The 144,179-nt window shown below is 42.7% G+C and overlaps 1 protein-coding gene across 1 annotated transcript; it reads left to right on the forward strand.

The window, feature by feature from the left end:
* The first annotated feature begins 4,017 nt into the window (after positions 1-4,017).
* LOC141466726 (regulating synaptic membrane exocytosis protein 1-like) lies at positions 4,018-106,269 on the forward strand. Its single transcript, XM_074150799.1, has 3 exons — positions 4,018-4,181; positions 104,397-104,610; positions 106,222-106,269. Exons 1-3 carry the CDS (start codon positions 4,018-4,020, stop codon positions 106,267-106,269), a joined length of 426 nt encoding a protein of 141 aa, XP_074006900.1.
* The last annotated feature ends 37,910 nt before the right edge of the window (positions 106,270-144,179 follow it).

Consider the following 144,179-nt stretch of genomic DNA (forward strand, 5'->3'; position numbering starts at 1 on the left):
TCACTGCCCACAGCCTCTCATGAGTCTGAGAGCGAACACCACTCTTCTAGGGAAGGAACCTACAGGAAAACCTGCTGAATTGTTAGTTTTCAGTGTCGTCTTTCAGTTTGCCTCAAGCAAGAAAACAGGCAATTGTGACTGCTCACAGCTAGACTAACGAAAAGAGCTTGAAAAGGGAGTACTGGTGGAATTGGGAAATTCAGAATGTGGCCTTTGGACAACCTGAAAGGAAGATATGGGGAAGAAGAAAAGTCCCTAAGATTGAAGGAAGGTCTAGAATCATAAAGAAATATGCATCTGTCAGGCATGGGGGGGTATGGGGATATTTGTCATTATGAACTGAGAAGAAAAGATCACAGAATCCATTATAATGATTGGCTTCTCAAGCTTAGGAAAGTAATTTACCTGCTATGTTACAATAGCTATAGTGATTTTCCATTTCCAGAATTCACAGCAGCCTTCCCTAGATAGGACTTCAGAGAAACGGAGTTAATAGGATGCCTGGCAGTGACAAGACTTTGGATGTAACTAAGCAGGGGGCATTCTTACTAACCAGGTAATGGAATTCTGTTCAAGGCTCTCACGTATCATTCCAGCTTCAGGATATAATGTATTGAACTAGACTGGGCTTTCCATGCATTGGGGTTGGACGACAATGCCGGATATTTCATCTTTGCAAAGCAAATGTGGGCAAATCAGGAAACGACTGCTAAAGGTTTGAAGTACTGACAGCAGGAGCTGAGTCTCTTCATGTAGCTCTGTAAAAAATGAGATGACTTTCACGGTTTCTTCTATATTTCTCTCTAGACAATTCTACTCTCTTTGTGCTAAAATAATGTAAAATCATCTGCTGTGCCTAGGACTTTGTAGGCATTAGGAAAAGCATTGCCAGAAGGTTGAGAGAGGTGAACCTTCCCATCCACGTGGCACTGGTGAAGCCACGTCTGGAGGGCTAAGTCTGGCTCATGGCTGCCCAGTGCAAGACAGACGTGGACATACTGGAGCAGATCAAGTAAAGGGCAATGAAGTCAGTTTAAGGGATTGGAGCATGGCCTATGAGGAAAGGCTGAGAGATGGGACTGTTTAGCCTAGAGGACATGAGGCTCAGGGGGATCTTATCAATGTGAATAAGTATCTGATGGGCAGGGGGTAAGCAAGACTAGTCAGGCTCTTTTCAGTGGTGCCCAGTGAGAGGACAAGAGGCAATGGGCACAAACAGGAACACGGGGCATCTCGTCTGAACAAGGGGAAACACTTTTACTGTGAGGGTGGCTGAGCACTGGCACAGGTTTCCGGGAGAAGCTGTGGAGTCTCCATCCTTGGAGATAGTCCAAAGACACCTGGATGCAGTCCTGGCCAACCTGCTCTACCTGACCCTTCTTGACCAGGGAGGCTGGACCAGATGACCTCCAGAGGTTCCTTCCAACCTAAATGGTTCTGTGACTCTGTGCTTTTCAGCAACACAGTTTTACTCACAGAGCATCAGCTTGGTGCAAGTCCACACTCCAACTTCCATGATTTTTTTAACCATTACTCTGCAAGAGCTTTCAGCTTTCCTTTTTAAGTTGTAAGAAGCTATATATAAAACCCCCTCATACTCTTTGTATTCATTTTGTGTTTCACACACAGCAGTAAGAATCCATGTGCTTGACCCAGCATACAGCAACTGGCACAATAATACAGAACGGACATCTGCGTGACTGTGTCAGTAATTAATGAGCAGAAAGGTGAGTGGGATAACTTAACCTCATGTCATATTTTCTTCATAAAATTATCTTGGAGACACTTGGGTCTTACGGTCTTAAGGCCTTCAATATCTTGTTTAGGTTGGGCCCAAAGCAGCGACTTTTCAACACTAGGGCCACCGCTCCAGCGAATTAGTTCTTGCGCTTGCTGGAGCTACATCTTTTACGTGGCACGTGCAGGCCTGAATTCCCTGAAGGCGTGTGGACTACCTGTGGATACCTATGGATGCCTACAGTACCTGGACACCATAATCATGGTGCCTAGTATTACCATTCCAGTCATGCGATGTTTTAGTTGTTTCTGATACTAAACATATGGTGGTATCTCACCTCTTCTCACAATCTTATTATTTTCAGCCTTGCTTCCTTCACTCTTGAGGTGTCCGCCATACTTTTGCCTGTTGGTAATGAATGGATAAATTCTTTAGCACCAGCCTGTAACATGAAGGCTATCTTCCTGCTGGTCGCAGATGGTGGGAAGTGATTTTATTGATTTGTTAGTACTTAGCTAGAAGGATTACATCTAGCAGTAATAATGTGGCCAGGCCCTGGGACAAATCACCACACGAGTTAGCGGAGGGTCTGTGTCTTTAACTGACTGTGACATTATGATATTTACCAGCCCTTCATAGTGCTTTGCTTATTAACACCGCTTTAATCTCTTCTGAGCCATCTGTCGGTCATTCAAGTTTCACGTTTCCTTCATGTGCTGGAAGAGTTGAGAGACTTCACTTTCTGAGCTGAACTTGGACATTACCACTCAAAAGTTCTGGTGCTCACAGTAACGCTTATTATTTTTTTCTTTTTAATTTTTGTTATCAGCTTGTGTCCCGCAGAAAATCTCTTGGGAGGACGCAAGCAGATGGCCACATTAATTCCTCTCAAATTCAAAGGGTCATGAAGGTTCATAGCTCTCAGAATTTGCGTGAGAGGTATTAGTGTGGCTGGCTGAAAGCTGGTCCCTCTCCCTATTCCAAACCTGGCAAGTTTGGCAGCAAGAAGCATTGAACACTGCCAGCATAGATTTTTTTTCCCTTTGGTTCGTGCCCTTCAGACGATCTCTCTAGAAACCAGAGCTGTTTCCATGCTGTGACCTCGGCAGAAGCACGACCGGGAGGTCGAAAGGTCTTAAGCGTCAGCGTGTGTTAGTGGTATTCACATTTCATAGAGAAAACTGCACTTTCAGATATTTCAGCTTTGCATTTCTAGGCGGCCTGGAAAATTTCATTCACTGACAGGCAGACGTCTGAGAGAAGGACCTTCCAGAGCTATAGGCATGAGTTTCTGGCTAGTGGATCACGTGCAGATGATCTCCTGTAGAGCATGGCTGTTGTCTCCATCCACCAGCTCCCCAAAGGCAAGTTGCTCAGAGCCGGCAGGTGAGAAGTTGCCAGCGAAGCTACCTCTGCCTGGGAGGGATGCTTTGTTTCCCGGTGCATACCCCCCCAGTCGAACAGCCGGCACCGCGGCGTGTTTTATGGCTGGTTTTGGTGGGTCACGGTGGAAAAAAATGGCTGTGATTGACAGATGAGTCCCGAGCACTCACCACCCCCACGGGGAGCGGGGGGGGGGACCGCGGCACGGGTGCCACCGGCTGGGCGTCGGAAGCGTATGAAGGAAGTGCCGAGGCGTGGGACCCCACGGGAGGGAGGGGGGGTCGGGCGGTGACAGCCCTGGCTCGATCCAAAGGGGGCTGCGGCCGGAGCTAGAGCCCCGGGGGCGAGCAGGGCTCACGCCCGCGGGAGCAGCGGCAGCTCCGGTAGCCCCGGGCTCCCCCGGCGACTCGGGCCCGCCCGCAGCCCGCCTCCCCAGCCGCTGCCCCCCGCCCGGGGCCAGACGGCAGCCTCGGACTCCGCCTCACCGGCACCGAACTCCCCCTCCCTCCTCCCAGCGCCGGGCTCGCAGCGGCGGAGCATCTCGGCGGCGGCACCGCCCGCCGCTCCCCCCCCCCCCCCGCCCGCCCCATCCCCGTTCGCAGCCCCGCCAGCGCCGACCGGGAGCCCTCCGCCGGGAGGATGGGCCGCGGGCGGCGGCACGGCAGCCCCCCGGCTCCCTGAACGGCGGAAACAAAGGGAGCCGAGCGGCGGCGGCGGCCGGGCCGGGGTGGATGCGAGCGACCATGAAAGGCTGGGTCTCCGCCTCCTCCTCCGCTGCTGCCAGAGCGCTGCCGGCTGCTGCCGCTGGCAGGACTACACTGTGAGGGGGGCGGAGGAGAGGCCGGCCGGGCTCGCCCTGCCAGGGTAGGGAGGTGCGAGGGAGAGGCGGAAAGAACATGTCCTCTTCGGTGGGGCCCCGCGGCCCTCGCCCGCCCACGGTGCCCCCCCCGATGCAGGAGCTGCCCGACCTGAGCCACCTGACAGAGGAGGAGAGGAACATTATCATGGCAGTGATGGACCGGCAGAAAGAAGAGGAAGAGAAAGAAGAGGCCATGCTCAAGTAAGCAGACGCCGGTCGCTCATTCATCCCGGCGCTCATTCATGCGCCCGTCGCCGGCGGGCGGGAGCGGGCGCTGCCACGGCGGGAGCCCGGCCGCTGCCCGGGGCCGCCCCGCAGGGACCCCCCCCGCCGGGGCTGGCGCTGCGGAGCCCCGCTCCCGACCCGTAACTTCCTCCTCTGCCTCCTCCCCAGGCAGAGCTGCCGGGGGGAGCCCGGCACGGAGCGGGACGGCGGCCCTCCCCGCCCCGAGGGAGCCGAGCGGCGGGGGCGGGGGGGGGGGCGGAAACCCCCGGCACGGGGGTGAGGGGCGAGGTGGGATTCCTTTGGGGTCCCCAAAACCCCGCCTCTGCCGGGAGGGGCGGCTGGGTGGGGTTTCCCCGCCTGCGGGAGCCTCCGCGGCGGCCGTGCTGCCCCCGCCTGGCTCGGCCTCCGCCGCCGCCCTGCCTCTGCCCCCGTCCCCGGCACCGACCGCCGCCTCCTCCCGGGGCGGGGTGGGGGGGAGCAGCGGCGGGGCGGCAGCTGGCTGCGGGGCGTTCGCAGTGAGGGAATAACGGCAATTAGCGGCAGGGCTCGTTACGGCGGGGAGCGTGCGTGCGCGGTGGCGGGACGGAGGGGGGTGGGTTCATCCCGCTGCCGGCGGCGCGGGGGGGCGTGCGGGGAGAGCGGGGCGCGGGCAGGTGCCATGTTTGGCAGGCGGGTCCCCGCGGCCTCTTTTGAACCTTTTCTCTCCGGTCCCCCTCTCCGCATCCCTGCCGAAGAGCGCATGTGACCGCGTTTTCTAGCCGCCTCCGTCGATAGGAGGCTTCAAACGTAGCGTTCCCAAATTGCCGGCCGCGAGCGATGAGAATAAACAGATCGAAGCTGTGGCCTGCGGAGGAGAACCAGGGTTTCTCCTCTCCTGACTGCCCGTCAGGCCTGCGGGCTCCGGGGGGGGAAGCGGTAGGTGACTGGAATACGTGCGAAATCCAGAGCCCCCCTGCCAGGGGAGCTATATCCTCACCTCACCGTCCTCTGGCTGCACACACCTGTGCTTGGGAGGGGTGCGCGGAAGGTGTGACGTGATCTGGGTATTTCTTTTGGCGGCCTCGGAAACACCCTTATTGAGCCGTGCGGGTGCCAGCTTTACCCCGTGGCTTTCTCTGGCCGATGGAGGGACCAAACCCCTGCAGGCTCCCCGCTTCGGCAGGATGAAGCTGGGACAGCGTTCCAGTATATTGCTGTCTGTGTCCCTTCCCGTCATGGCTCTGGATTGTTACAGGGGGCTGCCAGAGGTGTTTGGAAGCGCCGGGTATCGAGGCCCAGCCGCTCGGGTTGCGTGTTGCCGAGGAGCCGGCCCAGAGAGTGGTGTTCGCGTCTCGGTCCAGGAGAAGAGTTCCCATTGCTGTTGCTGTGATTTACCCTGGGGTGTGGCCGGTGGAGGTGGGGTGGGAAACGAGACATCTTCCGTGGAAATGCATTGCGTGAGTCAGTGTGGGGAAACCGGAGTGAAGGAACCCTCCTCAGTTTCTATTTAGCAGAAGCAAATTAAATAAAGGAGTAGCTCAAAGGCTCTAAACTACATTTATCCTTCTTCCATTCCTTGTCCTCCAGCACAGCTACTTCCCTATAACTATTTAGCTTTTATTGCGTGAAGAAGATTGCTGGTTGTGTGGTGATGTTGTAGAGCAATACGATAAATCTTAGAGTCACTGCAAGAATGAACTTTCATTGGTAGAGTTGGTAATTTCTCAGCCCTATTGTTAACATGGGGTAGAGGATAAATTTTCCTCTTTTTTTTTTTCTCCCCATTTTTTTTCTTCTGCTCTTCTTTTGCATTGGCATTGCTGAATTCTGGACTGATACTTCTTTTTCTGTGAGATTATGGGAATCTTCAGCAGTTTTACTTAATGCATTTAGGACACTTTAAATACAAGTTTTAGAAGAGGTCAAAAATTGTGCTTTGTGAATTCAACTTGAAATTACTTTATGTTATATTCAAAGGTTTGTGATACCCGAAGTTAAATTTTATTTCCTTACAGCAGTTCTTTCAAATCATGAGAATAACGGTCTAGGTTCTCCACTGGTCTGAGAAATTGTGATTTTTAAATAGATTTTTTTCTTTAAATAAAGAGCCAGAAATTAATAGAAAATATGTTGGGAAACTTGCAGACTTGTATACTCACTTTAGCTATATCACTGGTTTTCAAAAATTATGTCACGGCAAATAGTTTTCATATGGATTATGATTCGACTCTTACAGAGAGCCACTAGATTTTCTGAGGTCGTTTGCCTCTTGTCTATGCTGAGCACTTACTTCATTTTTGGGACAAGAGTCAGACACATCTTTCCAGAGAGTAACCCTTATAAGATTGGATTTTGAGAATTACCTCCATAATTTTGTAGAAGTTTGTTAAAAATATACAATGGTGCTATCCAGATGGCACAGTTATGAGAGTCGTATATCGTCACCAGCCCTTCCTATTATCTACAGTGAAAGTTTATCTGATTATCCAAATGTCTCAACAAAACAGCCACCGGTTTTCGTTTAAAACCACCTGGTGGAGGAACGTTTCCCTCTGTAACACCCACGCGCGCATCTGCCGCGTCCCTGGGAAGGGGAGCTGGTCTGCGCTGCACCCCAGGATACCTCGGTGCCGGGGCTGCCGGAGGCCGGGGACAGCCTGTCTCATGAACCATGGGGGCTGAGAGGGTGCAGCATTCCTCTTCTGTTCTGGATGTCCTGATAGCAATAAAAGTCTCTAAAACAGTACTGGCAATTTGCCTTTCCAGCGCTCCTCATGGCAGAAAACTGTGGGGAGCATTACTGGTTAAACTACTGTATTCTTCACATGATGATCGTAAAATTGAGGATCCAAGGGAATTTGCGGTGTTGCCGTGAGCAGACTGTGGATTCCAGGAGAAGTGAAAGAGATCAGGGTCACTGGTGAAGAGGCCGTGTCCCCCTCCTCCGGGTCTGTGCCGCTCTGTCTTCCTGCGCCCCTTCCTGACCCAGCCGAGAGCCTTCCTGTGCCAGGCTCTGCGGGTTCCTGCGGGCACCGGTACGGCAGCATGATAGCCGGGAGCAGGACGGTGGACAACCCAATGCTCTCGCTGCTTGCTCTGGAGACTGGCAGAACCTCCTGCTTTGGTTTGAAACCACCTCCTCGTCTCTCTCCAGAACTTGCCCGACCTGCCGGTTCATTGGCCTGCAGAATTTCTTTCAGCAGCCTGGGGCTAGGGGAGCTTGTCACTCCCTTAGGATAAATGCATACAACTTCGACTGGCCAGCATGACTTTCTTCTTCTAGGTGTACCTGGTTGTGGCAGAGACCTCGTCCTGCCCTCACTCTTCCAGTATCGGATTCCAAACCGCTGTGTGTGGTGTTTGTGGAAGGGGAACATTCTGCTCTCCGTGACCTGTTGAATACCTTGGGGTAACGTGTTGAGGAGTTAGGGCTTTTGTGAAGGTTCCTCCTTTTGCTTTTTTCATGAACAGGTACACCTTGGCATGAGGAGCACTTCAATGTGCGCTGGTTGCCTTGAAGTTGGCTTTGCATCCAGAGAGGGGTTTTGCATTCCCGCTGTAAGAGGGGCAGTGTCACCAGGCTCTCCTGAGAGCGTACCCATGCCTTCTGCAGTGAAGCGTGGTCCCAGCCTGGCGAATGGCACAGAAGGCTCAAATCCACAGGAGCACGTTGGTGCTTACCGGCCATTAAGTAGAAACTGAGGCACCTTGAGTGCAGTCCACGAAATCTTCCCATAATGGTGCCCCTGAGAAGCTCCTGTGTCCAGGGCGTATAGATGGGACCAGAGCATGTGAGTGCCTTGGCTGCTGGATTGCTTGCTGTCTGTCTGATGTCTAAGCCTGTTTGGGAGTCACCAACTATACTTTAAAGTCCTCTGAAGGACCTAACGCTAATGCAGTACCTCTATAATGCGTATTGATAGTGCTGAACTCAAAAGTGCTGTTGTCCACTTTCCCAGCCTGTTGGGGACAGGCAGTGTTACTGCCTCCAGCTGCCTTAGGTGTAATAGCCTGGTGGTTCGTAAGTAGACACCTAAGCCCAGTACACTTACCAGCCTGAAGAAATTGTGTCCTAGACAAGTGCCGTGACACGATAACTTAGTGGAAACAGTTTAGCTCCCTGTAGAAAGAAGGAAAAGTTTATGGGCCGGGAGCCTAACTAAATGCCAAGCCCAGTAAGAAGAGCTCTCCTTGCAGAGGAGCCATCTCGCTCTCATGCTTCTGGTTACCCAGGGCTGTTAATGTAGCCTTTTTTAAAAGTCAGAGAAGTTTAAAATACAGAGATGTAGGAAGCAGGTCTTCCTCCCTCCCAATCTTGTCTTGAGGCTTCAGAGCTTTGCCTGTTTGCATGGAGAGCAGTCTGTTGAGTAGGTGGGGCTTTACCATGGTAGACTCAACTCTGATCCACTCGTTTGCCTGTTTGACTGTGCCAGATTTTGGGGGTATCTCTGAAGACTGTAGTCTCCAGCAACTCTTTTAATTGGAGCTTGGCCTCACAGACCCAAGCTTCTGCTGGTCCTGTATGAGTAAATGTTTGCGTAGGACAGTGGTAGAATGTGCCATGACCTTCTCTGCAGAATAATTTGCTTTTGAGGCATGGTGAAACAATTTCACTCCTGGAGGACTGTGGGAGCCTGGAGATTGTCTGGTCCAACTCCATACTCAGAGCCGGGCCACCTAGAGGCAGTAGCCCGGGACCATGTGCAGATAGCTGTTGAATATCTCCAAGAATAGAGACTCCATAACCCCTCTGGACAACCTTCTCCAGTGTTCAGCCACCCTCACAGTAAAAAGTGTTTCTTGATGTTCAGATGGCACCTTCTGTGTTTCAGTTTGTGTCCACTGCCTCCATCACTGGGCGCCTCTGAGAAGACCTTGGCTCTCTCTTCTTCACTCCTCCCCACTGGGGATCTATACATGTTAAGATTCCGCTGAGCCTTCTCTTCTCCAGGCTGGACCGTCCCCACTCTCTCAGCCTGTCCCCATGTGACATGCTCCAGTCCCTTCACCGTCTGCGGTTCTTTGCTGCGCTCGCTCCCATTATGTCCAAGTCTTTCTTGTACTGAGGAGGCCAGAACTAAACTTAGCACCCAGAGGTGGCTTCACCGGTGCTGAGGCAGAGAGGAAAGATCACCTCTCTCGATCTGCTGGCAGTGCCTTTCCATCGCAGCCCAGGGTGGTGTTGGCCGCCATTGCTGTAAGGGCACGTTGCTGGCTCACGCTGAACTTGGTGTTGACCAGGAATCCTCAGTTACTTCTCTGCAGAGCTTCTTTCCAGCTGGCTGGCCCCAGCATGTACTGGTGTGTGGGATCATTCCTCTTCTCACCCAGGACTCGTGTCCCTTTGTTGAATGTATTAAAGAGGTAGACCAGCATCTAAGGTGTTCTCAGACCAGTCTGAATCATTGCTTGTGGTCACTGCTTCCAGCCCCTTTCTCTTCACCGTCCAAGGCCCTCACTCAGGGAGGGAGAGAGAGAACTGAACAGGGCAGAAACTGGCGTTGCCCTTGGGCCAGGCAGAAAGAATTTAACAGCATTTGAGGCTTCAGGTTTTCAGCGGTCTGAGAGGCAAGTGTGGCCAGAACGGTGTCCTGATCAAAGGAGACAACTGTGGTGACCTCAATTGCAAGGAGTGTTTTCATGACTTTCAGGGAATTTCAGAGAATCGATAGTGATTTTTAAGCAGGAAGGTGGACTGAGTAGTCCAAAGAGTCTACTATATACAGTCAAAATGTATTCACAACTGCACACAGTCATGGTAAGGGAATGATGAGACCATCATTGACTGTTCCGCTGGGGCCATCTCACTGCTGAGGCAGGAGCAGGAGACTCAGCAGACAGAAGCAGATTCATAAGAATTTTCTCAAAAGCTGTAGAAGAGCGGGAGGTGAGAGGGGATGACAGGCAGTAATAAGCATCCCTACCGTGCTCTAGACATGGGCTTGAGATCTGCATATGTTGAAATTTCAGAAGGTCTGAAGTGCAGACTTTTGTCCAGAGCTCTTTTCTGGCCCCAGTTTCAGAGGTTTTATTGAAACGCACAGAGCATTATTTCTGTGCCTCCATCTTCCCACACGATTCTCCACTCGGTACAAGAAGCCTCCAAAGCTTCATGCCCGGCTTTGTCTGACCTTGCACTAACACTTTCTGACTCATGAGTCTGCAAATGATGGGCGTTATCTGTGCCCTGCAGAAGGGTGAAGACAAAGACTGGGTGAAAGAACATGATCTCTGGGCAGGAACTTCTCGAAGTACGGAACTGTTATAAACCCAGATCTTACAAGGAATTATGCAGAAGTGACCTCTTCTCCAGAGGGGTGGGGTACCCTCCTGTTGTTTGTTGTTCTGGAAAATAGCAGAGGGAAAACAACATTAAGAGAGATTTGAAATTCTCAGCCTTGTCAATGCCGTTTTATTTCTGAAGACTCATGGGAAGAATGTTTTGCATCCTTGGATACAGGAAAGAACTAACAAAGATGTAGCGTGCTTCCTCCATCAGGCGGTTACTAAGCATTTTAAGACTTGAACTTAATACCTTAAGAAAAGGCTATTTAAAAATAAGGCTGCCCTTGCGTTCAGGCTTGTTGGGAAGCGGGCGTTATTGAAAGTGCAAAATGACAAAATTGAAATTTTATTTTTTGGTTGCCAATAGTTAGAGCCGGTTATAATTTCTAGCCAATTTGACCTTCTCCTTCACGTTACCCACTGATGCCCGCTGCATTTGTCTTCTCCCCTGGGCCTACCAGTTTTAATTAATAGATGCTGGCATGCAATTATGTTTTGGGGGAAAAAGCTTGAATGCCTACAGTTTGACTTTAATTCCCAGTAGTGATAAAACGTATAAGAAAACCTTATGCAATCGGTTACAAACACAGAGTGTTTTCATTCTGCTTTTTGGAAATACATGCATATAATTTACACTTACTGGAAAGATTTACACCTGATCAGGGCTGTGATTTACCCCAGTCGGACCCACAAACTGGATCTGTAAGGATGCAGATAGCGTATCAGATCTCTGCATCTGACAAGAGTTACAATTGTTTTATCCCTTCTTTTATACTTCACAAATATGGTAAAATATTACACAAGTTTCTGGTATTGCCTAGTTTTGGAATCTAGGCAGTAAATGTTAGTCAGTGTTATTTTTTGTTTTCACAATAAACGGTAGAAAAACCCACCGCTCTCAGTTTGCTCTAATAATCACTGAGGTAAGACAATTTGCACAATGCGATAGGATGGCATTGTAATTCTTTGTACTTGTAACTGAAGTAATCATCCTCAAAATTTGATCGCATACGAGATACTTATATCCAGAGAGAGTTTTAAACAAGAAAGCCATGTTCCAAATATATTTTCTGGCACTGTTACAGAGGCAAGAAAAGCTAGTTGCAATTTTGAGAATAATGACACACACAAATCCGTTCATACTCTTGCCACTTCAGAGGCACGAAGAGACACAGCACAACGAATAGCTGTTTCCAGACAGTTCTAGGTTGAATTAAAATACCTATTTCGGCACTCGTTTCTGAGTTTCTCATCAGGTGTGTCTTGTTTCCAGTGTCAGGACTTTGTGCACTTTGCTTATGACAAGCATTGTTAATGCTATTGGAGACAGAGGAGTGTGTCTGTCTGTGTGTGGGATTTTTTCAGATTTCTGTAACAAAAACGGGTAGTGTTTGAAATCTCCTAATTTTTTCAGTTGGTCTTTCCTGTATTAAGCCCTCTTGGAATCGCTGAAGATCAGTCTATGCCCTGAGAGTTGCTTTTTGATCAGGGGTGAACCTAGCAGATAGAGCTGCACTTTTTAATGGTGACGGTGGTGGATCTAGCAAATCAACTGTTCCAAATTTTGAGGATCTGGGGTGTAACCAAAGAATAGTTTTCTCTGTATTTTGGGCTTTAGATGAACACCACATTGTAGTTAGAATGGTGGCTTAAGTGCCTTGCATCAAAATACAGTTACTTACTTTAAGGTTCTTAATTGAGAGTTATTTTTTTAAACTTCATTATATGCAATTTATTAGGACGTTGCTCATGAATGCAACATGGCCCAACCATGGTGTTTTAGTGTAGGTACCGTTATATTGCAAAGAAAAAGTCTACTTCTCCTCTAGCAAGAAACAGATCGCTCTGTTTGTCCGGAGAATTACTAATGGTAGTTCACATGCTTGAATGACCAAAGTGTGAAGTGTCTTCTCAGGTGTTTCTGTTGGTTACCAATAACGCATACTCTGAATTGATTAAACAAAGAAGTTATATACCCAAAAGTCTATCTCTGTCTCATACTAGCAGGTCTAATAAAAGATACTACATTTTTTTACAAACCTAGTTTGGCCTATGAGCCTAGCAAGCTTTACAAATTTTGTAGACGCTGCTCGTGATTATTTTGTCTACATTTTTGTAAAATATATATTAATTCTAAAGTCTTTGAATACACTGTGAAGGCTTCACAGTCATCAATAAACTAGGATTTTGTAATATTGATATTTATACATTGTTCTCTTTCCAGATATTTAGCAAACGTACAGTCCTGTACTTTACAAACAATCCAAAGATTTAACTGGGGGCTATTTGCATCAGTATGTGTTAATCATGTGGAAGTATTCTACAGATCAAATGATTAGTAATAGGACTTCTGGGAGAAATGACAATGAAGCAGTTTATGTAACAAAAGGCCATTTTGGAGCTGGATGATTGAACACGTTTAGTGGTGTTTTGAGCCATGATTTGTTGGTGTAACTGTTTTCTTTTGATGATTCCATTGGTCTTGGAAAAAGCATCAAGACCTACACAAAACCAGGCAAAGTAGCCGTCTGAGCTTTCTAGTGTCTTTTCTTTACACGATTTCTTTGGTGCTTGCATGTACTAAATCATTTTTCATTTGCATTCATTATTCTCTACCTTTTTAATTAGCCTTTTATATGAAGCTATTTCAAAATAAACTCGTTGCATTTTTGCAATATTAACTTTAGAATAATTTTGAAATTTGACATGAATTTTGTACTGATTAAATGAAATTGCGCAGATGTAGATAAAAACATAGTGTGAAAACTTGAGCAGTAAGACATGAAGTATCTACGAGTATTTCAGTTACTTCAGGTGATGTCTCCTCGGTACCGTTATTTATTGCAAAACTTTTGACATTGCATGACAAACTTCAGCTGTACAGTTTAAGGTGCTGCCGGCTGTGTGTTTCCAGCTGTAGGTGTAGAGCAGGACGGCGGTGGGTTGATGGAGTGCACGGAGCGTGAGGCTCGGCAGCTGGGGAGAAAGGACAGAATTTATGAGAACTCTAGATCATCCTCGTTTAACTCTATTGATTTTGGCCCTGGATGCCACCTGCAGAGCATCAGGGTAATGGCTTTGCGCTTTATGGATGAGAATTAGAAGAGGTATTCTCTGTGTGTGTGTGTGCTTGTGCCTAAGAATATGGAACCAGGCTGTACAGAAATATGTACAAGTTGTTTTATGGACTTTAATTGCAACATTATGTTGCTGAGCATCGCTTGAAGTATGCAGAGCGTGGTGGTGAAACTGGATCGGGAGCTGAAAATTGGGGACCGTTGTGCCTGCAGTCCTACCACGGGGACAGGCGGCACGGTTGAGCAGATTGGTGTCACGGACCAGCAGAACGGTGTAGTGCCGTGGTCCTGGGCCTTTGCTGAGTCCGACTGACGCCGATGGATCTGCCTGGGAACAAGCGTCGCTGGGAGCCCGTCTGCGAGCTGCAGTGAGAGTCGCCGGTTGTGGAGCCTGTTTAGATGGAACGCGTCGGTCTTGCACAGTTTTGCAGAGAGAAGCACATTTTCTTCCCGCCCATTCAGTAGCTGCTCAGTTACTCCCCAAGCTTTACCTAGAAAGGAAACCTCAGAAAAGTGAAACAAAGACATAGATACCTGCATTTCTGGGAAAAAAAAAAAAAAAGCCATTTATCACTGTTCAAAAGTGTATCTATATTTTTTTAAATGACTTTGTGTTGTGCATCCCCCTAATTTCCTGCAGTTTTAATGGTGTATTTTGTTTTCCTTTGTTTTCTCCAAAAAGCTTTTTTTCAATACACTGATAGAAAGGAACTGTTTTCACTCAGAGCTGGAGATTGCAGAGTTATGTTAATTGGTTCTGATAGTGTGTATGTAAAAAGTGTGTAAATGCCTTTGAGATTAAACGCACAGTACATTTTTCTTACATTTCAGAGGAAAATTAGATATTGATTTTTTAATGAGAAATCTATTCTAGGAATATAGAACCTCGCTAACGTATTATGATTCCTGTATTTTGTGTTTTCAGATGATTTGATATTGATTGCAGTTTTAAATTTAAAAGCCCTCACATTTATAAGGAAAATCTCTTCATAATTTTTTTTTGCATTTTTATTTAGTAAAAAATAATTAGGTTAAAGCAAAACATCCTCCCTTAAAAAAGTCTCTTTCAAACAATTCCAGACCTCTCCATAAAATAACTCACACCAGGAACTCTTTGGGCTGGATTGCCCAGTTCAGGGAATCGCCAGTGAATTTGCAGGTTCGTTCACCTGTAAATCCCTCTTTCTGGTGGGGATGTGTCACGTTCTAAGCTTGTCTCTGTCTGAACAGGTTTCAATGGCCCATGTGGAAAAGGGGCTGGGATTTCTAGTTACGTGGCAGATGAGATAATGCTCTCTCTTGCATCCAGCCAAGGCGATCTGAGTCTTTCCTGGTATTCGTCCTGTATGGGATCAAAGGTAAAAAAGCTGAGGTTTCCTGAGATAAAGTAAAATTAATGAAGTTAATACGAGGGAAGAGTCTTGAGGAGAACAGCAGCAACAGCAGCGCTTCCTGTTACCGAAGGGGTTTGTCCTCTTTATTCCTTACAGGGTATGCAGTTCGGCAATGCTCTCAGCTCTCTCCCTGCAGAATTTATGATCAAGAATGCTTTTTTCTCTCTGCATTTAAGCATTTGCCATATTTCTCTGAAATCAAGACCTTGTCAGAGTGATTCATGGTTTCTGTCACCTCCGTTGGATTACTGCAACACCTTGTACATGGGGTTGCCCTTGAAGACTGTCCTGTTGATCTCATCTCATGCATTTTACTTTTCCCTCTGCTTCCTATTGCATGTAATTCAGCTGAAAGCAGAGCTTTCCTTCCCGTGTACTGGCAGAAGAATGGAGGCCGACGGAGACCACAGAAGAAAGCCTCCTTGAAGTAGAGAAGACGGGGAACTTCCACGTACAGCCTTAGCGGAGGGGCCGTAAATTTAAGAGCTTTCTATGAAAGCCAAAGTTTGATGAGCTTCCTGCGAGGATAACTCGCTCGTTATGTGAAAGTTGCAGAGGTGGAAAGGAACAAATCTTCCTGGCAATTTACTTAATGGTGTAAAATACCAGGTGTTAAATTTTGAAGACAGGCCCTTGCATGTCTGGCATTCATAAATTAACCGAGAAAATCAATAAGTGACTTCGGCAACTGCCACCCTTTTGACTGCCTTGTCAGAGGCCAAGAACTGAATGAACAAGAAAATTAAAAGTGTTTTCCCTGAAGGAGAAGGAGAAATAGCTTTTCCTCCAGGCTGAAGCTGAGGCCACTGAGAGCCCGGGAAAGCTTTTTTGTTGCTGCGTGACCATCGTGTGTCTGAGCCTCGCAGTCTGCTGTTCCTTACACCGCCAAGTTGTGCCCTTCTTATTTGATACCGAGATGTTTCTCCTTCAGAGGGCTGCACCCCAGGACTATCAGCCTCCTATTTTTTTATTAATTCCCAAAATATTTTTTGTTACCTTTTGTAGACCTGAAAATACTACTATGGTCTGTTCTCTAGAAGACAGTTCTAATTATGCCCTGTAATACTGTGGTGCTTCCCAGTTGTATTTTAAACCAATTTATGGCATGTGTGTCTTTATCTCGTTTTTTCATTAAGGCTTTCAAATTTACTTACCTTCCAGATGTTTAAATCGTGTGTATTACATATGTGTCTCACCGATAATATACAATATATCCAGTACATCAGAGTTCAATCTGTAGTATTTTAGGAACACATGCAGTTTTTTCTTTCTCCTCACTCCAGGCGTTGCAATCGTGCTCTTGATAAAATATTAGACAAATCAAGTTGAATTAAAGAGCCATTCTATAGGTGTTAAATGGCATTTCTGTGTAAGGTGGGGGAGCTGCAGTGGTGTTCAGTGCAAATGTCGTGCTGGGCTCGTAAAACGTGGTTGCGAGGAGGAGCTGCGGTGGGTGTTCAGAGAGCAGCGGCCAGTGGTGGCCCAGGGTCTGTCTGCAGTGTCCCTGGGGACACGGTGACAGCACGGAACCCATGCTTGTGTCTCCCAGGAGGGGATTTCCTTGTCCAAACAGGTCTCTGCTACTGTTTGAGGTGTCCCGTGGTACCCCTCCTTGTCTCCCAGGGGAAGGGGGCGGAAAGGGTGGGAAGCTGGTTGCTGGTGGCGGCGGGGGCTGGAGGAGCCGGGGAGCTGGCGGTGGTTCCCGCAGCCCACGGGCACGGAGCGCCCCGGGGCACATCACGGGTGGCCAGTGGAAGCGGTCCCTGGACCACCCCGCTTCCATTGCGGGACACGGAGAGCACCGGCAACAGCTTCAGCTGGGGTGGGTGGGTGTGAGTGCATTTTCAGACCTGCGCAACAGCCCGGCGCTTCCTGCAGACCCCTCCTGCGGGATATCCAAGATCACTGTCCTTGCGTTAGGCATCTCTCAGTTCTCAAATAATATTATGGCTATTGGGGTAGAGCATATTTCCCTTCACATGCGAAGCAGTACCTTTTGAATGTGAATTATCATTAAACAGCCATCAGTGAAACTGAGATACTTTGTTTGATAAAATCGGTATTTTATTTTATCGTGTTAGTCCTGAATCTCGTGCTAGCTAAGGTGTTTTAAATGTTCTTACAAGATAACCACCAGATTGATGAGAAGAGACTGCAAAATGGTCGGCGTTTTGCATTGTGCTAGCAAGGCTATTCACTAGAAAAACTATGGTTGCTTAGTTGCCATGGGAGAGGGAAACCGAGGAGAGGAGAGGCGAAGATGCGCGTCGGGCTGTGGCCTCGTGAGGGGCCGCGGGGACGGGGGGAGCGCGTGGGGAACCCGAGGAAGGCACGGGTTCCTGAAAGCACGACAAGCGGGACTCGGAGGGCAGACGAGGGGGTGTGTGTGGGTCAGACGGGAGGAACAGGACAGGAGAGAGATGTGAGGGGAAGGCAGGGATTAGCTGGGGCGGGAGCTGGGAGCGGGCTGAGAGGGATGCAGCTCCCGGCTCGGCTCCTGCAGAACAAGCCTCAAAGAGCACTTCTGCACCCCGAGGGGGGGTGATGGAAAGCCACGGACCCTTTGGTAGCAGACCTGGGACTCGCATGTTTATGCGTCTGTTTCAGTTTGGGTTGAGCTGGAGATGGTTAAGCACACAAATCAGGAGGAGGTGAATGTTTGTTTTCAGTGTGAAAACAAATAAACTAGGAGGCAAGTAGGAAATCCAAAGGTTCGGAAACGCTCGGTGGGAGCCAGCCCCACGGCTGTGAGAGAGGGCCCGAGTCAGGAGGTTCAGGTGCTTGGGACTTGGCAGGGCTGCTTCCCCGCGTCTCGGCAGGCTGGGGTGGTGCGGTGAGAGCATCCCAAACACGGGGTGGCTTGACTGGAGAAGGAACAGGACACCTCGGTGCATTTAAATTCACCATTCCCAGAAAATCAGCATTTTATAGCATTGCCCGACTGCTCTTTGGCTGCCCCTAACCTTCTCATCCGTGTAAGAGATACCGTCTGCTTTAACAAGAAGGAGGGTGGTGAGGTCCTGGTTTGTAGCAGAGGACTTGGAAACCCAGCCCAGCCACACCTTAAGAGTTCCTAGACCTGATAGTTACCCACGTCATTATTTTTTTAAAACAATTTGCCACGTTAACTCAGTCTCGGAACTTTGGGGCCTTTGCGGTTTCGAATATTTGGAATTTGCTTTAATCTCATAACTTGCAGAGGAGGGCTTCTTCTGGTGAGGAGAGGGCCCCCGCTGTCACGGGCGCTGTGTGACAGAGGGGGGTGGAAGGGACTTACCTTCCCAAGAGGGTGAGCAGAAACAGGAGGTGAAGTGCCGGAGGAGGTGGGCTGCAAGGCAGCGCTGGGTGCTGTGTGAGGCAGGGTGGCACGTCCCCTGCGCCTGTCCAGCCTTGTCATCTCCAGCCCGACGCGCTGGAGGTGGTGCGCGTGTACGTGTTCATCTATGCGGGCTGGGTGCCTGAGGCAATGGTGTGTGTTTGTGTGCCTTTGTTTTTAATTAAAGGCGGCATTTCTGCTTTTTGGGTGGTGAAGAATGGAGCTAACAGGAATCAGCTGAATAGACAGAAGGAGGAGTAAAGGATGTTGAAGTTTGAGGCGAGGGTGCAAGTACAGCTAGAAGACTGAGCAGGCGAGAAGAAGGGAGAGCCACTGGGGCAATGAGATCTCTGTACGGCAGAGTCCTTAATCAAAACCACAGAAAGTGCTCCCAATGTGCAAAGGTCCCTGTTTTGCTGAATCAGCAGCTGCTCCTGGCTGGGAAATCTCCCTGGCTCTTTTCTGTAGTTTCCCCCGAGTGCCACCCTCGGGTGGGCAGGGACAACTCTTCAGTCCCCAGGCAGCGTGTGGAGGTCCCCGTGGTATGTCTGTGTGCATATGCGTGTTCCATATAGCGCTGTGGGAGGCAGCGTTGGAAACCTCTGCTCCGGCATTTCAGATAAGCCACGTAGGGGCACAATCTCCCCAGCTGCGCGGTGCCCTTGGGCTGAGCACACAGGATGGCAGGCAGTCTTATTTCACCCCCCGCACCCTTTGCTATCAGGGGCCTGCTTGGCTGCCTCTAGCCCTGATCCCACCAACATCCGACTGTTCCTCTCTGCGGTTTCCCCAGTGCTACTGTGGAAAGGGAGGGGAGAGAGGAAACAGCATCTAAATCCTGTAGAGATGGAGTAGAAGTCTCTGCCTTGATCCTACGTCCTCTGAAACAGCTGGAAAGGGGAAGAGGAACACTTCCAGCTCTTCATTGCCCTTTTTTCTCAATGTAGAAGACCCCATTCGGCTACATGATGAATCTTATTTTCACAATTAAGGATTATCATGCGGTAGTACTGTGGTTAACACAGACCTAAACCTTGACTCTCCTGTGCTGGTCCAGCTCGCTCTTTTCTAGATGTTGGAGAAAGTAATGAGTTCTCCAAACTGTGATGAGAAACAGATAAGCAGTAGTGTCATCCTGTATCTTGGCATCCAGAAGATGGATATGAATGAGGCAAAGAAGTGTCTCGGTGCTACCTTTGGGAGGGTGACTGCAGCAGGAATCTCGCACTAAACGTAAGTTTTGGCTGTTTTGGGTGGCCTTAAGGATAGAAGGATGTGGGCTTTAATGCGGAACATGCGTCTGCCCCGCTACGCTTGATAAAGGGATGCACAATGAAATCTCAAACTGCGATACGTGTAGTCATGTCTTCACAGCTACACAAGCAAACGATACCATTCACAGGCTGCTGCTGACCATGAGTGTGCACACCGAGAGGCAGCAGCCCACCCCCTGCCAAAAAAACCCCACTTGAATGTGTGATACTGATTAGCCAAGAAACAAGAAAAGGTGGAGGAGAGACAGACACAAGTAAGTAGCCCTGCTGGGGAAGAAGGCTGAGGGAGCTAGGATATCCTAGGGGCTGTACGAGGGATGGGTATTTCAAATCTGAAATGTGTTACAGCTTTGTATTTCTTCCCCAAAATTACAGAACAAGCACTCTTTGCACTCTTTCCTGTGCTACCTGCTCTGGGTGGACCTGCTTTGGCAGGGGGTTGGACTAGATGATCTCCAGAGGTCCCTTCCAACCCCATATCATTCTGTGATTGTGGGAGAGAAAGAAAATCTCGACATCAGCTGCTTGGGTTATCGGTGATATCTTGCACCTGTACCATGGGTGTATGCTGATTTTGAAATATGGAGTTTCAGGAAGTCGGGATGTGGGAGTGGAGCTGTGGTATATACTCACATATCTTAGTGGTCATCCATCCAAGAGCAGGGAGATTAATGATACTATTCTTCTGAAAACATAATGTTTTCCCTTTCTTTTAAATTAATACCTGAAAGGTACCAGCCCTTGATATTGCGTTGTGTGAGCACAGCTGATGGGCAGTACCCACAGCGCCTGCTGGGACCCAGCAGTTCTGGAGGGCTCGCTTTAAGATGATTTAACGATTCATTTCCCACATCCTCAGTGCTTTTGGTTGAACTTTGTGGGTAGGGATTTGCCAGAAGTACTAACTGTGATGGAAATTTGCTAATTCGGCTGCTCGTTTGCCAGAAATTACAATCAGAGTGCCTCATTTTTTCCAAAGGTGCACTGTGCTGCCACGATGCTGAGTGTAATTGTAGCTGGGAGACTTCTGGTGGCCTGTGACCAAGTGTCAGGAGCAATTATCAGTCATTGTCATCCAGAAAATCTGTCATTGTTCTGCTAGAGCTGCTCTGAGATTTGTACTTCTTGATTTCACTTTAAGAAAGCATCAGTCTGGATGTGAAGTTATTGGAGGGATCGGGGTACGATTAACCTTTGTGTGCTGCCACCCTGGAGAAGCTGGAGTCTGACCGTACCTCAGCTCTGCATTCCTTACATTGAGATAATGCTTTTCTCTTCCCTCCGGTTGTTCACCATCTTTCTTCAGATAGCTTCTTGTCTGGGTGACTCTCTGTTCCTGTGTGTTCAGATAGTCCTCAGAGCATCTGTGGTCTCAGTGGAGCTCTCGGGGCGCAGCGCTGCCAGGCAAACCAATAGTAATAAATCTAAATAAGGAGTGTTTTGCTGCCTCTCTTTGGGACAGGATCTGGCTTTATTAATGTCTCCGGCTGGGTCTGACCTCACTCACTGTACCGAACTGCAACTGTGCTTGGGGTTCTTCTGCAAGGACTGCTGCCGCCGGGGTAGCGAAGCCTCATCCTTTGTTCAAGGCGATAAATTCCTAAGAATTAGATATGAATACAAATCATTTTGGCAAAGGAAGATATAAATCTATTGTATGGGGTACACAGTACAAGGAATTGCTCTTTTGCAATGGTAGTTTAACAGCAAGTTCAACAATTTGTGCTCGGGAGGAAGGTTTGTGTTTGCTGCTTTCAGACTCAGATGTTTCATGTCGCTGGCTCGGGTGATGCGGCTTCTGCAGGGGCACAGCCTCTTCGTGTGCCAAAACAGACTCCTGGGAAGACCCTGGAATGGCTCCGCTTGCTTTGTCCCTGCAGGGCCCTCGGTGCCGCTGGGTGATGTGCCCAGATGCCGTGACACCGGGGCACAGCTCCCGGCGGTGGGTTTGGTGCCTGTGCCCGGCATGGCACTCCTGAGGTTATTCCTGGCCGCAGGCAGGTTGGAAACGCTCAACGACCAGCATTTCTTCGGGTGCTGAAATTTCACGCCTTGGTGTTTGATGACAGGGAACATTGTTCACTGCAGGAACAGGGAGCCTGTTGAACAAAACTCTATTTGCATAAAACTGCACTCCGGGAGAAGATGGGAGTGAATGGGATGCTCAGACATCACCCCTCTTATTTCACTACAAAAGATGGAGGCAAACAATGGCCTAATATCAGAGCTGTTAACCCTTGTATTGCTCTCTGGCTGTCTTGGCATTGTTTAAACAAGGCAGGCTCAGACTACGTGTTGCTCTAAAGGTAAGTTTTTGTTTCTTAAATAATGCTGCAAGCTTAGTACTGTACGCCACAATATTTTATTTTCCTCTAAGTCATATTTATAATGTCACTCAAGTTCCAATTGTTAAGAAAAAGTGGAAATACCCGCTGTTTTTTTGAATGGAAATCCCTCTTGTGCTGGTTGAGTGACCATGAATTTGCCTTTGGGGGTTCTGCCTTCAGAAAAGCTGTTCTCCAGGCTGGCCAAGGTGGCTGTTCTCAAATAAACAGCTGTACTGCCAACCTCAGTGAAAAAAAAAGATAAAAAGATAGAAAGATTTCCCCTGCAGCTAGGAAAATGTATAGAGGTCCTTAAAGCACAACTGCAAATAACATTGAAATGGAGTTTACCAACACAGCAGCCAACGCCAGCGATACAGGGTATAGTCCTGCCGATAGAAGAGTCCTTTATTTCAGTCTCCCTTCCCAAATCCTCTCTATAAGCACATGTTTTTATGTTTTTCTGGATATCATTTACTTTTTAAAACAGTAAAAAAATGTTGAAGGGAGTTATTACAAACCCTTTTCGTCAGACTTTTATATAAACAAATGTAATCAATATACAGAAAAGAGTTGATTCTAATTTCCTTTTTCTTTAGCCAGAATAGGATCTGCAGATAACACTAAGAATAAATGCAGCTCCAACTTTAACAAAAGAGATTTAAAAAATGCTATTTACATCTTCTGTTAATTTTCTCTATTGTTTTAGTTCATTGAAAGCTTGAAACCAAGGCCACACTTCTTCATGAGGCATTTAATATAAAAATCTTTTTGTCTGCTTATAAAGGAAAACTAAAATAGTTCTTCAAAGGGATCTTCTGATTTTTTTAATATTCTTTTTCTGTGGGCCTTGCGACTTAATGTAAAGTTGTATTTAAATCATATTCTGGCTAATGTAGAATTCAAATTATATTAGAATGAAAAGTTTCACTACTTTCTAGACCTTATCTGGCCCTTAATTAGACACCATAAACCTTGGTTTAGTGTATAATAAAGTGCAAACTCCAAAATATAATTTTCTTTCCAAGTGCAGCAGTGCCAGTCTTCTGTGCCCTGAAATACAGGATGCTACTGGAAAATTAGTGGCTGTTTTAAGAGGCCACGGGTCCTAATAAGTAATACACTTTCAGTAGTTTAACAAGTGGCTCCTGCCAAAATTCTTTCCTCTTAGCCAGTGATATTCTCAATATACCGTGTGCATGTTCTGCACCTACAAAGGGATTTTCTTCATTTATTTTCCTGTTTAACCTGAGGGGGGAAGGGCATGCTGCCGCATAATGAATTTACATTAAGTTGCACTCTGCTGAGAATGTATATATGTATTTTCATACTGGTGGTATTTTGACAATAATGACAGCCTTTGACTGTCTCATTTTAAAGGTTAAAAAACTTGAGTTCCTCAGAGCTCCTCTAATGAGCCCCCAAACTCTGTTGGTTTTTGGAAGGGGTTATTTGGCAATGCCCAGAAGAGAAAAATGCGTGAAAGAATAGAAGAAGCATTTCTTAGGTGAAATGTTTCAGCGGTGAGAAAGGCACCAGGTTGTGACTCTGGCACAGGACCCGGTGAGGTCTCATCACCTTTCATCCCGCGTTACTGCCTCCAGTGCTGATTTATGCCGCTCACACTTTTCTTTTCCCTCTTGTTTTATTCTGCAGTGAAAATGAAGCATTGAGTATATGTTGTTGTGTTGATGGCTTAGTAAGTGCAGAGATTTCAGTAGAAATACAGTACCTGGAACATTAGATAACATTAGAAATTTATTTCATTTTATTTATTTCTCTGTGGTGGTGGAGCAGAACCTTATGATTGTAATTATTGATCTCTTAGTCTTGAATGGTACACGATGTATGGTGGTGTGTGTTTGTGTAAGCGTGTTTAGAGGTGCACATTTGTCTTTTTAAACACATTTTGTAGCATCTAACACGTGGGGTTTCCTGCAGTGAGTAAGATAGCATAGGTGGGTGTTCTGGTGTATTGGAAATTTGTAGTAGAGCAGGAAGATTGGATTTTGTAATCTCCTAGTCACTTGTTCCATTACTGTTTGCATACATTTTTACAAGCGTAAGAGGCAGAGATAAGACTGGTTGGTGTGGTAGTGAGGGGATGGAGAATGCTATGGAAATAGGAACAGTTTGGGCCTGTTAATAGCTCCTGTCCAGATTTTTTTTTTTCTTACATTGGGCTATTTTAAGTTGAAGATTTATATAAAAATATAGCACTGCTGAGAGTCCTTCACAATTCGCTCTATATTTTAGTGTGCTGTTTGTTCAGAAATTTCCTCTTTTCTAAGTCAGCACCAAATCTTCCTCAAGGAAAGCGTACGAAATGTGCAGAGGAGTGTCTGGTTCCTTTAAGTCCAGGAGGCACAGCCAGGAGTGAACTTTGGTGGTGCCGGTTCCAGGTGAACACGTTGAGGTGGTCACTTGCTTCAGTGATGTACCTGGGTAACACCTGGCTGAGGGAACAGAGGGGTGGGCAAAGCTTCATCTGTGTATTGTTTAAATGACTTATGAAGCATTTTTCTGAGTGTACGTGTATGTATTTATAGTATATCATACATAAAATATACATATATATGGTTTTGTAGCTAGAAGTGTTGTGTTCGTAGTGGTTTCTGGCACAGGTATAAGCCGTGCTGTCCTCCAGCTTCCCACCTGCCATCGCATCTTCCCTTCCACCTCCGCTTGCCTTCTTCCCCATCCACTTCTCTTCCCTTTCAGCCTCACGTCCTCTCTTCTCCAAGGCCTCAGCACACCTCAGGTCCTGACAATTTCTGCTTTTGTTCGTGTAGTCCCACCTCCTCCGAGGAACGGTCCATTAGGGATGGAGAGAGCCGCTGGCTGTGACTCCCGTCCTTGCTCCATTCACACCCTGCCTCTCCCCCAGGCAAGCGGCTGCTCGTGTAACACCATGGATGTTACAATAGCATGAATCTTCCTTTTCTAACTGCGTGGAAATGAAACAGCTCCGTCTCTGTATTCCCCAAAATATCCCCTTTCCACAGATGCTAAAAAGTATTTTGTTTCTAATGCAACAAATACAGAATTTGTAGGCCAATCTTTAATGAAGATAAGAACCAAAAAGCTTAGAAACAGTTTTGAAAAGTCATGTCATGGTAACGTGAGATTTTTTAGATCAGATCTTTATGTTTGGCCAAGCTGTGCCCAGAACAGAACCCCAAATGCTTTTTTTTTTTTTTTTTTTTTTTTTTCCCCTGGGGAACACACGTTAGCATAACTTACGGCTGGTGACAGAGCCATGAACTTTCCCACTGCTGGGGAACTGACATTTAAGGCTCAATGGCTGCAGTTTCTCCCAGTTGCTTTATATTCCTTGCTATAAAGGAGAGGTTGGATATAGCTGAATATTCCCATTCTCGAGGGCAGTCTGGGCTTTTTAAAATCTGCTCTTCTGTTTTTTTTTTTTATTCCTGAATATTACAGAAAATGAATACAGTATGCCTGTGAATAATGTATTTTTAAATCATTTAGTGGAATTAGTCCCAACAAGGTCTATTTGAGAGAAAAAAATTAAGAGGGGAAGTAGATGAAGAGTGCCCAGACACACAGTTCTAGAAATAATCTTGTGTATTTATGTAGACCTTACATGCAATGATCAATTAGTTGTGACCTGGGAAGGAAAGATGTCCTTGAAGTCTACCAGGTACACAGTCCCAGACAGGGTCATCAGAAGTGACTGCATTCACTTCCCAGACACACTTCCTGAGGAATATAGTTAAGATAAAGAGAGTTACGTCTTTCAAAACGCCGATTGCCCTGAAGACACTGAATGATGTGTTGCTGCAAACTCCTGTGCTATTGCTCAGCAGCCAGGATACACGCTGGGGTTCTGGGGAGGACTAAACCTAATTAAATACCTGCACAGGTGCATATAAGATAGTTAGAAGTTACAGGACAAGAGAAAATGGCCTCAAGTTGCACCAGGGGAGGTTTAGATTGGATATTTATTAGGAAAAATTTCTTCACCAAAAGGGTTGTTAAGCATTGGACCAGGCTGCCCAGGGAAGCGGTTGAGTCGCCATCCCTGGAGGCATTGAAGGGATGTGTAAATGCCGCAGTTAGGGACATGGGTTAGTGGTGGACTTGGCAGTCTTAGCTTAATGCTTGGACTCGATGATCTTAAGGGTCTTTTCCAACCTAAATGATTCTGGGTTTCCAAGAGAAGAGTTTCAAAGCTTTTCACTAAAACTTTCCAAAGAAATCCACTCAAACGTTGTCAGTGGTCAACTGTGTTAATGTAACTAAGGGAATTCACAAATGACTAAAAATGCATACAATTAAATGTCAGTTATTTTCAAATCGCAATGTTTTGTAGGGTTTTATCTTAGTTAAAATATCACCTTACTACAGCTAAGTTTTTGATGATTTAGGAATGGATTGCAGACAGAGCTGAAGGGTTAAGCTTAGCCTTTTGATATCAACATACCTCTTTAATGAACATTGGTGGAGACTGAAATTACTCAAGAGCTCATGGAACGTGGTGGTGTGGAAGGAAAGAAACACAGCACATTAGAGGTGATATTTGTTTAGGCTTGTTTTAAAGGACTTTCTGTTGGATTTAATTTATTAACTGTATTTCCTTTCTCTGAAAAACCTGATCCTCAATAAATGGTGGAAGTTTACCTTGTAATGTATCATGACAAATAGAGAAGTGTGGTGCGTTTTGTGTGATATTCTCTATGGAGGCTCATGGCAAAATCTTTACCCCGCTGAAATAAATAATCACCGTCCCCGTGGACTTTGGTGCAGATGTGGTGTTTGTGAAAGGCAGCTGAAGTGCTGAACGCGTTGAAAGCCTGTGCTTTGGGAACGAGGTGTCTATCCATGGGCTTTCGCTGTGACACAGCTCTCATGGTGCTGGATTGCCGATGAGAGCTATAAAGCGTAGAGACTGTGGTGCTTTGCCAGCACGTGGGTATGGCTATCTTTTCTTGTCTTCATTTCTTCAAGAGCTTTGTGCCAGTGCTCAGCCAGCAGGCTAGATCCTTCTGAAATCAGGAAACTCTTATTGGTGCCTGAAAGGAAAAGCTTGTGAACGTCTGCCCTACTGTGTCACCTAGTCCGTGCAGACTAAAAGGAGCAAGACACACTCTCTGGTCAGTGCTGCTGTGTGTGTGCTGATTGCTGTTCCTTAGGATATAGCCCCAAAGTGGAAAAAAAATGGGGTTTTTTAAATTGTGCTTAATCAGAAATTCTCCCTCGTTTTCCCCTCTGGGAAAAAACCCCACCACCAAAGCCCAAGAACAAATCCCCAAAATCATTCTGCATATTTTAAAATGTTCATTGGATCAGGGAGTGGATCTTGCCCAGTCAGGTTCCTAAGCATATGTCTTAACTAGTGAGCTGTGAAGGCAATTTTCTGGTTTAAAATACATGGAGTTAGTAAGTAGCTCAGCATCAGCTGTGGGAGAGAATATACCCAAATACTCTGGATCTTGATGGCTAAGACTCTTTCGTGAAGAATGCAAATCTGAGTCACAAGAAAGGTTTTTGAAGCAAGATGTATCACATCGCAGGTGAGTGTCTTGACCAACTCCTTATTGGCGATTGATGCGGTCTTTCTGTGGTATGTTTAAATGAGTTTTATATCATGTGCATATATATATTTGTGTATGTGTACACTGGTGTGTTTGTTATAAACCAGTCCAGAAACGTGTGTGATATTAGGCCATGGAATGAGATTCTGTGATGCTCAGAAGAGAATTTGCATATAAAAGGGAAGGGAATTAATAAGGCTTTACATCAGCATTGTACCTGTGCAGTCCTGGGCTGCTCCAGACTTTGCAATCAACCCTTCAGACGTGGCACGGACAGTCAGAACTACAGAGATTTGTCCTCAGCTGCCTCCACCCCGAGTCTTCTGCAATGCTGCGCCCTGAGGATTTCACCTCCTACCAAGGGAGCTGTGTGTTGGAAATGAAATACCAGTAGTTAAAAGTGTGCAAAATTAAATCCTCTGCCCGCAGTTCCCTGCCTTCACTCCTTGGAGGAACGCTTCATGTCGTGGGACCATGGCTTTTACATCTCTGAAGCCCCACGATCTGCCTCATAGTGGTGGAGACTGCCATTTGGGTTCCCTGGTGGGCATACTGTCCTAGCAAATGTGCTTTGTCTTTCTTACTTATTTATTTTCTTAATTTTGAACTATTTCTTCTTACAGTATACTGTGGAAGAGAAAGGACAAACTTCCTTGCAGGAAATGAGAAGGGACAGAGTAACCCAAAGACATGTGCTTGTGGACGAGGGAAGCATAACGGGTGGGCTTATCTGCCTTTTCCCAAAGGGTCCTCTCAAAGGCAGCCATCTGCAGAGGGTGTGTTCCCCAGTGCTTTTCCTGTCAAGCGCCGGGAGACCTATGCAAGCACACCTGGAGATGTGGTGGTGTGAATGCCCTGTTTGATGTCCCTCCACCTGCTCCTTCCAGCAGTGCTTGGGCCCGTGCCTGCAGTTCTGCCCTTCTCGGACCTCGCAGCGAGGGGCAGACACAGATCTGTGCCAGTGGTCACCTCCGAGCAGAGCTGAGACTCACCTGTGGAAGGTTCTGCCCTCTGAATGCTTTGAGATCCTTGGATGAAGGATGCTAAGGAAGTGCGAAGCATCGCAACCAGGGATCAGATAATGGTTTCTTCATGTGCAATTTTGTTAATTCCTTTATTTTGTGCAAGGTAAATTGCTCCATGTGCCTTCAAGCAATCTTAATTTAATGCAGTAATGACTTTGAGTGATTGAAGAGCTAATCAACTCCAGATGCCACTTCTCAGCCTCTAGCTTAAGAATGATGAGCTTGTAGGTGTCTTTTTCCCTGTCCCTCCTCACACCACAGCTCCCCAGGAATAGGACCTCCAGAGCATAAACACGCTTGTCTTTGCACATCCAAAAGCCACAACTTGGGCAGAGGTAGGAAATGGGGTAGGGTTGGGTTTTTTTTAGTTCATGCAGGAAGGAATAAATTAGAGCAGTTTTATTTTTTAATCATTTAGTAAGAAATGCAACAAGCACCAGGTGGTTTTGTTTGGGTTAGGGCTTGAGTGACATTAATGCAAAATAGCAAAACTTGTAAAGGATTGAGAAGAGCTGAATGATCTGACCTTTCCAAGAAGAGATCTCAAGAATTTAGGAATTGCATCTCTGTAAGTTATTCTGTTACCAAACATAAGTGTGTTTTATTCAGCATCATTAATATGTACCTAAGTACACACCTTCCCGCTCTGCCACATGCATTCACACACACAGGCATGTCTTTTGTACTTACACCTATGTGAACTTTTTATATAGTCATTTGAGTCGGTTTGAGTTTCTTTAAAAAAGCTCATCTCGGTCATTCAGAGCAACAGTTTTATTTCAAACCATCCTATGTGTGCTTTTTTTTTTTTTTAAATCTGAGAATCTTTTCATGTCTTCTTGGCATAGAAGAAAATGAAATGCATCCTAACAAATTCCATCACTGCTTACTGAGAGTTTAGGAGCTACATTTCTGTAATGTAACCCCTGCTATACTTAATGGACAAAAGATACTTGAAATACAAGCATGAAAGGGCAAACCAGCCTTTTCTGAAGGAAAGGAAATCAAACTGTGGCAAAACTTGCGTAAAATTGGCTGTGTGCATCCAAGTCAAAATTGCAAATCTCCTATCTATATTTCGTCAGTGATGTGTGCTACAATTTTAAAATGGGGGTGTGTGGATTTTTTTATTTAACTGAATTAATTGATTAAATGAGATTTTAGGAATACCATTCAAAAGTTTCAATTCTGGTCTCAAATTGTAAATGTATCCTAGCTGAAATGGAGTGTATATATATAGAAATGTAAAACTCACGTATGTTTATTCTATGTGATCTTGAAGGTCTTTTCCAACCTAAATGATTCTCTGTGACCTATGCTGTGTCTACATTAGACCTGTCACGTACAGTGATTACTACACATAAGCCAGTGTACATTTTAATTTTTTTTTTTTTGACTTGTTATACGCTTTCTGAGTGTCTTGGTTACCTTCTTTTGCATTTGTTAAATAGAGACAGGACCATGAGATGAATGTATGCTTTAACAGGGGACAGCAGTGTTAGCCCTTAGCACAGATCTGCTGGTAAGTACATGGTTGGCAGCAGGAGAGGCATTTTACACCATGGAATTTGGAGGCTTTCACAGCATATTTTCACAGTATATTTTTGTTTGCCAGCATATTCTCTCCTTGCCCCTCCAGGATCTGTTGGTGGCTCAGGTCACTGCAAACAGTGGAAATACCAAAGCACACGTTCTGGGTTCTAATGCGCCCTCCCGAGAGGGCCCTCCCAGAGCCACTGGAGGATGAGATACTCTGATCGTGTAAGAATCACGGTGGCAATTTGACAATCCCTGAATACTATTTTTTGACAAATATTATAAGTGTTATAGAAATATTTTCATGCAATATTAACATTATTGTAACACCAGTATAGAAGCATAAATTACCAGATGAGTCAGAATTATGGCCCTTTTCCTGCTGTGTGTGGGCAGACCCCTGCATCTGTGCTCATTACAGGTTTGGGACCTAAATGCATTAGATGCGTACTGGAAGAAAATGAGTCTGCAAAGTATTTTAATAGAAAGAATACGTTGCCCTTGATTGTGAGGAAAGAAAATCCTCTAAAGACTGAAATGTCCTCGTGCTTCTCTTCTAAAAGACGAGAATGTTAACATGGAAATGTCTCTGGAAATTCTTGTAAGATTAGTGACAAAACTGAAAAAGTAAAGCAGCTCAAATCAGTGTCTTGAAAGAAAAGAGGAGGTGTATTATCTCCAGGAGATTTCCGAAGGGATTTGTGTCGGTGGACTGTAGTGGTGGCCCAGTGCTTCTGTTAAGTATATTTGTAGGTAAGGTACTAATATCGAATACAGTGTTGTAATATTATTAACTCTTTGTTGACAGCAGTTCTCCCAAAGTCATAAACTGCAATTTCATTGTCTGCCTCTTCTCGGGGGAACACTGAAAATACTCACTAATAGGGATCTCTCCTCTCATCTGCCACCTTTCCACAAACATGAGCTTGCAGGTTATTGAGGAAGACATCCCACCTCTGGGGATCCTGAGATTTGTCTTTGTTTTTAAGCACTTCAAAGATTTCTGTGTGCAGCACTGCTTTATTTGTGTTTTCTGCCTCTGTGAAAGTGGCACGTTCAGTGCCCGTCATCTGGGTGGACTTTGTACGCTAGACTGAGCAACAACAATATGTATTTCAGAAAAGCAAGTAGTTGTTCTTTTGCTCAGAAAAGTGGAAATTACAAGAGAAAAGCATCAAAGTCGGAAGAGGCAAATGAGGAGTAGGAGTGAAATTTAATTTCTTGTAGCTGAAGCTGCTAGAGTGAACCCTGCCTCTACTTCTAGAATGACCACGTTCTGGATAGCAGGATTAGAAACTTCTTTTCCCAACTGTGAATAAAAATCTGACGATTCCCAGCTTCACTGAACTGCCTCATGCTCTTTCTTTTCCTTACACAGTCACCTTGTGCTGTTTCTTCTTCCCATGTCTGGGTCTCTCTGGGTGAAGAGTGGCTCCTCTTTTTCTTTGTACCCAGCGCTTTCCAGAACCACTGAAAATTCAGCCTTAGCAATCCTGAGGGTCATCTGGACACTACAGTTTTCAAATTAGTATTCAGAGCAGTTACAGGGACTCCTGCTTCTTCCTTTGTTTTTATTAATCAATTTAGGAAAATTTGATTAGCTCTGGTTGTTTGTGAGAATACAAATAAACCCCCCTTTTTTATTTTTATTCTTTTCAGATTGCCCGTATCTAGGTTGTCCTCTGAGATGCCCAGACCTTGTGACATGCTGACTTCTTTCCTTTGAACCAATTTTCATCTAGTCAATGGAATTACCGTTTCATCTAACTCCTTTCTTCCCTGAAAGTGCAATGTTCGTTGTGAGCTTTTTCTTGTCTTTGTAATAACTTTCAACTGGGGTATCAGAAAAAAGTAGTACTTGGAAAATATTTTGATAGGCTTACAATCCAAGGTCTGTTGTCAGATCTCTCTAGCGACCACACACAATATAAGAGCAACATACATAATTAGCTTGGCACAGGTTGGGGGAGGAGGGGGAATTGTCTCCCTTACCTCCCTTCTTCAGTTTTGAAATCTCATGCTCTTGCACGATATGCTTGGGAAATGCAGACTGTGAGTGGGATTCGTACGGCAAAATGTAGATGTCTCCGTCTGAGTTAGTCACCCAAGGCTCCCTGTGTGGGGAATGGACAGAAACAGGACAGATGAATCACACACTTGGAGAACTCTTTTTTTTTTAACCTTTATGCTAAGATTAAGTGACTCATAACCTGAAAGTGCCCGTTTGGCTAGTAAAGGAGGCTGGGGTAACAACTGCCATGCGATGGCTTCATTCTGCACCCCAGAAATTACAGAATCACAGAATCTTCTTGGTTGGAAGGGACCTTTGAGATCATCGAGTCCAACCAACAAAAAAACAAAAAACCAAAAAACCCCACACCAACACCAAACACCAAAACAAAACAAACACCCAGAACCACACACCACACCCACCCACAATCCCGGGCACTAGAGCATGCCCTGAAGTGCCATGTCTATACGTTTCTTAAATACCTCCAGGGTTGGTGACTCCACCACCTCCCTGGGCAGGCTGTTCCAGTGCCTGACCACTCTCTCAGTAAAGTAATTCTTCCTAATATCTAATTTAAACCTCCCCTGCCACAACTTCAGGCCATTTCCTCTGCTCCTGTCATTATTCCCTTGGGAGAAGAGTCCAACACCCACCTCTCTACACCCACCTTTCAGGTAGTTGTAGAGGGCAATGAGGTCCCCCCTCAGCCTCCTCTTCTCCAAACTAAACATTCCCAGTTCTCTCAGCCTCTCCTCGTATGATTTGTTCTCCAGACCCCTCACCAGCTTGGTGGCTCTCCTCTGGACACGCTCCAGCAGCTCCATGTCCTTCCTCTAGTGAGGGGCCCAGAACTGAACACAGCACTCGAGGTGGGGCCTCACCAGTGCCCAGTACAGAGGCACCATCACTGCCCTACTCCTGCTGGCCACATTATTCCTGACATAAGCCAGGATGCCATTGGCCTTCTTGGCCACCTGGGCACACTGCTGGCTCACGTTAAGCCGGCTGTCCACCAACACCCCCAGGTCCTTTTCTGCTGGGCAGCTTTCCAGCCACTCTTCCCCAAGCCTGTAGCGTTGCCTGGGGTTGTTGTGACCGAAATGCAAGACCTGGCACTTGGCCTTATTAAACCTCATCCCATTGGCCTTGGCCCATCGATCCAACCTGTCCAGGTCCCTCTGTAGAGCCTTCCAACCCTCAAGCAGATCAACACTCCCACCTAGTTTGGTGTCATCTGCAAACTTACTGAGGGTGCACTCAAGCTCCTTATCCAGATCATCAATAAAGATATTAAACTAGACTGGCCCCAAAACTGAGCCCTGAAATTAGATGAGATGAACATGGCACTTTGTGGGTCTGGTGGGTCATAATGTGGGTTATCGCTACTTCAGAATACTGTTTTTATGCGGTAAAATGGCTCTTAGTAACAGCTTCCCTTATAATTCAGGTATCATGATGGTACCAAATAATTCAGATAACCAATAAAAATAGGTGTGTTTGTGCTTCAAAGGACCAGGAATGAAAAGATGATCACACATCTGAATCAGAAGAATAATATTTATATCTAAATAGGGTAACCGTGTAATTCTATCAGTGTTTCCCATGCTCTGTCTGTCCTTCTCCTCTTAGATGCTATAGCCTGGTTCAGATCCGTGTAGTGTTTATTACCTGATCTGAAAAGCTCAATCTAAATATTTGTTGAGGTCAGTGTTGTACCCAGTGTGCTTATGGCTGCATGTGTACTTAGGGATGAGTAAAATATAGGAAGCTGGCTATTCTGTAGCTCTGTTGCTTTTATTTTTGATATTTGCAGGATGCTTTTAGAAACTGGGTAAAAATTGCATTTATCAGTATTCAGCTGCAGAGGAGGACTCGGTATTTTCAGATGTGTTAGGAGAAGTGGTACTTTTTGTACACATGCATGTGTCTGTTCAAATCTCTGCAAAAGGGTTTTTCTGTCACAAGGCCTCCAGATACCAGCTAGAAGAAGTCAATCCTCAGATCTATCCTGATAATTATAAATTCTGGGCTGAATTTATTTCCTAACCAATGTGTACGTATTGCTTTTGGTTCAGCTCTTTTCCTCGGTGTTTTTTGCCCTGATGTCATTAAAGACGACAGTGTTAACGTTCTTGCAGGGTTGGTTGGGTGATGCAGTGAGCTCTTGGGGTCTTTTTTGCTCCAGCAGGCTCCGTTCCCAGGTCATCCTGGTGGCCTTTTTCTTCAGCAGAATGTTCCAGGAGGTTTTTCTCGCTCCCTTCTTCCTACAAATAGAGGGAGAGGAGGCTGACCGGAGCCATAATTCCATCAGGTAGCTACCAAGATGCACAGCTTAGAGAGAGATTCATCCTCTGAGCGGGACTGAAACAGTGGCTGCAGTCGAGGAGTCTCTCCGGGAGACAGGGAGGTTTGTTCCTCTTATGCTTTTCTTCTGGTCGTTCCAGTGGTGCCTTTCATTTCGCTTCATTCCAGTTTTATGTTCTGCCTTTGCACATTTACCTGATACATTTTGGATTAATTACATTTTTAAAGTCCATAAATCTTTGCATTCTTAAGGGCTGACCAAAAGTAATTGTTGCTAATTACTAATTGTTACTTGTAATTGGCATGTGGACCGAAGAAAGTGAGGAGAATCTTCCTGTACCCCTTCTACAGTAAAACATCACAGGCCACTGTTTCCTGCTCTCTCATTAATTTCCTGTCTTTGTTTAATACACCTTGCATTAAGCCTTCTAAAGTTTAGAAGGCCTTTAGGTGGAACTTAAATACGTATATAATTACAATACATACAGCATATGAATTATTTAAGGTAAGGATATATAAAACATTGCCAAAATGCTTTAACACGAGGTCCAGTAGAGATGATTTTTAGGCTGTCGTGGTTCAACCCCAGCCAGCAGGTAAGCACCACGCCGCCCCTCCATCACTTCCTCCTCTTGGGATGCAGAGAGAATCGCAAGGGTAAAAGTGAAGAAAACTCATGGGTTGAGGTGAAGACAATTTAACAGGTAGAGCAAAAGCCGTGAACACAAGCGAAGCCAAACGAGGAGTTCATTCCCTGCTGCCCATGGGCAGGCGGGTGTTCAGCCACCTGCAGGAACGCCGGGCTCCATCACACCTAACAGTCACTTGGGAAGGCAAACACCATCGCTCCAGACGTTCTCCCCTGCCTCCTCCTTCCCCCAGTCTATACGCTGAGCACAACATCGCATGGTATGGAATATCCCTTGGGTCAGTTGGCTCAGCTGTCCCGGCCGTGTCCCCTCCCAACGTTCCATGCCCCCCCAGCCCTCGCTGGCGGGGGGTGTGAGGAGCAGAAAAGGCCTTGGCTCTGTGTGAGGGCTGCTCAGTAGTGACTAAACATCCCTGTGTTGCCAACAAATCCAAAACACAGCCCCATGCTGGCTGCTGTGAAGAAAGTTAACTCTACCCCAGCCAAACCCAGCACACAGGCCATCCATGGCTGCCTGTTTCTGTAACAGTATTACAAAAAATGCACATTTCCAGCTGGGTACATCATGAGGCTTTCACTGCGTTGTCCACAGCCTTTCTCATACAGGTGAGGTTTTGAGAGAGCTTTGTACAATGGCTGAGTTCTCTCATCTCTATCGGAAATGCACTGTATTTACCATATTTTGGGATTGCGTTTGTTCACAGCCATGCTGTGATGAACAAGCAACTCGAGCGGTTGGTCTCTCTCTCTTCTTCACTTGTTCCCAGGTAATGAACTCGTAGCTTGTAATAGCTGTTATTAATCTGTAGCTGCCTGACATTACATTTTGTACTACTGAACGTAATCTTACTGTGTTACTCAGGATCATTTGGCTTTGTGTACAGTGCAATCTTTCTCTTAATTGACCTTGCCTCCTGAATTTGTATCGCAAGAAAACTTCTTCATCACAATTACACTTCTTGTGCAAAGACTATTGAGATTAATGATAAATACAGGCAATCCTAATCCAGTTCTGTGAAACTTGATTAGTCACTCTCCTTTTGGTTGATAGTACTCCTCTCGGATAAATATTTTCCTGCCTTTTCTTCTCCAGTTTAACAGATGATTTCCCATTTGACTCTGTATCAAATGCTTTATTGAAATTTTATTCAACTACATCTCCCTTTGTTTCTAAAAGCAGACAGTTCACCAAAGAAGGCTCTTACCACTGGTCTAGTGTCACCCGTATTTTCTTAAAATTCTTCTTTCTTCTCAATTTTCTTAAATTTATCTCCATCTTTGATAATTGTTTCCTTCAAAGGCATACTTCCAAGATCTGGCTCAAGCCGTATCTATTGTGTTGATCAGAGTAAAACATTTCATGCCCAGGCTAGGGCTTTAATCACCCCTTTTAAAAACGGTTATGAGTTTTGCTTTTCCTTCTTCTGCAACTGTCCCCGTGGACCTGCGGTTATACCTGGGACTTCGTGTGCCAGCTCTTCTGACACACGGAGCAATATTGACTCATTCTGTCCTTCTGCTCTCCCATCTGTCGGTGTCCCTGGGTTGTGGCCTGCCCTGTGCTTGGATCATCAGCTCCCAGGGGCTGTGCTTTTGTGACTGCACCACACCTCTGGCTCCCAGCATCCGGGCCATCCACGGATCTGGCTAAAGTGGTACCATCAGTAAGATTTGTCACATTTTGACTGGTTTGGATTTTTGGCTTCTCTTTGGAGATGCTTTCGCTTCCTTTAGTAGCTCCTTCTAAAACTGGCAGAAGTTTGTCCTGTGTGTCTGATGTCGTCTCTTAGGAGAAGGACGTATGGAGTTGCGTTCCTTCTCCTTTCAAGCCCTCATTGTCTTTGAGCTCCACAAACAGAGGAGGGAGAGAACCTTTAATATCCAGAAGATTCATGTTCTTCACCTGGGAAAGGTCGTTCTGGACAAAAGAAAACCCACTTGTTCCAGAGGTGGTAACAAAAGGCACATCAGCACGAATAAACTGTACTGAAGTTTTTTTCACATTCTCTGAAACACACACGTTTTCTGCACAGCGAATGGGACTCGTACAAAATCTGAATGCTTTTGAAAGTGCAGAGTCAGCAGGAAGGTTTGTCCCGTCGACGCGCAGATCCAGTAGCCAGGAGGTTCCCGCGGTCATTTTGCAAACCTGTACTTGAGAATATGCCAGTCTCTGCCAACTGCGACTGCTTTTTGGATGATGGTTTTTGTTGAATTCTGAGCAGCCAATAGCACCCCTCTCAGTATAGAAAATCTGGTAAGTGGGAGTTAGGTGTAAGGACAAAATGTTTGTTTACTTAAAATTAGAAGACGCATAGTCTTAAAAAAAGTTCTGTAATGTCTTAACCTAACTGTGCATCTCTTTATCAGCTGCCTGTTGGAGGCTCCTGTGCCATACCACTGTGTCATTAATCAGCGAGTCGAAAAACACTGGTTTGGAATTTAAAATAAGTTAAAGCAGGACATAGGTTAGGATGAATCATCCTTTGCTCATCTTTTTAAGTATAGCTGTCGTTTACCTACTGTAAATGTAATTCAGGAGCAGGGTAGCATTGTATGTCACCCGATTTTGCTGTTTACCATTAGGTATTTTCAATGGGATGTTGCTGTGTTTGCTCTCAGGTGAAACACGCCTGTTTTTAGCATGGTGGGTTTCATTTTCATGTGGTTCACTTCAGCGCATACTTGCAATATCTGTTCAAGATAATTGGTTTTAATGTTTCCTCGTGTTCTTTTAGCACTTTGCAGACCAGAATATCATAGTTGTTCATCAGTGCTGAAAAAATGGTGCCTATTAAGCATGGTGGCCTTGATTTTAAAAACTGCCATTGGAATACAACAGTTGTTAGATGAAACACCTTAGAGTATTTTCAAGGTTGGCACTTTTTGAAAACCTGCTCCTTTTTAAAAGACTATAAACTGTGTACCCCGATTCCTTAGTTACATCAAAAGGAAATTTTTTAAATAAGCCTATCCATTTTGCTACACTGCTGGGAAATAGGATTAAATAGATAATAATTTTGACTTGTAATTCAAATAACAATAAAATCCAAATATTTAATAATACTGAAACAACAAATTTGCTGTTATTTTACCTGCTTATTAGTATGCACTTATTGAGTCTGAAGTATAGCTGGGGAGTTCTTTTTAAGTGGCTGGGAAGCTCCTATTTCATTTACATCTGTGCATTAAAAACATTTTTAAATTTTTTTTCATAATCAAGTTAGGATGGAAAAACTGTTTTGCCTTTCAGTGTTGCTGTTGTATCTACAGAGGCGACCCCGTCCCTTGGGTCAGGTAAAGCCCTGCGGCCAGTCCCCACCGCGCGCGCTGGGGCTCGGGAGCTCCCGAGGGTGAGGGTGCGAGGCCACCGGCGGGAGTGAATGTTAAAGGCAGGATCAGCTCAGTTACGCTGAGCTCCAGCCGCTCCCCTCTTCGCTTTGGGGACCTTTCGGGTTCTTCGTTTCGCTGTCCTGACTGAAGTGGGGCTGTAGGTGAAGCATAAGCCAGGAGCTTGTGGTCAGCTCGGTGGTGGTGACGTTGCTCTGGGGGCACATCCAAAGCCTTGAAGGAACTGTCGGCGGCAGGGCTTTGGGTTCCCGAGGGGTGGCAGCCACTGAACTGCCTGAGGAGGGGCCCTTCTGGGCACGGACCCGCACTCGGCGAGTGTTAAAAGCCAGTGAATGCAGTGAAACGTCACCCTTCCTCTGTGTGTGCCGCGCAGAGGCAGCAGGCTTTTGGCTTCTTAAATAATGCATAGGAAACTCTGTGGCCACCAGGTTATTTACAAATAAGTAATGTGAATGTGTGTTAAAATTTAAAAACTTAGATCTTCAGTGAACCTCCTTGCTTTGCCCTCTCTTTATTTCAGTCCAATTAAGAAAGAAAACAAAACCGCTAAAATAGTAAACTTACTGACTTTGTTAGCAACCATAAAATATATAACTGGATTGACATATCTTTTCCTGGCTGTATATTTCATAAAACTTCGGAAATCATGATTCTGCAGGGACTGTGTAAGATGATAGGCTAATGGCTATGAGCTTAAGCCCACTCAGGGGAGGAGCATGTCAGGACCCTCAGGAGAAAAAGGGGACTGTGAGGTTAGTTTACGTGGTAATGAATAATACTGAATTCAAACTTATTTCAAAATAATATTTTTAAAGCACTTTCATGTACTCATTTGAAGAATCTTTGCATACAGAACATTGAGTTAAACGGAAGTATTGTGAATGTTATTCGTTACCAATGCAGTTAGCATTGATGGGTTATGATACAGGTCCCTGAATCAAACCATGTAAATTGCTTACGTATTTATAATCAGTCTTGAAAAAACAAACTGATACTGTTTCCTGTAGATTTTTTTCCACTTTTTCTCCGCAGTTGCAATTGTGTTAAATTGAGCAAAGGGCTGTTTGAAGCTCAAGTACAGGTTACATGATCTGTCCCACTTGCTGTGTCTGCCGAAAGCTCCAGCTGGTTTCGGTGGAACTTGGGTCACACAAGCTGAAGACAGAGCTTCCCCCAAATTCTATATGCTATCTAAATCTCTTAAGTTTCAGCTCTTGCTTGAGGATACTTTATCTGAAACAGAGACTGTTGTTCACAAAACTGCATGTAAAATTGCTTGAGAGATACTTGATAGAAAGTCACTTGACATTTGGACAACAAATGCAAAAAACCTGCCAACCCAACCATAACATCAAATATCATAACATTTTACTAAAAATAGTCCTCTTTAGGACAATATTTCACTATGATTGTTCATGCCTAATTAATCTCATTCATTGCTAGTGATTTTGAAAATGCTTTCTTATATTAATACTTTAAACCTGGATATCCTCTTGTTATTTTGAATTCAGTGATATAAACAATAAAGCCAAAACATACATAGGCTATTATAATGCAATTTACATTAGCCAGTTTTTTAAGAAAGCAATTGAAAAGTTAAAAGCATGTCAGGAGACTGATCAGATTAATGCGCTCATTTTTGATGTACTGTAGTTATCACAGAAATATTAATGACTTAACTCTAATGAAAGGAAATAAGGTTTTACCTACCACTGTGTCTGAAATTATTAGGTTTCAGACACAGTTGGACAGTTCTGAAGTAAGTTTTTATGGTATAATATAATTTGAAATTTAAAGTTTAGTTATGCTCTGCTATTGCCATCTAGTCCATTGGATGTAACACTGAATTTCTTGACTGGCTGTGGTCAATTCGTGGTCTTCTGGTGTTTTTTGCAAGTGCGCAAAGTTATAACCAAGAAAGAACTTGAAGTCATCATTTAAATCACTTAAATTTTGATGTGGGCACAGTGCTGCCCACAGAATGCTGCCTGTATTCCAAATGCAGAATATCATGGGTGCTTTTCACTTTTAAGGTGAATATTCCTTCAAAGTCAGTGTTAGCGTCTGTAGGTGTAGAATGTAGTACAGCATTTGTAGGAGAAGAAATATCTCTGTAGATCCTAACTGTTCTGCAGTTTTCCATTTGGAAAGTGTTACATTCTTTCCTGTTTCAAATGCATTTCTTCACTGAACATCCACTGAGTGCCCTGAGAACAAAAAAAAAAGAGAGAAACATCTTCAACACATTTTCATTGTCATTTAAAACCAAATTAAATTTTTACTGTATTTATCAAAGTTTTATTTTTGTTTTCCATGCACCTTCACTTACAGGATTCTTTGGGCAGACAACATATTTAAAGAAATAACTACAAATATTTGATACAAATACTTAATGTGAATTTATCACATTTGTTCACACTGCAGCCCTGCCTTACGGATTTCAGTGAAGGAGCAGAATTATATCGTGCATCCTAATCATCCACATAACTCAGATTTAAGATAATTAGTATTTTGAAAGCTTTATTTGAAGTGAAAATTACTTGCAGATCTTTCAATGTGAATAATTTTCATTAACAAAAGTTTTTAAAAGAGAATTTTGGTATTTTGGTAAGAATTTGCGAAGAGCAAAAATAGAGGAATACATTCAAGCCAGTATACAGAGCTCTTCAGGTGTGTCAAATACAATCTTTGGGTTTTAGTGTTACCAAGAACTAGCTCTTATAATTTGTCTTACGGTTCTTCAGGAGTGCTTTAAATGCTAGGTTAATACTTTTTAGGTATGAGGTAATTTTAAAAGGATCTTTCTGTTATGTGTAAGTGCACACAAATAACAAATTTGCTCTTAGAGCAGTGCAGAGTTCAGTTACTTCTGCAGCTGTAGGTGGGTATTATATGCGTAGGTTGGTATTATATCCAGCTCTAAACCACCCACAGCATCCACCCAGTCATGCATCCATCTGCAGATCAACATCTGGCGTGCACGCTTCATCGTCAGCCTTGGAAAGCTGGGTACGTAAGATAGTAATTTAATTTACTAGAGTTCATTTTAAGTGTATTTCTGTATGCTTGTATGAGAAAAGGCAGAGCTGAAGATGTGTACTTGAATGTTGTATGTATCTTGTGAGACTTAAGTCCTTATTTCAGCTGATCTGTGAGAAAGCGAGCTCCTGCCAAGTGAGGTTTTCCTTTTGAAGGATTCCTCATGATCTCCAGAAAGCTCCATGGTTGGAAATGGCGGCCAACAATCAACGGTGGTTGTTGGCCACAGTTTTGAATCATGGGGCTTTCTGGAAATCTTGGACCTGGTTGTTGGCCACCAGTTTGAACCACGGAGCTTTCTGGAGATCCTGGACCTTTAAAGACCCTGGAGATGAGCCATGGGTGAGAGGATGACACAGCTGATGACTGGATAGGTGCTTCAGTAGGTTCAGTTTCCTGCTTGAATTGGGACTCTATACTTACAAAATGTCTGATGCTGGCATCTCTACATTTCAATTCCAAGTGGTGGGAAATTCACAAGATCAGTTGTTTTTCTCAAATGTTGCCATCTTGGCCTGAACTCAAATGACAGCAGCTGTTCTCATGAGATTTCAGTTGCAGCCAACTGAAAAAACAGCCTTTTCCTTTTCAGCTCTAAGCAGCTAGTGACAGCAGCAGTGACTTCAGCTCACAACATTAGTAACCCATACATCCCCTCCTCACACCACGTACACATGAAGAATAAAATGCAGGTGGACCCCAGTGTGGTACGTATTTATTATTTTCACTGAATGGAGTTGTGTATTTCGTATGTGGAAAACGTGGCTTAGTCCTCCAGTGCCCAGCATTTACGTTCCGTATGCGATGTATTCGCTAAGGATTTACGTGCAAAGAACTTTAAAAGGAGAAACTTTCCTCTAGGGAAGAGCTGACTGGGAAAGACTTCCATCTTCAGCCACGTGGGATGGCACTGAAATACCAGCTCCTCCTGCTTGATCTCTGCCAGCCTTCGCTTGCCCTTCTTCCTCTCCAGCTTTCAGCAGCATATGGAGCGTCAACAGACTCGTGGGCAGCTTGGCTTGACCTGAAAAAATCAGAAAGCAGTACTGATTTTAAAAATAGGGTGCGGAAGCTAAATGCAACTTGTGCCTCTGTCTCACAGGAACAGGCGGAGCGGCGGAGGTCACAGAGGACTCGGGGTGTGTTGAGAGGGTTAGGAGCAAGTAAGCGGGGGGAGAAAATACAGTTGTACTTCTCCTCCCCTTTCTTACACGTGGGCATGTTCCCCCAGTGGGGTACAGGACCGTGTCCTCCACAGTCCCTGCCGGAGGGTGGGAAAGGTGCTCCCTTTGCCTGGGGCGCCAGCGCTGCCTCCGTGCCGTCTGCGGGCGTTTCTAACCGGTGGCTTTCAGCTCCTGGCTGCTGGGCTGGTGTATCCTATTAAAGGCACCTCTTTCCTCACCTCCATCCAGGCTGGGCAGCCTGGTGACCCGGGAGATGTGACACTGCCCCAAGGCAGGAGACGCCAGTTTGGAGAAAGGCAGATTCGGTTCGCTTTGGGCGGTGTGGAAGGGGGAAACAATTGGGCACCTGCGATACCTGTGAATAACCAGGTACAGGAGAGTTGTTGGTTTCTCTCAGTCTTTCTCCTACCTGAATCCATAGTGGAACTACTGATGGTGAGCCTGGGAGCCGTTTGTGGATCAGGCTTCCTCTCACAGTGTTGGAGGGAAGACCTAAAACTTTCTGTGTAAGGGATTGTTTAATCTAGGGATATGTAATTCCCAGACAGACTGAGAGGAGGTTCAAATCCTGATCAAGGGCTGTAAAAGCTGAGGCACATGTCTGACGCTTGATCCTGGATGTGAAGTGTCAAAGAGAAATGTGTGAGAATCCTGCTGGAGCTTGGAGCAGAAGAGCACTGGTGGGACCTGTGTGATTGCAGTCGTTTCCAATGTTAACTGATCTAAAGCAGCAGCGGTGTTTCTGCGTTGAGAGGGACGAGGAGCAGTTGTGTTATCCACAGTGATGTCCAGAGGCAGAAATGAAGACAGTGAGTAGACGCTGAAGTAAACTGCTGTGCTGGGGTCTGCAAAAAGGGACCTTGTGTCTGCAGTCCTGGTCAAGGCAAGTGAATTAATTACCTGGGGCAGCCTTGAGCAGAAGCCCTGTAAGGAGCAGAACGTGTCTCTTTACTGTGTCCAGCTGACATGGGTTGCTGTAAAAAATGGTAGGGACACCACGCCAGTTCACCATAGCTGCCTTGAATGTAATTGCATTTTTGACTTTTGAAACATTCAATTGTAAATGGTTTTCAACATATCAGATGGGACATACAGCAATAAAATAGTTAAATAGTCCAATAGTTCAGTAAGTTTTGTTAGCCTATGCTTTGCTCAAAGTGGTTTTATTTTTACTGTCAGATTGATTTTAGTTCTCTTTCTTTAACAACATTGAAAAGAAACTTTAAGGTTTTTTTTAAATTCATATAACACTTTTTTACCATTCTAATATTAAATATAATTTATGTGCAGTATAATTACTCAAACGATTTGTGCCTAATTTATGTATTAATAATATTTTGGATTTTCATTAAATTTTTGAAAATATGTGCTAACTTGGGTGGCTAGCCACACAGCTACAGCAATTTAACCTGCGTCAGGATGATACTGATGTGAGTCAACACACACAATATTTGTTGCACAAATTTACTTTAAATTTTCCATTTATACATAGAAAAATGTAAATCCAATACATGTAGCTGGAGTAGTTTAAAACATGACTTCTCACTAGCTGTTCACTGCCCGCAGAAGGTTGCGGTCGGCCACTGAGCTGCCTTCGTACGTTGTGGTTGCACTCATCTTCAGTCTACTGGGTTAGCTGGTACTTTGGCTGTTGGTGCGTGCAGTTGCACAGTCCTTCACGCAGAACAGCTGTAGGAACTTGCTTGAGAACTGTTGTAGCTGTTTCCAAACTCTTTCCAACTCCACAGGGCTCCGGCACAGCGTTGTGTGCAGACCAGGGCTTTTAAAGGTTGAGAGAACGGCAAGGCATCTCAACAACGGTGAGGAATGTTTTAGAACCGCTTTTGTTCAACTTGTACTTTGGGAAGAGGCATTTCCTTTTAAAGACAAGGCCTTGTCTTAATGAATTTATAAGAATAGAACTTGTAAAGTGTATTTGACAGTATTTAGCAGCTGCAGAATCCCATCATTTGTTCTATGATTTCATGCTGTCAAATTTGACAACAGGAACTAATGCCAATCTTCGCTTTGGAAGACAATTTCCTTTTTATAAAAATTCTAATTATTAAAGCTAAATTTGGATTTCATTAAAAGGAAGTTGTTAGTCTTTTTTATTTGTCAAATAGCTTTCAAAAACTAAGTTGGTTCTACCTTTGACAATTTGTCACAATGATATTCACCGAAAACCATAGATTATATGTTGTTTCTGACTTCTGCTACCAATGGATGAAGTTGGTGTCTGCGGTGAGGAAGACATGGGTATTTTTGATAGACCTAAAAACTCATTTGTCAATCACATGGAAGCCTGGATTTATTACCCATTTTCAGACAGGCTTAGTTGGGCACGCTTCGACCTTGCTTAGCTTGAGCACCCACCATGTGTGGAGGAGAGGGTGTTCACCACTGGGGAGTTCACTTGGATATTGCCGTAATCTGGGTCTGAACAGTACACAGCCCTTTTGTCTTTCAAATGATAGTGCTTTTAACTCCCTCTTGATTGAATTTTCAGGTAGTGTAGGCAAAAGTTTGAATTAATGCAGGTTAGCAACTACTACCATAACCAATGCTCTGGGTGCGGGCTAGCTCAGCTCAGGTGCTACTGGCCTTCTGAACTGCTTTCTGCCTTCTCCAGGTTCGGTCACTACCCAGAAAGCACAGACCGGTTATCCCTCCATATACCAGAAAATAATGTACGGGACAGTTCATGGGTTGGATGCAACATGCACTTTCATTGAACGTAGCAGCAAGCGCGTTCTTCTGAGCTGTTCCCCTGGCAAACACCAAGCTCCTGGATGCAGAGCTGGTGTAAGCGTGCAATTAGCTGGTAATGAGGGATTTGACCCCTTTTCCCTCCTTCGCCCACAGGAGCTGAGTGTAGAGGCTGTGACATGTTCTACAGCAAGTACATTGCCAAATGAGGAGGAGACTTTGATGTGGTATTCTGGGGCTTCCTGGCTATGTTTTGATAAATACAAGCAATCGAGACATGACCACTGAAGAAGTACTAGTGGAACATGAATTTTCTGCACCATCTGAAGGATACAGCCATGTTCAGCTTCTGGAACAGTTTTCCTGAATGAACACAGTTTGGAACTTACTGTCCTGCTGTAGTTCTAGCCTGATTCTGTAAGCAAAACCGAAGTGTGTACATTAAAAATAAAAATAAAAATCTTAGCACGGTGCAGACTATTGTGGAAGGCATACCTACAAGGTGCCACGGTGCACACACACTCACAGAACAGTTAAGATCGGAAGGAATCTCTGGACTTGTCCAACTCCTGTGCTCAAGCAGGGTCAGTTAAAGCAGGTTGCTCAGGGCCACGTGCAGTCAGGTTTTGAGTATGTCCAAGGGTGGAGACTCCACAACCCCTGTGGGAAACCTGTGTTTGATCAGCCCCACAATAAAAGAAAGCTTTTTCTTATGTTTGAAAGGAATTTTCTGTATTTCAGTTTGTGACAATTGGTTCTTGTCCGTTCACTGGATACCACAGATAAGAGGCTGATTAATTAATGAGATCCTCCCTGAGCCTTCTCTTCTCCAAGCTGACCAGTCCCAGCTCTCAGACAGACACTCCAGACCCTCAGTGGTCTTTGTGGTCTTTCGCTGAACCCGCTCCAGTATGTCCATGTCTCTCTTGTACTGGGCAGCCCAGAACTGGACCCAGCACTCCAGGCACATCTCACAACGCTGAGGAGAGGGGAAGGACCACCTCCTTCGACCTGCTGGCAGTGCCTCCCCCTCGTTCAGGTCAGGACGGTGTTGGCATTCTTTGTGAAGCTTATACGGTTTAGCATCGTGTGGAGGTTTCACTGGAGAGAAATTAAATTGTAGGAGAAGTCTGCTAGCCTGAACTAAATTTTCAAGTGGCAAAATATAGCCTCTGTGAAGGAAGCAATGTGTGCTCGTAAACTACTAGGCAGACTGGCATCCTGGGAATGAGACAAATCCTGCAGAGGCTGCGAACGTCAGTGAGAGCCACCTCCGGAGCCAGCAGAGTAGGGTCTATTCCTTGGGAAGTCTCTTGGCCTGGGAATAAGCCTTGGGGTGGCACTGTCTGGGGCATCTGATAAGCTACAAAGCCACCAAGTAATACCCTGCAGTCTGCAGGAGATCTCTGTAAAAGCTCAATTTCTGTGTAATTATCTTCTTTCTAGCGTTAGGTTTGGTTACATATCTAAAATGGCCCCACTGCTGACTTTGCGTAAAGCTGGCTGTAAGGAATACTTAGGGGTGAGTCCTTGTGTTTCCCCCCTCCCTGGCTCCCAGTTAATCAGTCATGAGAATATGATCGGGAATTGTTTTGATGTTTTTTCCCACATGCTGTGTGATTAAGGACCTGAGTGCTCAAGACCCACTTTTCTCTTTCTTAGGCATCTTTTTCTCTTCCACCCAATCTGCACTATGTTCTTTAGGCCCTGCTGGAGCTCATAAAACATTTATACCCATGGTTATGCGGTACAAATACTACATTTTGTAGCACTTGTACCCTGGTATTATTGTGTTTCTGTACCCACCATATCTAACATGCTGTTAAATGGATGGTGGACCTAAATGTTCTGGCTGAGGACTTGCATCAGAGCAAGTTTTCCTCCGCTCCTTTCCTCACCCAGCATCATACCTGTTCATAACTGTATGTCCTCAGAAGTTTATGTCTGGCCTTAGTTAATGCCCCTTCATTTCATGGCAGTCTTATTTCTTGTCCCAGACCTTCAATGCTGGTTCTGCACCTGGAGGCCCATTCTGATCTGCTAAAAGCAAGGAAATGAGTATCCATAAACTTTGGGGAACCGGACAGAATGGGCACTCTGTCTTCTTGTTCTTCAATATACTGCAGTCTGATTTGGGTTCTAAATTGAAATATTCCTGAAAAATGAACAGGAAACCCTGTAATGTTCATAAAATCTCTCAGATGAGGAATCCTATCAGCTAGTTTAAAAAAAAAAAAGGCTGCTTGAAATGTGTTGTGTGTGAGCCCCAGTTCCTCTGTTTGCACAAGCAAACTCCTGCCTCTGGGAAGGAGCCCCCCCTCGTCACAGCGCAGGCTGGGGCTGGCTGACCAGGGGCAGTTCAGCAGCAGAAGATTTGGGGGATCCTCGTAGAGAGCGAGCTGAGTGTAAGCCAGCAGCGTGCCTTGGCAGAAAGCAGTGCCAGCAGCACCCAGCAGCAGGGGGGTCGAGGGGAGGGATTGTCCTCCTCTACTCAGCACTCGTTAGGAGGTGTCTAGAATATTGCATCTGGTTTTTGACCCCACAGTACGGGAAAGATATTGATGAACTGGAGTTCAGCAGTGGCCACCAACATGGTGAGGGTTCTGAAGCAGTTGCCCTGGGAGAGGCTGAGGGACCTGGGCTTGTTCAGCCTGGAGAAGAGATGGCGCTGGGAACACCTGTGATCAACCTACCAATCTCTACATGGAGTTATTCAGAAGATGGAGCCAGACTATTCCAAGCATTGTGTTGGTAGGAGAATGAGAGATACTGGACATAAACTGAAATGAGAGATTTGGAGTGGATATGAGGAAAAACTTTTTCACCGTAAGGACAGTCAAGCAGTGAGCAGTTGCCCAGACAGGTTGTGTAGTCTCTGTCCTTGGAGGTTTCAAGACTGACTGGATAAAGCCCTGAACACCCTGATCTGACATCAGAGCTGACCCAGCTTTGAGCAATGGGTTGAGCTGGATTGTTTCAAGAGATCCCTTCCAACCTCAAAGATCCTGTGATCCTGTGTGGGTAGGAGTATGCAAGTATGGGTTGAGTACAGAATGAGTTCTGTGGAGGTCATATATGGAACATGTTTTCACAGAGGGTATAGCGGCCACAAAAGTGTTTTTGTTTTTGGTTTTTTTTTTTTTTTTTAACAAGGAATACTTGGGTTTCAATGGAGAAAAAGAAAAAAGCCCAAATCCACTGTACGTGCTTTTCTCTGCTTCCCCAATGCTCCACAGATCTTACTTTAGTCCAGAACCAGCAAGGTCTGAAATGTTGTCACCATATTAATGCACATACCCCTTGCCTAGATTCATGTTGAATGCATCTCTGTCACGGATTTAGTAAGTGCCTTCCATTTACATCATTTATGTAGAGAATAGGGCATGAGTAGTGGAAAAAACAGCTTTCAAAATATCAGTGTAGCTGTCCTGTCTGGAGACAACCCTTCAAATAGCTGAATTATTACATGTCTGTTAAAGTGAAGACATGGAGTAAAGGTGGTACATGTAGTCTGGGTAAACATAACGCTGGTATTTGACAGTTTGCAAATAATTCATACAATAAATGTCCCCTACTGAAATCTAAATGCAGCTCTCAGCTGTTTCCAACTGGGCAGGATAGATGTAATCAAGAATAATTGAAGAACTGATTCTGTGCTATGTGAACATAACCGTCTGTCTTCCTGAATATGTTATGATGCCTAACATTGGCTTTCTCCATGATCATATAACAAAAGTTGTTTGAATTGGATGTGAAAGAATGGTTAGTACTGTTTAGTCATGATCTGTCATAAGAATCTTAAATAGCTTAGAAAAAATCCATAATTATGTCTCTAAGACTGATGGTATTTCAGATCTTGCAGTGATAAAGGTTTTCTGGTCTTGCCTCAGAATTATTTTCAGACAAAGAAGTATGCTCTCAGCCTAATCATGTCAGCATCAGAACACCTGCAAAAATAGACCAAAAGAAAAAGCAGAATTACTGAGATTTTCTTGCTATGAATAGCACTAGTGTGAATGTGTTAAGCAATCGTGTTGACTGCACTGAAAATGCAAAATACCCAGGGGATCAGCTAAGAATGTAAACAAATTTGGGGACACATTGGCTGTTTCGGATGGCAACATTGGCTGGTTACATAGCCTGCCCTTTGGTTTGCTCCTTTCTGTGGGGTAGCGAGTGAAAAACCTGTGTCAGCTGAGGATCATCAGATGTGCCTGGAGCTGGAGGAGGACCACCACAGCTGCAGAACTGAGTAATGAGTTTATGTGTTGAAAATGTTTGTTGGGTTTTGTTGTGTCAGAAGCAAAAATGATGGCAGATACCATATAACTAAGGTCTTATTTGACTACTGGAATGTTAACGGTTGATGGTCTCCCTTGGGCACCTGGCCTAGAGGCCAGCCAGTGCAAACAGATCAGCTCTCTCAGAAGCTGTGTGTGGCAAACATCTGGGTGGAGGACATGCCTTCTTTACAGATGGACATCAGTGTAGTGGGATGGAAAAGGCAGCAAGCTGTAAGAGGGTTAGAGGACGTCAAAGGCTGTGTCAGCCACTCTCACTTTCTGCTTTTCTAATGGTAGTTTTGTGGTACCTTGTGATGGTGTAAGGATATAAGCAAGGCAAAATTCACAGAAAGAGGTGATTGTCTTTTATAAGACTGTCTAATGTGGCTGGAGAGGGAAAGCAAGCTAATGGCTGTGAATGCACTCATCTTCAGGCCTCCTTAACTGCTTTTCCTTCATAACCATTTGACCTTAAATTTCTTTGTCCCTGTATTTTTAGTTGTTTTGCAAGAAGTTGCTTAAAAAACCAGACCCTCAAAAAAACCAGACCACAACAAAATAAATTGCTGCTAAGGGTTTGTTTTAATACCGTTTCTCAGGAGGCAAAGGAGACATTGGCTGTGTCATCCATGTCACACTGCTTCCCATGTCCTGTGGTATCAGTGTTTCTGGGAACTGGAGGAATGTGTCTGCTTTAGGCCATAGCGCTGAGGAGGAGTTCACTAAACCCTTTTGTTACATTTTGTGATGATTTTGTGGGTCTCAGCTGAAGTCAAGCCCTTGACATGAAGATGAAGATGTTGAAGTGCCTCGGTCACTAGATGCATTACTGCCTACAGTTTTTCATCATACTCAGGTGAGTGGAGCATGAACAGGAGCTTCACTTAGCCCAGTTCAATTAGAGAAAGTGATGGGAGAATGGAATTTAGAACCTGTGTATTATTGTCTGGTTATCAATACATTTACAGTAAAAATACTTATTAGTGCATTAAATGACTTAAATTTGCTGATATTTTAAAGCTACTGACAAGATCCCTTTAGGTCCCATGTCCTGCCTCCCCCTCGCCTTTACCTGTTCTTCATACTTAATATTTGGCAATAACTGTGCTGAAACATGGTGTTTAAGTTTCCAGTGTGTTATATTACATCTTCACGTCTGTTCTTGAAACTGATTAGGCATTAGAACATGAGATTTAGCTTCAGTATCAACTGCTTCTGAAAGTATCTCATTTCCGTTTTTTACATATACTCAAACTGATGAGTTCTATTCCAGATGGTAATTTATTGTGCTCAGATCTCTTCAGTCACTCATTGTTTCAGCTGAATTGAGCTTAAAGCATGCAGGAGATGTCAGATACTGCCTTTTTGGACAACTTTTTCTATGTTTCAGTTCTCGATCCCTTGTGTTTTTCCTGATTGAATGATGCTCGGTGAAGGCACTCCCAGACCCGTGCCGCCTCCGTACCCGGGGACGCGCTCCTTGGGGCAGTTCGGGCTCACTCTTTGCCTGTCCCACACTCCTCCGTTCTCCCTCCGAGAAGCAGGGGGTGCAAAGCTCTGTTATTTGCTGCTAGAGCTGAGCCGGGTGGAACAGAGCCGAAGGCAGGCCCAGGGGAGAGCAGACCCAGGGGGTCCATCCTGCTCAGGGCAGAGCCCCCGGCTTGTTCCTCCTGGCGCCGGCGCTCGGCTGCGGGAGCTGAAAATGCACCTTAAACAGCCACAGAGCATACCTTGCTTTTTATTTTATTTTCTGCTGTAACAGAGCAGTGTCAGAGCATGCAGTGAGCTACGTCTTCATTTACCTCTGGCCCTAATAACTGATCTGTAATACAAATGTTTCTCCTGTGTGGGTTTTTTACCTTCTGCTTCCAGTCACAAATGCAGACTGATGGCGCTGTGATGCTAACTGCTGTGCAATCGAACGGTTTTTATAGGCCATTCTCATTGTCATAAACAAGCAAAATTGTACTGATTGTTTTAATGTATCCATTAAGTTAAGAAATTAGTGGTATAGAAGCAACTGCCTTCTGCATAGAAAGTATCTTTTATGTTGAAACATTATCAATATAGGATTGCAAAACAGCTGACAGATTTTATGTTTTGGCTCCAAATAAATCTTAGTTTGCTGGGGTAGGTGAGGGCTCTTTAATTCCAGTTTTCCTGTTTGTTGCTGAAGCAGTGAAGCATTCAGAAAAAGACAATTTCACTTTGATTAAATGCCTAAAAAGTTATCTGGTTGGAAAAAAAAAAAGAAAAAAAGAAAAAGGATGTTGCATAAGCTTTTAATATTTAATTTCTATACTCTGAGTATCCGGAGGAACATTCAGTTCCTGTTTTGAAGGATGAATGCCACACGTTGGAGAGCGCGCTGAAGGCTCATTTGCAGTGGCGGAGCGTTTGCTGCTCCAGGCTGTAGGTGCGGGGAGGAGGGAGGGCTGGGTGGGCAGTTGGCAGCCATTCACCCCCAGTGATTGCTCCTCATTCATAAAATCTGCAGAGCAGAGGAGGAGCCAGCGGCAGCAGCGCCTTCCAGCCTCTCGCAGGAGACACCTCGCCGCAATCACAAGCGATTCGAGAAGCTGCTCAAATACGGCATGATGAATGCAATGAGGAGACGTGTGCTAAATGCATCTCATTACAGGGAAGTTGCCTAGGATAAAGTAAAACGTTTTAATTCTTTTCTCCTGAAGCCCACCTCAGCTGGTGAACGTGGGGTTCTAACGGTTCTGTGTTCAGCTGAAGGCAATAAATCACCTTCAAGGAGTGCCCTCTAGTTTGTGATACCATCTGGAGTATGTCTTTGCCTTTAAAACAAGCAGTTTTAGAAAATTAATGGGTCTTGATCCACTGATAAAAGGGAAAGTTTGAGGTGAGTGGGGAATATATTCTTGGGCTGCATATTTTTAAGGCATAAATGACAGCAAAAGTTTAATTTCAAGAAGAGAGAGTGTCAGAAGCAGCAAACCATCCTGTATGGTCTTGCTCTTAAAATTGCTGCATCTCTACTTTTCCCCTCATTGCAATGACTGTCAATCTGATAGATGGTCTTGACAAGATTTTATTTCATCTTTGTGTCCAAAGTGGATAAGTTACAGCAAGTTGATAGACTTTCATTTTTAATTTATAAATCTGATTTATTTGAAGCTGTGTGTGCATGAATGCTGTTATATCAGCTCTTCCATCTCTGGTGGTGTGGCCTGTGCAGTTTGCTCCTGCTCAGGAAGCTGCAGAGCTGTCACTCCTGGGACACGGTATTTAAGGCCAGGTTTATGTCCGGGTTACCATTGCATTTTAGTTGAAGGACAAATGGCATGTTCTTTGTTCCAAGTCAGAGCTTAGAATTAGAATGTTAAATTACAAAAGACTAGCCCCTTACAGAACCAGAACTGTCGGTTGAGAAGTGGAATAATCAGTCTCGACTTCCCTGTGTTTGACCTGTCTGAAGGTGGACTCCTGGGTCTGATCCTGCTCTAAGCACCATCTGAAAGGACGTAATGCTGGGCCAGAAGATTTTATTTTAAAGGGAGATCTGGAGCACTGTCTGTGTATGGTTTACATAGCACCTCGGACTGAATGTGCTTGTTCCTTATCAGATGGCAGAATGTCAAAGTGACCTCGGTCTCTCTAACAAATAGCTAATTAAATTGTACGCTGTAGGCTCTTTGAAGCTTTTCAGAAGCTCTGATTAAAATATATATGTGTCAGACCACTATGGCAATGTTCCAATGGAAGTGCATGGATGCTTCCTCTGCTTTTCAGGTTTTGTGTTGTATCTCTGGCAGCTCAAACTGTGGCAGTTTGAGGGGCCCCTCGGGGGCCTGGTTTCCCTTTGTTCTTAAGAGTTTGTCAGTGCTCTCATTAGTATTAACAAGTGTAGTATAGGTACATCAAAGGAAAATGCACACTTAAAGACAGAATGCTGTAGGTGACCTGCTGAGAGAGTAGAGCGTGCGGGATCAGTCTGGAGCTACGACTTCCCCAGGTCTGTTGCCTTTTCTCCTGGAGCTGGACCAGCAGAGTCTCATGGACCAATAAATTTCCCTTCCCACAGTAGATTGATCTCTCTTTTGAGATGGACAAGTGACCTCACGTCCAGCAGCACGTGTGAGGTTTGAGGTCTCTCTTATCCATATGTGCATATGCAGTTAATTGACTGTATGTGAGTGATTTACAGGTCTCTAGAAAGTATCTCTTCATGAGTTATGTGGGTGTTGAATGAGTGTTCTTGGTTCCTTGCGTTTTGAAAAATGAAGTGCTATACAAATACAATTTTTAAAACCATCTCTCTTCCTTTTGAAGACACATTTCAGGAAGAAGGAAGAAATCAGATGTATTGAACTTGCTTTCTACCTTAGAGATATTTAATCTTTCAGGTGTTTCAAGTAATGTATTGTCTGTTTATTTTAAGGTGGGTGATTTTTGGAGGCTGGCTTGAAGTCCTTCTCTATTACTGGAGAGCAGCTGATATTAAAGATGAATGGTATTTATTTGGATCTGTTTGGATGAGTGGGATTTATTTGGTTGCACTTCATACGTAGCTGTCTATATACAGCCCTAAACTTTATATAGGGGAATATGATGCCCTGAGAGCAGACTCAAACCCATGCAGACTAGTCCCACCTTAGTAACTCTGAGCATCCGTTAAGAGCAGCTGTTAAAAGCACCTTTTTAGGTTTCTAACCATCCCTTTTACTACCACAGTCAGAAACTAGAAAAGCAGCAGCAGGAGATTCATCACAGTGCTTTCTGCTGACCTGCTACTGATGAGAACATGTATTGCAATATCCTGGGTTGCTTTTAATTTCTGTCCGCAGCCAGCACTGCAGGTTTTGGTGTTCTCAAATAGGTAACATTTTATGATGCTAGTTTTTTGCTGTTTTGTTTTTTAAGGGGTTCATCCTTTTAAATAAAAAATAAAACAATAAAAGCCAACCCATCAGTGAAATGCATCTCACAGCTGTAATCAGAATGGCAGTTTCTATTTTTAACTTGGCAGCTTCCCCATGTAACAGGCCACAGCTTCCAGTGACCTTTCAGATATAGCTAATATCCTCTCAATTTTTTTGGGGGGCCCATCTTATTTTGCATCCCCCAAACAACAGCAGGGGATGCTTGCGGGGGATGAGGGGAAAGGGCTACACAAGGCGGTCCAGCTCCTGTGGTCTCCCTGTGCGGCCTCTTCTACCATCTTTTCTGGGATCCAGATTCCAGGACTGGGTGGACCATTGGTCCCACTGGCAAAGAATTTCTTGTGTTTGTGTGTTGTTTCTTGCACTCCAGCGTTAACAACTATATACAGAAATAGTGTAATTGGTCAGAAACATCATAGTCCCATATTTGGTTCCTTATCTTAAAGAAGGAATTCCTTATTTTAAAAACCCAAAGACCACACAGTTACCTCTGAGACGTAAGTGCCGTGGCTGCTGCGTGGATGAGCGACGTACCCGCAGGAACATTTCATGTTTTATCTTTATTGGCAGTTCACATTCTAGCCCATGTCTTCTCTCAGTGCTGCTTCTTACACATATTGCTTCTCCCTCTGGTTTTCTGCTTGCTTCTGTGCCAGCAAAAGGAAATGGGAAAGAGCTGGTGATGCTGGCTAACGGGTGAGTACTCACTCAGCTGCCACCAGACAGCTAAAATGGGGTGCATCAGGCTACATATAAATGTCTGCAGCATCACTGGCTTCTTCTAGCATACTTGATTATGAAAAAATGACTAGTTGATTGAAAGGAATAGGCACATCTGTATCTACAGTGCCTGTGGCTCAGTCTAAAGTGGATGTATAAAACAAAGGAGATGTTCCTGGGTGTGCCTGTCTCTCCTGGCTACGAATGAAACTGGGGGTGACTGGCTCAGATGTGGGCGAGTAAAGTTACGGGACTCAAGTCTCTCTGTGTAAGGAAAAGACTCTCTGAGACACAGAAGTAGTGAAGTTTAGTGTCTTTGCTTGTGTCCTAGATACAAGGACAAAAGGCAGGACATTGTTTAACAAGTTAAGAGTGCAGGTAGACTGTTACTGAAATCTCTCAGGGGCCTAATGAAACTTTATCAGCCCAGTCAAAAATCTCCCTTCAAGCTTGAACATTTTGGAAAATCATTCCCAAAGGACATGTTGCAGTGTGAGGACTGTACGTATTTAAGCACGCTTCTCCTTGTAGTTCCGTTTTATCCAGGTGTAATGGAGACTTCCAGGAATAGTGTGTCTAGATGCCTTCCGGAGAACCTAAGGAAACCTTCCGCATCAAGGGCTCTTGCTCTGTTGGAGCTGCTATGGGGTCTGGTTTGGGGTCATTTCTTCCTGGAAAACCGGCCCTTTCTTCTTGTGTAGGGCAGGTAGAATTTGGGACAACTGGTATCTCCCTGTGTGGTTTTAAGAAGGGTATCGGAGCTTTTCGCTGCCTCAATTTGGAGAATCTTCATCTGCTTGATCCTAGAAGATGCTACAGAATTGTTGTATTTCCGTGTTCTGAAGATGTTATTCAAGCACAGAGGCTGTAAGAGCTCCCTGTCCCAGCAGAACTGGGGATGGGGAGGAGTTTCTGATGGAGGCAAGAGAGTGCCTGAATTTTCTGGCAGAGGGTAGCACCACATGTGCCATGGCAGTGTTCCCCAGCCTCCTTCTAGCACCCAGCCCTCCCTGGTGGCTCAGAGGAAGGAAAGGGAAGATGTTGCCCCCCTTGAGATTCAGAAACTAAAGCCTGAGCCTGTATGCACCCTGTAAGCACCTTCTCCATTTTGGGATCCTATGAAGTAGTGTCAAGCAGACTAAATCTTGCATTCTTTTGAAGTTCCTTCTGTTTGTATTTACTGTGATAATAAGTTCTGACAAGCGTAGAGCTTATTCTTTCAGGAGTGTATGGGCTTTGGGAGACCTCTGTCTGCTTTTCTGCGGAGGTACAGGGCTGGGGAGTGACAGCCAGGTTTTCTTCTTAACATGAGTGACCTCGGCGTAAGCCACAGTCCTGTCGAGTGATGAAGGGGAAGGTGATAATGCTGTCTGATCCCAGAGAACCTTGATAAACATCAAGTACAAAAATGTCTATTCTTTTCATGTACTCCTCTAAGTCAGTGTTGAAGACTAGGCTTGTTGTAGTAAGTATTACAGTCTCGATGGTTCTTCACTACAAAAAAAAACGAATAAGCAAAAGAAAAGCTGATTTAGACGCGGGAAAAAAATGTATTTGCTGCATTGTAAAGGATAATTTTGAAGGCCCAGGGAGACATATGAGAAAATGGAAAGAGGATGTAAAAGGAAGGGAGTAGGAAAAATGAAGGCATATACTGTGTGAATGGAAGTGTGTCTGTTTTTTAAGTCCTTGAACCATAGAAAACATGGAACTAGGGTTCTTGATTAGGAAGTGTGAATCTTACAAGCTGTGAAAAATCTGCAAACACAATGTTCAATTCAGTGTCATGATGAGAAATGGCCACCTTTTAATTCTGAACAGTGTGTGTGTTAGGGAAGGGCAAAGGTGTAATCAGCATAAATGCATTTATTATATAATTTTTCATATATAGATCATATTATATAATTTTCATTCATAGATCAAATATTTTCAAATTTTTGAGAAAATTGTGTTTGCATTAGATTCCTAGCAGCATAAATCATATATAAATATGGGACCTCATGCTTCTGAAAGTACTGTCATGTAATCCTTTTGTCTACTGGGAATAAAGGGAATTTTTGTGAACTTACCCATTTGCTATCTATTTTCCATCCCTGGACTGGTCTGTGGCACCTACAGTGTGATGTAGGGGCAGCTGGCAAATCTCAGGTACTTTCTTTAGCACTTGCTCCATAAAGGTATAAAGTTGGAAATTTCTGCAGAAAGGAGCAGATGATGCACCAAGTGTAGTTTCTTCAGGGCTGCCATCAGAAATTAAAGCCTGGCTTCTCATTTCCATCCTTCATGCCCTAGAAAGCTCCCTCACTAAGCAGCTTCATTGTCTTTTACAGTAAACTTTGGTGAAGTTCTGTGAACACTGCTTACCGTGGAAGTGATTCTGCACCTCCTAGATTCTGAAAATAATTAATTTCCTGGAGTTAATTTTTTTGGTCATATGAGAATGGGAAAAGGTAGTTTATCTTGATGATTAGCAACAAAAATAAGCCGTGCCACTTGCTTCTCCAGACCTAGTCGTCTGATTAAAAGTTTGTCATGCTGAAAGCAAATGAGATAGGAACAGTACTAACCTTATGCTCTGGTCTAAAAGAAGAGGTACTGGCTTATATGCAATTTATTTTTTCCCTTGTTTTTTCAGCTTGGATACCTGTGGAATCAGTGATCCTTCTAGACATGATTTCAATGTCCCTTCAAGGGAGAAAACTGCTTTCAGTTGGTCAGATGGTTCAGTCTTAGAACAATAGTGATATGTTAAAATGTCTTGTTATTGGGTTTTAAATTACTTTGCTGTTTAAGACTTTGAAACTTTGCTGCAGGCGATGGTGAAGATAACTTTACTTTTTAAATGTACACAAGGTGTCCATCTACATGAAGCAGACCTGTAAGACCAGGGGGGTGTCAGCAGTAAAAAAATGCACAGAAAATCCCTGTCTGTCAGTTAGAGGAGCTGGGAGGCACGAGTGAGAGAAAGTATTTCACATGAAATGCTCATGCTATTGTCAATATTTTTAAGTCTTAGTACGCTAGCACCCCAAACTGCATTTCTGTTAGTATTTAAAGTGTAGGAATTTGCTGATTTGGAAGATCAATGAAAGGAAAAGATAAGCTGCAGTGAAGTGACAGGCTTGGAACAGTCTGCCAACACTTGTTCGCAGAAAGGGAAACAACTTAAAATACAAAATTTTACCAAAAGAAATAGTTAACACCAGAAGGTTGGGAAATGTAGCTTTTTTTTAACTGTAGGAGTATTCAAATGAAGTTTTGTGGTATTTGAGCTGTGATGCGTAGAGGACTTCTGAATCTTTTAATTTCCGTAGCAATCACGTTTTCACTTCGCACGTATGTTCAGACAGAACACATCTGAATTCTGAATCAGAAAGCGCCTTAAAATGTACCTTGAATCTTGGAGTGGACTCTTCTGAAAACATCTGGCTCATGACGAGGTCTGTTACTGTGAAGATTTTAGGGCTGATGGATGAGAAACAGCCTTCAGATACTGTAGAGATCTGCACAAAGAAGGACCTAAAGAGATAAGCACAGCGTTTTTTTGGGGTTGTCTGGAATCGAAGCTGAATTGGGATATGCTGTGGTGTTCTGTAATTTTCTTTATGAGTGCTTACAAGGCGCTTATCATCATGGCATTTTGCTTAGATTTAAAAATAGAAATAGTGATAGCAATTTGTGGTTTGTTTTTTTATTATTTCTGGGAGAAACAGGTTGCTTAGTTCACAGAAGGGGTTGTACACAAGAGAGGAGGAGAAAAACAATTGGTATGCTGTCTAGGGCTATTCTCAAATCTTTCCTTAAATTTTTTTTTTTTAAAGAATTTTGGATTTTTCAGCCAAGCAAATCTATTTGTGAATGTTGTCTGATATTCAGAGGTTTCTTTTTTTTTTTTTTTTAATTTAACCAAAGAAGATGTGGAATGCCCACAAACCAAGCTGTTTCAGAGTGGCCGGGAATACATCTCCAGGGCGTACCAGTCCCCTTTAGGGGGGTGATGTTGGAAAACATCCTACGGCACCAGAGCCTCAGCTCAGAGGATGGCGAAGTGCTCCCATGGATGTACGTCTGTCTGTCAGGGAGGCTGCTCGAGGTTCCCCCGTGAATCCTTCCTGCAGGAACCCTCCCCAGTGTGACTTTACTGTTCCTCCAGCAGAGGAATGATGACCTCTCCTTCCTAGTTTCCAGGGCAGTAAAGTAGATTAGGAGGTGTTCTGTGTGTTTGATACCGTCTGCATCTGATAATGTTTCCTAGAACCACAATATTTTCTCTCTGTTATCTAGGAAAGCCGGGACATCTGTCTAGGTAGTAGGGTGGGAGAGAACGCTTCAGTAATTGCTCTGCTTCTTCGCCTCCAGGACACTTTTTGAGGTTGCCTTTGTCACCACCTTTCTGCCATGTCTTGATGTAATGTGATATTTTTAAATTGTTTTTTTAACTTGAACCTTGCGATTTCAGAGCAATATTTCAGCGAGTTTGCCACGTTGTGACAGAAGTCAGGAGAGAAGCTTTAAAAAAAAAAAAATCAGTTAATTTTTTTCTCAGACTACAAATACAAAAAATGATTTAATCATATGATTGTCACCTGGTGTCTTCAGTGGGCAGAGTTAATGCTATTGTGGGTGCCCTGACTCTGCATTTCAACCCATAACATGTAATAAGTTAGTTTAAAATTTAACTATTATTCCATTGTTTTTTCATGCTAGGAGCAGTTAAAGGGAGACTTGCAATGTCCCTGAAATGTATTTTTTTTATTATATAATTGAAATGAGCTTCATTCTGAACTGTTTTAAAATAAGTTTTTGTAGCGGAATTTACACAGCATGTAATTTTATCCTTATACTGCATTATCTATATTCTAGCTACTCACCCAATTAAAAAAAGTAGGAAAGAATCCCAAGTCAATTAAATGAGCAAATTGGCCATTCTGAGAGCCTATTTAACAAGCTCTTTTGCATCAAAACCTACAGATATTAATCTGATGGAGAATTTCTTTGGTTCTGATAAAAACGACACTGTTACACATCTATGCCAGAAACATAACGTTGCTTCATCAAATTACTGTTGCAGTTGATCAACAAAATATTCCAGTCCTCTGTAGACAAAAGAGCTAGGATACGCACAAAAATATCTTCATAAGCCACAACTATCTCTTTGGAGTGCAACATAACTATTATTTGATTTGAAGGTTTACATTAAGTGTTAATCCACTTCACCACCACCCTGTGCTAAAGAAAGCAGCTGGAGTTTAAGAAAAGAAATAATTATAAATCTGTAGAAGATTAGCAATTGTACTGCATTAAAAATTTTAGGCAATATTTTATCAGAGTGTGTCCAGTGTCACAGAAACAACTTCTTGATTAACTGTGTTCTGGGTAACTCACCACACTTTAAAATTTTGCATCTCGGTGTTAAATGCACATGCAACTTCAAAGTATGGTTTTGGTTTAGACCCCTGCCTCCGTATTACTTGCATTTAAACCAAAAAACTAATTAGCGATTCTATTTTATTTATAGATGTGTTAATTGGATTCAGTCACAAAAGATAAGTGATTTATCATCTATCATGAGTATGAAGCAGGGGAAGGGCAAATAATCATTTAAACAATTATGTCTATTTTCACCCCATTGGTTTTGTAACTTGATGTGCCTTTTATGAGTGCCCTGAGTAAATAGTAGGTGGCTGAGAAATTAATTCTGTAGAATTGTCTTTTCTCATGGAGGTACTGGAAGTCAATATTTTACAGAAGCAAAGTGGATCTGTCATAGATAAGTGTGTCCTGTTGCATGGAGGATGTTAAATTCCAAAGCGGCAGTGTAAATAGTTATTATAAATACATTTATTAATCTAAACTTCAGAAAAGTCAGACAGGAAAGATGAAGCCTGTAATGATAAAATAAAGCAAAAGTGAAAGCGAATCAGTAAAATCAGTGAAACTAAATATGCCGTTTATGTATAAATATTGTTTTGGAAACAAGATCTGAATCTATGCATTAAATTATAAGTAAACCCAGCCTTCATATAGGAAGGGGAAATGCTCTGTAATGATCATTCAATAAATTTCATTAGTTATTAAATCAAATTTTGTGCTTTCCAAGTATTTCCTGTTGGAGTCCCACGTACCTGTGCAGCGCCAGCACAGAACGAGTGCGGGAGCAGGGGAGCGGAGCTGGAGAAGAGGTAAGATGAAGGAGGTGTTTGCTGTGTAAGGCTTCCAAATGTCAGTAATTTTGCTTCCAACATGTCTTTGCAATATGTCCTCCTGCATTTCTATGTTGTTATCTAGCAATCTCTTAAAATCATTGTACAAGCAAAAAGCTCAGGCTACGTTTAGTTCAGCTTGCTGTATGAATTGGAGTACTCGCTTCAACAGCCACACACACCATAAAACATGGCTGGAGAATAAAACCTGCATCGTTCCCGCACCCATTTTAGCTTTACAGGATGATAATTAAGTTGTTCAGAACAGCTGAGAGGCAAGAATCAAAATACTGCTTGACTACCTCTTGAGGATGAATGATTACATTACATTCCATATTGTGATTTAAAGTGGGAGATTGCTGCTTTCCCTTCATACAGAAGTTTTTGGTTTGGGTTCTGTAGGTTTCGTTCTGGGATGTCTTTGATTTTTTTTTTCTACTTCAGTAATCCTGGATTGATTCCTGTCTTCCAGCTACGAGGAACCAGGTGGGGCTCCTGTCAGCATTCGCCTGTGTTGCCATGAGCAAGTAGAGGGAGGTGGTCGGTCAAATATCGACCGTCCTCTCCTTCCCGTAGTGCGGGTTGCAGCAGAACCTGCAGTTCAAAGCCCATGTGAGTGTGCCATTCAGCTCTTCTGTTTCAGAACCTGCTGTTCTGGAGTTGAGGGAGAGCTGTCGTTTTGTCACCCTTTCCCTTATACTGATGTTTCTCACCAGGAGTTGCAAGGGTTAACTCCGGAGCTGCTTTGGGGCTTCTGCCCAGACGGGGAAACGAGCAGGAATGGCACCCAGGCTGTGTGGGGCTGGCTGAAAGGAAACAGGGAACAGTGTCCTCTGGAGAGATTACGGAGTGAGGTGTTACACCATCCATTTTTCTTCTAGAGAGTTAAACTACGTGCCACAGTCAAACCAATGCGAGATCCCAACCGGCAGATTTCAGTGGTGCCCCACAGCGGGTTCTGTAGGTACCGTGAAGCACGGGCAAGCAAGGAGCAAGGTTTTCCTTTATTTTACTCTCTTGTACTCTGATCCTGTAAACTTGGTATTTTCATGCTTGCTTCTTCACTAGGTGATGAACCCTGCTACATAGAAGAACAGAGTCGTTTCTCTTGGTTCTGAATTTGGCATAGCCTTAAGCCAAAGCAATTTCCAATCATACACTGTTAAAAAGTATACCTTTGGAGCTGTTAGTTAATATATTTTATTTGAGGCTCAGTGTTTGGAATAAACATTTTGAGAATTTCTGGCTTTTGCCTCTAACGATTTCAAGAATCTTTAAAAAATGTAAGTTGCAGTAGCGGCCTGTTGATACGTACCTCACTCTTGCTTGCGCGCTTCAGGGCGGCGCACCGTAATAGACGTGTTTCGTAATCGCATACCATATAAATAGTCAGAAAAGTAAAGTATTTAGAATTACATAGTTAAAATTTAATCTGAAAGTAATATTTGTTTTAAGTCATTGGCATAGCTTTTGGCAAGAAGTGGAGAGTGTTTCAGCAGCTAACGCCAACAGCCTATCCTAAGCCAATTATTGGCACTTTGGCTACCAGTGCCATATTAAATTTAAACTAATTGTCATGTTCTTTAGAAATCCACACAGCTTCATGTTACTGTGCTGTACATGCCATCTGATTTTGTGCTGTGCTTGCTTTTGTCCACTGTGGTGAAGCGAGCAGCAGCATCTCAGAAGAGACGAAGAAGACTCCCATCGATGGTGTCCGTGCGTAGAGCACTCTCCCGTCTCCTGACGCGGTACAGGCTTTAGGATAGCAGTGTTCTTCACTCTTTAATTGGCCAGCCATACACACTGACTTATTTTTATTCCTGTGGACTGTAGCACCCTATCAATAAAATGGAGATTGTTCTTCTTTTTAAAAATTTAAATAAAGCATATTGAGGTCTGTTGACTGAAATAAGAGCTATTTTCCATAGTGAATAGCAATAGAAATGCAATAACAATTGAATAGGTCCGTCCTTCCTTCCTTCCTTCCTTCCTTCCTACTTACCTTCCTTTCTTCCTTCCTTCCTTCCTCCCTCCCTCCCTCCCTCCCTCCCTCCCTTCCGAATTTTTCAGTGTGTTCAATCATCTCCAGTTATCTTGCAGTATATGGTCTATCTGAGTCTTTGTCTTGCCTTTAAGCACGTTGATAAATCTTGAAAAGAGTAATTTCAACTCTTTACAGCTGCTGAAATTTTTAATAAGATTAGTTGGTCTGATAATATACTTCTCTCTCCCATTAGAATATATATTTCAAGTAAATTTAATTGCCTCTTTAAGCTATGTGCATCTTGAGAAATTATTTTAAAATAATTTGGATTTGTTGTGCACTACCATAAGTCCAAGGATTTTTTTTTTCTTAAGCCTCATGTGTGGCAACACAAACTACATCCTTTGGTCGCTTTTTTCTGACGTAGGTAATTTTGAACATCATGGGCTGATTCTGATGGCAGAAGATTGTGGTTAGAGAGGGATTCTTTTGTTGCTGTTTAAGTTAAAAACATGAAAAAGATGCTGAACACAAAACCTGTTTTCAATGAAGCAATAATGGAAAAATAGAAAAACCGTAAAAGATGATACTTTCCTGGACCACTTTCCCAGTGTGTGAGATGAGGACCTGCATCCTTCAGCGCGCTGTGGCTGTGCAGTGTGGAGCAGCCTTTCTCCACTGTGTTGGGAACTGCGTGGTGTGTGGTGCATGTTTTTTGAGGACCCCCAGTTGTCCCAACTACCAAAGAATGAAAAAGCCTCTCAGATGAATACAGCCCATCAGACTAAATGCCTTTTTTAAGTTCATGCCACGTGAAGTTCGTGGAGTCTTTGTCCTTGGAGATATTCAACACCAGACTGGGCATGGTCCAGGGCAACCTGCTCTAGCGGACCCTGTTTGAGCAGGGTAGGGTTGGACTAGGGACCTTGAGCGGTCCTTCTGAAGCTCAATGATGCCATAATTCTGTAAAATTAAATTCAGCAGAAAAATGAAATCCATATCAGGGCATGTCTTTATCTGTTAGTTTTCATAGGTCTCTCTCCTCTTAAATGAGGAATTCATCATGAAATTGTCAAAATAATTTCCTAGATTTGTATTTTGATTGAGTTTTTATATCATCAGGATAACAATATTTAATACGTTATAGTTCTGTGTACAGGTTTGATAATTGTAATGCTTCAGTATCATGTATAACGAATGCTTCGTTTCTCGGGAGCTTCCATTAGTGGCTCTTACAGCCATGTTAAATAAGTATTTACATTGAATTCACATAATGCACAGTCGTTTTATTCAACCGGCTTCACACCCAGCCAGAGTTCTTGAACTGCTCCACTGTTGACTGGATGTCACAGTCGGCAGTGGCAAAGTGGCGTCGCCAGCGTTCGCAGGGGTGTTGGCAGCAAGTGACACCGCTGGCGTGGGGCGCCACCGTCTCCGAGCCGGGCTGCTTGCCAGCCCGAAGCCGTTAATGGGCTCGTACTCAGAGCGGCCGCTCTAATGGCCTTTCCTTAGGGCCTGCATTACGGTGAGTTCTATTGCTGTAATTCTAGGCCTCCTCCTGACTGGCAGAACTTGGAACATAGTACAAAGATAAGTTTTGGCTTCAAATGTCAGTTTCTTTTTAAGATAAATGCTTTAATAATGCAAAACATTTTTGCTTTCATTATTACTGTCATAGTTTTTATTAGATGAACCAAGCATATTTTAGGGGGACCTTAGCTGCCCTTAGGAGCTTTCATCTGAAGTTACAGCGGATGAAGCACTTACCACTTCTGGAACCACATGTATAGATAGATCTCCGTTTCTGCTTCCAGTGCAACATGGCAGGCAACGCAAGGAAAACTCAGCGTCTGAGAACCCTCAGCTCTGCGCGTGGCTTGGGGTGAGATTCTTCTTATCTACATTTTCTTGTCATCTGGACTTTATTCTAGTCAGTGCTGTGAAAAGGTACTTTCAGAGGGCATGTAGACTGAGAAAAACATCTGTAGTAAGTTGAATGGTAATGCTTAGTAGCTTTTTTTCACCATTAACTGTTGAGAGACTGTAGGGGACTAATTCCTTCTTTTTAGAAAACAAAATTATCTCAGAAGAACTTAAACACAATTTCTCCCCCAAGCTATAGGGCTTTGAGAGACTTACTCCTATTGCGTATTAGCTTTGATGGCTCATGTATTGATGTAGCTCCTTCACTTGCTTCGTTATCTCTCATCTCAAGAGCTCTTGAAAAGACCATTAGAAGTAGGGAGCCTGCACCAGTGGACTCAACTCAGAGTTGAGTCGTTGCGTGGATGTTCCCTACTTCTTTCTTCAAGCTGAACAAACCAGGTGATAGCAGAAACCTCCCAGTAGCTAAATTTATGTTTTACCAGAGCACACTCAGATAATCTAAACCAAATAGCTGTTTAATTAGGGGAAATTCCGCTATGCTAGGTGAATCTGACTGTTTGAGCCTCTTGAAAAGGAGATACTGGTCCAACTTCAGAGTTTTCCTGAGTCACGCAAACTCCATGTGGTTTCCTCTGGTCTCCAGAGCAGTGCTCTTCCTGCCAGCCCATCAGTGGTTTGCCTTGAAAGTCTCCTTGGCAGCTTTTCAAGTTTAGGTTTCTTCGGTGCCCTGCCTTTCTGCTGGTCCATGGCAGGAGCTGCACGTGCCAAGGAGCTGAGGGGCTCAGCAGCCTCTCCTCCTGCCCCAGAGAAGGTGTCAGGCCACTGCAGTGGGGTGGCCTTCCTCCCGTTCTTCACTTCCCTCCTTTCTGGGTTAAACATGTATAAGGTAGGTATGCAGTAAACTGAAAACAAACTGAATAATTCTACCATCTGTTACGAGCCATCAAAACAGAAGTGGGATAAAATAAGAATTCATAATAGCTTTAAAAATATAGTGTGATTTGGAGAGAAAGCAGGTGAATGTTTATGTAACGCAGCTTGCCTTGGAAAAATGAAGTTGTACATTTTTGACGTGTTAATGATTTTCAAGCTTCTTAAATTGGTGAAATTTATCCAGGTACCATTCCAAAGAGCCACAGTCATCACAGGGCTAGGCAAGGCTCTGTAGGTGCTTGCCTTCCTCTAATAGACGGACAACTACAACTTATGTAATTTGCAGCACATAGTTATTGCTGCCTTCTTTTCTTTCATAAAATAGTGGTTTTAATTAATCTTTTTGTTCGTGGTCGAGTTGCTTCTCGTTTGGCTGACTTCACCCCCTATAGGAGCCACTCTGTCCAGTGGTGCAGAAAACCATGTCTGTGATAAGGAGCTTGATGAATCACGAACAGGCATAATTTATGCAGAGGTTTGTTCTTGTATGATGCAGTATATGCAGATGCAATGGCTGCGGGACAAGGATTTTTGTGACGGGACTTGGTACAGAGTCACCTGTGAGATGTGATCTACAGCGGTGGGGTTTTCAGTCAAGTGCTTACTTATGATGGGTTTGTTTATCTTTCAGAAGGTTTCAAAGAGACTAAGGATATTTATGAGCAATGTAGTAACTGAAGTGCTGCCTGGTCACCAAACTCTCTTACAGTCCTTTTTTTTTTTTTTTTTTCTTATAGGACAGTGAATTTTATTTTTCTTTACCTTTTTTTTTTTTTGTGTATGGAAAGGCTTATTACAGAACTTTGAAGTTCTTTGAGTTGTATCTGAACAAAACACAAATTTTTGCAAACTTCTAGAAGGTTTCCTTAGCTGAAGTGCTCAGGTAAACAGTGTGGATCCAGAGAGAATGACAAAAACATCTGTTTTTCAGGAGTGAAAGCTGTTCTTCAGAACACAGGAGTTTTCTGTGGGCTTTGCCTCTCAAGTGGGAGATTTTTCTGGAATTCAGGCCATGGTTACACAGTAGGCAAGAACGGGATGAGAAGATTTCTTGATCTTAAGGCGTTGCATTAGTACAAATTAATGTGGAAATTGGTTCCTTTGTATTACAGCGTAATTTCAAAATCAGTAGCTTATGGAATGTACTCACTAAATCATGTCTGTCTAGTTGAATAGATTTAATTGTGCTTCACTGAGAAGGATGTAACACCCTTTGAGGATTTCTTTCTTATTGATAACATTTGTATTTAGAAATATATATACGTGCAAAAAAAATTTAAAGTAATATCCGAAACTCCTAACCTAAAATTAAGAAAATGGTTGTGGAAAAAATTATTCATGCAGTACATCAGATGGGCTATTTATTTCATTATGATAATGAAGTGCATCTTTTTAATGAATTAAAAACCATTCTGAGAAAAACAGGTGGTGCTAAAGTTGGGACTGAGTCAAGAGGCATCATACTTGCAAATGAGGCAAGTGGTGGTAAGTCACACAATGTGCTGTTGGTGAAAATTTTTGACCCAATCTGCTCTGTGCTGTTCAGATCATCCATTAGTTCTTCAAACAACAGCACGTGTCTCTTATAAAGCGTAACTGGAGAATTAAGAGTTTGATTGGAAAACCCCAGAATGATGCCCTTTCTCTTGATTTCAAGGACAGGCTTTTTTAGTCCACCCAAATTGAAGGAATTTCTTTCTTGGAGGTGGTGTGTCTTGGGTGGAGGTGGTATGTCCTGGACAGAGGTGGTTGCAGACATGCCAGAGCTGGCCTTCAGTTCTGGCGATTTTGAAGTCAGCTGGAAAGATGAACACAAAGTTGATGCTCTTGGGGACGGTGGCAGGAGCCCAGCGTTTTAGCTGTGTGTAGCCCTCTGTTTTTGTTGTACCTCAGTGCACTTCCAGCTGCCGCGTAGAGCAGATTTGGGCTTTTGAGCAGTTCTATAAAGAAAATGCCAGCCTATTCTGCAGTTGCATTGCAAAATCAGTATGGAAAACTGAGTGTCAGTGTTAATAAGCATTGCCTGTCAGCCTCGGCAGTCCTGTACTGTCAATTTTCTAGTAAACAGGCACTCAATGTGAATGATACTTAGATTATTTTTGGATAACTTACTCAGCAAAGCCAGTGAGTAGTTAACCTCATGGTATTCTTCCTAAGTCTCTCCCAAGTAGTTGCTGTTGCACGTGTCCGGTGATGTCTTGTAGTGTGCTGGAATGAGTTTTACGCTGTGTTGCACATTGAGCCACTTCGGCAGTTGCTGCATGGGACTTTAATGTGTATGTGAAGCTATATGTTCGTGGGATAGAAGTAACAGTAAGAGAAGTTACAGAGAATGAAAGGGAAGCATTGGAGATTTTATCTCCATAAGCATTTAAAATTTCCCATTTGGTGAAATGGGAGCATGGAAGATGACTTCCTTTCCTCCCATGCACTCCTGAAGTCGTTTACTTGTTCTTCCCTTTCCTCTGTCCAGGGGTTTCTTGCAACGCCTGGTGCAGCCACCCTTTCTCTGGACCGAAGCATCAACCTTTCTTTGGCAGGCAATTTCTTCTCTTATGAAATCAGACTTGCTTGGCTTTTGGGGTTTGACTGGAGTTTCTAGATTTTATTTTTTTATTTTTGAAACGTGCTTTTTGATTCTAAACAGAATTTTTTGATTCTAAATTTACTGTAATAAATTGGAAGGGCCAGTCGTGACTCTCTTCTTGCTCAATGCCTTTGCCCTCCTGGTCTTGACGCTTTCCCCGAGCTGACGGGAGGGCTGGCGGGACCCAGGGAAGGTGTCTGTGGGGTGACAGAGGGCAGAGCAAAGGACTGGCACACAGTGACTTGAAAGACAAATGGACTTAGAAGGGAAAATGAAATTGGTGGAATTTGTTAGCAGAATACAGAAGAGGGAGACGGGTATGTGAGGCTGGTCAGTGGGCTTAGGGGAGATGCAGCAAGGCTGAACTGTGGGATGTTTGTACTTGGGTAACATCGGCCTATGTAATTTTGTGCAAGTTTTCTCTCAGACTTTGCAATGCTTTTCTAAGAGTAGGTGTATCCTGCAGCCCTACTTGCACAGGCAGGGAATCTTAAGAAAATAATGATTTAAAAAAAATAGATGGGAAGGAAAGTGGAAAAATTGAATAGGAAGTAGAAAAGTGTAGCAGAAGTAGTGATAGGGAAGAAATAGCACAACCGAAAATAAAAAGGATAATTAATGGAGGAAGAAGATGGCAGTAATTGTACAAAATGTGGGAAAGAACTAGAAACATGCATCTGCCAACTCTGTCTGTGAGGGAATAATGTTGAAAACTGTTCAACTCTGTGCCAGTTACGTGATTGCTGCTCCTCACTGGTGACTTTCTGAAAAAAAAAAATTGCTGCTCCAAATGTTTTAGAAAGTGTTATGGAAGGCTGTTATGTTTTGGAAAAATAATAAAAAAAATACTGGCAATGTTTCCTGATTTATCTCAGTTGACAAAGATTTGTCAGCTTTGAATGTGTGATCTAGGTGTACTCAATACCTGCACAAATAATATAGTCATTCACAACAAGTTCTTTTTTAGACATTTATTTGCATTACAGTGTTCCCTTCCACTTGGGTGCTGGAACATGCTGATTTTCCCTAGGGAGAGACTGCCCTTACAAGGTGAGAAAAATGGCCTTTTATATTAAGAAAAAAAAAAAAAAGGTATTTAAGCCTGTAAGCCTGTCTCTTTTAAGATTTCTGTTTGTAACAATCTCAATAGCAAGAAGCTGGTGTTTAACCCTTTAATACGTGAAGTTACCTGGGTAAAGAGTAATGTTGCTTTTTCCAGAGAAACTGCAGTTGAGTGCGGTGCATTTTTTCTTTAAAATCACGGAATCACAGAATTGTCACAGACCTCTAGAGATCATCTAGTCCAACTCCCCTGCTAAAGCAGGGTTGCCCAGAGCACATCACTCAGGACTGCATCCAGGCGGGTCTTGAAGATCTCCAGAGAAGGGGACTCCACGACCTCCCTGGGCAGCCTGTTCCAGGGCTCTGTCACCCTCACCGGAAAGAAGTTCTTCCTCATATTTGAATGGAACTTCCCATGTTCCAGCTTGTGCCCGTTGCCCCTCGTCCTGTCACTGGAAGCCACTGAAAGGAGTCCGGCTCCATCCTCCTTCAACCCACCCTTTAGGTACTTGTAAACATAGATAAGGTCTCCCCTCAGCCTTCTCTTCTCCAGGCTAAAGAGCCCCAGCTCTTTGAACCGTTCCTTATAAGGAAGGTTCTCCAATCCCTTAATCATCTTTGTTGCCCTGCGTTGGACTCTCTCCAGCAGTTCCCTGTCTCTCTGGAACTGGGGAGCCCAGAACTGGACGCAGTATTCCAGTTGTGGCCTCACCAGTGCAGAGCAGAGGGGGAGAATGACCTCCCTCCACCTACTGGCCACACTCTTCCCTATGCAGCCCAGGATCCCATTGGCCCTCTTGGCAACAAGGGCACATTCGTAAGTAAAAATACTCTTAATAATTGATCGTACATATGCTGATCAATGTGAAGAACTGTGTATTGATGTTAACTTCAAATGAGATTTTTCCTTTTATTTTTCTTGCTTTTAGTTGTGACAGATTTCCAAACTGTGTTATCATGGGTGTACTGGTGTCATAAATATCTTTCCAGGTTCCGCAGGGTTTCGTTAGTGAGCTGATGTAGATCTTTGTTAACAGTAAAGCATTTAAATCCTTGAGGGGAGTTTAGTCTCTTAAAACGGCCACGTAAGCCTAGTGCGATCCAGTGCCACTGTTGGCATCCACTTGTATTTTCTCATCATCGATACAGTTGATGCACTGTGTGACTTCCAGCAGGGTGCTAAATTCTTCTGTGCAGAGTTGAGAGAAGTGAAAAATCAGTGGAACACTTGCGCTTTTAGCTGGTATTATTGCTGAAAATATTTTGATGCCTTCAGAGAGAAGATGTTCAAGAAAAGCAGAACATAAGTGGTGTAATATTTATTTCCATGAGCATCACTTATTTTTGGAAGCACTGCAGGTCTCATAGGATTCTTTTTACAGGGCAAAAATACACAAACTTGTTCCCCCATTGCTTCTCTGTCATTTTTTCATCTCTCCCCATCCTGCTTTTAAAATTAGACTTCTAAGAAGTCTTTTATAACACAGCCACTGTGGGCCATGTTCATAAGATCTGCTCTTCTTCTTGCTTATTGAGCCTTAAGTCAGATGATTGCAGTTGGGACAGCAGTTGCAGGCAATTGAATTGATGACTTGGAAGAAAAGCTAGCAGGTGAATTCAGCAGGGTGTCCCTTTTACTATGCAGTTCCTTGATTACCAAGAAAACAATGCATCACATTTCTGCAGGTCGCTGATGCAGGTAGTAACCCAATCCCTATCTACCAGCCCTTCAACAAATGATAAATCTAGATCTGCAAGTGGATGGGGCGTGGAAGTGGGTGATTGATGCTGTGCTCCTCAGGAGTTTGCTTTACAAGTTAGGATGGTGATGCAGGAGGCGATGTTGGTAAGTTTGACTGTGTCTATGGTATTGACTCTTCTGTCAGTAGTCTTCAGAAAATGATCAGTTGTATAGTACTTGGAGAACAAAACCCAAAAGAAGCTGTTGTCTTCCAGCCTGCTTTTTGACCCATCATCCCATATAAATAATTCTGGGTAGAATTTATAATGTAGATGTTTGGTGTTTGCAAGCAGGAGATGTATGCTGTAAATTAAAAAATCTTAAGGTACCTTTGTCAAAATAACATGTTTACACATGGGAATTTTTTGTTTATTTTCAGTCAAAAGAGGAGTTACTTATTTTCAATAAATACTAAAAGGTTTTGTTTGCTACAGATAGTCTTATGTAAGTAGGCATAACTTTTCTATATATAGAGATATTTTTGTTTTTTAAGTTTCACCATTATTAGTAAATGTGACTTCATGTCTTTTCAGTACAGTTTGTGTAATGTTATAATGTAAAACTCTAGGCATTTCTGTTTATATATTTTTGCTCTATGCATGCTTTTGTAGATCCACTTCTGTTTACACACACAATAAAATTAAGAAGCGGTGGATGTATACAAGTAGCATCAGTGCTGTGATGAAGTGCCCTTAAAATAAGTATGCACGAGTAGAAGTGTCTGGTGATATAAAATATTCAGAGGGTTGAATTAATGACTGGGAAAGATGGTTTGATGTTTTGAAAGTTTCTTTTTAAAGAATTAATCAATTATGGGTTAAAATAAAGCTGTTTGATTAGCTGTCGGCAGCGATGTTGTCTCTGGGAGGGTAAGGGAAAGGTCCTGCCTGAGGCAGCTTTGCGCCGGCCGGGGGGCCGAAGGGCAGCACGGCTGGGCCAGCTAAGCCTGGGGCTGGGCCATGGAGCTGCATCTCCTCGGGGTGGACAGCCAGTCGGAGGAGTAAGTAGAGCATCTTCTGTTGCTCTGCAGCCCAGAGGGCTCTCCTGGGACTGGGGCGCAGGTAGCCCTGACGTGGCCGGTGCTGGGATTTCTCCAGGCTGACTGCAAGGAGGTGTTTTCCCGTTAGCCTCAAGCTAGCGAAGCACCTCCTTTGTGGGTGTCCTCGTCTGAGGCAAAACTGAACCAATTTTCTGTTCAGTAATTTTACTTTTTAGCTAAGCCTCTTCTAACTCTCTGAAACTCTGAAATTAACAGCATATTGTGCAGAAACTGCTCGTTCTGAGTGATAATACCTGTGATTATGGTTGATGTTAAGGAATGGCGTGCAGAGGGGCTCCTGCTTGTACTCATTGCTATAACAACCAAGGGCAGCTCACTTTGTTGTGTGCCCCGTTGGAGGGTCAGAAGGGGAAAAACACAGAGGGGTTGCACCTGTGGAGAGGAGCAGACAGGAGATGTGACCCAAAACTGACCACCAGGGTATTCCATCCCATCTGCACCATCCTCACTATAAAAGCTTGAGGGATCAAAGGGTCAGCCTCTTTCTTCAATGGCCTGTGTCCGAGGAGGACTCTCTCTGTTTGTCTGCCTTTGATCCCGATCCATGCGTTCCTGAATCCAGATCCAGAATCCAGTTCCCATCCGCCACTGAGTCCAGTCTGGGATTTTCTCAGTGCCTGCTGGTGACGTGATTGTCATCTTGGGACTTGGTACAGTTTTGTATATATTATATATACATATTTCATTTTTTTCTTTTAATTATTTTATTAATAGATCATTAAAGTAATTTATTTTTTTCCTAAACTCATAAGTCTCTCTCTTTCTCTCTCCCTCCTCTCCTTGGAGAGAGAGGTGGGGGAGAGCATCTGTCCTTCATCTCAGCGGCCAGTCCTCCCCAAACCACGACAACAGGGACTTCTGAAATGCACTGTGTGTGTAAAGACAGAGTTGTGTTTTGTGATTTAAAAATAATTTCTATTAGGCAGATTTTCTTAAAATAGGTTTTAGAGGAAGTAAAAATCACCAACTATAAAAAATAACCTGCAATTTAAGACGTTCTGACATTCATTTCAAAATGCTTTTTAAGGACTATCTGCAACTGCAAGTGAGACCCTGTCTCCCCCTAAGTTCACTGTGTAATACTTCCTTAGCCAACAGAAAGTTTCCATATGTTTCTGTATGTGTGTGTATATATAGAGCTAGTTAATGGGCTGTATAAATAAGGATTGTGCTTCTTGTCTAAGTGATCCATCTTGCTGATACTGCTGTGGAGCGCATCCATTGTCAGCAGAGCTCAGCTCTGGAGGCTGGATGCTCATTTTGGTGAAATCTCAGCTGCTGCTTTTTTTTTTATTAAATTTTAATTTTTTTTTCCCTTTGTGGTAGAACTCAAGTCACACTTAAGGTTTCAGTCAAAAAATCACAGTCAGCGTTAATATGAGTTTCTCTCTCTTGAATCTGAAAGTGGTTTCCTGTTCTTTGGCTTATGTATTTAAGACCAGTTCCAGAGAATGGTCTAAATATAAGACACAGAGCTCTGCATTAGCAGTGTCACTTACAGTGCCACTAAAGTTCTGATCTTACTAGGATGTATATGTAAAATTAAAGTGTGGATTTTACGGATAAGGTTTTTAAAACTGAAAAAGGATTGTTTCTTTAGTTTTAATTCCCTCCACAGGAGCTGCCATTTCATTGATGCTGTTTAGCAGAGGGCCCAGCCTACAGCAGTGCTGAGAATTTGTTTGTTAGAGAGCACTGAAGTCAGAACATTTCCAAGTTGTGAAGCATCCTGCTAAGTTCATTTTCTAATTAAATGCTTAAAGGTTTCTGAATTAACCGAAATAGATATAAAGTTTACATCATAGGACTTCAGTCTTTCAGCTTTTCCATACAGCTGTGCACGTGACAGTGTAAGAGACTGTTCAAAGGGAGCGGGATGGTTTCCATCAGCCACCGCTTCAATCAGTGGGTTTGGGCACTGGTACCGTACAATAATCACAGCTATATTAACCTGAGCTGTGTTTTGGTTCATTTGTGTAAAAACACGAGTATCTGCTGAACAGAAAAAAGTGGGAAATTTGGCACAAACCGAGAATGTTGTATGTTTTTTGGTTACTAATTTTAAAGATGCAGTCTGTAGTTCTGATTCAGGAGGGAGATGTGAGGAAAAATGGGACGTAAGGAAATGACAGAAATTTTAGCAGTATCTTCAGGAAATGGACTTTGGGGCGCAATCTGATGATTATTCTCTGCACTTTTTGACAATTTTTGATTTCTTAAAATTGTTGTTATAGGGGATATAATGCTTTCAGTCGGTCTAGTGAAAATATTTCGTAGTTTGGGAAAGAGAGAGCTCTCTTCGAGTATTGTGTTTCTTTGGCTCATTTCCTAGCTGCTAAATGCCTCCTTTCATGGTACAACCTTTCAAAGATCAGCAAAGGAAGTACTAATAAGCCATGAGGCTGTTGCTGCTGGGCCAATGTAGTTCCCTTTGCAGTGGAGGTAGGAGCAGAAGCAGAAAACTGCAGCTAGTTCCCCATGGGGTGGAGAGAATGCCTATGTCCTAGCTGCAGTAAAATGGAAAAAAATTATAGCCAGACAATGGAATTAACTGATTACCTGACAAAAGTACCATATCTTACTGAAATTCCGTTGTGTGAAAGTACGCAGGAACTTGTTCACAGTGGAGAGACCAAGCATGGAGCATTTTCCCTGAATATGCAGAAGATGTTCACTGCAAGTGGCAAAGTCAGCCAGAAGGTGCGTGTACGGGTGAAGAGCGTTCTGCACACACAGACGTGGAGTAACCAGGTCTGAGCTGCTGGAAGGTGACTGTGCTCCGTTGCGGTCACAGAAAATACCTTTATGGCTGGCGTAACCAACTTCGCAGGGGTCGCTTTGGCAATGGGGAAAACTTGTTTGACAACAAATGTCATTTATCAAACTGAAAGGGATCTTGCTTAGATGAGAACAATCTTTTTTCTTGCTCCAAGGGGGCTTTTCAAATGCTGCTGTTAGATTTACTGTTAATCTGTATGCTGGCTTTATCAATAGTATTTTAAAGACTTTAATGGCATGTGACAATGTCAGTTGCTGGACCCCAGGTCAGGTACAATCTGCGCAACATATGGGCTTGATCTGAAATTTTGTTAGATGTAGAACATATTTTATAAAGCATCTAAGTCCCCTCCAACTCTAACCCTCCTGTGATTCTACGACAAAAGCCTGCAAACTGTGCTGAGCCGGTATCTCCCTCCGCTTGTCTGGGTACAGCTGCATTTACACAACACCCATCCTCTGGTGTGACGAGGAAGGAGTGAGGTTTGCCCTCCGCACCCTTACCCACGGTGGTGCGGTGATGGCGTGCAGGGGCCTGTCTTCAGGCTGACTCTGTGGCTGTACCAAGGGAATAGCTACAGGCGGGGGAGGCTCGGTGTCACGCTGTTCAGCTGTTGGCTGTGCTCACAGAGGGAGAGCGTGAGTGTGGTGGTTTGAGAAACCCACAACAGTTTAGTGTTGTTTAGATAATTCTTCTATCACCTGATGACCCCTCCCCACCAGGAAAGGGGAATCGGGGAAAACCAAGGAAACACGAGGGTTAAAATATAAATAGATTTAATAGGATAAGACTAAATAATGAACATTAATAATAATAAAGAACCAGTATTGATCCCAATACCAATGTGAAATACACGAGGACTATCCCCATCCCATCCCACCGCAGGAGGCCATGCTTTCCCTGCAGGGACAGCCCGTGTGGGACCCTGTGCGCGCTGCGGCTTCGGGAGAAGGGGACAGGCTCAGGGCTCCGGGGCAAGGGGTTCTCAGCATCCCAGCCATTGAGGGAAAGAGAGAGAACTCCTCAGGAAACTTTCTGATTTCTACTGAATATGACGTTCACGGTAAGAAATGGCCCTGTTGGCAGCCTGGGTGAAGTGCTGGGTCTCAGCCGGGTCTCGCTCCTCCTTGTCCCCACACTTGGCTAAACTCTCAAACACTGCGACCTCGACACCCACGTACCATTGCTGGCTATAAAGTATGTGTTTTCACAAATTCAGACACCAGAGTCTTTTAAAAGGGCGGTTTTCCCAGGCGTTTGAATAGAAAGCAGTGCTGTGTCGCTGGCCCCAGGAGGGTGAGGCAGAGGACGTGCTGCCCACCCCCTTCCCGCAGCTGGGGCTCCCTTCCAGGGGCGCAGAAGGACGGTGCCTGCAGCCGAGCGGGTGCTTCCCGAGTGTCGGATCCCCGTGCTGTCTGTGCACCCGGCAGCACCTCCGCTATTGCTGCTGAGGTGCGTCCCCCCGGTGTGCTCAGAGCTGGGGGGACGTGGCCGGCCACCCTGGCGCTGGTCTGTCCCTGCGGCTGGGAGCGAGGGGACGCTCTCCGCTCTCTCCTCGCGCCGGAGATGGAGACACGAGTGGCAAGGAGGAAATACCCTGGCGATATTGGCTGTTCTGCTGCGGGCATCAGCCCTGCCAGGCAGGGTAGAATTGTTCTGCGTTTTGCTGTGTTACCTTGACTCTGCTCCTACACAGCACTAATTATAATCCTGATATGATCTAATTAAAAAACACTCGCTATACTGCCTGATTGATTCTACAGCCACGAAGCAGTGAAAGCTGGGCAGGCTTAGCAGCTCAGGAGGATCCCTGCCACCAACTCCAACATGTACTCCATGAATACCGGGGGGGGGAATGTCTAGGGATAAATGGGGTTGGTAACGATGGGTATTGGCAGGAAAACCTCAGTATTAAAAACTGTGCTTCCCAGATAATCTGTCTGAATAAGTAGATGTTGTGCATATGGCGATCTGTACAGCAATAGGTGGGTGGTTTGGGGGAAAGATGACGGTTTGTGCAGCCATTTTTGTGTTTGACACTGTTCCGAGTAAGGAGTCGCTCCATTTGTACGACAATTTCTAATTCCGACTCTGCCACTAAAACCCAGTGTGATTTTAATGGTTTTTAATCTACGTTTGAATATTGCATGCTTATTTGTTTTCACCAGAGATTTGCTATTGATTGAATTCTTAAATGGTGTCCCTGCTGGCAGAATTGCTTCCTACCAGTCAGCATCTGTCTGCTGGATGGGGGGCTCTGGGTTCATAGCCTTGCTTTCACTGACACAAATAGGATAGCTTAGCACATCTTTCTTTTTTTGTCTCTCCCTCTTTATTTGTAGTTCTCCACCTCCGTAAATCCTTCTGTCTTTTCTCTCTCTTCTTTTCCTCTCAACTTCTCACGTAGTGAAGCTAACAGAGGAGGGTGTGTGGGATGAGGAGTAGAAAAAGGGGGGAGAAAGTGAAAGGGAGAGTGAGGGAGACAAAAGGGAGAATGCGAGAGGTGAGGAGGAGGTGGTAATGAAGGTGGAAAATAGAACAAAGGAGGAGGGGGAGCAGGTGTGTGGAAGGGGAGGTGAAATAAGGAGGGCATGAGATGGGGAGAGGCTCTGCTCCTAGACTTTCAACTGGAGATACGGCAGTCATTTTTTTCCCTGCTCATGGGAGGAGTAATTAGAGCAAATGTTTGTCCTGGACCTCTTCTGCCAGGCAGTTAATTTTCCAGAGCCACGAATGCATCAGCTGTATTTTATTCTTACCTGTAGATGTATGAATAACCTCTAGCTATTAAGTGTGTCAAGCCAGGCTGCCCACTGGTCAGCGTGGGGACGTATCGCCAGGCACTTTCACTTCTTCTGTTGACGTGTGGGAAATTTTGGCTATGAAGATCCAGTTTTGGCAAAATGAATCTAAAAGATTGTGTTGTAGTTACCTAACTATACATCTGGTCTTATTAGGTGGGGTTTGACTTCTGGAGACTCTCTAAATCACTGCCTGCTGGAAGCAAGCTTTGTGGCAGACACGGAACAGCCAGGAACACGACTTCCCTGCTCCTCCAGAGTCTCATGTAGTCCACCTTTCCCTTCTCTTTGTGAGCGTCTCCCACACAATCCCTTTCTCTGGTATGGAAAAGCTGAAGGAAATCAGCGTTTCTCCCACAGATGGACTAGAAATGGTGGGTGGCTGTTCACAGACAGTCCTTTCTGTGTTGAAGACTACACCTTTTTGGTCCTTTGGTCAGGAAAGATTAGCTCTGGTGACTGGTTGTGCAGAAGGGTGGAAGTGGCAGGCGATAACGTGGGGAATGGCTCTGCCCATCGCTGCTGAGCCATCTTCCCTGTGTTTTCCATTTCTTTGTTCTGTGTTGTGCAGCAGTTGGGACATTCAGCTCATCATTTACTGCTGCTGTTCTGTCCACTAATACAGACTATTGATTTCATCCAGTCAGGATTTCTTTGAATACGTGCACCAAACAGTTATTCACCCCAACCCTCCCAAAGCAACTTGATGGTGCTGAGCAATTGCAAATTAAAATGGAAAGTGTGCTTTGGTGCTTTGCTTTTCTGTAGTTGCAATGATGTCTGGGGAGATACTGCAATGGAGAAATTCTGTGTTGAGGTAATTCTAGAAATCATGTTCACATTAGAAATCCCCAAACTGTACTTTATCTAAAAATGTTTTAATGAGCTGCCATATTCAGTGCATTAATCTGTCGAAGAGAAGTGTGTGGGAGTACATTTCAAATCCCAGGGTGGAACTGAGGGACTGTGTTAGAGGTGACGTGCTGTTTTCATGGTAGAAGGCACAGGTTTGATGGGTTTGTTTCCTCGTACTTTGCCCAATAGTAACTCATGGTGGGAAGCCATTGCAGGCTCTACTGTAATAAGAATGAAAGAAAATTTTAAATAAGGGTTCGATCGTGGTATTCTTTAGCAAGCATAGAAATGTCTTTATTTTATACTTCTTTGGAAGATACTGCTGCAAAAGAGACCTGTGGACAACCTCTAGTATTTTCCCTTCATGAACAGAAGAACAGAACTGGGAAACTGAGATTTCCTGGTGAGTTGTGCTTGGCTGAAGATTACGTTTTCCTTTGTGAGGAATGTCTGTGAGGAATGTTTCTGTTGTTACTGTCACTTGGATTGCTCGAGCGTCTCGGAGCTGTAGACCTGGGATGGCTCCTCATTGGAGCCATACACAGAGAGAACAGCAGAAAGAGATGGTCTGAAAGATACAGCAGTCTGAACAGAGAGACAGCAGCGCACAAGAAAAGAGTGTGCATATCCTGATGAGTGTAATAGATGCTGACCTCAAAATTTACACCTCAGTCATTGTCAGATAACTTACAGGCATTGTGGCACAACAGAATTTGAAGAAAGGACATTTGCCACAGTGATTTTCTGGACTGTAGTAAATCGTAAGTTGTCAGCTGCAGGTTCTCTCAGGGTATGGACTTTGTGAGGGTGATGGCATCTTCTTGGTGTCTGATCTTATGTTCCGTGGTAGTAACTTGTAACATTGCAGTCTCCTGGTGTATTCAGAACAGAATTCCAGTTGCTTTAAAAATGCTACACGCTAGACACTACACAGTATTGGAATAGGTGGAAAAGTCCTCTGTGAATATTTACAATAAAGACGAGTAAGAAAAAGTATCAAAGATCTCTTTTGAAGTTACAATTTTAGGCAATAATATTAAGGAGAGCTAAATTAAGAGAGAATATGGTAAAAAGCACTGTTAGAGAATGAGTGAAATCCAAATGTTGCTCTTTTAAACTTAGGTTACTTTTAAGTTCCTTATTAAAAGGAGTTAGGGAATGGCAGTTTGGGAGAGGCAGATGATTTGCCTGATCCTGTAGGTTTGTATGATTCTGTGCAGTATGAAGATGAGAAATAAGACTGAAGAAAATGGCAAGACCCCCAAAAAGAGGTAATGTATGCATATGTAAGAATCGCGCAGTCAGGAGCAATACAAATAAGGTTTAGGATGTTCAGATTTCTTAGTTCAGCTTTTACTAAGTAGGTATTGCTTCATCAAAATTTTAGGCTTGGAATTCTTGGAATTCCACTGATACACATATATGTGATATATCCACCTAAATTCCTCATGTGGTGAATGGAGAAGAGAATTTCAGAACATGATCCAGTCTCTCTGAGACCTTCCTCTTTTAATTCACTCTGAAGGAAGGCAGGCATTTCTAGGTTGGTATATCCTTGTGTAGTAGAAGAAATGAAATCCCATCATATTTAGTTGAAAAAATCTGAGACAAATCTATGCATTGCCAGTCTCCAAGTAGAAAGAATCATAGACTCATAGAATTGCCTAGGTTGGAAGGGACCTTTCAGATCATCTAGTCCAACACATTATCTAGAAAAATCAAAAGAAAATTAGTGACTTCATAGAAATGAAAGGTAGAATTGCATTTAATTGATTAATGCAACGTATAAAAAGAAAGGATAGTAAGTAGGAAAATGTGTGGAGATGATGTCCACAGCTTATTTTGATTTTGAATTTAGATTTGTTAAGCATTTCTGCAAATATGGTTATGAACTCTGTGTAGCATGACTTGTGATTATCTAAAATAGTAATGTAGTTGGTGGTAATAGTGATGCATAGTTGGAAGCAAAATTTAAAACTTTCCAAAGACTGTTACCAATGGAGTTTTGTTAAAGAGGGAAGAGGCTACTTGGCTTTTTTTCTGTCGGACATTAACACTGCATGTAATACTGGAGACAAGAAAAGCAATTTCTATACCAATGTCTCTCTGTTTCGAAGTTTGCACCTTGCCCATTGCATAATTCTGGCCCACTCTGCTGCAGGAAATACTTTTGAGACTCCATGTAGTCGCTCATGTGCAGCTTCTTGCCTCATCCTAGAAGAGTCTCCTACGTACATTTCTAATTGAGTCAGCCCTTTTTGCTTTCAAATTACTAAAAATTTTTCATTGCAAACTAAGTTTTTGGGAATAAAACCTCCCTCATCAACTCTCTTGTGTCTACCTTTTGCCCTCCTCCTCCATCCAGTGCAACAGTCAGTCTTGTAGGTACTTCTTGTTCTTCTTGTACCTACAAGACACCATTGACTGTGAAGAGACCTGCTACCCCTTCACCTCCAGCATTTAGTATGCCTAGCTGTATCGTTAAGAACAAATAAGTTAGCTGTTGGCCAGGCTGTGGATTCCTTGGTCTGGTTGTGCCTGAGAAATTATTAAGAGTGGTGGTAAACTCATTCATCTCAAATGACAGTCTTATCTTGGCTCTAGATCCTGTGTGAACATGAGGAAACTACTGTAATTTTAAATCCTCAGCATATGCTACCATAGTGAAAGTGCATAGCACAAAAGGTCTTGAGGAACAAAATCCTTGGGGTTTGTAGATCAGGAGTTAGTGAGATCTCTGTCTTCCCTCTCCTCTGAATCAGGAACTTCGTTAGTTTTTGCACCTTGACTTACTGTTACTTTTCTGGTATACCAAAAAGAGAATTTGTTCATCTGCAAAGCATTTCTGTCATTGAGGATGTGCATGCATGTAAGAGCTCAAAAGAAGGCAATTCAGTAAAGCATTTGCACCAAGAGGGTAGTGGGTCATTGTCTAGTTCATACAAGCATAGCCATAGCTGATCGGGATGGTTTTACTCATTTATATGATTAAGTGCTTGAAATGTGTTGAAGCTTGTCCTGAAAATCTGTCACTATACTTCTGTACATACATTGCATGAAATTTTCACATACAACGTCCTAAACTACAGTGTAAGCACATGGAATTTATAAAGTTGAAAGGGGCAGAAATCTTCATTTCATTAACTTAACGTATTAAACACGTTAGACTGAAGAATTACTTCAACATGGATGAAGGACACTCATTTACTATTAAAAGTTACTACCAAAAAGTTTATTCCTTTCAGTTTGAAGGATGACACGATATAGGATTGTTATTAAAGCATAGTCAGAAAGACTGTATTTAGATTGAGTGGGGTTTTGTGGCTTATAAACGTGAATTCAGGTTATTTCAGCAAAATTCAGTACAAATTTAATAACAGAGACTGTGATTAGGTTACAGTTGCACAAATGTTATTACTGTGCTGCTTCTTTTCTGAAGAGTAGAAAAGATTTTTTTAAAAGTGCTGACACAATTTAAGTGTCTAAACATCCTGCCATGCTCTTCCCTTTCAAAAGAGGAGATCTCTCCCTGAAGGCAATTCCATAATATTGTCCATCAGGGCTGGAACTGGAGACGTTTCTTTTCTCGGTTGCCGTACTCGCCGTTCCAGAGTTCCTCAGGGTCCTGCCCTTGGCAGCTTTGGTTTTTCCTGAGCACAATAGGTGCAAGGAGGTCATGATAAACTGTCAGCACCTTGAGATCCTCACTAGGAAGAGCAGATGCTCACAAGGAGCGCCTCTTCCCCCTGTTTGCTGAGGGGGAAGCATGCTGCTGATGCTCTTTCATCCTAGGTGTTTTGGGCAGCATGTGATAATTTTTGTATCTTGAGGGGTTTTTTTAACTCATTCTTGCTCACTTGTTTTTACATTGGTCCTCAGTTACTCTGTTTTTCAATCCTCTTTGTTGTTTTTATAGCTGTTTTCAACCCCAGGTTGGACGGGGCTTTGAGCAACCTGGTCTAGCGGAAGGTGTCCCTGCCCAGGGCAGGGGGCCGGAACTCGATGTTCTTTAAGGTCCCTTCCAACCCAAACCTTTCTGTGATTCTATGATTCCATGATAAATCATGAGGTTGCACTCCTGCAGTGACTGCTGATTGACAACTGTCACTCATACGCAATCTGGGACCCCTGGTGTCATCCCGTGTCTGCGCTCTCCCACACCACATGAGCAGTTCAATCCACAGCTACTTATTACTCCTATAAACTAAAGCTGAACAAAACAACCATAAACAATAGTTGTCTTGACTGCTAGACAATTGCTTTCAGAGCTAAAGCTAAATCAGCTCAGCAGGGCCGAGACAAAATCCAAGTCCAAATTAATAAATTAAATATTTAAACGTTATCAGTTCTGCAGAGCGTTCTTTTTAGCTAAATATATAGCTTCTGTTTTTAGCTATTTTAAGGACATTGAAGCAATTGGAATCTTGGCTGCTTTCATTCCATGTGAAAAGCCCTAATACATGCTTACTGGACATTCCTTTATACGCAGGTGACGTGTAGAATGAACTGTTCTATGCCTGTCCCGGTTTTATATGGACATCGTGGAGTCGTGGCATCCTCTGCATCTGTTCGAGGTGCTCTTTAGCACTTCTTATTTGGGAACATCCCTGTGTGTGGGGGGCTTTCAGGTGCAGAGTTAAGCAGGTATTATTTTGTTTGCTTATACAGTCGCCAATCTCAAAAAATTGTTTCAAATGGCTGTGTCTCTGAAGGGTCTAATACATCATAGACTTTGCTGCGCTGTCAGATCTAGAAACAGAAAATTTCCTACTTATTAATCCTCTTGACTGAATCACTTCAGCTAATGAATAAGGAAGGAAGTAAACCAAATAGAGCAATGTTGGCTTGCCACAGTGGAAGCCTGCTAATGCATTTAAGATTTTCCAAATAGGGAAGAAGAAAATTAAACAGCAGAGCAGTATATTTGCAAGATTCTGAAAGTGCTAAAAATGAATGCGTGACAGAAGTTGTCTGATGCTGTGCTTTAAATGTTTTGCTTTTTTCCTTCAGCGGCATTTGTATTGTCATTACCTTTTTGTTTTCAGCACCTGCAAAGATTTAGGCTGGAAATTTTATCTTTTGTCTCTCAACTCTTGTCACTCTAAATGTCTCTTGTTGTGTGAATCCATCTTTGCTCTCCTTACAAATAAAATGCAAATTATATCCTTGCCAGAGCTAAACACTTATCTAAGTGAAATCAGAATAAAAACTTGAAGGTTAGAACTGAGATTCACTTTCTATTTGAGAAAATCACAGGATGTTACGTTACTTTTTGGCTTTAAAAATATACATAAAAGTGTCAGAATTTCACCTCAAAGAAATAGCCTTTTTCTGAATTAGAATTTTTAGATGCTTTTTGTAGTGTTCACTTCAGGTCACAGGAGATTATGAGAAAAATTGAAGAGCAGATGCTCAAGATTTTTTTTTTTTTTTTTTTTTTTTATGGTAACATGTTGGAGTTTGTAGGAGTCGGATATTTATAATGTAAGATGAAGGGTCAAAACCAGTGGTGGGTGCCAGTGGAGGCAGGGAGAGCTCTGCGAAGCGTATGGGAAGTTTCCCGCGGGTGCCGGTCATGACAGCAGGTTGAGAAGAGGACGGCGCTGCGGTGCCCTGGCGCTGCTGAGGAGCGGGAGAGATGTTCATAGCGTCGGCATCAATGACACCACGAGCAATAAACAAGCGTGTTCCACTTCAGTCAAGAATTCAAAAGCCTTTTCATGAACTTAATTAAGAAACTTTTCTGACAGTGGGGTCATACTAATTGTCTGTGGCATCCTCGAAGATGGAAATCAAAGGAGCTCTGCTGAAATTCAGGATTTGCAAGCAATCAACTTTCCTACCTGCCAACATCTGAGAGTTAAAAATAGGAAGTAGAGTGAAGAAGGGAATTCAGACTTGTTTCTAAGGAATTTCCCCTGACTGAAGACTTTGGGATTTAGCTAAGGGACGTTAGTAGAAGAAAATAAGGCTACAACACTCAGAAGCATTTTGCTGCAATTAATGGATTATTTTTTTTTTAAAGTAAGATAAGGCTTAGTTTTAAAAATTCTACAATGATTCACATTACCTAGGATTTTTGACAGGAGGGGAGGGGAATAATTATGTTAGAATAATGAGAGCATTCTCTCTTAGGGAGGGAGAGCAGACATATTTTTTTTCATGACAAGAAGCTATTTTCTATGAATTTGAAAAGTTTTCAGTAGAAAAAATGACCAAGGGAAAAGCATACACCTGAATGGCCAAGAGACTTAATTCTTTTTTTATTTTACTTAAGAAATAGATTGCCATTTTTCATTGTGATTAATGCTAAATACTCGCGTAGGACTTTTCATCTGTAAATCCTGTGTGTCATAAAAGGGCAAGTTAATTTTTGTACTTTTAAAAATTTCAAACATGCTTACTAAGATCTGCAGGAAAGATTTTAAGTAATTCTTTGTAGACGCTACAAAGAAGAAAATAGGGCAATATTTTTAGTATTTTTCAGAGATGGAAAGACCAACGTAATACTTTGAAACTTTCATTTGGTTACATTCAACAGTATCCTGTCAATTTTAATATGGAATCTCTTCCAGGGAAGGTGATGTTTTAACTGGCTAATCTACCTGAGTAACATGGGAACGATGCAGCTCCCATTGCCTTTACTCATCTGTCTTTGTTCCTTATAAATACAGATACAAAGCGTTTCGAATGATAAGCTATGAAGTACAGAGAGTTGTTAAGGGATACCAAAGAAATGAGGAAAAAATCCAGATCTGCAGGCAGTAAGAGGTTGTTCAGGAAATGTGTTTTAGACAGAAGATACCCGCAGGAAGATTCTGGCCCATTTTCAGAGGGACATACTGCTAATATGTGCAAAAGGCAAGAGCATTACCTAAATATTTCTATTTGTACATGGGAAAAAATGTAGAAGTATATTGGCATCCTAGGAAATCGCTTCTTGTCCTCATACTTTGATAGTAACCAAAGATGACTTGAGACAACAGCTGCTTTGGACAGATCTTTAAAAGTAAGTAGGCCTTGGTTACTTGTGCAGAAATGACAAAAGACCTGGCTGTAGAAGTCTCTGATTGACCGATGCTCTATTTTTCTTTGTTAAATTTGGGAAATTAGGAAAGTTCTGTGACTTTATGAGACTCCTGATGCAGAGCCAGTATTCAAAGGGGGCACTTGGATGACCAAAGAGACTGTTGGGCTGTTAAGCCTGATGTTCATCCTTGGCATTTGGAAAACGGGTAAAGGAAGGACACAATTCTTAGGGCATTATGTTTTTAAAGCTTGTTGAAAGGTCGGAAAAGGTTCAGTTAAGAGCTACAATAATGTTTCAGATGCTGGAGAAACTACTTTGCAGTGGAGGATTTAGAGATCTCAATCTGTTTAGTTTATCGCACAGGAGATCAAGAGGTGACTTGATTATAAAATGTAAACACTTTCATACACACAGTATCCACCACTAAAAGCTTTTTAATATCGTGGTGAAAGGCAGAGCAAGCACGGAGGGATGGGAGCCGAAGTGACTGTCCTTGGAAGCAGGGCATGCCTTTTTAATGATGGGTGATTCACCTAGGAGGTGCTGATGTTCTCTCAGTATTCTCCGAATGAGACTTGCTTCTTATCTTAAAGTTAATGCATTATACATCCTCGGATCCCATCAACACAGCAACACAGCATTACACACTTCCTGATCTCCAGGACTTAGATAATTTGTTTTTACTTTTTTTTTTTTTTTTCCTTGCTTTCTCCCCAAGCAGGGATGGAAGGGACCATTTTCAAACCTGTTTACTAGAGCGAGAACTGAAGTTTTTGATGCCAAGATGTCGCAAGGATGTTAATGGCCTCATATTGTACATCTTCCTAAGTCAGGAGCAGATTTCCTACAGGAACTAATTGACATGCTTTATGGTGTAGTAAAGACAACTTACCTGGACTCAGTGCTTTAATATATTTCATTGTACGTGCGGGTAATATTTCCAGTATAATGGATGCAACCAGTCCACTGTTTCTCACTCATCCCTTGTACATACCACCAATCATATCTCCCTTGTGATCAAGCAGGCACTCATATAAGGTATGTAAAGCCGTGCTACTGCTCTCCTCCAGGCTGAAATAGTCATCTTTCTGAACAGTCTAATGGTTTGGCTGAAAAATCTATATGAAACACCAAATTATCCCCCAGCTGACCTGACCTAACAAAATGACATAAAATAGGATACCTAGTGGGTTTCGATTCAAACTTTCTATCTAGGGACGCTACCATTTGAGTTCCTAACATTCTGCTTCCTTCCAATCTTCCTCACATATATTTTGGTCTTCTAATGATCTGTGACATAAATAAATTACAGTAGCATTGGCAGTGAGAACAGCAGATTATCTAGTACCAAAAAAAATCTTCTACATCTCAGTCCTCATCACAGAAGAAAAAAGCATCCTGGCTGTCCTTCAGTGTGGCATATCTGATGTCAAGTCCTCCTAAATTGTTGGAGACAGCATCTCACACCACTGCAATCCTAGCAGGATGTTTTCTCTCTCCTGTTTTTTGAATATACACATAATAATGGGCTTACCAGGACATTATTTTGATAATCTTGGCAATTTATTGAGGGGGAAGAAAAGGTGAGAGTTGCTGCTCCTCAGAGATACGTACTCCTTGTCTGTTTTCAGGCAGGAGAAGTAGTACCTTTCATTAAGCGAGCCAGATCTATTGTGCACCATCATTCAACATGACAATTTTGTCTGGCAAGTTTTACCTAACTTCCTGCTTTTCGGGGAGCTGGCAGATATGAGGCCACATCAGTGACATGGTTGGATGATGTCAGTGTCCTGGGCCCAGCTCACCTCTTTGCTGTTCTGGCTTTAGACCAAGGCGTGATGCAGGGCACAGATGGCCTGGTGGGTGATTTTTCTTTGAAACACAGAAAAAGTCTCAGTATTTATACTGTTGCACAGCTCCAGGAATTTTTGAAGCCTCCAGATTTTCACTTCTACTTCAGAAATGCACTGGTGGCTGTTCGGATTATAGCTGGCGGTAAGAAATTTTTAGATGTTTCACTTGGGTTGAGAGAGCTGATAAGAAATCGTCATTTTCTGTTTTGAAGGATCTCTCTCTAGGTACCTGTACAGCTTCACTCTTCATTGTTCTGTTCAGCTTTTAGAGGACATTGTACCATGTGCTGGATAAAAATGTCACTGAAGCACTCTTGACGCGCAGTTTTGGATTTTACGTCATGTACCCCAAGCAAGGAGAGGGAGCGCCTTGTTGAAAACATGGCACAGAACAGGACTATGAAGTGGTGGTCCTGTTCTACGGCTGTTCCGTGTGGTTGTGAGAATCTGTGAATTTGGCAGAAGGACAAGTCAGTGATCATCAAACCCACAGGAGCTCTGCCTAGATTCGCAGAGGCTGCTGGCTCAAGCAATAAGAAATCCTGTTGTAAAAGAATGACATTCTTCCTTTACATCTAGCTCCATCTGGAAATCCATTTTTAGGTTAAGAAAATACTGAGCTGTGACAGGAACTAAATCCTTACAGCTTTTGGCTCTCTAAAGGGCTAGCCAAGGGGAACGAAATACCTTTTTCTGCTAGACAATAGGTAGGAGACCAATGCTATGGTTAGATCCAAGTATTCTGGGACAAATACTGACTTGGCCATTTGAAAAGATGTCAGTGCTTTTTCTATGGACGCAGCTGCACTGTAGTGTCAGATTTGTACCCGGAGCCTTCTGTGGCGCTGGAGCTAATTTTCTGGAGGGCTGGCCTTTCCACACGTGGTGTCTCACCAGCCTGTTGGCTCCTGTGGTGGTCAGAAATGGTCAGGCGGCCCGGAGCCCTGGGAGGGCACGTTGCTCAAAGGGTTGTGGCGAGAACCACTGTAGAACAGTAGAAAAGAACTAACCCAGGAAAACCTTTGGAGAAATGTCTCTCTGCCAAATTTATGGGTATTTCAGAATAGCAGGCAGAATCATAAAACAGGTTAGTAGACTTTATGCAGTTTCCCAAAGGACCCTCATTCCTGTTATTTAAGATATTATTGGTTTAAAACGAGCCCAAGGGCTTTTCTGTCAGGACTTAAATGGAAATGGGTTGGCAGAAGCTTTCCTTCTCTTAAAATCATATCTATGACTAGTAGGGCTCCTCAGGAGAGAACCCCGGTGGGTCTGCTAGATGTGATTAACGAGCACGTGGTTACTGAGGCATCCCTCTTGGTGTCCTTCTGCTGGGCTGTCCCTATGACAATTTTCTAATATGTGTTATATTTAGGAATAAAATCCATACTTTGATATATTAGCAGTACTGAACTGTGTGGACTAAATTTCTTTATGGGATTGTTTTTTTGGAAGAGTTTGGGCATAAACAGTGTGCTTGGGAATTAATCAAACTATTGATAGAAGACTGGAAGGAAAGGAGAAGAAAACCTGAAATTGAATGTCATGGTTTTCTATAGGCCTTGCTGTGGAGGTTAAGATCAAAGGAAAAATAGTTTATACTAATTTTAGACTTATACTTTCTACTCAAAAACTTCATCAGATAAGAGATTTTTGCAGAAAAATTCTTTGTTAACAGTGATTTGATTCTTAGCTTGTACAGTCTCAGTGAGCATCAGGAAGCAAGGATGCTCGCCACAGAAGAGGCTCAATTTTTCTACTGAGAATAATTTCAAGTTCAAGACAATTTTCTTAAAACAGTTATGAACTGTGATAATTTGGGGAAAAAATAGGTAATAAAAATGTAGAGAGCATGCTGTGGATTTTCTTTCACAAATAGTATTCTTGAGAACACTTGACTTCAGTAGACAGTACATTAAAAGAGGGAATTAAAATAAATCACAAATATAAAAAGCCTTGAAATTTTTAATTTTACTATGTGCCATGCTTAAAGCATAAAATAAAACCAGCTAATGTTCTTCTTTTCTAATTTTCTAATTCACTAAAATGCCATATGCTTTTCATTTGTGTTTACTTTGGCATCCAGAAGAATGAAGAGAATTAAATAATGCTGGAGACAAGCTTAATCATTATCTTGTGTTTGAGCACTTTGATGGTATATTTAAAATAGATGTGTGAACCCTTTTTGTTCCTTGTAATATGGATATTATAAAGGAAGGTCAACAGGATGATAAATTAGAGATGCTCTCAGCGAGGCTGTTAAATTATTTTTAGGTAGAAGACATATTGTACACACTGAGCCTCAGCTGAATATAATTAATTTGAAACGTTATCACTGTTGTGCTTGCAGCCCTATTGTAATTTTTTCTTCAGTTCTGCATCTTGCTGGCTCCTATCACACCCCTCACTGTGAGAGCTTTTCCTGTTTTGCACGTGTCCTGCTTGTTACCACCATATGGTCGTTAGAGTTTCAGTAGCTTTGCTCTGTTTACAGACCACTGTGCTTTGTCATATTTTTGCTGCTCACCCTGCATTGCCATCTGATACCTATCATCTGTTTAACACATTGGATGCCAAAAATACTCATATTATTTTATTTTTTTTCAAATGCGTGTGTGAGAGAGACTGTTTCAGAAAGCTGTTTTAATAAACATTGTGCCAATGTAATTTCCTGTTACACTCAACTAGTACCCACACCTCTCAACTTTCCAAACTTTTAGCAGGTGCCGGATGGCAGACGGGACATGCTGCAGCTCCGGGGACTGGTGTTTATTTCCCTTGTGTGCGTTGCCCCGTTAGATGCAGACCGTGATGTGTTTAACCATCTTTTCCCACCGTGTGACTGTGGCGAACCCAACATTCTCAGAGTATAGCAGGGTCTGTTCTTACCCTGGTTGCTAATTGCAACTTTATTAGGGTTGCACTGAGTGACTGTTTTGGAAACTGGTTTGACAGGTAAAATATATTATGATTTGCAAGTGTTGGCACTGGTGATGGCTGATGCCATTTTAATCCAGCATTTCAATCTCTTGTGATATTGACACCAAAAAAATCGCATCACCAACTGTCACGATGCAGTTAAATTTTGGGGGCAGGGGAACAGATAATATGACAAATGACTGCATCACTGAATTGGAAGTAGAGGAGCCTGTGGCAGCATTTGGGGTATGGGACAATGAATTTTTCATTCAATAGTATTTTAAGATGTAAAAATCTCGACTTGCCAGGTGTTCATAAGCTTAAATCTTAGAAGAGGTGCTCAGAAGCCTCTGTTTCCTATGGTTTCTTGATGGGAACACAAACCAACATCAATTCACAGTTGTGTACCCATAGCGAAGCCGTGTAATTCTGTGGTCATCACCTACCAGCTTCCCTGGATTTTGCTGTTCCTGGGGTTTTCCAAACTGACCTCACAGCTTAAAAGTGCAACTCCATGCAGGACCAAGTGCCTATAAATGGTAGCAAATCCCTTAAGACTTTGGGTGGTCCCATCTGGTGGGTGGTTGCTCTGCTGTCCACTGCCTTGGATGGTCTCTGCTGCAGGTACCTTGGTTGATGGGGACAAACATGCCGGGCTTGTGGGATTCATCCAGCTGAACTTAGCGACGCCACTAATTAATACTGTTCGGTTGGATAAATGGGCATCTCTCTCATTTTTCTCTCTCTCTCGTGCACCGTGTCATCAATGTCTGGTGGTCAGCAGCTCTGCATCCAGAGTGAGAGCTAAATGCTGGTACCCGTGTTCCTGATTTTGTGTAGATGCAGATTTGTGCCTTGCTTTTAAAACCTCTTCCTTAGGATTTTCGTTCATCTTCCCCCCTGCCCAATCTGTAAATTGAGCCTTTCTACTGTAAAGACTCCCCTGCCCCCTTTCAGGCTTTTTGTACTTTTTTCACGTGACTTTCAGTTATCTGCCATTTGCTGGCTGGTTGGTTACGATGTGATGACCGTCCTTAGGGAAAAAACATGCCCACAGTAGCATACTATGTGATTCAGTAAATTAATTCAATAAATTGAAGAGAACACCATTTAATTCTCCTTTGCTTCATTCTGAAAACAGATTAGGTTTTGTTTGTTCACAAAGATATGATTTTGGTGAAGCTTCACTTAAATAAATGGTATTTGTATTTCATAATAAAATGAAGCTGATGTTTTTGAAGAGAAAATAAATCAAGTTATTCTTTACTCATTGATTTAATGTATTTTAAGGAGCATTTGCTGGCAGAGCCACTTCACAAAACAGTATTTTACTGGAGAAATTTCCGATGGGGCTCAGAGACTGCTGCTCCAAGGATCATTTTGCGCTTCTTTCAGTGAAGCAGTGGCACTAACGCAGCGTTACGCCGTCACGGGCTGACACAGGTCAGCTCATTCAAGAGGCGTGTTTCTCACGCCTTTTATGCTATGTGTGGAAGAGAGCGCGGTGCCGGGTTAGATTCAGTAATATTTAGGTAAATGAAGAAAATGAAGACATCACCCAGGTGGTTGTTAAGGAAAACCGCAATCCAGTACTTGGAATATTCCACTTTTTACAGCCTGTTATAAAACTAGAGATGGAAACACCTTGTTTATTAGCTAGCAAAGCAGCAATAAAGAAAAAAAAACAACACCTAAAACCCACCCAGGATTAGGTAGTGTACTTTTTATACCTATTTTAAAACTGGCTGTATTCTGTTGGTACTTCCATTTATTCTTTCCCCATTTTTTCACAGTTGTTGATTTGGTGGGACTCAGTATTGGCGACAACAAACCGAGGGAGTGATTTGGTGCTTGTTCCGTGCGTTAGAGGTGGCTGCCTCCCCCGCGGCCCATCGGGGCTGGGCACTCTCGGGCAGGGGGAAGCACTGTTGATTGATGAATGGCGCGGTTCCGTGTTGCTCTGAGAAAACCCAGAGCTCTTGATTTGGCTGGGGAAGACAATAATTATTTTCCCTCTGCATCTTGATGTAACTTTCTTTAAGGAACTTTCCAGCAGTTCTTTTTAGAAGGTTTTATAAAAGAAGCTTTTTTTTTTTTTTTAATAAGTAACCGTGTATGAAAATTACTTGTACCTGCAAATGCAGTAATGTAAAGGGACATGCCCTGTAATCTCACAAATGGTCCCAGCATGGCTGGGTGTCTTTGGGATCTTCACTTTCTGCCATAGACGAAAACAGTTCATCTGTTACACTGTATGAGGAAAGCAGAGAGAATAAAAATATTTCACTGAAAAAAAAAAAAGGCAAATTAATCGTAGTTAATTGTCTTTAATATTTTTATAATTCTTCTCTTGGTGTCAGAGTAAACCCTGATTTAATCTATACAAGTAAGCCTCGCGTAAAACTTATTTAAACAATTTGATATACATGTATAGTTGCTTGTCTCTGAAATAACTGGGGAAAGAAGAGAGAACTCGTATCTCACTTCCCAGTTTATCGGGGGCTAAGTTTTAAGGGTGTTGTGAGTTGCAGAGATGCTGGAAGATGGTCTCCTTGTTGTGGTTTGATAATGCAGGTAGGCAGCAGGTAGGAGAAAATCTCTCAGGTCTCTTTTTGCAGTGGATCATATGGAAACTGTTGATCTGGCAAGATTTAGAGAACTGATATTCACTTTTAAAACAAACTCTGTGGCAAATCTTGTTATTTTGATTTTCAGTAAGAAAAGCCTTTTTTTCCAAGAGGTGCATATCTCAGTTAAAGTCACATACAAACAATGTAAACTTGGCACCTTGGAAGATGCTAGGACTTTATTTCTTAAAATGCTGGTTTTGACGGTGCAGTTGCAAGATCAGCTCAGGCTCGTGCTTCTGCTGCAGTCAATGATTTTACCACCTTCTTCCTCGGCTTCTGATTCTGCTTTTTTTTTTTTTTTTTTTTTTTTTTAAACCCATAAACATTAATACAACTGTGTGGGCTCAGACTTTTTTCCCTTGATTGGTGTCTAACCCCGCTGGGTTTCCTGGACTAGATCACTGCCTGGTTGCAAGAGTATTGCTGTCCCTTGGTGGTTATGGCTGGTTTTCCTGCAGCAGGTGTTGTGCGAGTACAGCAAGTGAAATAACACATTCACTTACCTGGGCAGTTTTGATGCATGAGTAGTTAGAGCAATGTTAAAAAAGGTTAATATCTTTATAGGTCCTGTGTTTTTAGGTATATAATGCTTGGCCCTGAATGCTTGTTTTAACAGTGCAGTAAGAGAGGGAGTTGGGGATATTTCTGTAACTTCAGCGGTTGCATTTGGTAAACTTCAGGCTGCTGCAGCATCACGTGTGTGAACTCCTGAAACTTTCTGAACTCTGTCACCTGGAGACGGTGACAACTCTTCGGAGGAAACTGGCTGCTCTCCTGCTGCTCCATCTGTGTCGGGAGAGCCAGGTGGTGAAGACGTTACATGGGGAAGCGCAGCAGAGCTGTGATGGTTATGTGGGATGACTGATACTGGTGAGGTTGTCCACAGAGGTAGGAGGTGTACAAAAATGCCCGTACTGGTTAAGACCAAAGGACAAGGCATTGGCACATTGTAGGGTGTTCTCACCATTCTTCTTCTGGTTCTGGCCCAACTGTCTGTGTACAGCACTGGAAGGAGGAAGCCTGACAGAGAGGGTCCTGGTGACTTTGCGGGCTCCAACATCCCACCACGTCTCTAGACAGAACACTATTTGGGTAGTCTGCTGATTCTGTGGAGGTCTTTGCAGTGCTGTGCTTGGTGTCCCCTGCAATCAACTGTTTCTACAGTTGAGGCTTTTTCTCTTACCCCCCTCTATCTTATGGGGTTTTTTTGTTGGTGTTTTTTTGGTGGTTTTTTTTTTTTTTTTTTAATTCTTTCACTCCCATTATCATTTTCCCAGTTTCGTGATGGTAGTGACTGTTTCGCTCCATCCCCCTTCCTTAGGTCACATTAGCGGTGGAGAACCAAAGGTGGCCTATTGGGGCTGCTCAGGGAAGCATAAAAGTATAAAGCACATGGGTAGAGATATGTCTCCTCTCTGCATGATACAACTTCATGTACCTTTATATATCTATTCTGTGTTCTAGAAAAGTGCTGACTTGACTGTGTTGGGGACAGGAGTCTGCTCGCCTGGGAAGCTGGGAGCAGTGGGATGGGAGAAGAGTCAAACCCGTGGGACTGGTGATGAGTAAGTGAAGTTCAAACAGTAGCTGGAAGGGCAGATGCTATAGTTAAAACAGGATGGTAAGGGAAGCAGAAGGGTTGAACGTTTAGCGAATAGGGCTGGGTTCTGCAGTGCGGTGCCGAGGCAGCTGCTGCCCTGAGGCGCGGAGGGTCTGATGCTGGAGCCATGCTGGGCTCTCTTCCAGGAGACCAAAGATAATATGTGTTGTACCACAGCTTGCCATTTCCTGCTTTTCAAAAAAGAGAGTTTTGTTGAATGTGATGTTCAGATGTGAGTGACAAAACCATTGACGACTATGGTTATTGCTTGTAGTTTCGAAAACAAGAAGCAGGCCCGTCTCCAAGGGGCCTCGGGACAAATGTTTATGAGCATTATTTGGGTGTGGAACTATGTGCAGGCTCCCTCACCTGATGAGACTCATAGTATATTAAGCCTTGTGCCACCGAATTTGAGCAGTGTCATTATTTGTGGTCAGTGTAATTATTTGTGGCCAGTGTAATTAAAAATTTTACTTGGATAATATTAAAAACTTGTTAGATTAGTGGAGCTATGACATTTTCCTGTATGGAGGAGCAGGTAGCTCTTTGCCACCATTTTACATTCACCATCCTTTGACTCATTAACATTTCTAAGTCATTGATGCTATCTCTTTTGCTTGTACTTACATCACAAGCTTACATGGGGGGCTTTATGTGGAACCTACTCTCATGGCTAGTCTAAAATGCTGGACTTCTCTTGCGGTGACCTCTTCTGACAAGGCTCTCGTTCTCTAAGACAGCCAGCTGAAGCCTCTTCCACCCTGGTGTAACCTTCATCACTTGCAGTTCCCTCTCCACCTCAGAGGGGTGGATCATATATTTCATCTGTTTTTCTTGTATTCTGGATTTGTGTTGCCCTTTCAGTGTTTTGTGTGCTTGTGCTGTGACCTAGAGGTCTTTCTCCTCGTTTTGTGCAAGCCAGCTGGGACATGATGAATAAGGCTTATGCCAGGAGAACGTGTTTCCAGGTCCTGGCTCATAACAGAGTTGGGTGGAAGCTCTTATATCTCCTTAAAAAGGCCAAGGGAGGGGGCACAGAGGTTCCCAAAAGTGCAAGGGCTCTAGGTCCAGAGATGTTGTTGGGATGGAGCTGTACTGGGTGGAAAGGTGTTTTCTCCCTCCTCTCTCAGCCTTGTTTCAACATTCAAATTCCAAATAATTCTTCACTGATGAAATGTAAGTTTTCCCTCCAAAAAAAACCCCATAAAACCCCTCCTAATGCACTGAAACACTTTTAATGAAAAATAAGCCTTTAACGTTTGGAAGTTAAGCTTTTCTGCACACAGTTACCATAAAGCACAGGAGCTGTGCTCTTACTTAAGGTAGTGGAAGTAGTCACCTGAGGGGAATGGAACATCTTTTTAGTAGTGGTATCGGTTTTCATATTTTTATGAACTCGGAATAAAAAAAAAAAGACAAGACAAAAACCAGTTGATTTAAATTATTTGCATTTTTCGTAGAAGCCGTGACATAAGAATGTATGTTTTAAAACAGAGAAGGGATAACCATTAATAATTTTTTCAATGGAAGGCATTGATTCCTTCAGTACTAAGTACATCTGAGTGTGTAAGTGCTTTTTAATACAAGACATACACAGCTTCTTGTGGAATTCCTCAGCTCTGCCTTTTTTAGTACTATTATGCATTGTTTGCTTAGTTATCTGGGTGGTTTGTTTTTTTTTTTTTTGTCTTTTATACCTCAGAAAGGGTAACGGTCATTTGGGAGGAGCTGTGGGAAGCTGGAATGTAAATTCCTTATTGTAGATACATTTCTGACTCACAGCTCTTCAGCTGTGTAAGGAGGAAGTTTGCTTGTGGGCTGGGGTTATTTTTAAAAAACAAATAGAAGTATATGAAAATAAAGTTTTCCAGTAACCTACATTAGGAAACTTCCGGGAAGCTGAAAAATTTTATGCAAGTTACTTAATGAGCTTGCTTATATGCTTGCAGAAAACTTGCCTTTAGTAAAACATTAGTTTTACTTGAAAATGCCTGTTCCTGCTGGTGCAAGGAGCTCCGTGAGTGAAGCCGCAGCCACCCCACTTTGCCTCTGCTCCCAGGTGATGAGGAGGGGCATTTTCTAGCCAAGGTGAGGGACATTCTGCCCCAGCCTGTGCAGTCTTGTGGGGATGCTGCCAGGTGGTATGCGCTTGGTCAGAGATGAGGAGGGGACTGGAATGAAGATAACTTGTATAGAGGGCAAAAGTACCCGTTACCGGTGAACAGCTTTTAATTCCAGCCCTGGTGGCCAGGTCTAAGCTTCCGTGTGAGGTCTATAAGTGAAACCTTCGTCTTGGCCGAGTCTGAACGTTATCATAATGATAAGCCTCATAATGAGATGCTTTGTGGTTGTGCTGCTCCTGGTTCCTGGCGTCATGGGCGTATAGGAAATACCAACGTTCACTACAAACACTTCGTCCCTTGTGGATGTGGGGAAGAGCGGGAGTATATTGCCTGAGGGTCGGAAACCGAGAAGTGACTAGAATCATAAAATGATTAAAAGAAATAAAAAAGTAACTTAATGAATTTCTGAATCATATTTGGAAATTTGTATTACCATATTGCCTGGAAGCACTTGTCACGGACTATAACCCTTCTGAGTGGGGGTTTTTACGAACGCAGAAGAAAAGGCAGTCTTTGCCACAGGGGCAGCCTGCTTTGTAAGTATAAAGCAAATAATACAATAATAGGAGCAGACAGGGGAGTCTGTATTTTCTGGCCTGATAAGTAAAAGTTTTAGCATACCAGTAACCTAATTTTGGTCTGGATCTTTGTAGGCATCAAGGCAAAGGAGAGTTTGAGGGAGGATAACGGGGTGGTGGTGTTAACACCCCCGCGTTAGGGACAGCAAAGGGAAAACCCCAAAGATTCTTGCTTAATAGTTTAACTTCAGCAGAAGCGTCTCAGTACTGAGTAAGAAATGACAGGCAGGGTGGAAATAGGCTGTGAAAGTCTTTGAAGGTGAAGATAAGCCATTTATATTTTATGCAGTAGAAAAGGGGGCTCATCGGAGGAATACAAAGAGAGAGATAAAATAAATTAAATTATATTTGTTGCAGGATTGTGATTAGACTATCAGCAGGACAGGCTTGCACTGAAGAGAGAAGGAACTGAGGGGTGAGCTGATGACAGCTGAATGTTTAAGCTGGCCGTGTATGAAATTAGCTAAACTTTGGTGTTGTTTTGTGGGGTTTTGTGGGTTTTTTTAATTTGCAAAAGTAATCTCCAGGGCTCATACAGCATTTTGAGGTGAAGGTCTAAATAGGTGTGAGTGCAGTGTAGCACAGTAGTTATTGGTCCCAAGGGGCAAGCAGAATGGAAGTGGTTGTTAAGGTTTCCTGGAGGTAGAAGGAAATCTCTGTTTCAGTTTATGGAGTTTGATGTACGTGTCAGCCGTGACAGGAGCCGGTAACCTGTGCCAAACACTTTGGTTTGGACAGAAGGAGACAAATGTGAGGTAGAGAAACAGACCTGCACATTACAAGCATGGTCAAGCTGGTGTTTGCACCAATAAAACAGGGAGGAAGACGGGATCTTGGCATGTGGAGGAGAAAGGGCTGATGCTGGTGAGGTGAAAAATGCCATGGACAGCAGGTGAGGACCAAGCTGAGACAATAACAGAGTGGATCCATAGTTGTGCGTTGAACAAACAGGGGAGAATGAAGAAACCTTCAGCCCAGGCGAAATCCGTGATTTTGAGGAATATTTGTTGTTTTTATTATATAGGACATGCTATCGTGTAGTCATATATAATAATTATTATGATTTATATTTATTAAAAAAAAAGTGTAGGAGGGAGAGACGAGCCCTACAGGAAATATGAATAGGGACAGGTCAAACGGGTGGTAAGTAAAGTCACGGAAAAGTGAGAAGTTTGGGCAGTAGGTAACGGCAAAGCGGGTAGAAGCAGCCAGTTTGTGGAGGAGGAAACCCAACACCCTCAAGATAATGAAGCCGTTAACTCTTCCATTTGCAGACCTTCGATCAATGCCTGTGTTACTCTTACACAAACGTGGCCCTTTTTGCTCTAAAAATCAGTTGATTAATTCCTACCTGTTTCACAGCTTACACAGACCCATGTCTTGCTTGCCTTCGGCGAGTGTTTTTTACGGACAAATAGTATTCCATTTTCTAAAATGGCAGTTCACACTGAATAAAAAAGTATAGCAATAGTAAAAATAAAGGAATATTAACATAACATCCCAATTCACTCTGGAGTACAGTATTTTCCAATATGAGTACATTCAGAAGTTATTTGATCTTCATAAAACCAACCACCAAACCAGGTGTCATCTGTACTAAAAAACAATACACCCCAAACGTTCAAAAACACCCTGGGCTTCAAATATGCTCCCATGTGAACCTTGCTACATCAAGCACTGCAGAGTTGGAAGAGTTAGATATGTTTATTTACTCTTCAACCTTAATTTGTCCTACTTGTGCAGAGGGTATAAATTTTAGTAACAGATTTATGTGATGTGATGATGCATGAAGTAACCAGCACATATATCTAGATTTCTTCACTGAACTTCAGCTGTTCTTCCAGTCAACACGTGCTGGATTCCCCCAAAGCTCCTCGTTTCCCTTTATTCAGACAAAACCATCCATAGCATCTTGCCTGGGTTGCCTGTCTTGGCTTTCTGGTTTGAAGCCCGTGTTCCCAAAGCCCATCAGGAATTGACAGCTTTTCCCAGCTACAGCGCTGGTGCCGGGTACAGACGTGAGGTGCCCTGTGGGAGATGTGCTCCCTCTGGGGACATCCGCGTGGGATGGGACCCCCAGCTCTGGCAGAGCAACCGGGCACCCAGTGAGAGCCAGGTAATTCCAGCCTTATAGAGCTGCTCATCAATGGTTTTCAGCTTCAACACAGCACTTGGAGTTTTTAGAGGCAGCTGTTGCCTTCATGGGCATATTAAACATCCAGAACCGCTGGAATTCTGGCTGGTTTGTCCAGATATGTTACCCTACCATCGTGTCAAGGAAGTACTAGTCTTTTACACATCTACAGCAGAAGAAAATGTGTGGGGACAAATCTGAGTTTGTATTTTTGAATTATTTTTTTTGTTTTGGAAAAGATTGTCTAAGCTCTGTGTGGTTGTGTTTGTGTGGTGTGGGTGAAGAGGGGAAAGCACTGCATTTTACTCAGCTTTTTCCATACATGCAATAGCTGCTGGGGGACAGTCACTTAAGCCTCTGTCACTTAGAAGGTGGCGCTTTTTCTGCTAACATGAACTCATGACAGGGCATAATATTTTTAGAATGTTAAATCAGGTGTTTTAAGAGTCCCAAGATTGAATCGTTTGGGTTGGAGAGTGATACTGCAATCTGTAGTGCCATCTGCTGGATTTTTAAGTAAAAAATACAGTTTCATGCTATGTTTAAAAATAATTTAAAAAGTAATTGTGTATAAAGGTGACATAAATCTCTGACATTTTTAGAAAATTTGTGCAGATACAGCATAAATATGCAAGTGCACCATTTTGTCACTTCAAAATCTTAAATGTATATGTATGAATATTTAAGATAGGTATACGCTCTAGGAATTTAAAAGTAAAACAGAAAAAAAGCAATAAAATAGTCTGTTACTGCTGTGTTACAGAACACATCTGAAAGGTGATTTTTAACAAATATTTATTAATAGGTACTATAAAATTTGAATGAATTTGATTTCATACTTGTGTCCTGATGTGCGTGGAGACTGTAAGAGGAGTACATGTGCAGCGCATCGCTCCCTCTGGCCATCTTCTGCCTCCTGTATTTCTCACTTTTGAAGGAAAATTTCTATGAAATTTCTTCAGTCTGGCTTATATAGGTCCAGTGTTAAGTCCTGGAATAGTTTTCTCTATTTTTTGTTCTAATCTTTGTTTTATTTTTCCCCTTCATCTTTGGAGGCGGTGTGGGTGAGGAAACCTCCCCTTTCTGGGTATGCCATTGACCTCAGTAGCAGAACTAGATGAGTTTTGGGGTGCGTTATGAAAAATGGTGTGGATATACGCATATATTGCTCTTGCGTAGTAGCCTGCTTGCTCTTTCTGTCGGAGGGGGTTGAATTGCTATCTGCCTCAAGGGTGCCCCAATCCATTGTATCATATGCTGCTATTAAGTCTTTAACCTAACTCTTAGGTGTTTTTTTACATTAAGGAATATTTAATAAACTTAAGTTTTCCTTTCATCTGATGAAAATGTGCTCTACAGCCTGGAAGTTAAGGACCAAACTTGAAAAATAGCCATCTGTATTTTAGTTCTTGCTTAATACTTAATATACTTCTGTATAAGGCAAACCTGTTGGGAGGGATTTGTTCCCATCATTATAGAATAGCCATAGATACTGAGATCCTGTCATTCCTCAGAATGGTGGGAAAGGTGATCAAAACCTTGCAAGAGAAGTGATTGAACCAGACCTGCCCTGGGCCAGGTAAGATTCTTTCTGCTCCATGAATTCTGCAGCCGGTTCCTCCAATTCCTTTTCTACTGCAGATAAAACATCAGGATTTCTCCAGCGATGCTGAGCCTGATGTGGGAGATGAGCACTTGGGTTTGAACCCTTCTTGGTGAAAAGGGTCTTACACTGATGTGGGAAGTAAGAAATCTATAAATAAGTGATACTTATTTATAAAGAAATGAAATCTCCCACTCAAGTTTTGCTTGGCTGCTGGTGTGTCGGCTGCCCCTTAGTGCACACAGAAGGGCAAAATATCGTTGTATTAATGCACTGCCTGAGCTTGATACGAGCTCGGAAAAAAAATCAGGTGTAGACTGTCTGATTGGAAAAGAACAGGAGGAGGAGCAGTGCTGGCTGTTGCCTTCCCTTCCCACCTTGGTGAAGAGCCAGAGCTTTTAGTTCTGCGGCAGTGGAGGAGAACTGAATTCAGTTTCCATGGTTCCATTTTTTAATAGAACATTTGATGTAATAAGAAATTTACCTACAGACCTCTCCATTATTTAATTGCATTCTTTAAGCTGGTTATTATACAAATTCCTAAATGCCCTCAGTTGTTTTTATGTGTTATAAGTGAGCAGCTGTGCAAGATAAGTTAAATCGTATGTGTAATCCAATAATGTGGCCAAAAGTATTAAGTTTCTCCGGTATTTTGCCTAATTCTTTTGACCTACTTTTCTTGTCTACTCAATACTGTAAAGGTTTTTAAGAAGGTTAGTAAAAAACAAAAATAAACCCCAAACATCCTTTGCTACTCCTGCCAAGTTTTTCATTAGCATAAAGCATTCGGTGTAATGCATCGTGTTTGCAGTGAGGGAGAATAGGTTGTTTGGCTTCTTTGGTTTTGCTATTGCTGCATCCTCACTAGAATGTGCCTGTATAAAGTCACTCTTTTGAGTATGAGAGTTGGTTGATTTATGTAGTTACGAGAGGTGATATTCCTGTCCAAATGGATGGATTATGTGTATTTTACCACAATTCTTTATTTAATTTGAATTATTACTTTCTGGGCTTGAATATCATCTTAAAGTAAAAATATCCACCAAAAGAGTATTTTTTACAAATAACACTGATTACTTAGATATTAAAAGTCAAAACAAGTCCACCACACACAAACACACACGCGCACAAAATCCAACAGAAACAGGGAATTGTCTCACTAGAAATACACTGGTTGAATGGTGTGCGTCCCGATGCTGGCTGAGGGAGTGGGCAGCTCAGAGCAGGAAGCGGAGATGAGGGACAATCATCAAGACCCGAGCAGAGGTCTTGTTATAATCTATTCAACTCAAGATTCCCTGTTTCTATTAATAACCTATTTAGCTTTTCATGCTTTTTTAAATATTACCCATGAAGATGTAGATTTGAAGCAACACCTGGCAATGTGTGTGAAGAGCCCCAGGGTTGCACGCGGGGGGATGAAAGGGCCGAGCTGCTGGACGTGCCCTGCGGGACCCTGCCCCTCGAGGGTCTGAGGTCTCAGCCAAGCTCGTGACAATAGAGGTTGTAGGTTGCGGTGCTGTCCTGGAGCATCCACAGACCTTTTTCTTTCTCCTGTGATTTGATGAATGGTAGGATAGTTAACAGCTGAGATATGGTCCTTTCAAATTAGCTTTGTGACGGGGTAAATTAAGATTCATGGCAGCTGAGTTCGTTGCTGCAAAAAGGGTGATCCTGCCCTTTACTGGTCCTTTTCATGTCTGCCTTCAGGAGCTCATGTCCAACCTCCCTCCCAGGTCCCCAGCACCCTGCTCGGAGCAGAGTGACCGGGGAAGCAAAATGATGGGGGAAAAAAAAAAAATATTTTTTTTAGCGGAATTAATTTTTCAGTTCAGGTTCGTTGGCTAGATCACTGAGAGGGATCACGGGGATGCCAAAATCAGAACTGGAGAGGAGATGGACTGCCCCTTTTGGGAGTGCCTGGACCTTTAGCTGCTTCCCCTCTGGAGCTTCATCTTTGCCAAGAAAATCTCAGAAAAACCAGCAGGAGAACTCATTTCTCCTCAGAGATAATATCATAATGATAAGAAATATTTTTATCACTAAATATTTAATTATTACTCCTGACTGACAGAAGGGGATGTGAAGGCTGGGGGGCTGGGTGCTCCCCCCTGCGCTCATGCTCGGGGAGCTGTGTGGGGAGCGGGGTGCCTGGCCGCTGGGTGGGCGCAGTGTCCGGCTGGCTGTCCTTTGGGGCAGTCGGAGGAGAAATGCTACTTCTCTGAAGTACCCGCCAGCTCTTTGAGCAGGCCAGTGTTCCTCTTGGGAATCCCTGTACCTGCTAATACTGCTCTATGCTCCTACAGCTGAGCTGGAGGAAGTGTCTGTAACCTTGAGTGGTCTCTCATACCTAACGGGGGGGAACACAACGGGTTGGTAATACGTAGATCTGACACAGAAAGCTCTTCTCGTGTTCTTGTAGGGCCAGTGTAATTGTAAAGCGTGTTTTGAAATTTTATGTGTTAGTAATTTAGATTTATGAAAATAGAAGTGTGACACTGTAACTGAAGATTGATTTATTATGCCTGCTGTATAAATAATGTTCATTAAAAAACAATGTAAATTCGCTTAGGCAGTTATGTTTCTGCTTTTATTCTGTACATGGTAGATACCTCTGTTTATGCATTTTTTTTGCCATCTTTTCCTATTTCTGGTCAAGTGAAATGATTTTCTCACGAGCTTTGAAGTAAACCTAATAGGAATACATATGTCTGTTATTATTTCCTTCAGATTCTCCTGTACAGTCTTCCATGTGCAGTGTGTATGTGATACGAGGTACATTTATTATTGTGAATATGCTGAGAATATTAGGTAGAGTTATAAATTGAAAGAAAGAAATACACAGTAGTGTTATTTCCTCCTATTCTTGCTATATAAACTTTTTTCTCATCTATGCAGGAGGTTGCATCAACAATTTGAGAGCTATAAAGAGCAAGTAAGAAAGATAGGGGAAGAAGCCCGCCGTTACCAGGGAGAGCACAAGGATGATGCTCCAACATGTGGAATCTGTCATAAAACAAAGTTTGCAGATGGTTGTGGCCATTTGTGCTCTTATTGCCGGACCAAGTTTTGTGCTCGATGTGGAGGCCGTGTCTCTCTGCGATCAAACAATGTAAGTCCTCTGATGTGTACTCTTAAGAAAAAGCCTCCTTGACGTTGTCACGCTGCGGATTGTTCACCTTAAGTTTGGCATTTCATGCTTCATTTTACTGAGGTGTTTCATTCATCACTTCGTTACGAGGTGTGTGTAAAGAATAATAATGTATTTAGTGATTGTGGAATCACAGAGTTAATTAAAACAAAAGAATACATAGTGTATAGTTTTACTGAATAATGGCTTTAAGAAAACATACCTGTTTTGCATAGAATGAAAGAAAAAACTGTTTTGCTCAGGTAAATCTCCACATTGAGAAATTTTTATTGAACTTCTGTTTCATTTTAGACTTCTTTTATACACTTACAGATTTTTTTCTTACATAAAATCAGCCAATTATTTGGTTAGAAAAAAAGCCCAACCACTTTTACCACAGTGAGTGTTCTGTCAATTTATTTTGAAATTATTTTAAGCGGAAAACTATAGATTAATCTGTATCAGGTATTCTGCTCCCAGGCAGGTGAGATAAACCTCCCTCCCTGAGGTCCGCACGCAGTGAGCTGCAGCGGCTGCCACAGCGCTGGGGGGGTCTGAGAACACCCCCTCTTCAGTCAGTCCCTCGCGAGGAACTGCCGCTCACCTGTACCCCAGCGGCAGGATTTACAGCTGCAATTCAGTCAGTATTTTTGGCTGATTATCCAGTACTATGGTATCTGATAAAATATTTTACAAATATTCTTTTACTGCATGAATAGTTTTATTATCTTTCATCTTTTTTCTATTAAAAAAAAAAAAAAAAGTTGAGCTAACTTTCTGCTGTGGTGTTAAGGTGCCAGTCTTTTGTAGAGGAATGCGGCAACGCTCTTTATTTCAATATAAATTCAGTTAAAAGTGGTCACGAATTTTATAGCAGATAATCATCTTTACAACAGAACCAGTTTGTGGCCTTTTCACTTTCTTTGAGCTAAACATCAACTGAATATGGCTTCTGAAATGTCACGTCAACAAAAAACCAAACCCTTAAGAAAAACAGTATTTCATCTTTATTTTGGAAGTTTCCCATAGACCTGATGTACTTGTGAGTCATTAAATTAGATTCATATTCTGCATAAATTATGTGGTTGTATCGGACATAAAATTTCCTATATTTATGTTATTTCAATATAAATAGATGCATTACATTGCATCACCTGCAGGTGGTGTCAATAGAGCAAGTCTATGAAAATATAGTTTACTGTGATATGTTAACGTTATACTATTAGAGTGCATATGATACAGCTTATCTTTACTCAGGAAAAAACTGAATATATTTTAACTATTTTTCACCAACTGTTTCAAGTCACAGGAATGGAAAAGTGTCCATTCGTTTGTCACTTGCCTTTTGCTTGTTATATTGTTTATGCTTCTGTGGGTTAGAGTGGGAAAACATGTTTTATACATATGCAGTGATGTAATCTTTTTATTTAAAGCTCTTTTTTTTTGGAAATTTTATGTTCTTATCTCTTTGTAGAGAGTTATTAGAATTGTATTTCTTTGAAATCTGTCTATTAATACTTGCCTATTTTATTCTTTTTCTCTTCTTTTTTTCTTTTCTCTTTTTATTCTGCTTCCTTGGATGCTTTCCCAAAGGAGGACAAAGTGGTTAGAATCCATGCTTTTTATCATTTATTATTATAATGTTGTTAGTTAACTGGGAAACACAGTAATGTAAAAAACTGAAATGAAATTCTAAAATTTCCAAAGGAGAGGGGGGGAGAGCAGGAATCCTATCGCCCGGGCCCTGCCAATCCCCTAGCTGAACACACGCTTCAAAGATATAGCTCAGCAAGGAAACCCAAGACTGTTGTCAGAATTAGGACAATAAAAGAAAGCAATTAAGAGCCGAGAATTATTAATAGGCTAAAAAGTAGAGGAGGTAATAAAGTACAATAAAGCTTTATTTCATAAAAATTTCTTTGGTTAACAGTATGACTTTTTGCACGCCAGGTCCGTCCATCAGCTTCAGGAAACCTAATTTAGTATTTTAATTTGAATTTTACATTGATTTTGATGGTTTGCCGTGTTCCACTTCTGGCTGCAGCAGAACTCCAGAGAATTCTTGTGGAATCAGCTTCTTGGTTTTTGCATTTGAAATAATTTGCGTAGGGGAAAGATAACCTCTTAAAACCGGACATAAGTCTAATGAGCAAGGTGGGGCGAATCCTTTCTGAGGGTGTAGGTGCCCTTTCAGAAACCTGCCGGGCTGCCCTGGGCTCGGGTCCTGGCGTATTCCCGGTTGTGCCCAGTGTGGAATAGGAGAGGGCAGTCCCCGTCATCAACCGGGGCACAGCAGGGGGCAGGACTCGAGCAGGACGGGGACTGTCCACTGACCCCCTCTGCTCAGGCGGGTCCACCAAAGCTGCTGTTCCAGACTTAACCCGAGCCTCAGGTGGTGGGAACTAGCCCCCTTGGCTGGACTTCAGCTGAAAGGAGCGCCAGGTCATTACAGCCCAAGGTGGCTTTTGAGGTGTGGGTGCTGGTGCTGTGCTGGTGTTACGAAGAGGTGGTGCCCCCCAACATGTGTCACAGCGTAGCCGTCCCCTGCATGTCAGTACGAGGAAATGGTTTCTGTCACACCTCCAGACTGCAGTCAGACTGGCCTGTGGTTGTGCAGGGAGGGTATTCACTGTGTTAGTAACATTAGTCTTAACCTCAGCAGTGGCTGCGTTTGAAAACCAAAAGTACAAGTGTTTTCTCTCCTTTCCTGTTACCTTAGTATTCAGAGACACTGTTATCGGATGTGGCAGCCTATTCTCTGTGAGCACTCAGCATTTGTATATACGTCTGAAGTAAGCAGAGCATTACTAGTACAGGATTGTACGTGAGACAGCATTTCAGAAGGAAATCATGTGGGTGCTTAGAGAAAAGGTGTCAGGAGTAACCACCTGCTTTTAATTTGGCACGAAGTTTTCTAGGTGCTGTCAGTTCCTTATAGAGCGTCTGCACCTTCGCTCTGGATCCTTCTCGTTCTGTTCTGTACAGAACCAGCATTTTAATTGCCAAAATGGTAATGGGTTCAAGTTCCTTCTCTCCATTCCATTCACTCTCCTCTCGGGCAGCAGAGGAGCCAGCAAAACATCCTGCTGGTGCTTCTCCCTGGCTTGGCCAGAGCCCCCCTCGGCTGAGTCCTGCCGAGGTCTTGTCTGCCAGCGCTCACTCTGCTTCCCTCCAGGGGTACCCCAGCCTTGGAGAGCAAAAAACACCTGAAAATACCACTTTTTTCCTCGCATCATTCCTGTAAAACTTTTTCCTAATACTTGGTTAGGTAATACAAAAAGATGCATTTCTTTTGTAAACACCTGGTATATGAAGTCGTACGGCTCTTTCTCCTTAGGGAAAAGGAGATACATTTTAGAGTACAAAAGTAGCCTTGAATGAGCGAATGCCGTTTCTCTGAATCAAAATTCAAAAATTTCGAATCAATATTTTGTGGTTGTATTGAACTAAGTGAAATTTGTATGACGTTTGGCAGAACTGGGTGGAAGATCGACATTCCAGATTAAGCCATCTATTTCTCCCTGGCAGTCTGTCTGCCGTTCCACAGATTTCATTAGGGTTACAATTTTTGATCAAATTTGAAGTGAAAAGAATTGGGAGCAAGTGATGAAAAATAGTTTTGTCATCATTTTCCTGTGTTTTCCAGAAATGTTAGTTGTGCAGAATAGAGCGGTTTGCTTACTCATTTTTGTGTTTGCATACGTAAAGGATGACTGGGAAGAAATCAGGATGTAAAACACTTTATAGATAAATGAGAACTGATTTAACTCAGCATAGTAGCATGCGAAAGTAATGCTGACTATCAGTGCTGAAATACTAGAGATTCCTGTTTCTGACCTGGGTTTCACTGAAATGACTTTCATTTTAGTGTAATGTCAGTGATTTGTACTTGGAAAGAAAGACAACTTGGAAACATTTCCCTCATTGTATGTCAGGTGTTTTTACAGGGTGTTTGTAATTTAGTTCCTTTAAATTATGCTTAAAATTTGCTTACATAATGGCTTGCTATTTTAAGCCTTAACAACTTGAGCACATATGCTGTGCAATTCCGCTGTGTACTAATGGTTTCAGCAGAAGTTGTTAATATTGTCAGAACGAAATGTCTGGATTGTCAGGAGTGTTTCTACATGCCTTTCACAGACCTCTTATGTCAAATTGTCCATTAAAAGGCTAATTTATTTAAGTTCTGACTAATGCAGCTGCAGAACCAAAAAAAAAAAAAAAAGAAAATTATCAGAAGGAGGTAAAATTACATAGTAAATTGCGAAGTGATAGCAGATAAATTCTCTCTCTGTAGCATTCACTGCAATTTGTTTCCTGAAAGATTTGGCGTTTGTATGCACCAGGGAGGAAGCACTGCTTCTCACTAATCGCTCCCTAGAACTGCTGCTCCCAGCAGATAGAAGAAGAAAAAGGAAAAAAAAAAAAAGTCATCCAGCAAGAAACCGAGGAATTCTGTCTCAACTGAGATGTAGAGCACTTTCCTCTGCTTTCTGGGAAGTTAGGTGACTGACAAACAAATCTGAGTATTAACATTTTTTAATTAAATCCTTAAAATTAGCTTGCTCTTCACCAAGTTTGCTGAAGTAAAGTGTTTGGCTTGACCACCTGTTTTTCAGTGTCCAGCTAGCAAAAATCATCAATTACTTCTTGCACCCAAAAATCCCCAGGCTCTGAAGTTAACCCCATCAGAGCTTCTCCCTTTCATGGCTGCACTGTAGAAGAGTCACTAGACAGCTTTTGTTTTTTTTTTTCCCCTGTAGCTTTAGATCAGCATTAAATCACTAACTACTCACTGATGCTCTTTGTTTTTTCCAGGTTTAGTTTACTTGTTCTCCAAACACTTAAACTGTCTACTTGTCATGCGGTTCTACAGCTGATGACTGAGAAAATATATTGCTACCGCAGCCTTCTTTTTAACCCGTGATAAAGGGCTCCTGAGTCCTTCGTGGTGGCTTTTGCTGCTAGCATGCAGGCTGGGTGACGGTGCTCTGTGGAGACCCCACACAAACAATACTGGAAACTCCATGTGGTATAATGGAGCCTAAATGAAAAAAAAAAAACACCAAACTTTTAATCCCCTGCAGTGTTGCTACTGGATGTATTATCCTATTGTTAGATTTCTTCTAATCATGAACCATCCTTCTCTAAAAGACTTTAGTTTTTGGCAACCAAACTAACTGAATCCCCGTGTTCAGCCTCTGACTACCTCTTTTCCCCGTGGTGACACCAAACCGTGTGCGGCCAGCCCCTGGGCAGGGGAGAGCACTCACTGAACCACGGGGGGGCTCGATGCCCGGAGCCTGCCCCCAGCCCCAACAGAGTCTTCTCTCCATCGGTTTGTTTCTTCTGGGAATGTGTATCTTTCAGCTTGGGTCATTATGGCCCTCAGTTGTGTAAGATCTTTTTGTGTGATGGGATTTTTAATGTGATATCTATGGGTTTGGACTAAATATGACTTCTGATATTAATTTAAGATTTCCATAGCTATGTACGCTGCTGAGGCAGAATTCTTTGTTTTCACTAGTTACAAAATAATGTGGAGATGCTAAATATAATTAAATTTAGCAAACTGAATTCTGGGGCTATTTTGTCACCCCAAACCCAGACAGATTCTAGCTAAAAGGAGGTCTTGCTTCGAAGAGAGACTTCATAGGATTTATGACCTATTGCGCATTATGAGAAACCGACAAATAGCAGAAAAAATTTCCAGAGAACAAAGTAATTATGAGGACTAGATGTAATCTGTGCTCTCTCTTGCTCTCTATTTCTGTTTTTAACATAAATAACCTTAATCCTCATCCAGGATTAAAATTCAGTGTATTTTTAGCAATGCAATGTCCTAGATAAAAGATGTTTTTATATCTTGTATCTCTTTTGCATTCTGGAGCATTTTGTGATTTTTACTTAACAGATGGATACTTCCATCTATATATCTGCAGTGCTGCAATTAGTGAGAGTTTAGGGTCGTTTGTCATAGATATACCTGAGGTACATGATTTTAGTAAAGATAATATGTGAGTTGGAGGATAGAACAGTATATGCCAAGCCAGAAAATCTATAGACAAAGTTTCTGTAATATTTTGTGTTTTTTTTTTTTCCATTCCATTTGCAAATCGGCCTTCCCATAGAGATAAATTAACCCCCTCCCCAAAACTGTGATTATAAAATGGTATAAAATATCTGTTACTGGTTGTTTAATGACTGGTAAGAGATTAAGTGAAGATCTGCACAAAATCTAATCTGCATTTCCTTCAGGAGCAGGTAAAACCTAATAATTTTTTAATTCCAGATTGAGGTTTCCAAAGAGCTACAAGTTATTTAGGCTGAAATTTAATCACTTACTGTGCAATTTCAGCATTCCAGCTAAAAAACTCCTCAAGTAACTTACATGCAACAGGTTTACAGAAAATGTGGAATTAAATGTTATTTTCTCAATGATCTATTAGATTTGTAATTAAGTTTCCCATAAAAAGCAGAATCCTGTAGCAAACCCTTTGTATTGTTGAGTTTTGTGCAAATGATTTGGGATATTACATTATCGAAAGCTGAGTGTTACTGGGAAATACAGATTAATGGTAAAGACGAGCAGGTGCTGCTGGGACTCTCTAAACAGATGAGCGCACACAGAATGGTTGTGTTATGACCGGAGGAAGTTTCTGTGTGTTGCTGGGATGTTGTTAATGGTCGTTAACTTGTATCTCTGCATCAAAGCTCATGGATTCCGCTCCTTACCCATGCACGCATCAGCAAAGTTAATTTTTCTCTTTGTAACTTTTTCCTTCTGGCCAAACAGCTTCTGCAAACAGGGAGGGGGCAGCTGAGGGTCCATCCAGCAGTCTGCTCCCCAGACCTGTGTCAGTCTGACAGCGTTACCCTTTGGGATTATTTGGAGCAGTCCTTTCGGCTGCAGAGAAGGCTGCCTCCCTGGCCTAAGGCAGGGATGGATGCGCCTGCCTTTCTGGGTGGGTTAAAGAGCAGCTTCCTGCCCGTGTCAGTGCGGTGCAGCAGGGGAGCAGCAAGGTGGAGTGGGGAATTAAGTGGAGGAAGATTTCATCCACCTGCTTTTCCTATATGGTTCTGTTTTTCACCCCTCTGCTTTCAGCACAGATACAGCCTTACTCTTGCAGATCTGTGAGTGTCCTACGTTGCAGGTTACACCCCTTTGCTGGGCACACCTGAGTAGATGTTTCTCTGCCCAGAAAATGAGTGTTTAGTAGAGCCTATTGTTTGTGTTAGAGGAGCTGCCCTCTTGGTCGCTTCTATAGACTGGCTGGTGAGGTGTCCAGGAGAAATTAAGTCAATACATTTACCCGCCAAACTGTGTAGGAATCAGCTCCGGCTGGGAACCCCTATGTTGTTTGTGAGCTGTGTCCACGCTTTCCTTGCACCTGCTGGAGGAGATGAGCGTCCCCCGGAGTGGTTCAGCTTGCTCTGGACTGAGCTAACTCTGCTCAGCCTTTCTCAGCTGTGGCGCCGGTTTGGGGTCAGAGCCTCTCCTCGCCTCGTGTGGTACATGGCACTGCGGGGTTTTCCAGCAGCCTCTTCAGCCTCCCCGGGTGAGTGCGGCTCCCGGGCCATTCCTGTGTCACACCCCACAGCTCCGCACTGGCGGTGAGGGAACGGTGAGGCACTGCCAATAGAACTGCATGCCAGTGTGGAGGCGGTTGAGTCCTGCTATAGATTTTCATGAGTTACAGTAGGAAATCAGACAACAGCGATGGCCTGTAGACACAGTCAGGAACCTATATTTAGTCTTATCTCAAATGGAACTCTGTGTGCTTGGTCTGAGTCTTCTGTGCAAACCTACGCCTTCGCTCCCCTGCAGGCAACCTGACAATTCATACAGCAGCAGATACTTTTTTAGCCTTTTGTCTCCTACATAAAGTGACCCTCTTCAAAGAGGGTGTCTATGGTCTTCTGCAGTCTGTGATGTGTGGAAAGTTGTGAATATATTCAGCTATAGAGAGTTCTATTTTTATTTTCCCATGTTAAAGACAAACACTGACAAGAAAATGTTGTATGTTACTGAAAATTCTACTAACCCACAGTTCAAATTTCAGTATTTTATTTAGGATATAAATTATTAGTGCTAGAAAATTCTTTTTCCATTTCTTGAGCATAATTCATAGATCTTTGAAGACCAGAATCTTTTTTTAACTCCATGACCATGCAATTAGACGCTCAAAACTCTTGTTCAAAATTTGCTATACACAATCTTCAGGTAATAAGAATGGTCTAGTTCAACTGATGAAGAGTATTGAGCTTCATAAAGATCAGTAGTCAGCCAAGGGAAGTTACTTGACTAGTTTAATCTAGGCTAGAATGTTATAGCCTTCTTGGGGCTAAGATGGTGATTGGAGAAAACCCAAGGGGGTCTGGTTGATTTAGGAGAAACTGCTTTTTATTTTTTTGTAAAAAGAAGCTGACTGACAGATTTGGGGTACAAAAGAGAGGTGCTACAAGCCGTGCAGGCTGTTTCTCCCAAGTCAAAACTGAGGAGCAAGCTTAATGTTTCAAGCTACAGCAGATCCAGGCAGGCTTAGCTCATATATTATGTGTCTCAGAAACCATCCTCTTTCTGTAATGCCAGAGATACATGCAATCAAACGTTACTGTAGGAAAAGCTTTGTTGAGTCTCAACATGTGTTGCAGTTCTTTCCAGGCTCCCTGCACAAATTCCCAAGTTATCCACTGTGGAGAGAGCTGAGAGCTTGACAGATCTGGGGCTCTGCTAGCGAGACCCAATGATAAATAGAAATGAATACTTCAGTGACTGTAATTACATGAAAAGTAACTTGTTTCATAAGTCCCTGAATGTGGAACTTTATGACTGAGTTAAGTTTGATTAAGAAGGCTGTTAAATCCATCCAAGCTGCATCTGAAATGCATCCAGATTTATATTTTTTTTCCTCCCATTGAAGACGAGGGGGAGAGACCGTCAAGACTCCAAAGGCCCTAGATAGGCTTCCAGTCATTTATAAAACTGTTATGCAGTTTGTTTCAGAAAGACAAGATTTACGCTGGTGAGTTGCATTTCTTCATTTTGAAGGGCTTGTTAGAGAAGGTTCTGTGCTGGGTTGACCTTGGCTGGCAGCTCAACAGGGCAGGGGGAGAAAATAAGACGGAAAAGCTCACGGGTTGACATAAAAACAGGGAGTTGGTTCACCAATTACCATTACGGGCAAAACAGACTTAACTTGGGGAATTAATTTAACTTATTGCCAACCAAAATAGAGTTGGATGGTGAGAAACAAAGACAAAAACTAAACCACCTCTCCACTCTTCCCCTCGCCCTCCTTCTTCCCAGGCTCAACTTCCCTCCTCCATTCCTGGCCCCTCTGCCTGCTCCCTCGAGTGGCGCGGGGGAATGGGGGTGGTCGAGGGCAGTCCATCACAGCTCCTCTCTGCCGCTCCTTCCTTCCTTACGCTCCTCCCCTGCCCCAGCCTGGGGTCTCCTCCGTGGGCTGCAGTCCTTCGGGAACGGGATCTGCCCCGGTGTGGGTTCTCCAGGGGCCGCAGTTCCCGTCAGGAAGGCTGCTCCAGCTCGGTCTGCTCCTCAGGCCGTGGGGGATCTCCCTGGGGTGACTGAGCGCCTCCTCCCTCCTCCTCTCGCCCCCCTGCTCCCAGTGATGTCTCTCACACTTTTTCTCCTCGCTTTCTCACTGCCTGTGTCACGTTTTCGCCCGTTCTTACCCATGCTGTCCCTGAGGCGCCACCGCGGTGGCTGCGGGGTCGGTCGGAGCCGGCTGGATCCGGCTGTGCCCGGCTGGAACCGGCTGTGTCCGTGCGGGGCAGCCCCGGCCTCTCCTCACGGAGCCGCCCCACAGCCCGGTACGTCTCCAGCCATCCCGAGGGAGGCCGGCCTCTACGGTCCGACCTTTTTTAGTCCTCCTAACTATTTCCTCTTTCTTTCTTAGCCCCTTCTTTCTGTCACTCCCGGCTGTCATGGGATCAGCTCACCGTCTTCTGCTGAATTACTCTCTTTTCTTTGCCCGTGAATACCTGTAGGCACTGCTCTCTGCAGTGAACTGACTGGATATAATCCTGTGATTTGATGCACTAAACAATAGCTTGTTTTCAGATTAAAGCATGTAGATTTTTGAAACTTTACTTTGGAAGGTTCTCCTTTTTTTTTTTTTTTTTTTTTTTCAATTTACTCTCCTTTTTTAAAGATAGGAGATCCTTTATACGTTCAGTGGCTCACAGGTTGCCAACATCCTTATTAGATTGCTTTCATTTTTCATTTTTTTCTCAACTTTCGGTTATTTTTCTGATAACCTGCAAATTTTGAAACTATATCATGGCAAGTTTTGAGGCAGTGTTGCTTACAGGCTTTATTTCCATTATAAGCTAATTTATAATTAAATAATAGTTTAATAGATAATAATGCTGCACTTGGCATCGCACTGCTGCTTTATACCTTCTGTATAAATTAGAATCATAGAAAAACAACTTTGTATACACCAAGTGGATGAAAATGAGTTAAATGGTGATCACAGAGCTAATTCTAAATTACCATCAACATAAAATGACTTTCTATTTTAGCTCCAGAAGGATCAGGTTTGGGGTTTAACTGCTTTAACATTTGCTTTTAAAAACGATTCTTTTGGAAGTGCTAAAGATCTTCCTGATGTACAGCACTTTATATTTCTTTTAAGTTGGTTTTCTCGAAACTTTTCTCACATGTTGTGCTGTCGACCCTTTCACTTGGTTAAGGCCTTCAGTTTGTCCAATAGCAATCTGCATTTTAGAGTTCTATTTTAGAGCTGTTCACAGGTGACTAAGAACTCTCTTTTTTGGCCGTATCTATGTTATAAATGTAGCTACTGCAATGGTTATGGGTTGAGAAATCAGCTTTTTTCTCCTTGCTTCTATTCTTGGTTTTATTTTTCTGTACACTTTCAAGTGTATAACCTGCCCAGCATTTATTTTAACCATAACTACTATTTTTTATCAGTTTATCTTACTGAATAGCTGAAAGGTATGTAGTCTCTTAATCTTTTTTCTTTCTTTACGTCCAGTAACTTTCTGGATGGCTAACTTTAGCTGCCCAGTAATTTCCTTTTCCAGTTTAAGTGTCACACAGTATTGTGTTGCATTAAACAAGTGAAAAAACTTACGGTTCCTGTGCTTCAAACAGCAAGGAAAGAGAGCAGCGGTCAAGATTAATGTATTATACAACAACTTTTAGGCTTCTGTCTTGTAAACTATTTGGGGTGACTAAATATAGCAAGTACCATAATTGTTTCAAAAAGAAAATTTCCTTGTGCTTGCACACCAAGTGACATGGCATAGTCTGAGCAACTCAGTTTCTAACAGAACCCTTAAATCCCTATATATAGCAGTATTTCTTATGGAGGATGAGTAAACATATGTAGATCTAGAAAATGAAGAGTCACGTCTGCTTTGATTTAATTTGAAAGACAGCCATCAAAATAATACAAAAACCTTGGTACTGTACTCTGACTTGTGCAGAGCATGGCATTCCGTGCGGATCTGAAACCTTTCCGTTCTGTCGCATTCTGCAAGCAGCAAAGGCTTATAAGGCTGGCAACACTCCTATCGCCAGTGCTCGGGGGAAAAAAAGTTTTCTGTAGTTGTTGAGCTTCATGCTTCAGAACAGTAGAATAGTTCTTATAGTTCTTGTTTCCTTAAAATAAGCAGGACATAAAAAAAATAAAAAATTAGTGAAGGATTTGCCAACAAAAGGCTGCAGTGCCACATGATTATTACAAAAGCTGCTGGGCGTGCTTTGTTTCCATTTAGAGCTTTAGTGTCTCACGTTCCATCTGCCTCTGATCTCTGCGCTGTACTGAGAGCCCTGGTGAGCTCATTTGTTGGATGGTTTGTCACAGTGCACATGCGTGTTTGTAGGCTTGTTAGTGCCTGGTGCTGATTTTGTCTGAAGAGATGCAAAGCTTGCCAAAAAGCATTTTTCTTAAAAGACAAAGATAACCCTGAATCCCCAAATGCCTTCTTTTTTTCCTGGAGAAAAAATCCAGAAGAAAAAAATCCCAAACTGAGGACAGGACATAGTTTCCTCTGTAATAAGTTGTATTTGTCTCTGTGTCACCTCTCTTCCAAATGCAATAATCTTTGATATGGGTCAAGATGACATCCTGATTTCGATGCTTTTCTAGCACACTTGTTTCCTCTTAATTCCTGATATTTGTCTTATTTTCTCCCTATTGCCTCTCTCTGAAATTTTCTCCTCCACTTGTCATTGCCTCTTTAACTTTTCTCTTCACCCTACTTTGAACCTTTCTACCTCTTGCCTCTTGGACAGTCTTTCTTCCTGGCCACCTCATCCCACAAGTCTTCCCTCTTTCCCTGTGTTCTTTTGCCTAGAGACAATAAAGAGCTGAAGTGGTTAAGAGAAAGTTATTAAAGACAACGGGGCTGTCAGAGTCTGACCTCCAGTAAACCAGTCGTATTTAAGCTGGGATAAACCTCTGGTTTTAGTAATCATCTAAAACTTACAGAGACAACCAGAGTAGAACAGTGCCAACCTTATTAATATGTAGTCTACTGACCCGATTAAAGTATTTCAGTATAGAGTTAAAATTAATTATAAACTAGAGAGAGATACAAATGAATGATGAAACTCTCATTCTAGAGACAACAGATATTACTGCAATAAAATCTTAATAAAAACCCCATGGCTGTGGATGAGGGTGGAACTGTCTGATTTTTCTGTTATGTCTGTTTTGGGTTTGAATAACCAAAGTTGATTTGTTTGTCTGGGATGATTCTGGTGGCTATATTACATAATCTGAATTAAAAAGAAAAAAATGTCCAAAGTTGGATTCGTGAGAACATGCAGAGATCAAATCAAAACAGAGAGGAATGGTACCGTGTACAGAAAGATTATCAGATGGCCTGGGCAAAATGATCTTTTCAGTTCAAAAGATGGTCAAACTTTTTGGACCCAGCGGAAGGCTGATCTATCTCAAAGTTATTTTTTTCCAGATGTACCACGTGATCAGAAAAACTCCTGCTTCCTGCAAATCCTGTGGTTGTGTTTAGCCTTCAGCTGCTTCAAATATGACTGAATATATGAAATACAGCTCACGTCCATATGCAGGAAAGGTGATCCAAGTTTAGGCAACAACAGATGGACCCCACCAGCTCTGGAAGCTGTTGCTATGGAAGGCTGCCTTCTACCAAGCAGGAAATAAGGTCGTTCTCTCCTTAGTTGCTGATGCGGTTCTCTTTCCTCTAGATAAGGTGCAAGTGCCCAGGGAGCTAGCACTTAAGAGGAATCTAGCTGGCCATTAAATTTCTCTTAGCTCCTGATAGACACAGAAACCCGCCACATCCAAATCAATTAGCTGGTTAAAAAGATGGCTCGCGTCTGTTGAACAGGCTGTATGTGTCAGCATAAAAAGCCTGCACCAATGTGTAAATGTGGACTGAGGGCTCATGGTCCCTGTATTTGTACCACCATGGAGTAAGCATCCCTCTATTTCTGAAAATAAAGAGGCAGGATGTCCTTAACTGTTGCCTCTTCCCCCCATACCCTTAAGTCATGACTGTGCTATATGCCTTTTATTTGTTTAGGAAACACAAAGCCTCATTAGATATCTGTGAATACACAGGTAAGTGCAGAAGATCAGAATGATTGTCTCATCATCCAGCAAAGTTCTGATCTCGAGTTTTGAACCTGTTTTTGTAACAGTAGCTTCATTGGATAATGAAATATCATTACTGTTTGAATTTCCCAACTGTAATGTATGTCTTCTTACCTTACTGAAACTCTCCTCTTTCCCTGTGTGTCTGCCAGTAGTATTGTAAATTGAGGATGGTAAGCTTTGGAAATCCATACCGGGGATGGTCTGTGAATCGGCTGTCAACAGTCTGCGGTTTAGATCAGTTAAAAAATTTATAATATTCTTAAGCTGGCACAAAATTCCTACTGCATTTTCCTGCCCCATTTTCCTTTTCCTTATCTTTTAAATCTTCCATATTCAAACTCAGTTGTTCGTCCCTTTCTTAGTCGCCCTGTAGTCTTTACTCTCCTAAAAATCTACACTTTTCCTTACCAAAAATACGTTGTTTTCTTCTTTTGGTTTTTTTAAATCTTAGATATCCACTCAGATTTGTTGTAGAACACTGATATTCTCTCTTCCCCTTCCTCAAATCTTCCATCCCAGATTTACTGAGATTCCTTTGTGCTCGAGCTTGATAGCACAGATAGCACAGACTTAACCAACTTAGCCTCAGACTCTGCACCTGGAGCCAGAGGTGGGAGAATTAAGAGAAAGGACCGTGGACATCTCAGAAGGTAGGATCAACAAAGATGAAATGTAAAAAAAAAAAAAAAAACAAACAAAAAACCAAACAAAAAGCAAAAAAACTTTGTCATTTTTTGGTAAGGGAGTAACTGCAAAATAAGGTGTTGAGCCAACTCGTATGTTACGCTGTGGTTTCTCGGGACAGTCTCGTAGCTTCTTCAGAAGAGGAGGTCAGGTAGCTGTTCTGCATAAGGCAGAATGTTGCTCAGAGAAAGTGTTTGTTTGCTTTAAAAATAGCTGTTATAAACATTTAAGAGGTTGCAGTGATAATATCAAAGTGGGAAGAATATGCCTTCTGTAATTATAAGCATTCCATGCATTTACATGCATAACAAAAAATCAAGCTTAAGTATTTTTAATTGTGTGAAGAAAGCTACGAACTTAGAGGGTGAGTTTGGGACAGACCGTGAATCATGAATGTATATAACACGTATAGGGCATAATCCTACTTGGTGCTTTGCCAAAACCCTCACTGGGCAGTACCAACTGGTGTAAAATACTCTTTTATAAGTAGGTACCATATGATACTTAACATCTCCCAAGCGTGAAACATTCTGTCTAGCTATATTTCCACCCTGGTGATGTATTTTTTTTAAATTCTGAAAACTAAATATTAATAATATGAAAATAACGTACAGTCATATCATATGAATTTTACTCTTTCACTGGGAATGTTTGGTCTTGCTTGATTAAGAAAAGTTAAAGCATGAAGGATCAAACTGGTAGAGGTTTCTCATGATTTCGTTTATTTAAGCTTACATGTCCAGGTTTATGCGGATTGTGTTTAGTAGTGTATCTGTATGCGATATAAAAAAGTGTCTGTAGCAGATCAGTTGGAGACCATTTCACATGGTTGGTCTCAGCCCCAGGAGGACATTGGCGAGGGCACTGGCTGTCCCTGGCAGAGGTGTGAGCCTGGGCTGCGTGCGGGACTGCCCAGGGGCGGCGGAAGCATTCCCTTGGTGCCATGGGGAAGCATTCCCTTGGTGCCATGCTCTCCCGCACTGAATCACTTGCCGATGAGATGCTTAATTTCACAGTCTGGCTGTAAGGCTCTGACAGCCTTACTCTAGGCTTTGTGTGGACCCGGGGGTGTTGGGAGCTCTAAGCAAAACTCAGAAGCAGAACTTGCCAGCATAGGAATTGGTGGGGAACAAGGGAAATTCTTGGTAAGCAGAGCTGACAGTCATTCAGCGCGATTCCCTGTGAGTTGGAAAGATGATCAATCAAAGTGGTCAGAGAAGGCCTCTGTCAGCCTGCAGAGCAGAGATCACTGCAATGAGATTATCCTGCAATATGTCAAAAATACGCTTTCTGTCCTCTCAACAAGAGTGTTTTTGGGCAATTGTTTGAACTAACAGATCCGAATGTGCTGCACACACTCCCTTGCGTTCTGGGGGCAGGTGGTTTTGTCATCCATAAAAATCTTTGTCTGAACTTGATTGTCACTCTGCTGTATAGTCAGCTCATTCCCACTGGGAATATCCTGAACTGCCAGCATCCTCTGTTGCCTTCTGTCCCTATTTACACAGCCAGCAACGATCCTCTTCGTCCTCACAGCCCCTGGATTTCTGCATCGTGTCTGCATAGCTGTTAGTCTCCACTGTCTCTTCCTGTGGATCCAGCAGTCTCTGTAAGCTTTGCTCATCTCCTGTGTCCATTGTTCTTTCCCCGGAGTTGTCCCTGCAGACAGAGGTGCCCAGAACAGATCTCCCGGGGACCCTGTGCTCCCAGTGGCTGTCCAGGACAGCATGTTCCTCTGAGTAACTCAACAGTGACACGCATCTCACAGGTTGGGAACCCCAAATACAGGCTTTAGGCAGACAATCTCTTTCGAATCTAGAGAGAGCATCATCAGCTGTTAACACCTTGCTTCAACACAGGATAGAGAGAGTTAATCTCTGAGGTCTCTGGAGATGTGTATATATATGAGATAAATATAAGACAACTTCGTTCTCACTAACTCGTATTGGAAGCTTTCAAGCACACAGTCACTCCACCAGCATTTGGTGGAGCTAATCTTAAGCTCTCAGATAGCCGAAGGAAGTAGCTATGTCTGTAGACTGTTGTATGCTCCTGTAGACTGTTGTATGACGAACAGGTCAATGTGCTGTGGGCTTCCATCATCCCTTGTGTGACTATAGTGCCTCTCCAACTCAGAACTTTTCAGATTTTATGTACTGTTTGCCTTAAGGCAGAAACCTATGTAGATAGACAAAAAGAAACAGACCGTCTAGCAGTAGAGTATTGCAAGCCTAGTGATACTTAAAGTAGTTGAAGAACCATAAGGCCAAGATATTTAAATTTCTCAGTGCTTTATTCCATACAGAATCACAGAGTGGTTGACCTTTGAAGGGGCCTCTGGAGATCCCCTCGTCCGCATCTCTGCTGGAGCAGGCACAAGTATATCAGGTTGCCAGGGCTGTGTCCCATTGGGTTTTGAATGTCTTCAAGGATGGAGAGTCCATAACGCTATTTTTAAATTTGTTTTGTGTTTGAGAATACAAGATTAGAATTTAGTTCATGCCCATCAAGTCTCCTGTGACCTCCATTAGTTGATCCACTCACTTTTCCTTCCAAGAGTTTTTTTTCACTTCAGGAATTCAATTCTGCAGTCTGACTGTGTTTCCGTTTTGACTAACCTTCTTTACAGCTTCTCTGCAGCTACACATTTCCAGTTTCTTTTGTCATACATTATTTTCCATTCTACACCCAAAAAAAAAAAAAAAAAAAATCTCTCTTGCCTCACTATTACATTTGGACACAGTTTATGTAAAAGAATATTTATATAAAATAATAGTATAGAAACATAAGTAATGGTGTAGTGCAGGCTCCTGCAGAGGTGATGTACATGCTCATGCACTGTTAAAGACAGTCTTATTCTCAGCATTTGTCTATTTTTAGTAACATTTGTAAATATATAAGTGGATAAATGGAGTGGAAAGCTTCTGGTGAGTTCTCTCTGTTTTTTGAATGAGAACTAAAATTTTCTATCAGTCCTGGCTGTAAGCTGTTTCACACCATTTACCTTATTTTGTTAGAAATAATTTTTAAAAATGACAGAAGTCTATGTTCCATGTATATCTGTAACTATGGAAACCATGAAGTGATTAAGAGGAGTACAGTTGATGCCTCTGTGGCTCATCAAGGCAGCCAAATGTTCAAATAGTTAGACAAAACTTTTTGTTTTTAAGAAGGTTAGGAGAATATACAAAAATGATCTACGAGATAATAATTTCTAGTGTAGCTTAATGGTCTATGAAAAGTGGAGATTGATGTCACAATAAATGTGACTAGCAATTAGTGGCTACTGCATTATCAGAAATATACTAAGGGATTGAATGGAAATCAGGCAAGAGGAATAAAGTTGAAAAAGAGACTGATCTATGAGGAAAGAGTGAGACCAAAGCAGAGCTTTCTGAAGCTGTGATTGTTGCTGGGGCTTAGAATTCTCCACCTGCCAAGGAAATAACAATAGTGAGGATGGGACTGGGTAGCGTGGATGAGATGAGTGAGGAAGGAGTGAGTCTGAAAATACAGAAAATGGATTTTAAATGGGGTAGGCTTAAATGCAGAACCTGCGGAGGAATCAAACCATTGGGATGTTTGGGATTGCTGAGTTTCAAAAAAAGTTGTCTAAACCTCATCACAGTGACCTGTGGATAAATAAAGCTTGTACTGTCTGCTGCTCCATAAACTTTTCCTGAGGGTTTATTTTTTTTCCCAAGAAAGAAATTCTCAAGCCCAGACAAATTATACCAAACAATTAATACTTCCTGAGTCTCTTTGGTTTTTAAACATCCAGGATAGTCTCTTTGATTTTTAACCCCTCATTTCTCCTGGTATAACGGTCTCTCCTGTCTCCCTCCAAATTATAAGTTTGTAATTTTTGATCGTTTTAGTTAGAAGTAGACCTAAAGCCAGAGCTACAAGGGAGTTCAGGTGCAAGGTGTCACAATTTGTCCAAGCTATTGTCCTGCTTTAGGAGGTCACAACTGTAACTGAGACAATGCAATTTTTGTAGTATCTTTTTAGTGGTATGTAATAATTAATTTGTGTAGTAGATTTAGAAAAAAAACTTGCGGGGGAGAATATTTCACATTACTATATGTAAATGTGCCAGTGTGAATTTTTTAGACAAAAACTTCTCCACTGGTGATTTTGGTTTCTTCCTTGAATTCCGAAGGCATTCTCAGAGAAGTGCATTGCGATAGTTACTGGAACCTGGTTGTGTGCTGGTTTAGAGATATTATTTCATGTGATAACTTGTTAGTTGCCTGAATGTACCGCTTCCAACACTCAGTTTGCTGCAGGATTATTCTAGAGAACGTTTAATTTGTGTGGGAGTTGTCGGGAGCTTTCTGAAAGATTGGCGGGTGTAGTTGAGAGATTTTGGCAGCAGGGCATGTGAGGAAAGTCAGTTTTTATCTTGAAATGACTAGTAATTCTATTGCTAGCAGCAATGTCAACAAAACTGGCATAGAATACCTTTTTGATGTTAACTCCTTGAATCATCGCTCCACTGCACCTTTTCTGCATCTTTCTATTGGCAGTTTGTTTAGAAACTTGTGGGTTTAGAAACTTAGGCCAGGAATAAGATGAGAATCAACGTGTGAGCTGTGTGTTCACACATTGCCCTAAAAGCAGGCATTTGATGCCATTTCTTCTGCCCCGTGGTATGTGAGACACACACGTATGGCTGGCAGGTAGGACCTCACGCCTGTGGCAGGGTTATGCCCCTTGAAGTGGCACAAGGCAGCCAGGTGGGATGTGCTGACTTATTTCTGATGGCACCAGACCGTCACTAGGCACAGGATTTCATTTTATTGTGTCATGACAGTGAGTGGATTCTCTTTGGATGGAAACTTAAATATCTGCTATGCCTATCGGTATTTTTGTGTAGACAGAAGAAATTTAAACATCTTATTCTCACCCTTATTTGTATAAGGATCTGATTTGCAAAGTTACCATCTCAGCTAACTCTGAAAGGCAAGCAGGAAAAGAGTAGGAAGTGTGCTCTCTAGTGCAAGTGGGGAATTCTGAGAAGATGGGCTTTTAAGCGTCCTCATGGATGCTCTCAGTCCAACAGGTAAATGGAACCTCAGAGGTTAAGGTGACATGTGGCTCTGTGAGCAGTGGGTCCTCCTTTCCTACAAGCACGTCCTGCGGCTGAATTGCTATGTAGATTCTGTGTTCCCCATAAAAGATTGCACTAATGAAATATTTATAGGGCTTTTATAAAGCTGCCTATTTTGTGAAGCTTTTAAGAGTTATAACTCCTTGAAAACTGCCATGTCTGTGCAAAATTTTATTGCGTTTGTCCAGGGGCTTAAAACATTATTGGAGGGTGTGGGGAGAAAGAGGGGAAGAAACCAATCAGCTGTCAGCATAAACCTCATTTTCTTGCCAAACTGGGATAAAAATACCAAGCTGAAAACCTAAGTTATGAAGAAAAATCTGTCCTGCACAGGAAGGGAAGAACAGAGTGCTAACGTGGCTTTAAGATCACAGTCCTGAAATGGCTGAGGCCCATGTGTTCGATGAGCATCGGCGTGGGTGAAGCGATCCTCTCCCTGCTGGAAGGGGAGAGCAGCACTGTCCTTTTGAACCCTCCGCTTCAGAGGAGAGGCTTCAGCAGAGGCAGAACCTAGGCTACTTCTGTACTAATAAATGAAACCTAGTCTGGGACTGCCCCTAGATGTTGGAGAATCTGTGCGAGTGAACTGACGGAAGGCTGCTTGCCTCGCTCTTGGTCTTCTGTCCACAAGCACCTTCTCATCAATTTTTCCTGGTGGTTTGGGAGTTGAGGTGCTCCGAGACTCACCTCCCGGAGGCAATTTGTATGGAGCCACCTTGATTTTATGTGGAGCAGAGATCCTAGCATAGGTGCGGGTTATTTCATGTCATTTGGCTTCAGTGCTCAAAAACATTTCTGTGCAAGTTCAATGTACTAGTTTGGGTGTAATTTCAAGATGTAGTTTAACAGGAGACGGCGAGCCACTGCTGTAGAGAAAACATCCTCTTCCCCTCACTTGCCTCTGTTCCTGGCATGATTTCACTATTCATCATAGCCCTCCATGAGAAAAAATAGAAGTGACAAAAAAATCAAACCAATTAAAAAATAAAGATAAGTTTCTTCTGTGTTTTTAAATGCAAGTGGCTTCTGGGAGGACCTGACAGTCAAGGCAGAGGGTTCAAGGGGATATGTGGTATGGGGAAACTGGGAGCAAGGAAGGGAGAGGACAAACCCTCACAGGGAGAAAGAAGAGCAAGAGAGGAGGGAGGTGGGGAGAAGACCTTCCCTTTTGGTGACCAGGAGCCATTGGAAGAACTCAGCTGTCCGTACAATTTTGAAAAATCTATTTAATGAAAGCTTGGATTCACAAGCACATTTTCATTACAAAGGCAGAGTAGTTTACTTATTTAGATTTTGGGCTAATGTAAGGATTGAAGTAGATTTTTGGCTTCATTTATTCATATTTTAATGGGCTGGAGCCATCATGACACTTAAGCTAGGGTTTTATTACAGAATTCATTTTGATATAGCAAAAGCGATAAATGCAATGCCTTGTACTAATTTCATGGTTTGCTGCATGTTTTATATTATCCCAGAAACATAAAGTGATATATAGTCTAACTTAATTCTGTGAATGCATAGATTCATAGGAGCTAATTGGTAGCATTTCTTCCCTCTGACTGCCAAGAGATGGTTTGTGGGGTGGCGGCAGAGCTCTGCTGAAGGTGATGGTGCCTCAGGCCGAGAAGAGGGTCCGCCTAATTAGATCTGTCTGAAATAACGCGTGTCTTCTAGAAGAAGGTGGCTAAAAGAACATTAACAAAAGCAATCAACTGAAAAGAAGCTGTGTACACAACCTTCAGAAAGGAAATAGTTAAGATAGCAGGAAGCTCCATAAGGAATAGCCTGCTGTTAGGACCCCCGTTCCCTGGCTCGCAGTACAGAGAGGACGCGGGGCGCATGGCGCTCGGTGTGCCGGCGGGTCTGCTATCGCTGAGCTCATGAAGCGGGAAGGAGCGTGCTCCTTATGGAGTCTCCTCACAGTCTGGGCTGGGGTGAAGGATTTGGGGAGCTTGCTCTGACTTCAGTCTTTATTTTGCCTGGCATGTGTAACACAAATTGGGTACAAAGTTTGTGTCCCTCCTAATGTGACTTTAGCCTCCCAGTGCATGTTTGGAAGTCTTGAAATGTGAATTTGAAAAAAACCATTTTCTGCGTTCTAAATTGCAGTTTTGAAATATCTAATCATGAAGAAGTGTTCTTATTTTTGTAACTGAAAATGCTCTTTTTCTCTGTGTGTCTAGTTGTATATATTGTTTACTATGAGCTCTTTCAAGTTGGAATTTCATGTTGTGTTAGTACAGGAATACTGTTCCTACTCATTGTGGATCACATTCAGCAGTACCTGTAAGAGTAAGTTTGAGGAATATTTTTTCTGTGAATGAAATACCCCCTATTCCACATGAAGGCAAGCATGGGATCCTTCTAGCATGTTTTCACGCAGCCTGTAAAGTTTCCACGTGAATCGGTGTGGGAACTGCTGACCCACCTCCGCTGAGCCCTGTATGTGCCACTTTGGTTTTGTGATGTAGCGGTCGAGCCCAGACCCCTTTGCTATGCTGCGAAAGTGCACATTTTCCCACAGCCGCGCGTATGAACCCTTTGAATGAGGAGCACCCCGTTACCGGTTCTCGTTAATAGCTTCATGTGCAGATATGCATTGACCTGTGCAAGGATGCAATAAAGCAGAAACAAACCCAACAGCAATACCGGGCTCTGGGTGCGTTGAATGACTCGCTGCAGCACTGCACCAGAGCTCTCCATCCAGAAAAGAGCACACACAAACTAGTTTTGAAGTGACAGGCCAGAGTAAAATTGTCTAACGCTCTTCATTTCACTGATGCATCGCGTGGAGGTCCAGAAGCCACATTAGAGAACTGTAATCCTTCATCAGAGCGTTTGTTTGGTTGCCTAACATCTGTGGATTGTTAAGATAAGTTATTACACAGACCTGCTTTAGTTTAGATTAGTTTGGACCGCATCCCAGTATATTCAATCAGGATATAATTCCTGCATGCTGCTAAACTGCTTGCTCCACCTATTTCTCTAAAAATGTTTTTCGATATACATTTTTGCCACTGAAACTGTTCTGTCACCTCAAGATTTGGTTGTTATTTTTTCCTTTTAAAGAAAACCTTTTATTATTTTTCCTTTGGGACCGAATATATCTCAAGGCAAAGGTAGCATTTATTAAGTCCTGAAGAGGTTCCTAAGCAGAGATGGTAGTGTAGCTTCTATGTGAGTATAAAGCAGAATTCCCTTCTGTGTAATCTGTGGTGACTGGTGTGTATTGTGTCCAAACTGCAGCGTTTAAGGACAGTCGTAAGAAAATGGGTTTGTATTTACATGTCTAGTGTTTCTTCTTTCTGCATTCTGTATTTTTCTGTGTCCATTTGTGTGTCAGCTGTTCCTATTTGTTTGGATCTCATGACATTTTGCGTAAAATGAATTACAATATCAAAAGTGATTATGTAAATTAATGGTAATTTCTTGAAGTTTATTACATGCTTTATACATATTTTAAATGATCAAATACATTAAATTGTAAATGAAGTCTGTTACCATCTCTACATTTAAATGTGGTTGCATACATACACACATATGTAATTTAATTAGAATATTTAAATTTTACTTCAGTATTCCTTATCCTTCCTGTAAACAAACCGTAGTTTATTTATTTTTTTATTAACACTTTTTTCACCTTTCCCTGTAAATTGATAAAATACAGGCAAAGACATATTTTTCATGAATGGCTTTGGTTTATAGCATTGGCATAGCTTTTTATGCACAGACAGGTGCATGCACACTCCTGCTCTCTAATCCGCTAACAATTGTGTCAGAGACTATGGAGACATGGGGTTTTTTAATATCTGTAAAAATAATAGCAGATAGACTAAAAATCTATTCTATTAGAACAGATAGTCTGATAAACTGAATCTGGTTTGTGAGGTGTACTCCATGAAGGAAATAAGACATTTTGGAATCAAGGGATTTTTTTTATTAAAGGACTCGCATTTGTTTTATCGAAGATGCTGTTCCCATTATCCTACTGAGGGGGTTTATCAGAATATCGGTTTTTATCATAATACAGTTTGTGCCACTGTTGGAATAACTGTAGCTTTTGACTAAAATTAATTAAAATTGTAATAGGTATTTTATGTTCTTTCATAAATAGAAGAAATATAACAGTCATCTTTTGATAAAGGCACAATCCAGATCCAGGGAAAAGAGTTGGATGCCTTCTCAGTGGGGTTTGGTCAAAGAGTGCAGAAATGGTATTGGAAGTTCTGATGTATTCTTCACGCCTAACCAGATAGTCTGTTCTAGGGTGCTTTAAATAAATCTTAATTATGTTAAATATGTAAAATACCTAAATTTTCATCATGCCATGTCAGCCGTGCTCTTCCTCCCCAGGCCAGAGAATGAGAGCTCCGTACCAGAGCTTTGTCCTGTTGCACCTTCTTCCCTGAAGTGATTTTTTTTCTGTTCCTTTTAAGCGTTGTATAATTTTGTGACTGTTGCATCATTCCTGTGTTTACACAAAATAATTCAAGCATATTTTTCATTCCGACTTTTGTCATCCTTCTTACTCTCTTTATAATTTTACCCATTCTTTTACTTCTTTCCACATTAAACTAAAAGATTTTCTTTCCCATTTTCCTTATTAGCTGTCAGCTTTTTTTCCTCTCATGTCTCTCTTTATTTCTGACAAAATTCCCACCTCTTGTATATTCTTCATGCATTTTTCCTTTTTTCTGCCTCAAAACTCCTTTTGTCTTTGTCTCACTTTTTTTCTTCAGTACTCACACATTTTAGAGTCCTGATTAACCTTTTTTTTTCCTCTAGTGATATACTCCTGACGTAATACTGTCTTGTACTGTATATAGACTTGAAACATAGAGTCTGATTTTACTGTCTGTGCTCCTGTTTATCTGTGTATCTGGAATTTAAAAAAAAAATAATTAAAAAAATCCTAAGAAGCACTGTTTATGTACACAGCTTAATTGTGTTTGCCAGGGATGCATTTAATTATTTATTTATTATCTGCAGCTATAACCCAAAGAGATAGTAAATGATCATTCCCAAGTAGTGGAAAATAGGGTGCTTATGCATTCTTTTCATCAGTGCCTTTAGTTCTCTATTAGTAGTTTTCTTTAGGTCTTACCTTACATCTCTGGTAAGTAGTTGTTGTGGATGTAGCTAAAACCATGCACAGTAAACACTGAATTTGTTTGCAGGATAATGTTGAGTTATGTTACGTGAGAAATACTAATTAAAGGGCAATAGCGTGTCAGTTTTCTCGGGGGGTGGAGGTCGGGAGTTCGGTGGCGGAGTGCTGCCCAGCTGAGGTACAAGTCCCCTTTCCAGCCCGGCAGGCTTGTCCTCTTCACTTGTTCCACGCCAGCGAGAACAGCCCAGCCCAACTGCAGCAACAGCCGCCACGGGCGCTGGCTGCGCGGTGGGTGTTGGCTCAGGGGAGCGCTAGGCTGGGCTCGGGGCAGAGCGCTGCAGGTGGGACTGGCCTCTATTGGCAGCATCTTTGGGAGAAGCTCGCGCAGCATGTGCCTGTAGGATGCTTGGCTCCAGGCAGGGCAGCCGGTGCTTGGGGGAGCATGTTCTGGTTCTGTCATGAGCACCGGCCTCACCGGGTTAGAGAAGAGCCAGAGACCGTACCCGCTCGGTGATAGCGAGCGTGCCGTTCGGGGGCCGAGGGGTGGCTGCGCTGACTCTTCTTGTTGTCTTCAACTAGGTTATGTGGGTATGCAATTTATGTCGAAAGCAACAAGAAATCCTAACGAAATCCGGAGCGTGGTTTTTTGGAAGCGGACCACAGCCCTCGCCCAGCCAGGACGGGACGCTGAGTGATACGGCGACCGGTGGAAGCTCGGATGCACCGAGAGAAAAGAAAGCAAGGCTTCAAGAGCGATCGAGATCACAGACTCCCTTAAGCACAGCAGCTGCCTCACCACAGGACGTCGCCTCTTCCAGCGTGCAGTCCGACCGCAGGAAAGCAGCAGAAGTGTCGCAGCCGGCGATGGGCCTGGACCAGAAGCAAGTCTCATCAAGGTCTAGAAGTGAACCTCCAAGAGAGAGGTAACGCTCGCTGGCTTGACGGAGCCTCACAGTTGAAAATGCTAGTTCAGTAACATTACACAAGGCTGTCAGCTGGGCCTTGTGTGTGTCTAGAACCATGTAAAAAACAAAGCATAAGTTGATTTGCTGTCCAGGGAGGGATAAATCTTCATTAGCAAACATATTGTCTGATTTGGTCTGTGCAACTGAAATGAGGAAAAAAAATAATAATTGTATTTTACGGATATTTCCATGTACTTCAATGCATTTTGGTGTAGCTTTTAATGTAGAATTGTAGGTTACTTTTGAGTTTTAAATTTGGCAGGTATTTTAGAGTTATTATTTCATCAAGTTAAAGGCTTATTCTTTGTTTAATGTGCTAGAATTTAAAAAAACACCATATCCCCCCAAAAAACCCCAACCTGCAAGCAAAGAAAAAACCACCCTGTGGAGTTCTGTCAGATATCCTCATGTGTTATCTTTTTACCAATGATTCTGTTATTTTAATATTAAACCAGGAGCTATTAAAAGAGCTCATTTACCCCTGAAAAGTAAACATTTGTGAAGAAGAGCAATAGTACCATCCTGAATTCAGAGCAAGTTGTATGCAAGAATAAAGCAAACCGGGAGCAAACGCCTTATTTTGAGCGGGCAGATGAGCAACTTCCTGAGCTGCGTTCAGCGCCACGAGGGGCTGAGGGGCGGCAGGTCGGGGCAGGACAATGTGATGAAGCAGCGGCTGCTGCCTGGCAGATGGCAGGGCACTTGGGGAGGAGCCTGTGGCGACAAAACAAGGGTCTGCCATGGAAGATACTCCTTTGGCCAGAATGGTTTATTTTTATGGTTTTTTTCATAGCTATTGAAGTTGAAAATGGATGATGAACGGTGGCTAGTAACTTACTGTGTGAGTGAGGTCTGTCTGGGTTTAACTGTACCAAAGCTCAGCCTCGTGTGATGTGTAAGTACGGTGTAAACGAACACATGGGGCCCTCCCCTAATTCTATCGACTTTTTCCCCAAACACTGTCAAGGCCCCCAGAGAAGCTGTCACTCGGCTGGAGGACACCTTCAGGGCAGCAAAATGCTTTCTATTTCTGTTTTTCTGCAAAAAGTGAGATGATTATATTAGTTATACAATAGTAATATTCTCTACTTGTCTTTGAGACTTTCAAATGAAGTTGAAGGGTTCTGAATGAAGAGCTTCTATGGGAAGCTCAGGTCCCGCTTGTTACTAGAAACTCAGGAGGAGCAGGAGGTGGAGAAAAAGGAGGCAGGAGCTTGACTTGGATCGTATCCAACTTTGCCTGTCCTGTAGGACATCAGTGAAAAGCTGTGATATGCAACCCAAAGATGTATCAGTTGTGGAAGAGAGGACTCACTGCCACGAAACAAAGTCCTGGTGACTTTGTCCTGCTGCAGGTTCATCTCAAATACAGTGTACAGGTGTGTTCACCTTTCTTCAAAATGAATGGATTCATACGTGAACTGGTAAAAAAAACAGTAACTGCAATGAGAGAAATAAAAATATCTGGTATAAAGGGATTTTATCTTTCTTTGGCTTGCTTATTCTCCCAAAGCAGAAGATGAAAGAGGAGAGAGCATAATTTTCATGCAGCTTCATTATTCATTGTTTTGTACTTTGGCTGTATAGAGAAGTAAATTACATTTTTCATCTTCTTTTATTACCACAGGAAGGAAGGCCATTAATTTATCTCGGGGAGTCCATTTGCTTTTCTTTATATGCTTACGAAATGGGCACTTCTTTCTAGAATTTTAATAAGATAAAGTAGACTAGGTCAAATATTATTGTTTCTGGATATATTCTCTTTTGCACTTTTTAATATCCATATTACTTCTTTCTGTAATGCCCCTGTGGAGATACTCCATTTGGTGGTGTTTATATCTCTACTGTCAGGGTGCTTGAGGTGAATTGTGTGGTTAGGCTGTAACCCTCACCGTTGCTGCCAGAAACACGGAGAACGTACTTTGTCATAGTGCTGCAGTTACTACAAACACAACTCTGAGTCTTCCTACTTACATGGGTAAATTCTTTTTATCTGCATTTATCCATGTTAATATAATTTGTGATTTTATTCATTAATTGGACCATCGGTAATTTACATTTTTGTGTACTCCGGAGGTTGTTTGCTCTTGGGAAATACAAGTACCACTGGAAGGATAAATAGATTTCATGCATATTAATGGATCCAGTACCTTTCTATATGTTTTGCCACAGCTTATCCTGGTTTATAGTCTATTTACCTCATAGCGTACACAAGTATTTTTATTTTGCATTCAGTTCTTCAAATTACTGTACTCCTTTTCATTGCAGGAAGAAGACGATATTGGTTTCAGACCAGAATGGCAAAGGTTTGAAGAGTGAGCGAAAGCGTGTGCCAAAATCCTCTCTCCAAAAAGAAGGGCCAGCAGATGACAGGGAGCGTAAGGAACGGCACGAAGGCAGAAGGCTGGAGAAAGGCAAGTCACAGGACTACCCAGACTTGCCAGAGAAACTTGAGGAAGGCAAAGTGCCTGATGATGAAAAGCAAAGGAAGGAAGATGAGTATCATACCCGTTACAGGAGTGACCCAAATCTGGCAAGATATCCTGTAAAACCCCATCCCGAGGAACAGCAGATGCGCATGCACGCCAAAGTTTCTAAAGCACGGCACGAGAGAAGACACAGTGATGTAGCTTTGCCACATACAGAAATGGAGGAAGCGGAGGTACCTGAGAATAAATTAGGAAAACGCTCACAATTACAGGGAACTCAGGACAGAAAATCTCTTGTGGAAACTCAGAGGTCGTACTCTATAGACAGAACAGGTGATGTAAGAATTTCTGTTTCTAAACAATTAACTAATCATAGCCCACCAACTCCCAGGCATAGTCCAGTTCCTATAGAACACGTAGAATACAAGAACCACGATTCCTTTAAAAAACAGAGCCGCCTTGATCCTAGCTCTGCTATTCTCATGCGAAAAGCAAAGCGGGAGAAAATGGAGACCATGCTAAGGAATGATTCCCTTAGCTCTGACCAGTCGGAATCAGTGCGGCCATCCCCTCCAAAGCCTCATAGAGCAAAAAGAGGCGGAAAGAAAAGGCAGATGTCAGTTAGTAGCTCAGAGGAAGAAGGGGCATCAACACCAGAATATACTAGCTGTGAAGATGTGGAGATAGAAAGTGAAAGTGTCAGTGAAAAAGGTAAGGACCTTTATGTATATTATGCACATGGCCATGGTTTGGAAAAAAAAAAATCTGTATTTTTCTCTCTCTTTTGCCTCTTTTTTAAACGTGCACCTTTGTTTTTCCCCTTGCCTTTCTTTTTTTTTTTCCCCAACTGAAAAGTGTCTTATACCTGTTTATGTTTGGTTTGCAATATTTCCTTTTGCATTCTTAGATGAGGTGGTTCCAGGTAGCATCAGCTGATGAGCTCCTTTCTCATTCTCTTCCCTTTTTCACCTAGAACTGACAGAATTTAAGGGTTCTAGTTTATTGTCTCGATGATACCTGTGCGCCCTTGGTCATTGCTTCATCCTTTTATCTGTATGCAGGATAATTTTCTGTGAATGAGTGGAAATGGAAAGTGAGTTCTGTAACAATATGAGAAAACCATTATAAAGCGTAATAATACTACTGGTACCTCAGTCTTAAGATATGCCAAATTTTACTATATTTAATAAAATATCAAGGCTCTGCCAGAGTTCATTGTTAACAAGATCAGGACGTGGGGCCAGGGGCTTGTTATATGGGAAAGAACTGAGAATTGTCTAACTCGTTGTCTAGATGAATTTGCTCCCAAGCTTACAAGTATGTTTAAAACCTGTTATTTCAGTTTGTCTTCATCTGCTGATGGTAACACTCAGCAGTAAGGAGTAAGTGTAGTACACTGTGTGCTTTTAAACAAAGCCTTTCTTCTGGCTGGAGAAGTTAAGCAAATTCAGGAATGGTGAACAGATAAAATAGGCACCATCAGAAAAGACTGTGGTAGGACCTACTAACTGTCTTATAACTAATTTGTCTCTAAGTGAGACTACAGTGAGCTGAAGGCTTTTTGTGTCTTTGGAAGTAGCTTTTAGCTCTTTAGTTTAATTATCTGTGTTTGTAACTTGGAAGTTTTCTGCTGATGTTTATACTCAAAATGCCAACGGCTCATCTGCTTTGCCTTTTAGTTCCTGGCACTGTTTCCTGGCGTGTCTTTGATTCATGTATGCTAACCTCTCTCTCCTGACATCCCCTAAAGCTCCAGCTATGCATCCGCAAAGACACAACATTTCTGTCCTATCCCAGCTGAATAGCTGCTTGTTTTAACTTTCCAAGCATGACCCTTTCCCTTGAAAATATGGAAGCTTGCTTTTCTGCTCATTTTTAAGGAGCAATGATGATCGTGCCCCTGAAATCTTAATCCAGATTCCATTTAGACATTAAAAAACCCTCACTGTTTTGACTGGGGAGGGGTTTAAACACTGGAACGAATCACACAGAGATGTTGTACGGTCTCCATCCTTGGAGATGCTCAAAACCCAAATGGAGAAGGCCCTGAGCTATATGCTCTAGCTGACCCTGCTTTGGAGCAAGGGGGTTTGAACTAGGGACCTACAAAGGTCCCTTCCAGTCTCAACTATTCTGTGTTTCTAAGAGAACACATCTCTTTCCCTTATTTAGTGGTGATGCTTTATGCTGACGTTTGGATTTGTGTAATTTTCCCTGACTTTCTCCGATGGTGGCAGTAGTCTGTAATATAGCATTTCCTTTCCATCTCTGTTACTTGCTTTTATTTATGTGCATCAGTTTGAGGTTGCTTATGAAGTAGAAAGGATTTCCCATGCTCAGTGAGGGTTATCATCATAAACTGGAAGGTCATTGATGTGAAGTCCAGGCTGAAAGTCATTGATACTGATATCAATATGTTGATGTAGTTTACTCTGTAATGCTCCTTTGTAAGTAAAAATTTTGGATGCTTCCTTTCAGGCTCATGACACTGATCTCGGCTTTTGACCAATTTCCTGTTGTGTTGTTAAACCATTAAGGGTTGTACTTTTCCCTTTGGTTTTATGAATACCAGAGGATTTCAAAACCTCTGAAACCTTTGCTAAATTTTTATGTTCTTGATAACTGAATCAAGTTTGCGGTTACCTCTGAGACAGATATTTAGGCTCCCCCTTTAGACAGTAGAGGCCGTGGTCTGTATCGTAATACATTGCCACCTCACTGTATTTGAATAAAAATTATAAATAGGGGTATGTTAGGGACCCCTCTGACCACTGCCAGCTCAATACTTGGTCAACATTGAGCATTCCTTGAGACCTTATCTCTACTTGTCAGTAAACTAGTGCTGAGTTATTAATCAGAATATATATATATGTGTGTGGGGGGGGTATGCAATACATTAATAAAAGAAATACATTTATTAATTTAATAGCTGTGAGATGTAGCTGTTAATGCTTTTTTGCTTGATCTCGAAATGACTGTACAATCCTTGTCATGGGAAAAGAAGTGGAAAGCCTATGAAGCTGGGGGTATATTACAGAAAAAGATCTAGGACGTGTGAATACAAATGAGAAAGCAGAAGCATTTTTGGTAGTAAAGTATCCAATTATTTTTAGAATCAAATCTTCATCAGTGCTTGGAAAAATCTGTGGTGTTTCATAAGAATAGATTGAAAGGCAGAAAATGTTATTGCCAAAGAAAATATTTTAGAAATCCTTCGATATTTTAAAAGAAAAAATGCCACAGTAAAAGGGTGTAGTGTTAAAAAATTGATACAAAGAATTTAAAAATGCCCCTATTGTAAACAAGGTAAGAATCCCATTTTTTGCAATTTAGCAGCATCATTGCAAACAGAGTTTCACCCACCGTTCCTTCAGCGCTTTGCCTGCAATGTGGGAGGGGAACCGGTTGTAGCAGGGTCTCTGGTCGTAGCAGTTTCATGTATAAACCCAGGAGGGTCTGCAGTCCGTCCTCTCGTATCTAAACATCGGCTCAGTCAGAAATCTGGTGCCACAGTGATATAACTGGAACTGGAAAGAGAGAATTATTGAAAATAATTTTTTTAACTTTGAACGGCTGTACCAAGAAAAACCAAGATCTTAAAATTAATGTTTACATTTGGTGAGTGCCAATATAAAGCAATCAGCAGCCCAGTAATAAAGATGCACTATTTTCAATTCAGTATTGAACTAAAGTAGAAGTTTTCTATGGAAAGCAGCGTGCAGAAATGTTTAAAAGAAAATGATGCCCCATAGAAGTGTAAGGTATAGGTAGAGTGGATAACACTGTATTGAAAATCAATAGCCAAAAATGGCATATAAGGTAGATACTGTGAAAAAGTTACTTTTTAACATTTGCATATCCTAGAAACACTGTTTGGGATTGCATTACCCTGTCTTCTGAGCACAAAAAAGCCTTCTAAAAGTGATATTCTTAAATACGAAGTGAACTAATTTAGCTAGCACATCCCCTGGTATTTCCTGTAACCATTTGATATGTATTTCTTCAAAATTATTAACAGAGTAATTCCCAAGCACTGGAGATGCTTTCTTTCCAACAAATAAACGTCTTTTGCAGTCCACTGGGATTTTGCCTCTTTGGTGGAGGACCCAGAGATTTATGTTGAGTTGTTTCCATGTTGGAGTAAATCTAGAGAAAGAACTGTTTAGCGGTATCTGAAAAGGTCATCTCAAATTTCTTTTTAAAAAATGACTTCCCCCTTTACAGGAGACTATTACTGATTGCTGATAATTGTTTCCCTGCTATTATTAATACAGGCTGTAGGAGTCCTTATTCTGAAATCTGTACCAGCTGAACATTAGGTGGACCGAGTTTCCGGTGACAGCACTGTCCTGGCGAGGCAGACCTCCTCCTCTTCGAGGGCAGAAATTGCCTTCATACTCGCTTCAGAGTATTATTACAAATGAAATGCAGACCTCAGTTTAAAACTGAGCCCAGTTTCTGCCTGCTGCCATCCAATGAAGAACACAAATTAGATTTGGAGTAAGTTTGAGGAAAAAATGCTTTCTTTAGAGTTTAAAACCAGGAATTTGTAATGACCTAGTATGTTTGTGTCCAGATGAGGTTGTGGGTAACTCCTTTCATCCCATGATAGATACAAGAGATATTCTAGACTACTGTCATGCAGCCTTTGAAACTGGAAGATAAAATAGTGTTGGAAATTGGAACGGCATGAGGAGGTACCCAAAGCTGTTTATGTACTTTCATGCAAATAGATGTGCTAATGGCTTTACATTTTCACGGAATCACTCATTGTTCATATTTGCCTAAACGTGTATTTTATTCACACCATCAGGGTTGAAAACATACCTAATACTCGCATGTTGTCAGCAAAATGGTAAGAAGCTAAGTAAAACTCATTTTGTGTACTTGCTAATGGATTTAATTGGGAGTGAAGAGAGCATGATAGTGCTGGAGTCTTGTTATAAAAAAGCCTCCTGAGATGCCATTCCAGTTACTGTCTGTGGAGATGTGAATGTTTCATTCATAATGCCTTTCCTATGGTGTCGGGAGGAACAGAGTGACCTGATTTCATGTGTATAAATGGAGCACAAAAAACATCAGGAAAAGGCTATAGAGAAGAAGTGGCTTTAAATGTTTGTAGCTGGCTGTTTTCACTGAGGTATTTTAAATCTGGAGTGTAGGCAAGTCAAGTTGTACTGTAACATCTGCCAGCATATTTTGACATCTGTTCACATGGAGAGTTGGGCACGGAGTTTTAAAAAGAGCTGAATTTGTTTTAAAATGTAACTGAGCTTTACCTTTTTGTAAAATGAAATACCTTTGCTGGGAAGATTGTTAGTTCTTAGAAATCAGTTCCAGTTTATCTTCTAGTCCTTGTGCAATAATTTAGATCTACATCTGATTCAGATTTTAGTGAAAATACAACCTAAAATGGCTCTAGCTTCAGAATTTTGGTCAGTTCTAACATTATTCAATGCAATCCATATTTAGTACTTTTGAGTAGCTGAAATTATTCACGGTGCTTATGGAGTTGTAAATAAGTGCTTATTAAATTAGTGTTGGGTAGTAAGAAACCTGTTTTGTGTATATGAATTATCTAAAGTGCATACATGCATATGCAAATGAAATAAGCTGAGCATGAGTGAGAAAATACTGTTGCCAAGAGCTCCAGCGCTTCACTGAGATATGTAACCATGTAAATGGGAGTGTCATGGAAGGTATGTGGCTGAATTCTCCTTTAAAATCCCCATTTCTCTAGTTTACCTGAAGAAAGGTGTGAATGTGCTGGAGGAAGCTCACAGAAAAGCAGCAAGATTGACCGAGGTCTATAAAACATGATATATAAGGAAAATTAGGATGGATTGGGGTTGAATTGTCTAGAAAAGAAGGAAAGGGGAAAAAAAAAAAAAAGAAAGAAAAAGGAAAAAAACAACGGGAAGAAAAAAAGGCAGGGAGGCAGGACTGGGCTTTAAGTGGCAAAGAAGAAGGTGGAGGAAGAAAGAGAAGGAGTGAGAGCTTCTCTTTTCCCCTGGAGAGTCAGTTGAAATAGAGGATCCTTGGAAATAAAAATAGATTTCTTCATCGCCTCGCTGGCACTGAAATTGCTCTACGTTAGAACCGCCGCTGCTGTTCCTGCGGCAGGCTCTGGGCTGAGGTGGGGAGGATGGGGCTGAACCCACGGTACTCCGGACTGTAGCTCATCCTGTGGTCACAGTTTAAGTAATCATATTTGATAGCCATTTCCAGCACAAATTTATGTAATAACAATCTAATTTTTGAAAAGGAAAAAAGAAATGTACATTTTGACTTACCAAGAGACACAAAGGGTTAAATCTGGAGTTCTTTCTCATGGCACTGGCAGCTGGCAAGGCCTTATGTTTCGTTGCTATTAACGTGCTCTGTCTTCTGTCTTGCTTGATTTTTCATGTGTTCATTATTTTAGTGTTTGTTGCTTACCTTTCTCCTGCACATCTAATTCATAAAAGAGCAACAAATTTGTCTTAATAGTAGTTGTCCAGTGTCAAGATGAGTACTGTCATTACAAAAAGGGGTGTACTAGAGCGTGGAGGAATTACGGTCGTATGTTCAAAGAGAGGTGGCAGCTGACAAGCAGGGTAGCTTTGATTTGAGAAGCTGTGAGCGTCTGGACCTGTAGAGAAACCCAGCCTCTCTCAAGGTTTCTACATGGAAGACCCCAATTCTGGAGAACGTTCAGCAGTCAGTTTCTCTCCTGCAGAAACCACTGGAGGTTGGAGGCGCAAGAAGAGCAGTGGGAGCTGAGGGGCATGGAGCGCTTTTTAAGGGACCAAGAGGGAACCGAGAGCTTTTGCAAAACTTGTCCTAATTTTAGCTGCTGAGCGCTGTTCAAAACGCAGCCAGGCAGGGAACGGGAGGTAAAGCTCAGCCAGCCTGAAGCTCGGCGTAGCGTTTGTTGTGGTTTGTCCCAGCCAGCGACTAGGACCACGCAGCCGCTGGCTCCCTCCTCCCCACGGGGACGGGGAAGAGAGTCAGAAGAGTAAAAGTGGGAAAATTCTTGCGTTGAGATAAAGACAGTTTAATAAGGAAAGCAAAAGCCATTGATGTCAGCAAAGCAGCACAAGTTCGCTAGTGTGCTATCAGCAGCATCCCCATCCCAAACCCAAACACGGCACGGTACCAGCTGCCAGAGAAAGTCAGCTCCATCCCGGCCCAAACCAGGACGGCGACACAGCCAGAGGAGGATCCTTTCACCTGCCCTGCTCTGCTATTGAGTATTTTGTATATGCCTATATTTTTTGTATACCATAAAAGTTATGTGAACTGCTACCAAGCGTTTACCCTTATTCTTTTGATCTGAGAGCTCAGAGGAAAAGGGGAACTGTGAAGGATGGACCCAAACTGTATTTGGTAAAGCTGCGTTGCTGTGGGTGGTCTGTGCGTTTAGGTCTTGGGACTGAAATCCAAACCTTGGCTTTTTTCCACCTGTGGGTAAGCTGCCCCACTTTGGGTGAAAAAGGAAAGCCTGTGAAAGAAAAAGGTAAATTAATTATTGGCTTATTACGGAATAATACATTCACTTTTATTAATTTTAATTTTAGTTAATTATAGAGTTAACTAGGAACAAACAAGTATCTGATTCTGTTATTTTCTGAAAAAGTTCATTATGTTTCCTTTTCTTAGTTTCAGGGATTCAGTGTATTCATTCTGATCATCCTAAATCATACTGAGTCCAAACATAGGGGTTATAGCATGCAGTACTGAGTATTATTGGTTAGTATTTTGTGTTAATATTCCTCTGATACCTTTTTTGCTTATAATAATGCACTTAATTACTGTCATATGCAGGAACCATTCCAGTTTCTTTCTTACAGCACAACTTTAAGTAGCAAGACTGGTTCTATTTAGAGCAACTTGGTCGTGTTATTATACCAGTTTTCTAAAGGATCTAAGTTCTTGGTACTTTTTAGAATTGCCGTGGAATAGCCTTGGGCAGACTTGAGGGCACACACAGCTTTTGCCCTCTGAAAATCAGTGGTGCTCTGGATTTGTTTGGGAGTTGTCCTTCACAGAGCAGAAGTGGCTTTCTACATCAGACCTGAGCTTTGAAATTTCCTTCTGATAAGTAGGAGTCATTGTATACGTTTTAATGGTTGGCTTTTTCTTAATTTGATTCTTTTACCAAAAATGTAACTTATCTTAGCACTGGAAATGTAAACTCAAATATGAATGTAAATTGAACTGTAAATTCAAATTAACTATTCCTAAAACTTTGCTGTTCATAGTAAAGTTTATTAACTAAATAGAATTAATAAGCTAATAGTTAAAAATGTTTGCCTATTTTTATGGACCTATCTCTGTTGAGCTATATTAAACTTTCAGGAAATTTTATTTCATTTTTTTTTTTTTTTGGTAGGCTATTAAAGGAGTTCAGTGCTATGAATTTACTTCTCTGTGTTGCTCAGAGAAGACGCAAGCACTGCACGTGGGTCTTTTTAACCCTTTAGGCCACATACTCTTAGCCATTAAAGCTGTGCTTAAGAGGCCACTAGATGGAGCAGTCAAATCTAATTTTTATCTGTCGCACTGTTTATGCAAGACACTCTCTCTCTTAGCAAAAAAAATAATGCAGGCCCACCTTCCTACTCGAACTGGTAATTTAGAAACCTTTTTCAGATCTCATCTCCATGTGCATTCTTCCATAGGCAGACTTGCATTGCCCTGTGGGTTCAGTGTTGGAGACCGTGTACGGAATGTATTCTGGATACGGAAATTATGCTGACAAGGCTAGCTCTACAGAGCAGTTATTTATTAATGAGTCGTATCCTATCCTCAGAAAAAAAATAAACATAGCAAGAAAAATGTACTCTTTTTTGAGGATCATGAGCTAGATTCTCAAAAATCTCTGTTTGTGCTTAAGAAATCTTGCTGATATTTCCAGCAAAACTGAATATATTCTTCCTACTGACCCAAAGCACTTTTCCTTCCAACCTAGTTTTTTCTGTGACCTAATGCATAAGAAACACCTCTTTAACGAGAGCACACTGTTCTCTGCCTCCGAAAGCTGCAGTGAAGTAGGGTCAGGAGCAGAAAGAAAAGATACAATAGTGTATGTGAATGTTTTTATAGTCTGTTTTATTGTAGTTTCATAACAGTAAGACGAGTTTTTTTTGGAGGGCCGTACATACTCATGAGTATATACGTAGCTGTTTCTATGAATGAGAGTGCAGGTGTGCTGTTGGAAAGGATGTGTGCATTCCAGTACATCCGGTGCATCCAGGTACTTGAGGTATCAAGATGTGTACTTGTAGGAGGGTCTTAACGCTGGGTCTGACATCCCAGAGAGGTGTTAGAGGTAGGGAACAGAGCTATGTGTGAGTATAGAACTCTGCATATTTTTTCTTTATTTTTTGCCTTTGTAAAGTATGTGAAAGTCGGACTCTTCTGCATTAAAGATTATCGGCAGGTGAGAGAGGAGATGCCGTCCTGAGGAAGCCTGATGCGGTCCTTGGAGTGCCTCAGCCCTGCTCCCGCATCTCCGGAGGGAGCTGCAAATCCTAGCCCCGGGGGGCTGTGGGTTTTGGGTAGGAGCGGCAGGATGCTTTGCGGCGGAGGGAGCCCACGCTGTGCAAAGCAGCGCTCCCCGGTGACTCCCTTTAACCCGTGTGCCGTTTATCCGCACAGTTCTCACACCAGCTGTCAGATGAGCAAAAACTTCGGCTCAGGCGGTGAGTACTCCTCAGTGCCGTGAGCTGAGGGCTAGCGAACAGCCAGTTTTTCCCACTCCCCAAACTCCTGGGTCACTCAGAGGTATAACGCCAGTTCTTGCCTGTCGTGCTCCACCACAGCAAACCGGTGAAAGTTTACATCAAAATACATAAGATGCCAGATAATTTGGTATTCTGTACAGGCTCAGAGTTTACTTAAAATGCAGTATAAAGGTGACTCGCACTTACAGATGAAACTGAACCTCACAAAAGCAACTCACAAATACAAACTTAAATAGACTTTCTGGCGTTTGCTGTTTCTGCCAATTTTTTACGTAACCCACTGAGGTTGTCAGCATGCGCAGGTAGGCTCAGGGATCTCCCGTGGAGCAGGTGTTACAGATTTTGCCCGTATCGGAGTCATCACCAGCTTTAAGCAAAGACAGCCCCCCTGGGAATGGGAATTGAACTGAACACTTAGGAATAAATCCAGTTGTGCTGCTGTGGGCTCTTTTCCACAGATAAATTGCTTTGAAATCAGTTACACAAAAAGTTGATTAATCTGTTCTTGTTACCCAGTTTTACATCTCACAGCCAAGGAAGTCTTAGGGAATGGCTATTCCTACTGAAAGGAGATACTTAAGAAGACATTAGTTTTTGCCAGAGAACAGATTATTTTAATTTTTTTTTAAAAACCAAACAAATGTACCATTTACATTTTGACTTCTCTTCTAATGTTTTATTTAAAATTCTAATCTATCAGTATCCTTTTCCTTAAAAAAACAAAACCCAAACCAACAACAAATAATGATATTAACTTAAGGCGTGCTGTCAGACATCGGTTATCTGTGCTATGGTGGACCTAATCTTACTTTGACCTAGAAAATTATTATAAGGATTAGAAACAAATTTGCTGGCAATGCTTTAACAAACAACAGGGTCACTGTTAAACCCTGCATTTAGATACGTGCTTTTATTTTATTTTTATTTGGATAGTATACAACATTTTTAAAGTACTAGAAAATGCTATCTAATAGAGGTTGACCCTTTGAAATGGTCAGTATGTATGGTACTGCTGCTCTGATTTCCAGGCTTAAATCTGAAATTTTTAGAGTTCAAGGATCTGGGAGGAATCTGACTTGTACAAGAAACTGGAAATTAAACTGTGCCTATGCAGACTGAGGATTAAGGAAAATAAGAGGAGGGAATGTGAGCTGAGTTGTTAAAGGTGTCCTGAACTAGAGAAATAGAATGAACTAGTGACACACAGATGTCTGTTACTCTTGGCTGGAAAATAGCCTGTGCATGAATCCGTTCAGGACATGCATTGGGTTTTGGTATGTAATGGGGTGCTGGTGGAAGAGTTTTGAAAGGGAAAACAAAATTTTTTGGAAGGAATTTTAGTAAGGTGATTTGGCTGACTTAAATAAGAAATTGTAATGATGCTGTCACTGTAGGTTGAATCTCCTGTTTTTGCTGTAGCCCAGGTTTGTAGTCAATACTTTTTGCTTGGCTTGTCTTTTGGCAGGAAGACTCTTCCCGCAGGTGGTAACGCTGGATTGATTGGAGCCAGGTAGTTCTGTGAGCTGGCGCCTGTACCTGAGCGTGGCTGTCGGAGACAGTGCTGTCACACGCCACCTCGTCCTAGCTTCCCCCGCCGCAGGCAGGGAAGGGACTCTGAGTGTGGGTCTTCACATCCAACGTGCTGTAGGGCATGGGAGCTGGGAGAAACCCGTCTTTGTGGAGACTTAACACAACAACCAGAAATAATAGTTATAAGTTGGGAACAAAAGGAATATTTTGATCGTATTGGTCAGTAAATTGAAAAGTCAGTGTCTGTGCACCAGTTCCCATTTCACTGGAAGCATCTGGCTTCTGTTAGCAATCGCATGGCTGAGCAAATTGTTTGAATTGGGGTTTGGTTAAGACCACCTCTGGCTGTGAAAAA

Source organism: Numenius arquata, chromosome 7, assembly GCF_964106895.1.
Source record: "Numenius arquata chromosome 7, bNumArq3.hap1.1, whole genome shotgun sequence".
Lineage (NCBI taxonomy): Eukaryota > Metazoa > Chordata > Aves > Charadriiformes > Scolopacidae > Numenius > Numenius arquata.

Excerpts from the sequence above, each read along its gene's own strand:
- LOC141466726 (XM_074150799.1), top strand. The coding sequence starts at position 4,018 with ATGTCCTCTTCGGTGGGGCCCCGCGGCCCTCGCCCGCCCACGGTGCCC. Across the intron at positions 4,182-104,396 it reads AAAGAAGAGGCCATGCTCAA|GAGGTTGCATCAACAATTTG; the intron begins GTAAGCAGACGC and ends TCATCTATGCAG. Across the intron at positions 104,611-106,221 it reads TCTCTCTGCGATCAAACAAT|GAGGACAAAGTGGTTAGAAT; the intron begins GTAAGTCCTCTG and ends GCTTTCCCAAAG.